General features: G+C 42.8%; 3 protein-coding genes and 1 pseudogene across 4 annotated transcripts; 2 read left to right on the plus strand and 2 right to left on the minus strand.

Moving 5' to 3' along the window:
• Window positions 1-6,368: 6,368 nt before the first annotated feature.
• Window positions 6,369-38,349, plus strand: LOC129857331 (cytochrome b5 reductase 4-like). Its single transcript, XM_055925463.1, has 16 exons — window positions 6,369-6,844; window positions 7,137-7,290; window positions 11,163-11,263; window positions 11,443-11,527; window positions 11,627-11,665; window positions 11,869-11,908; window positions 12,042-12,099; window positions 12,266-12,359; window positions 22,771-22,803; window positions 22,935-23,057; window positions 23,363-23,503; window positions 26,104-26,259; window positions 34,026-34,176; window positions 35,150-35,236; window positions 36,183-36,344; window positions 36,794-38,349. The coding sequence occupies exons 1-16, from the start codon at window positions 6,761-6,763 to the stop codon at window positions 36,846-36,848; spliced, it is 1,563 nt and encodes a 520-aa protein (XP_055781438.1). The 5' UTR covers window positions 6,369-6,760; the 3' UTR covers window positions 36,849-38,349.
• Window positions 38,350-44,984: 6,635 nt separating this feature from the next.
• LOC129857333 (melanocortin-2 receptor accessory protein 2A-like) lies at window positions 44,985-57,446 on the plus strand. Of its 2 annotated transcripts, none has more exons than XM_055925465.1 (4): window positions 44,985-47,775; window positions 47,989-48,141; window positions 48,746-48,845; window positions 54,266-57,446. In XM_055925465.1, the coding sequence occupies exons 1-4, from the start codon at window positions 47,691-47,693 to the stop codon at window positions 54,765-54,767; spliced, it is 840 nt and encodes a 279-aa protein (XP_055781440.1). In that variant the 5' UTR covers window positions 44,985-47,690; the 3' UTR covers window positions 54,768-57,446. The 2 variants fall into 2 exon arrangements, with proteins under 2 accessions (XP_055781440.1, XP_055781439.1); XM_055925464.1 differs by having other exon boundaries at window positions 46,191-47,845.
• A 274-nt stretch (window positions 57,447-57,720) lies between these two features.
• Window positions 57,721-84,977, minus strand: LOC129857334 (centrosomal protein of 162 kDa-like; annotated as a pseudogene).
• A 22,545-nt stretch (window positions 84,978-107,522) lies between these two features.
• Window positions 107,523-110,101, minus strand: si:ch211-198c19.1 (uncharacterized protein LOC100151013 homolog). Its single transcript, XM_055924417.1, has 2 exons — window positions 109,986-110,101; window positions 107,523-109,232 (listed from the first exon to the last, which is right to left on the minus strand). The coding sequence occupies exon 2, from the start codon at window positions 109,207-109,209 to the stop codon at window positions 108,679-108,681; it is 531 nt and encodes a 176-aa protein (XP_055780392.1). The 5' UTR covers window positions 109,210-109,232; window positions 109,986-110,101; the 3' UTR covers window positions 107,523-108,678.
• Window positions 110,102-111,085: the final 984 nt, after the last annotated feature.

Raw genomic sequence — 111,085 nt, forward strand, 5'->3', positions numbered from 1 at the left:
CACTTTAACTATACAGTCATGTACATACTACCTCAATTAGCCAGACTAACTGGTGCCCCCGCACATTGGCTACCCGGACTATCTTCATTGTGTCCTGCCACCCATCACCCACCAACCCCTCTTTTATACTGCTGCTACTCTCTGTTTATCATATATGCATAGTCACTTTAACCATATCTACATGTACATACTACCTCGACTAACCGGTGCCTGTATATAGCCTCGCTACTGTTACAGCCTTGCTACTGTATATAGCCTCGCTACTATTATTTTCACTGTCTTTTTACTGTTGTTTTTAATTTTTTTAACTTATCTATTGTTCACCTAATACCTATTTATTTCTTAAATTTCACTGTTGGTTAGGGCCTGTAAGTAAGCATTTCACTTGTTGTAATCGGTGCACGTGACAAATAAACTTGGTTCGATTTTAAATGGATTTTGGTGGTCAAGATGTTTTGATATCTGTATTGATGGCGCAAAGGCAATGACAGGGAGACATAGTGGAGTAGTAATGTGCGTGCAAGCAGTTGCTCCCGACGCTACTTGGGTATACTGCAGCATCCACTGAGAGGCTCTTGCTGCCAAAGGAATGCCTGACAGCTTGAAAGACGTTTTGGACACAGTAAAAATGGTTAACTTTGTTAAAGCAAGGCACCTGAACTCTTGTGTATTTTCTGTACTATGCAATGATATGGGCAGCTACCATGTAACGCTTTTACAACATACTGTGTGCTGGTAGGGGAAAAGTATTGACAGGTTTTTTAAAATTGAGAGCCAAGCTTAACGTTTTCTTTACTGACCATAATTTTCACGCTTGCATGATGACAAGTTTCTCACACAACTGGCCTATCCGGGTGATGTTTTTTCGTGCCTGAATGATCTGAATCTAGGATTACAGGGACTCGCCGCAACTATATTCAATGTGCAGGACAAAATTGAGGCTATGATTAAGAAGTTGGAGCTCTTCTCTGTCTGCATTAACAAGGACAACACACAGGTCTTTCCATCATTGTATGATTTTTTGTGTGCAAATGAACTCAAGCTTACGGACGATGTCAAATGTGATATAGCGAAGCACCTGAGTGAGTTGGGTGCGCAATTACTTTCGCAAAACGGATGACACAAACAACCGCATTCAATATCCCTCTTTTTTATGTTTTTTTACCCATTTTCTCCACAATTTCATGGTATCCAATTGGTAGTTACAGTCTTGTCTCATCGCTGCATCTCCCGCACAGAAACACCGTACACCTGGCGACCGTGTCAGCGTGCACTGCCCACCACAGGAGTCACTAGTGCACGATGGGACAAGGACATCCCTGCCGGCCAAACCCTCTCCTAACCCAGACGACGCTGGGCCAATTGTGCACCACCACATGGGTCTCCCGGTCATGGCTAGCTGCGACAGAGCCTGGACTCAAACCCAGAATCTCTAGTGGCACAACTAGCACAACTAGCAGTGCCTTAGACCACTGCACCACTCGGGAGGCCCTCTTTATCCCTTTCATGCCCTGCCTCCAGTCCACTTACCGATACCTGAACAAGAGAGCCTCATCGAAATTGCGGTTTTGTGAAAATGTAATTTAATCAGAAGCCACTGCCAGATTTCTGGATTGGGCTGTGCTCAGAGTATCCTGCCTTGGCAAATCGCGCTGTTAGGACACTGATGCCCTTTGCAACCATGTACCTCTGTGAGAGTGGATTCTCGGCCCTCACTTGCATGAAAACTAAATACAGTCACAGACTGTGTGTGGGAAATGATTTAACACTGAGACTCTCCAATACAACCCAACATTGCAGAGTTATGTGCATCCTTTCAAGCACACCCTTTGCATTAACCTGTGGTGAGTGATTTATAATTGTGATGAACAAATAAAGTTTTATATGTAGGATGGTTAAATAAAAAGCTAAATGATTAATTATTATAATATTATTATTTGTGCCCTGGTCCTATAAGAGCTCTTTGTCACTTCTCACAAGCCGGGTTGTGACAAAAACTCACACTCATTCTTATGTTTAATAAATGTATCGTATAGTGTGTGTGTAGCAGGCTTACAATGATGGCAAAAAACAACATTTGAGAGTGTGCTGACCCTGGTGCTAGAGGGGGTACACAGCGGGAGGTTGAATGTTTGAAGGGGTACGGGACTATAAAAAGTTTGGGAACCACTGCTCTAGGTCGTATATTATATTTGTTTCTGATTGTTCCAGTTGGGAAATGTCATTAACATTTTGACAGGTATTTTTTTAGTTAGTTCTTGTGAATTTCTGTACTATAAAAAAGTGCTACCCAGTTGTCTATATAAATACATTTTATGTAGATTTACCCAGATTTACAGGTATAACAGGTAATATCAAATAAGGATTTCGCTATCACCCCTTCACTGCTATCACCCCTCCCTACACCACCATCAGAAAGGAGACACTGCTAATCAAAATCAGTGAACTGCAATCATAGAAATCCCAGGATTCTATATGTAATTATATGACAGCAATCCTCTGTTTACCCATCTAAAGAAACAGTGCTGTCTTCTCACACAGCCACATCTTTCCCTACACTGAAATGCACACTTCACACGTCACCGTCAATGCTTACGATAGTTTGCAAATATCAATGACAGCTTTGGATTGAGAATGACATTGTACAGTCAGAACACGTAGGGGGAAAAAAAGTGATCTGTTTTTCAACTTTCACCAGACAAAGACAATGAAGCAATGAGTGACAGTATGTTTATCCATATTTGGACACTGGCGCAAAGCAGCCTCCAATCTTGGAAATCCACCTCAGTCACTTGGCAGCGTTGCCATGGAAACCCTAGTCTCGACACTAGCTAGCTGGATCCCGTTGCTGATGATGGCACCACATGATCTGATGGGTGCATCGCTAGGCTTTCTGCTAACTGCCTGCTGCTATATATTCTACCATATGGCATGACATGTCTTTGCTGCTCAACAACATGTTCAATAGAGGAGAATGAGCCAATGAAGAGGAAAACATCATTTTGTATGGTGGTGTTTTCACACTTTGAATGTTAATTATTGTAGATCTAGCTCTAGGTTCCCTGTCTGTGTCTCTGAGGACCCTTGGACCTTTGGCCTCTTAGCAAAGGGCCCGAAAGACAGACAGGCACGCGGAGGGCCGTGTTGGGGAGAGATAGACCCTAAGCTGTCTGTCCGGCCTGCACGGCTGGAAATGGAACGCGTGACTCATCAGACCAAACAGGGGATTAGCTGGTAATGATCTGGCTAATGGTTTTGAAATTGTAATTATCTGCCCTGTGCTGCTACGCTTGGATCGGATCTGGGTGGTAGAGACAGAGAGGAGAGAGAGGGGGAGTGGGGGATGGGGTGGGAGAGAGAGAGAGAGAGAGAGAGAGAGAGAGAGAGAGAGAGAGAGAGAGAGAGAGAGAGAGAGAGAGAGAGAGAGAGAGAGAGAGAGAGAGAGAGAAGGGGTGGAATATAAAAAAGTGACACATTTGAAGCAGACAAATAAATACCTATTACAATCACTGCTACTTTGCACTTATACTCTCAGGTGTCTCTCCGTCTGTCGTCTCTAGTGGGGATTTATTTTTGTCCAATCAAGAGCATTTGCAGTCCAAGAGCATTGTGTAATTTAGGAGAGGATCATGGGTAAAGATATTGCACTGGTTGGATAAAAAGTGTATTCATGGTGCAAACATGGACATTTGTCCTAATCGGAGATTATAGTATCTGATGAAACCCTCTTAAACCACATTCTCTTTAAGCAACAATGTCTTATGCTATAGGCGTTACCTGGGAAAATATCTAAAAACAGAACTCAACTGCTTCTTTAAGCCTACACCAAATCAAGTAATCTGCTTTAGCTAAGCCTGACTGAATATTGTCAGAATGTTCAGAACAAGATGTTCATGACAAAAAGGAAAAGGATTTCATAACAACTAGTCAACCATAGTGTCCTGTCACTGTGAGTATCTACTGCCACCTACAGAACACCTTACAGAACAGTGTACCGGTCAACCATAGTGTCCTGTCACTGAGTATCTACTGCCACCTACAGAACACCTTACAGAACAGTGTACCGGTCAACCATAGTGTCCTGTCACTGTGAGTATCTACTGCCACCTACAGAACACCTTACAGAACAGTGTCCCGGTCAACCATAGTGTCCTGTCACTGTGAGTATCTACTGCCACCTAGAGAACACCTTACAGAACAGTGTACCGGTCAACCATAGTGTCCTGTCACTGTGAGTATCTACTGCCACCTACAGAACACCTTACAGAACAGTGTACTGGTCAACCATAGTGTCCTGTCACTGTGAGTATCTACTGCCACCTACAGAACACCTTACAGAACAGTGTACCGGTCAACCATAGTGTCCTGTCACTGTGAGTATCTACTGCCACCTACAGAACACCTTACAGAACAGTGTACCGGTCAACCATAGTGTCCTGTCACTGTGAGTATCTACTGCCACCTACAGAACACCTTACAGAACAGTGTACTGGTCAATCATAGTGTTCTGTCACTGTGAGTATCTACTGCCACCTACAGAACACCTTACAGAACAGTGTACCAGCAGAGAGACTCAGGCTCATGGTTACACTGCCACCTACAGAACACCTTACAGAACAGTGTACAGGCAGAGAGACTCAGGCTCATGGTTGCACTGCCACCTTTTGGATTACTATGGCCATACTTTTAATATTAGCCAACTACCATTCCACTAATAAAAAAGTATGCATAGCGTAACTATTTGCTCCACTTCTTACCCAAAATGAACAGTATATTAACTATTTACTAAAGTGTATTAACTATATAAAACTTGACAAAAGGTACAGCAAGCTTGCATGTGTGTGCATGCGTGCGTGTGTGTGTGTGTGTGTGTGTGTGTGTGTGTGTGTGTGTGAGAGAGAGAAACTGGTTTCGATTGGCCTGGCCGAGTCTGCCTGTTACCATTCAGCAGCTCTCTCACGCATCTCCCGGATGTGTGTGTGTGTGTTTGTGTAAGTCTGTGTGTGTGTGTGTGTGTGTGTGTGTGTGTGTGTGTGTGTGTGTGTGTGTGTGTGTGTGTGTGTGTGTGTGTGTGTGTGTGTGTGTGTGTGTGTGTGTGTGTGTGTGTGTGTGTGTGTGTGTGTGTGTGTGTGGACGTGTTTAACTATTCTTGTGGGGACCAGAAGTCCCTACAAGAATAGTAAAAAAAACAAAAAGTTGACCAGCTGTGGACATTTTGTTAGTCCCCACAAGGTCAAATGCTATTTCTAGGGGGTTTAGGGTTAAGGTTAGAATTAGTGTTAGGGTTAGAATTAAGTTAAATATTAAGGTTAGGAGCTAGGGTTAGTTGTAGGGTTAGGGTTAGGAGCTAGGCTTAGGTTTTGGGTTAGGATAAAGTTTAGGTTTTTGGGTTAGGGTTAGGGTTAGGGTTAAGGTTAGGGTTAGGGTTAGGGTAGAGTATGGGTTAGGATTATGGTTAGGTTTAGGGTTAGGGGTTAGGGAAAATAGGATTTTGAATGGGACTGAATTGTATGTCCCCACAAGGTTAGCTGTGCAAGACTGTGTGTGTGTGTGTGTGTGTGTGTGTGTGTGTGTGTGTGTGTGTGTGTGTGTGTGTGTGTGTGTGTGTGTGTGTGTGTGTGTGTGTGTGTGTGTGTGTGTGTGTGTGAATGAATGAAAAAAGGGAGCTGTTTCAGCCATTCACCAACAATAACATACATTATTAAGTAATGAGTTTAAAATACAGGTGAAATAGAGTCCATGTACTTTGGGCTTTGATTTTGAAGTTGCGTGTCAAGAAGAAACTTTTCCCACCTAGGAATCATTTTAGTGAGATTTGTTTAAACTGATCACGTATGCACGGAGAACTATCCCTGCACTGACGCTGGTTGGTCATGTAAATAAACTCAAGCCGTCTTTTTATATCGTTTTGCAATAGGCCATTGTACGTACAAGGCTCATGTGATACATTGGATAATCACATTTCTGAATTGTGACAAAATAACTGTAGGCCTATGGCAAGTATTAACATATTGGGATGTTAAATCACTCCAACGAAGATTCGGAGGAGGAGGGAGAGAGATGGAGGAAGAGCGAAATATGTTTCTATTGTGACAATTTTTTTCTCTGGTTTCATACCAGGTAGGCTATGTGTTCTAAGTTATCATTTAGCATTTCCAAATATTCATATTTATATTGCCAAAAAAATACGCTATAAAAAGATAAATATGAGTCCTATTTTACATTTATTTACATCGTCTTCTGAATTTTTTGGGGCGCTTTGTACTGTATCAGGGCGACTGTTGAGATTTATCTTTACCCTAGATGGCGCTCTAGGTATTTTGGATACAGTTTTACTTTAAGTGGTTTGACCATTTCATCATCATATTGCGACATCATCTGCAGCTACCGCGGGAATGTAGTTTTTAACAGTGACAACGCCAAATAGGTGTTGTTTACATAGTCAAATATTTTTGTACGAACAATGAATTGCAAGTGTCATTTTGTTCGGTCGAGATCCATCTCACCGGTTATTTCATATGTCTGATATTATGGACATATTTGGGCGTTTTGTTGTGAAATTGCTTTTCCGGGGTGCTAGCCAGTCAGCTAAATTACTCAACTAGTGTCACTTCAGGGAAATGTGTTTCTTGTGACACAACGGAAACATAATTTCTCCGTGGTTCACAACCCCAAGAGTTTGTCCTTTATTGTCCTGTTAATCGAAGGCCCGTCTTATACAGGATTCCTTCAGAATTTGGCCTGCATTCGAAGAGTCGCGATGCTGAACGTCCCATGCCAGTCGTTCCCTGCAGCCAGCTCTCAGCAGCGTGTTGCTCCGGCCGGTCAGTCCGGCAGGAACAAGGTACTGTACCGGTAGTTGACGACATGATTGTTGTGTGAGAGTCATGCCTTTATATCATACATAATGTTGATGACCCATCAATGGGCTAGACTATTGTGGTCCTACTATGTGAATGTTCTGTGCTGTAGTCCAATGATATATTGAGTTAGAAGACCCTGTCTACAAAGTCATTCTTAAATTGATTGACATCATGCCACACCACTTTACTCTTTACTGAAGTGTAAGTGTAAGGCTGGGTTATCATGATACCACCTTTTCTGACTGGGAGGGGTATTCTTCCATGTTGTTTCAGGTAGCATTGAAGCCTGGCCACAGTCTGATGGACTGGATCCGTGTGGCTAAGAGTGGCAGGGACCTGACAGGGCTGAGAGGTAGACTCATAGACGTCACAGAGGAGGAGCTGCAAAAACACAACACACGGGAAGACTGTTGGACCTGCATACGAGGTGACACAAGCTAGCCCTATACTTCACACACACACACACACACACACACACACACACACACACACACACACACACACACACACACACACACACACACACACACACACACACACACTCACACACACACACACTGGTCCTGGCACACACACACAAACACTGGTCCTGGCATTTTGCAGGTTTTTGTTTAAGCCCAGTAGTAACACACTAGATTTAACTAATCAAGAGCTCAATGCCTCTCCGGGGCTAGAGTTGGAGAAACTGGAGTATTACTTAAATTGTTCAGGAAAATAAATGTGAAAAGTACACATACACACACACAGTAGCCGCATACTATCTGTACACAATTACTTCTCTCCACCTTCCGTAGTCCTAATTGAGTGATTGCTCACGAAACCCAGACAAAACAAATGCCATGATTTGGGGGATTTCTATGAAATGTAATCCATAGAATAGTCCTTTCAAGGAAAGATTGTATTTGATATTTGTATCTAAAAGCATGATTGAGAAATAGTTAATCAAAGGTGGCATATTTATTACATTTTGCCTTGCCCAGGCCTCCTTTAATAGCCAATAATTTTTAACCTGTCGATGCTGCAATACAAAGCAAAAATGTGTTTCATATGAAGCTTTACCACTTGCTCTGTAATATGAGTAGTATTTTGATTTCACACAAAAAATGACTTATATTAATTATTATTTAATCATACAACATGAATATAGAAAATATGTTTAAAAATGCAATATATTGTTGAACATTATATACTCTACAGGCATATCAAAGTTCCAGACTGGGATCTCTGCTAGTTTTAAAGTTATGGCATTTAAAAACTTTTTTTTGCCATAGTTCAGCATTGTAACCAATCACAGCCCTCCTTTTACATGTATCATTGCTCATCCTGCAAATCACCATTTTTTATCAATTTTCACATTCACTCTTTTGTTAATGCTTAAACATTGTAGCAGAGATCCCACTCTTGAACTTTGCTAAGCCTGTAGATTATATTATGTTCAACCATATATTAAAACAATTTCAATATCATGTTTATATTTTTCAATATTCATAAGTTAATTTAAAGAAAAAGTTATTGAAAGTTATTATTAAAAATACTACTCATATTACAGAGAAGGCAGTATAGCTTCATATGACACCAATGTTTGTTTTGTAGCACCTACAGATTAACTACTAATCTTAAAGGTTAGGACAAAATGTCATAATATGCCAACTTTGATAAATCATTTCTCAATTATGGTTTTAAATACAAATGTCAAGTCTATGTCAACAACCCTTCCTCCAAAGGACTATTACAGTGCATTTTGTTACATTACAGCCTTATTCTAAAATGGATTACATTGTTTTTTCCCCTCATCAATCTACACACAATGCCTCATAATGACAGTGAAATAGGTTTGAAGAAATGTTTGCAAATGTATAAAAAATATATAACATATCTTATTTAAATAAGTATTCAGACCCTTTCCTATGAGGCTCACAATTGAGCTCGGGTGCATCCTGTTTCCATTGATCATCCTTGAGATGTTTCTACAATTTGATTGTAGTCAACCTGTGGTAAATTCAATTGATTGGACATGATTTGGAAAGGCACACACCTGTCTATATAAGGTCCCACAGTTGACAATGCATGTCAGAGACAAAACCAAGCCATGAGGTCGAAAGAAATTGTCTGTGGAACTCCGAGACAGGATTGTGTCGAGGCACAGATCTGGGGAGGTCTGCTGCATTGAATGTCACCAAGAACACAGTAGCCTCCATCATTCTTAAACGGAAGAAGTTTGGAACCACCAAGACCCTACCTACAGTTGATCATCCGGCCAAACTAAGCAATCGGGGGGGGGGGGGGCCTTGGTCACCTCCCACACCAAGAACCTGATGGTCATTCTGACAGAGCTCCAGAGTTCCTCAGTGGAGATGGGAGAACCTTCCAGAAGGACAACCATCTCATCAGCACTCCACCAATCAGGCAATTATTGTAGAGTGGCCAGACGGAAGCCACTCCTCAGTAAAAAGCACATGACAGGCCACTTGGTGTTTGCCAAAAGGCACCTAAAGTACTCTGACCATGAGAAACAAGATTCTCTGGTCTGATGAAACCAAGATTGAACTCTTTGGAGTTCTGGAGGAAACCTGACACCATCCCTACGGTGAAGCATGGTGGTGGCAGCATCATGCTGTGGGGATGTTTTTCAGCGGCAGGGACTGGGAGACTAGTCAGGATCAAGGACAAGATGAATGGAGCAAAGAGAGATCCTTGATGAAAACCTGCTCCAGAGCGCTCAGGACCTCAGACTGGGGCGAAGGTTGACCTTCCAACAGGACAATAACCCTAAGCACACAGCCAAGACAACGCAGGAGTGGCTTCGGGACAAGTCTCTGAATGTCCTTGAGTGGCCCAGCCAGAGTCCGGACTTGAACTCGATCGAACATCTCTGGAGAGACCTGACAATAGCTGTGCAGCGGCGCTCCCCATCCATCCTGACAGAGCTTGAGAATCCAACCTGCAGAGAAGAATGGGAGAAACTCCCCAAATACAGGTGTGCCAAGCTTGTAGCGTCATACCCAAGAAGACTCAAGGCGCTTCAACAAAGTACTGAGTAAAGGGTCTGAATACTTATGTAAATGTGATATTTCAGTTTTGTATTTCTAAAACATTTGCAAACATTTCTACAAACCTGTTTTTGCTTTGTAATTATCTGGTATTGTGTGTAGATTGATTAGGGAAAAAAACATGTAATCCATTTTAAAATAAGGCTGTAACGTAACAAAATGTGGAAAAAGTCAAGGGGTCTGAATACTTTCCGAAGGCACTGTATATGGATTAAATAGAGTGAAACCCCCCAAAATCATGGTCTTTTTTTGTCTGGGTTTCGTGAGGAATCACTTTCGGAAGGAATCTAACACATTTCATCCTCTCATTTCCACATGTGCGTCATTGAGATTAAATGCACTCATTGGTAGTCATGGAGTGGGTTCATTTGTCAAAGGACATTGAGTAATAAAGCTTAATTGAATTTGCTGTGAAGGAAGATTATGCAGGCTTTAGTGACTAGGACTCTGTCCACTTCTTCTGATTCAGAGCAGAACAGAGGCACCCTCCCTCCCGCTATATGCCTATCTTTCTCTCTTCCCTCCCTATACCTCTCTATCTTACCCAAACTCATACACTCACATATGCTTGGCATACAGCAATCATTTTTTATGACTTATTTGATAACCAGTCCTTAAAACAGCAAATAACAGCACCCAGCAGCAGCATTAGGTTGTAGAGAAGAAAGAAATGTGGAATTACACAACCGTATGCTGATAACATTATCATCATGTCTCATTGTTATTCATGTTTTCAGATTTGTTGATCGCACTCTGATCAGCACTCCCATAGGGATGTGTGATGAAGGCATTAGCCTTCCAACCAATTTAATATCAGTTGGCTATAAGACAGTAATTGGCGATTATATACACAAATTAAGGTTCCCTGTGGTGTCCATACCTTCTCCTCTCATACACAGTGTTTTCCTTGAGACTGTGTCTGTTTTCAGGGTCAGAAACTTACCTGGCTACAGCGTGGCCATGTCCTTATGTTGGGAGGAAAATGTTGTGTTTGTTGGGATAATATCTTTGAGTAGGGCATGTGTCTTTATGTTCTGAGAAGGCTTTCTATAGAAAGCATTGGAGGCTGGGCACAGCTTTCAACTCCCCCTCAACACCATACATTACAATGTGTATAGTTCCATCATAGTTTAATCATTCATGACCATTTCTTTGAATGTATTTGCTGAATAATTATTTAGCAATTCACAATAAAAAATGTATTGTGTATTTTGTGAATAAATACTATAATTTCCTGTGTGTGTCTCAGGCATGGTTTATAATGTGAGCCCCTACATGGGGTTCCACCCTGGAGGAGAAGAGGAACTGATGAAGGCAGCTGGGAAAGACGGAACAGACCTTTTTGACCAGGTCAGCTCTCATTGGACTTTCTCGAGTTAAAGGACTACCTTGGAAGTTCACATGTTAAAACACACACGTTCAAAACATTAACGCACATAATGTGTGTTATGATGCCGTGCGTGTCTAAGCTCTCTTGCTCACTTTCTCCCTGTCTGCCTTTGTCCCTGAATCTGTGGGCATATGAGCAGGTCCACCGGTGGGTGAACTATGAGTCCATGTTAAAGGAGTGTCTGGTAGGGAGGATGGCTGTGAAGGCCAGCACTGCTCTCAAAGGTACAGTAACACACAATCCCTCTCTCCCAGGATTTTAATGCACCGTATTCTCTCTTTCATGCAGGATGTTTTTTGACCCTTTCTAATTCGTCTCCACAGCTCAGTGTGTGATAAAGGACAGCATCACTCATTTAAAAGGTAATGTACAAAATAACAATAAGAATAATGCACTAAAAACCCTGTGATTGTTCTGTACTGTTTGTGTGGGTGTTCTATATTCTGCGTGGCTGAAATCATAGTCCTTACTCTTGTCTCTCTCTCTCCCCCTTCTCCGCCCACCTCCATGCTCCCTCCTGCTTTCCTCACCCCTCCCTCACCCTCCTCATCACTGCAACCCTCAGCCGCCTTGCCACCAACCCAACCCAAAGACGCTCGGCCCAGGTACGCTCACAAAACAACAAGAACAACTTTTATGATATTGAGAATGGTGACAGACTGGATGATGTGAGGTGTGATAGATAGATGTGAGAAGGTAATGAACATACTGTATCTGTACATTGTTTTTTTTTTTTAGGTATGACTGGTTTCAAACTGATGTCACAGTCGATATTGTGGTTTACACTAAACGGAAGGTAAACATCCCCACTTTGCAATTTTTAAATGGCAAGATTTGAGTGAAATGTGAGCCAGAACGTGCAGTAATTGTTCTTTAACCTCACCCCCCACCCCTCTTTTCTCTTCCCTCTTTCCTTCTTCTCCCTTATTTTCTCTCCTCTCTTTTACCCCCTGCTATCTCAGCTCCCCAGCTCTGGCTGTACCATAGTTGACCTGCAAGATGGTGTTCTACGGGTGGAAGTTCTTCTGGGGAAAATGTCCTACATGCTGCGTCAACGTAAGTCGCAGCTTCCTTTGACTGTCCACTATGCCAGGGAGCTGTTTTCTGACATGAGTTGTCATAGCCGCCTCTTTCAATCCCCTTTCTTTTATCCATCTATTACAGCCACACTCTCTCTCTTTCTCCCTAACCTTACTGTACTAGGGGTGTGAACGTTTAAACCAAATTGGCATTGTTAACCGAAAAACTGTTATATATTTTTTTTATTTCCTCCCATAAAATGTAAATCACAGTGCAGTTATCACAACTAGCACTAACAGGTCCCGATCATCATCATCATAAAGGGAACATGCCTAACGCAACAATGCTGTAATGTTAGTAGGAGATATGCATCTTTCAAATGATTTGCCACGGATATAAAGCGCTCTGAACTTCGTCGTTAACAGTTGGGAAAATGACAGGGACGTGACAGCAGCGAAGTCCTGTATGGCAATACTTTGAGAAGTTAAATGAGAAGGTGATGAAACGCAAACTTTGCGAGGTAGAATTGAGCTACAGTGGCAGTATTGGTGCAATGCCATCTGAAAGGGAGGCACCTTGACACCCAAACCGTTGCTGGCAGCAGCAGCGCAGGCCCCCAACAACAGACATTAGACAGGCTCTTCAGTCTTCACACGAAAGAAGTGAGATAAGGGACGGAGTGAGAAAGTCACAGCTCTGATTACAGAAATGATTGCAGTTGAAATGCAGCCATTTTCAGGATGTCGGCTTCAATGCCCTAATGGCATATCTAGAACCAGACTACAAGATGCCATATCGAACAACCGTGATGGCCCAGATGGAGAAATTGTACAATGATTGCTCTGCAAGTATAAAACGTGAGCTCTCAAAGTCAAACACTTCATACGTTGCGTTAACAACATCAAATCAAAGTTTATTGGTCGCGTCCACAGATTTGCAGATGTTATCAGAGATGCAGCGAAATACATTGTTGGACATCTATGAGCACGCGGTCTTACATCATCACTGCAACGAAACATCACATTGATGAGAAGTGGGACATAAGGTAGGGATGGGCGGTATGCCATATTTGACCAAATACCGGTATTGATGCACGAACGGTTTGAATTTTTACTTTACCTTCTATAACGATATTTCAATGTTTGGTTTGTTAAATGTAATTGGAAACTCCGGCGTGTGTAATGTCAGTTTTGGTAGTTTTCTACTTGAGTCATCTTTCTCCCTCTCCTCCTGATGCATACCGCTTCCCACACCAAGCCCTGACCCCTGTCACTCAAGGAGAGAGCAGTTGCTCGACCACGTGAGTCACGAGAACTTTCTTGCCATTCACTCTGCTGTCTGCATGGTCAGATGGATGTAACAAGATATTGGTGAAAACGATGCTGCTTTTCACAAGCCTTCTACAATTACACAATTAGTTTGTGTATCTTACTGTCTGCAAACTACTGTCTGCTAGTTTGTCTTTTCTTAGCAAGCTTTGACTAAAATAAATTGTGTTAACCGCTAATGCTAATTGCAAACGTTATCTAGCTTGCTCAATTTACTAAGATTCAGAGCAAACGCTATACAGCCTGGTACCAGTAGTAAAAATAACGTTTGATGCTGGAGCTCCAAGGTATGCGTTGAAATCGCTAAGCAGTGTACTAGGAAGTCATTTACTGGAATTAGCTTTGTTTCCCCATCACTAGGTACCATTGCTGGTGTAGGCCTAGATAAGTATGTTGTTTGTGCAACAGTATCTTCTAACTCAGAGATGAATAGGTGAAGCATGAATATGTTAGCTAGCTACATTAGGTAAAACAACGGTGACGCACTCTTTTCACGCCACTTCGATACAGCTACGGCCAGATGTGATTTTATTTGCAGGTTAGGAGACTGTTTTTCCTAACCCTTTTCCTAACCTTAACCTCAGTCTCCTAACCTGCTGCATGAATTATCCTAATCTGCTGCGTAAGTTCTCCTAACCTGCTGCGAAAAAGTAACTTCTGGTCGTAGATGTATCGAAGTGGCATGAAAAGGGTGTTTCTCGTGAAGAGGACATGACGAAGCATGTTCCCCCATCAGGTAACTCAGGAAACTAAAAAGATTTGGCATGGGTCCTGAGATCCTCCAAACGTTCCACAGCTGCAACATCGAGAGCATCCTGACTGGTTGCATCACTGCCTGGTACGGCAATTGCTCGGCCAGCAGCATACCACCTGAGCCAGCAGCATACCACCCTGCATACCACTGCTAGCTTGCTTCTGAAGCTAAGCAGGGTTGGTCCTGGTCAGTCCCTGGATGGGAGACCAGGTGCTGCTGGAAGTGGTGTTGGAGGGCCAGTAGGAGGCACGCTTTCCTCTGGTCTAAAAAAATATCCCAATACCCCATTGCCCCTGCCCTGTGTAGGGTGCTGTCTTTCGGATGGGACGTTAAACGGGTGTCCTGACTGAGGTCATTAAAGATCCCATGACACTTATTGTAAGAGTAGGGGTGTTAACCCTGGTGTCCTGGCTAAATTCCTAATCTGGCCCTCAAACCATCACAGTCACCTAATAATCCCCAGTTTACAATTGGCTCATTCATCCCCCTCCTCTCCCCTGTAACTATTCCCCAGGTTGTTGCTGTAAATGAGAATGTGTTCTCAGTCAATTTACCTGGTAAAATAACGGATAAATAAAAAATAAATAAAAAATTGCTCGGCCTCTGACCACAAGGCACTACAGAGGGTAGTGCATACGGCCCAGTACATCACTGGGTCTAAGCTGCCTGCCTTCCAGGACCTCTACACCAGGCGGTGTCAGAGGAAGGCCCTAAAAATTGTCGCCACCCCAGTCATAGACTGTTCTCTCTGCTACCGCATGGCAAGCGGTACCGGAGTGCCAAGTCTAGGACAAAAAGGCTTCTCAACAGTTTTTACCCCCAAGCCATAAGACTCCTGAACAGGTAATCAAATGGCTACCCGGACTATTTGCATTGTGAGTCCCCCCCAACCCCTCTTTTACGCTGCTGCTACTCTCTGTTTATCATATATGCATAGTCACTTTAACTACACATTCATGTACATACTACCTCAATTGGGCCGACCAACCAGTGCTCCCGCACGTTGGCTAACCGGGCTATCTGCGTTGTGCATTTTGACCATATTATGCAGCCTTGCATGGCACAGTGTGGAAATTATAACAAAAGTGTAGGAAAGGTATGAAAATGCTCAACATTATTTTTGTTTGAAGTTGGATTGAATAGTATAAAACAATCAGAATGGAGAAAGCCCCATTGAAATCCCTTATAATTTGTGTTGCCACCCTAGGATCACTCGCTACTCTTAAAGCATATTTAGAACTTTTATTATTAAAAAAACATAAAATACCTTCATACCGTCAAAAATGTGATATGATATTTTGGCCATATCGCCCAGCCCTGAAAGGAAGTCCCATGTACTGACCACTGAGAACATGGAGGCACACAGCAGAGATCCTAAAAATGGCATGAACTACCATTGTTGCTGAGTGGGTGCCGCAGTATGGTGAGGGCTGTAGCTACAGAGGAGAACAACTGCCACCTCGCATTGAGGATTTCAAGTTAAAGGCCGACCGTGATACTGTAGGCATTGTTTCCAGAAAACAGGATCCCCCATTATAGCGAATGGGGAAATGGCGATCTTTCTGGTCAATATTCATGGTTATATTAAAAAATAACTGAACACGACCATGGTACCAATAATTGATCCTATTTCACCAGATATATGTCCTTGAACCGATTACTTTAAAATCGCACACAGACGAGTTAGAAGGATCATTTACAGTTGAAGTCAGAAGTTTACATACACCTTAGCCAAATACATTTAAGCTCAGTTTTTCACAATTTCTGACATTTAATCCTAGTAAAAATTCCCTGTTTTAGGTCAGTTAGGATAACCACTTTATTTTAAGAATGTGAAATGTCCGAATAATAGTAGAGAGAATGATTTATTTCAGCTTTTATTTCTTTCATCACATTCCCAGTGGGTCAGAAGTTTACATACACTCAATTAGTATTTGGTAGCATTGCCTTTAAAGTGTTTAACATGGGTCAAACGTTTTGGGTAGCCTTCCACAAGCTTCCCACAATAAGTTGGGTGAATTTTGCCCCATTTGTCCTGACAAAGCTGGTGTAACTGAGTCAGGTTTGTAGGCCTCCTTGCTCGCACACGCTTTTTCAGTTCTGCCCACAAATCTTCTATGTGATTGAGGTCAGGGCTTTGTGATGCCCACTCCAATACCTTGACTTTGTTGTCCTTAAGCCATTTTGCCACAACTTTGGAAGTATGCTTGGGGTCATTGTCCATTTGGAAGACCCATTTGTGACCAAGCTTTAACTTCCTGACTGATGTCTTGAGATGTTGCTTCAATATATTCACATACTTTTTCTCCCTCATCATGCCATCTATTATGTGAAGTGCACCAGTCCTTCCTGCAGCAAAGCACCCCACAACATGATGCTGCCACCCCCGTGCTTCACGGTTGGGATGGTGTTCTTCGGCTTACAAGCCTCCCCTTTTTCCTCCAAACATAACGATGGTCATTATGGCCAAACAGTTCTATTTTTGTTTCATCAGACCAGAGGACATTTCTCCAAATAGTACAATCTTTGTCCCCATGTGCAGTTGCAAACCGTAGTCTGGATTTTTTTATGGCGGTTTTGGAGCAGTGGCTTCTTCCTTGCTAAGCGGCCTTTCAGGTTATGTTGATATAGGACTCATTTTACTGTGGATATAGATACTTTTGTACCTGTTTCCTCCAGCATCTTCACAAGATCCTTTGCTGTTGTTCTGGGATTGATTTGCAATTTTTCGCACAAAAGTACGTTCGTCTCTAGGAGACGTCTCCTTCCTGAGCGGTATTTTTTTATTTTTTATTTTTTTATTTCACCTTTATTTAACCAGGTAGGCTAGTTGAGAACAAGTTCTCATTTGCAACTGCGACCTGGCCAAGATAAAGCATAGCAGTGTGAACAGACAACAACACAGTTACACATGGAGTAAACAATAAACAAGTCAATAACATGGTAGAGAAAAAAAAGAGAATCTATATACAATGTGTGCAAAAGGCATGAGGTAGGCAATAAATCGAGTAATTACAATTTAGCAGATTAACACTGGAGTGATAAATCATCAGATGATCATGCGCAAGAAGAGATACTGGTGTGCAAAAGAGCAGAAAAGTAAATAAATAAAAGCAGTATGGGGGGTGAGGTAGGTGAATTGGGTGGGTAGTTTACAGATGGACTATGTACAACTGCAGCGATCGGTTAGCTGCTCGGATAGCAGATTTTTAAAGTTGTTGAGGGAGATAAAAGTCTCCAACTTCAGAGATTTTTGCAATTCGTTCCAGTCGCAGGCAACAGAGAACTGGAAGGAAAGGCGTCCAAATTAGGTTTTGGCTTTAGGGATGATCAGTGAGATACACCTGCTGGAGCGCGTGCTACGGGTGGGTGTAGCCATCGTGACCAGTGAACTGAGATAAGGCGGCACTTTACCTAGCATAGCCTTGTAGATGACCTGGAGCCAGTGGGTCTGACGACGAACATGTAGCGAGGGCCAGCCGACTAGGGCACACAGGTCGCAGTGGTGGGTCGTATAAGGTGCTTTAGTAACAAAACGGATGGCACTGTGATAAACTGCATCCAGTTTGCTGAGTAGAGTATTGGAAGCTATTTTGTAGATGACATCGCCGAAGTCGAGGATCGGTAGGATAGTCAGTTTTACTAGGGTAAGTTTGGCGGCGTGAGTGAAGGAGGCTTTGTTGCGGAATAGAAAGCCGACTCTAGATTTGATTTTGGATTGGAGATGTTTGATATGAGTTTGGAAGGAGAGTTTGCAGTCTAGCCAGACACCTAGGTACTTATAGATGTCCACATATTCTAGGTCGGAACCGTCCAGGGTGGTGATGCTAGTCGGGCGTGCGGGTGCAGGCAGCGAACGGTTGAAAAGCATGCATTTGGTTTTACTAGCATTTAAGAGCAGTTGGAGGCCACGGAAGGAGTGTTGTATGGCATTGAAGCTCGTTTGTAGGTTAGATAGCACAGTGTCCAAGGAAGGGCCGGAAGTATACAGAATGGTGTCGTCTGCATGGAGGTGGATCAGGGAATCGCCCGCAGCAAGAGCAACATCATTGATGTATACAGAGAAAAGAGTCGGCCCGAGAATTGAACCCTGTGGTACCCCCATAGAGACTGCCAGAGGACCGGACAACATGCCCTCCGATTTGACACACTGAACTCTGTCTGCAAAGTAGTTGGTGAACCAGGCAAGGCAGTCATTAGAAAAACCGAGGCTACTGAGTCTGCCGATAAGAATATGGTGATTGACAGAGTCGAAAGCCTTGGCCAGGTCGATGAAGACGGCTGCACAGTAATGTCTTTTATCGATGGCGGTTATGATATCGTTTAGTACCTTGAGCGTGGCTGAGGTGCACCCGTGACCGGCTCGGAAACCGGATTGCTCAGCGGAGAAGGTATGCTGGGATTCGCGATGGTCAGTGATCTGTTTGTTGACTTGGCTTTCGAAGACCTTAGATAGGCAGGGCAGGATGGATATAGGTCTGAAACAGTTTGGGTCCAGGGTGTCTCCCCCTTCGAAGAGGGGGATGACCGCGGCAGCTTTCCAATCCTTGGGGATCTCAGATGATACGAAGGAGAGGTTGAACAGGCTGGTAATAGGGGGTGCGACAATGGCGGCGGACAGTTTCAGAAATAGGGGGTCCAGATTGTCAAGCCCAGCTGATTTGTATGGGTCCAGGTTTTCCAGCTCTTTCAGAACATCTGCTATCTGGATATGGGTAAAGGAGAAGCTGGGGAAGCTTGGGCGAGTAGCAGCGGGGGGGCGGGGCTGTTGGCCAAGGTTGGAGTCGCCAGGAGGAAGGCATGGCCAGCCATTGAGAAATGTTTGTTGAAGTTTTCGATTATCACGGACTTATCAGTGGTGACCGTGTTACCTAGCCTCAGTGAAGTGGGCAGCTGGGAGGAGGTGCTCTTGTTTTCCATGGACTTTACAGTATCCCAGAACTTTTTGGAGTTAGAGCTACAGGATGCAAATTTCTGCTTGAAAAAGCTGGCCTTTGCTTTCCTGACTGACTGCGTGTATTGGTTCCTGACTTCCCTGAACAGTTGCATATCGCGGGGGCTCTTCGATGCTATTGCAGTTCGCCACAGGATGTTTTTGTGCTGGTTGAGGGCAGTCAGGTCTGGAGTGAACCAAGGGCTATATCTGTTCTTGGTTCTGCATTTTTTGAACGGAGCATGCTTGTCTAATATGGTGAGGAAGTAACTTTTAAAGAATGACCAGGCATCCTCAACTGACGGGATGAGGTCAATATCCTTCCAGGGTACCCGGGCCAGGTCGATTAGAAAGGCCTGCTCGCAGAAGTGTTTTAGGGAGCGTTTGACAGTGATGAGGGGTGGTCGTTTGGCCGCGGACCCGTGGCGGATACAGGCAATGAGGCAGTGATCGCTGAGATCTTGATTGAAGACAGCAGAGGTGTATTTGGAGGGCAAGTTGGTCAGGATAATGTCTATTAGGGTGCCCATGTTTACGGATTTAGGGTTGTACCTGGTGGGTTCCTTGATGATTTGAGTGAGATTGAGGGCATCAAGCTTAGATTGTAAAACTGCCGGGGTGTTAAGCATATCCCAGTTTAGGTCACCTAACAGAACAAACTCTGAAGCTAGATGGGGAGCGATCAATTCACAGATGGTGTCCAGGGCACAGCTGGGAGCTGAGGGGGGTCGGTAGCAGGCGGCAACAGTGAGAGACTTATTTCTGGAGAGATTAATTTTTAAAATTAGAAGTTCGAACTGTTTGGGCATAGACCTGGAAAGTATGACAGAACTTTGCAGGCTATCTCTGCAGTAGATTGCAACTCCTCCCCCTTTGGCAGTTCTATCTTGACGGAAAGTGTTATAGTTGGGTATGGAAATCTCAGAATTTTTGGTGGCCTTCCTAAGCCAGGATTCGGAAACGGCAAGGACATCAGGGTTGGCAGAGTGTGCTAAAGCGGTGAGTAAGGCAAACTTAGGGAGGAGGCTTCTGATGTTGACATGCATAAGGCCAAGGCTTTTTCGATCACAGAAGTCAACAAATGAGGGTGACTGGGGACATGCAGGGCCTGGGTTTACCTCCACATCACCCGAGGAACAGAGGAGTAGTAGGAAGAGGGTGCGGCTAAAGGCTATCAAAACTGGTCGCCTAGAGCGTTGGGGACAAGGAATAAAAGGAGCAGATTTATGGGCGTGGTAGAATAGATTCTGGGCATAATGTGCAGACCAGGGTATGGTGGGGCACGGGTACAGCGGAGGCAAGCCCAGGCACTGGGTGATGATAAGAGAGGTTGTATCTCTGGACATGCTGGTCTCAATGGGTGAGGTCACCGCATGTGTGGGGGGTGGGACAAAGGAGGTATCAGAGGTACGGAGAGTGGAACTACGGGGTCCATTGCAAACCAAAACAATGATAACTAGCCTGAACAACAGTATGCAAGGCATATTGATATTTGAGAGAGTATGACGGCTGCATGGTCCCATGGTGTTTATACTTGCATACTTTTGTTTGTACAGATGAACGTGGTACCTTCAGGCATTTGGAAATTGCTCCAAAGGATGAACTAGGCTTGTGGAGGTCTCCAATTTTTTTTCTGAGGTCTTTCTGATTTCTTTAGATTTTCCCATGATGTTAAGCAAAGAGGCACTGAGTTTGAAGGTAGGCCTTGAAATACATCCACAGGTACACCTCCAATTGACTCAAATTATGTCAATTAGCCTATCAGAACTTCTAAAGCCATGACATAATTTTCTGGAATTGTCCAAGCTGTTTACAGGCACAGTCAACTTAGTGTATGTAAACTTCTGACCCACTGGAATTGTGATACAGTGAAATAATCTGTCTGTAAACAATTGTTGGAAAAATGACTTGTATCATGCACAAAGTAGATGTCCTAACCGACTTGCCAAAACTATAGTTTGTTAACAAGAAATTTGTGGATTGGTTGAAAAAATAGTTTTAATGACTCCAACCTAAGCATATGTAAACTTCCGATTTCAACTGTAGTTCCTGCAGTTCCTCGGTCGGCCTTCAATTTGAGATACTTAATGAGAGGAGGCAGCACTGAGCTAGCCTGCAATGTCACTTCTTAGACTAGCCCTAACTACACATGCAATGTTTCCAAAAAGTCCTCCATGAAGCAAGATGGTGACTTCCTGAAAATACACTTTCTGATCTTCAAATGCGCCACTGAGCATTCTCATAGGAAACAATGGGGTGATGTCATCGATGGCTTCGTCCATATCTTTTACAGTCTATGGGTTGCCATGACTGCGGTAGTTTTAACTGCATTGCACGCTGGCGGTCATACGCAGCATCATATATGCTATGTGAATAGTTTTATGATTTTTTTTCTTATTGTTTAAACAATAAATATTGCAGTTTTAACATTAGGAAATATTTTACATTTGTTACAACGCTATCCTGTACCCTAGTTAGGGCTGGCACAATTACCTTTACCCTTTAACTGATGAATACCCCCTTTTTTTGTGGTGTTGTTGCTCCTTGCTGAAACAAGCAAGGTGTGAGTCTCTATCTCTATCCCCCTCTGTCTGTCCCTCTCTTACTCTCTCTCTTTACTTCTCTCTCTATCCCCCTCTGTCTGTCTCTCTCTTACTCTCTCTCTTTCCTTCTCTATCCCCCTCTGTCTGTCTCTCTCTTACTCTCTCTCTTTACTTCTCTATCCCCTCTGTCTGTCTCTCTCTTACTCTCTCTCTTTACTTCTCTATCCCCCTCTGTCTGTCTCTCTCTTACTCTCTCTCTTTACTTCTCTATCTCTATCCCCCTCTGTCTGTCTCTCTCTTACTCTCTCTCTTTCCTTCTCTATCCCCCTCTGTCTGTCTCTCTCTTACTCTCTCTCTTTACTTCTCTATCTCTATCACCCTCTGTCTGTCCCTCTCTTACTCTCTCTCTTTACTTCTCTATCCCCCTCTGTCTGTCTCTCTCTTACTCTCTCTCTTTACTTCTCTATCTCTATCCCCCTCTGTCTGTCTCTCTCTTACTCTCTCTCTTTCCTTCTCTATCCCCCTCTGTCTGTCTCTCTCTTACTCTCTCTCTTTACTTTTCTATCCCCTCTGTCTGTCCCTCTCTTACTCTCTCTCTTTCCTTCTCTATCTCTATCACCCTCTGTCTGTCCCTCTCTTACTCTCTCTCTTTCCTTCTCTATCTCTATCACCCTCTGTCTGTCCCTCTCTTACTCTCTCTCCTTCCTTCTCTATCTCTATCACCCTCTGTCTGTCCCTCTCTTACTCTCTCTCTTTCCTTCTCTATCACCCTCTGTCTGTCCCTCTCTTACTCTCTCTCTTTACTGCTCTATCTCTCTGTAAATGGGGTGATGAATTTGATTTATATTCGTTTCTGGTAAACAACTCACTAGGAGTCTCTCTTTTTCAGGTCTAGCCCAAGAAGTAGATGGAAGCGTTGCTGGTAAGGAGAACATTTTATGGTCTGATGTCTTTTAATAAGCTAAAGCTGACTAACTGTTAACGTTTACCAACTCCCTCTCTCGATCCCTCCCTCCCCATCTTTCTTCTCGCTCTCTCGCTATGCTGGTACAGTCCACACAGTGTGTGCTGTGGGGAAGATTCAGGTCAGCATGCGTAAAGCGGCCAAAGGAAAGTGGGAAAAGCTTGGTGAACCACTGGAATTCCATGATTCTCTTTTCAGGAAGAAAGATCGAGGTATGAATAGGGGCTATTTTCCAATATGTCTTTCCTTGATTCCTCACGGCCTCATTCCTCACCTTCTTCTCAAAACGCTTTGGAGGAGAATGTAAGAGGGGAGGGACCTTGTACTTTCTCCTCTAATGCGTTTTGAGGAGGAGGCAAGGAGAGAGGGAGTGAGGAATCGAGAAAAGACGAAAGAAAGAGCCAGAATGCCATTTCAGACACATCCAAAGATGTTTATCAATCGGTCTTCTGAATTGATTTTGTTACATTCCCCTAATAACCAAAATCACATGTTAGTTATTCACTCTCTCTCTCAGCGATCTTCTACAGGGAGTGTATGTTAGTTTCTAAGACGGAGGTCACACACGACACCTGGGTGTTCCGGTTACAACTCCCTCTAGGGACACTCATGCACGTGCCAGTTGGGAAACACATCTACCTCAAGGCCCTCATCCAAGGTAAAGCCTAGCCTATAGATCCATGCTAACGCTACATCTAGGCTAGAGCTAATCCTATAGCAGCCCATGCGGTCCATTGCTAGTGCTTGTGCTATGCTACATGTTTTACATTTTATTTAACCTTTATTTATACATGCTTTTCTCATTGAGATAAAATCTCTTTTTCAAGCGAGACCTGGTCCAACAGCAGCAGGGGGAACAACGTTTCAGACAAAACAACTTAGATACACTAACACAACATTAAACAAAACTATAGACACACATACAGTACAACTATTACATAAAGAAACACAAATGTCATAACAAAATAAAAAACAGCTGTCCTAAAGACAATTACACGCTTCTATGATATTTACGTCGACCAAGTGTTTAAACTCCACCAACATGACTAGATTATCAAATTTTTAAATGTTCAGGAGAGAATTCCAGGATCACTGAGTTGAGTAACTTTAACTATTTCCACCATGACCTATTCTAATTCTTGGTACTGTTATAAGCAAATGAGAATGTGACCGTTTATATATATTTACTGAACAGATTTTTTTTTTTAAGCAGATAGTGGCATTTTACCCAATATGGCCTTATAAATCAGTTTATACCGATGTCTAAGCCTACGCAAGGTCAATGACGACCAGCCAGGTTAGTGGTTGAAGCATATATATATATATATATATATATATATATATATATATATATATATATATATATATATATATATATATATATATACTGCTCAAAAAAATAAAGGGAACACTTAAACAACACAATGTAACTCCAAGTCAATCACACTTCTGTGAAATCAAACTGTCCACTTAGGAAGCAACACTGATTGACAATACATTTCACATGCTGTTGTGCAAATGGAATAGACAAAAGGTGGAAATTATAGGCAATTAGCAAGACACCCCCAATAAAGGAGTGGTTCTGCAGGTGGTGACCACAGACCACTTCTCAGTTCCTATGCTTCCTGGCTGATGTTTTGATCACTTTTGAATGCTGGCGGTGCTTTCACTCTAGTGGTAGCATGAGACGGAGTCTACAACCCACACAAGTGGCTCAGGTAGTGCAGCTCATCCAGGATGACACATCAATGCGAGCTGTGGCAAGAAGGTTTGCTGTTTCTGTCAGCGTAGTGTCCAGAGCATGGAGGCGCTACCAGGAGACAGGCCAGTACATCAGGAGATGTGGAGGAGGCCGTAGGAGGGCAACAACCCAGCAGCAGGACGGCTACCTCCGCCTTTGTGCAAGGAGGAGCAGGTGGAGCACTGCCAGAGCCCTGCAAAATGACCTCCAGCAGGCCACAAATGTGCATGTGTCTGCTCAAACGGTCAGAAACAGACTCCATGAGGGTGGTATGAGGGCCCGACGTCCACAGGTGGGGGTTGTGCTTACAGCCCAACACCGTGCAGGACGTTTGGCATTTGCCAGAGAACACCAAGATTGGCAAATTCGCCACTGGCGCCCTGTGCTCTTCACAGATGAAAGCAGGTTCACACTGAGCACATGTGACAGACGTGACAGAGTCTGGAGACGCTGTGGAGAACGTTCTGCTGCCTGCAACATCCTCCAGCATGACCGGTTTGGCGATGGGTCAGTCATGGTGTGGGGTGGCATTTCTTTGTGGGGCCGCACAGCCCTCCATGTGCTCGCCAGAGGTAGCCTGACTGCCATTAGGTACCGAGATGAGACCCCTTGTGAGACCATATGCTGGTGCGGTTGGCCCTGGGTTCCTCCTAATGCAAGACAATGCTAGACCTCATGTGGCTGGAGTGTGCCAGCAGTTCCTGCAAGAGGAAGGCATTGATGCTATGGACTGGCCCGCCCGTTCCCCAGACCTGAATCCAATTGAGCACATCTGGGACATCATGTCTCGCTCCATCCACCAATGCCACGTTGCACCACAGACTGTCCAGGGGTTGGCGGATGCTTTAGTCCAGGTCTGGGAGGAGATCCCACAGGAGACCATCCGCCACCTCATCAGGAGCATGCCCAGGCGTTGTAGGGAGGTCATACAGGCACGTGGAGGCCACACACACTACTGAGCCTCATTTTGACTTGTTTTAAGGACATTACATCAAAGTTGGATCAGCCTGTAGTGTGGTTTTCCACTTTAATTTTGAGTGTGACTCCAAATCCAGACCTCCATGGGTTGATAAATTTGATTTACATTGATCATTTTTGTGTGATTTTGTTGTCAGCACATTCAACGATGTAAAGAAAAAAGTATTTAATAAGAATATTTCATTAATTCAGATCTAGGATGTGTTATTTTAGTGTTCCCTTTATTTTTTTGAGCAGTATATATATATATACTATATATATATATATATATATATATATATATATATATATATATATATATATATATATATATATATATATATATATATATATATATATATATATATATATACTGTATATATAACATCACTAAAATCTAAGACCACCAGTAATGTACATCGTACCAGCTCCTTCCTGGCCTCCAGAGAAAAACAAGCCTTATGAAATGTGTAGACAGTTGGCTAACGCTATATCTGGGCTACCGCTAATCCCATAGCATCACATGTAATTCATTGCTAATGTTAATGCTATATGTGTAGACAGTGAGGTGGTGAAGCCCTACACGCCAGTCGAGGAAACACTGGTACCAGCTACACTGGACTCCACACAGGGGACTGCAGCCACTGACATCTTCCTCATGATCAAAGTCTACCCAGATGGAGTGTTGACTCAACACCTAAACAACCTCAACATCGGTAAGTCTGAGGCCCCCAGTAAACCTCACTGTTACAGCTAAGTGGGTTGTTCAAATGTTATTTATCACATACACCGAATACAACTGGTGTAGACTTTACATTGAATACCCAATAATGGAGCTATATACAGGGAGTACCAGATCAATGGGGAGCTATATACAGGGAGTACCAGATCAATGGGGAGCTATATACAGGGAGTACCAGATCAATGGGGAGCTATATACAGGAAGTACCAGATCAATGTGGAGCTATATACAGGGAGTACCAGATCAATGGGGAGCTATATACAGGAAGTACCAGATCAATGTGGAGCTATATACAGGGAGTACCAGATCAATGTGGAGCTATATACAGGGAGTACCAGATCAATGGGGAGCTATATACAGGGAGTACCAGATCAATGGGGAGCTATATACAGGGAGTACCAGATCAATGGGGAGCTATATACAGGGAGTACCAGATCAATGGGGAGCTATATACAGGGAGTACCAGATCAATGTGGAGCTATATACAGGAAGTACCAGATCAATGGGGAGCTATATACAGGGAGTACCAGATCAATGGGGAGCTATATACAGGGAGTACCAGATCAATGGGGAGCTATATACAGGAAGTACCAGATCAATGGGGAGCTATATACAGGAAGTACCAGATCAATGTGGAGCTATATACAGGGAGTACCAGATCAATGTGGAGCTGTATACAGGGAGTACCAGATCAATGTGGAGCTATATACAGGGAGTACCAGATCAATGTGGAGCTATATACAGGAAGTACCAGATCAATGGGGAGCTATATACAGGGAGTACCAGATCAATGGGGAGCTATATACAGGGAGTACCAGATCAATGGGGAGCTATATACAGGGAGTACCAGATCAATGGGGAGCTATATACAGGGAGTACCAGATCAATGGGGAGCTATATACAGGGAGTACCAGATCAATGTGGAGCTATATACAGGGAGTACCAGATCAATGTGGAGCTATATACAGGGAGTACCAGATCAATGGGGAGCTATATACAGGGAGTACCAGATCAATGTGGAGCTATATACAGGGAGTACCAGATCAATGGGGAGCTATATACAGGAAGTATCAGATCAATGGGGAGCTATATACAGGGAGTACCAGATCAATGGGGAGCTATATACAGGGAGTACCAGATCAATGTGAAACTATATACAGGGAGTACCAGATCAATGTGAAACTATATACAGGGAGTACCAGATCAATGTGGAGCTATATACAGGGAGTACCAGATCAATGTGGAGCTATATACAGGGAGTACCAGATCAATGTGGAGCTATATACAGGGAGTACCAGATCAATTGGGAGCTATATACAGGGAGTACCAGATCAATGTGAAGCTATATACAGGGAGTACCAGATCAATGGGGAGCTATATACAGGAAGTATCAGATCAATGGGGAGCTATATGCAGGGAGTACCAGATCAATGTGGAGCTATATACAGGGAGTACCAGATCAATGGGGAGCTATATACAGGAAGTACCAGATCAATGGGGAGCTATATACAGGGAGTACCAGATCAATGGGGAGCTATATACAGGGAGTACCAGATCAATGTGGATCTATATACAGGGAGTACCAGATCAATGTAGATCTATATACAGGGAGTACCAGATCAATGTGGAGCTATATACAGGGAGTACCAGATCAATGTGGAGCTATATACAGGGAGTACCAGATCAATGGGGAGCTATATACAGGATGTACCAGATCAATGTGGAGCTATATACAAGGAGTACCAGATCAATGTGGAGCTATATACAGGAAGTACCAGATCAATGTACAGAGGTACGAGCTACTTGAGGTTGATATATACATGATGGCAAGGTAAAGGCACCCGATAGATAATAATACGAGTAAAGTAAAGAAATATATGATTGTTAGTGAGTAGGTTGTGTGAGGTTTGTGTGTGCGTGCGTGCGTTTGTTTCTGTGTGTGTTCATGTGCTGTGTGTTCATATGTAAGTGGAATAGACATTGAGGTCAAGTGTACATCAATCTGCAGGTGGCTTAGCCACGCTGTGGAATACTAATGTTTCAGAGAAGTGAGCAAGGTTGGCAACAACAACAACATGAAATAAAAGAGCACGTCAGAAACCGGAGGGACGTTTATTTTTCTTCCAACCAGGATTGATTAGATAACCTTTTGTTTACCATAAAGTCATTTACATGTTTGCCTGCTGCGTGCACAAGTAGACTAGGTGACAAAAGTTCTTGACTCCTGTGTGTCGATTAAAATAAAAAAACTCTTTAACCACATTTAGTATTTAAAATGCATTACACAAGCATTGATTATGATAGGGTACTGCATTTACATGACCGTTAGTAATAACATTATTATGACGTTAACATTCACAGGGAGGACTATACTATTACCATTGTGATTAGGGATATACTTATGATTAATAGTAGCACTTTCCAATTCTATTCTCATTATGTATTTTGAGTATTAAATGTCAGATGTTAGTTAGGGCTGGCACAATTATCGTATAATCTTGTTACCAACAATTATGGACAATTATCAACTTTTATATTCAAGTAGATAATTGTATTTCTAAATGAAATGGGTACATTTGGTAGTCATTTTACGAGCAGAACGGCACGGTCGGGAGGAGAAGCTTTATTTCCAAACGTTTGAAGCGGTCCAAACTAGAGGGCGACCGATTAATCGGAATGGCCGATTAATCGGGGTCGATTTCAAGTTTTCATAACAATCAGAAATCGTTTTTTTTGGGCACTGATTTGCCGTTTAAAAAAAAAAAATTATTATTATTATTATTTTTTAATTATTAATTTTTTTACACCTTTATTTAATCTTTATTTAACTAGGCAAGTCAGTTAAGAACACATTCTTATTTTCAATGACGGCCTAGGAACGTTATGCCTCAGATTTTTAACCTTGTCAGCTCGGGGGATCCAATCTTGCAACCTTACAGTTAACTAGTCCAATGCTCTAACACTGATTACATTGCACTCCACGAGGAGCCTGCCTGTGTCGCAAATGCAGTAAGCTAAGGTAAATTGCTAGCTAGCATTAAACTTATCTTATAAAAAACAATCAATCAATGACTGTCATTGCTCCAATGTGTACTTAACCATAAACATCAATGCCTTTCTTAAAATCAATACACAAGTATATATTTTTAAACCTGCATATTTAGCTAAAAGAAATCCAGGTTAGCAGGCAATATTAACCAGGTGAAATTGTGTCATTTCTCTTGCGTTCATTGCACGCAGAGTCAGGGTATATGCAACAGTTTGGGCCGCCTGGCTCTTTGCGAACTAATTTGCCAGAATTACGTAATTATGACATAACTAGGTTGTGCAATGTAACAGGAATATTGTGCAATGTAACAGGAATATTGTGCAATGTAACAGGAATATTGTGCAATGTAACAGGAATATTGTGCAATGTAACAGGAATATTCTGCAATGTAACAGGAATATTGAAGGTTGTGCAATGTAAGGTTGTGCAATGTAACAGGAATATTTAGACTCATGGATGCCACCCGTTAGATAAAATACGGAACGGAATAAACATTTTGTTTTCGAGGTGATAGTTTCCGGATTAGTCAAAGGTATATGGTTTAGAGAGAAATAGTCGACGCGTTATAATTCCTGTAATAACTTGCGGCTGAACTTGAAAGGGGTTCCTTCGTTATTTTACCGTTCATGTCTTCCATAGATAATGTGTTGATCTACTTCAAATAAGGTCTGTTTTTCATGCAGGCTTAAACCGCCTCGACGTTCTGATACCCGTGTAAATCTCACTAGGATAAGGTAACGTTTGTCAACATATTTTCATAAATCCACTCTACAAAAAAATGTATCTTCGCTTATATGTTGCCAATATTGATCAGAGTTACCTTGTCCTATGGATATCTACACAGTTATACAATTGGCAAGGGGGTGTAAGCCTACACGAAACACAGACCTTATTTTAAGTGAATCTGAAAATATCCTATGGAATAAATGAAGGAACCGCTTTTCAGATTTTGCTAGAAGGTGTCATGGGAATTATGACTCACACTTTGGTCGTCAATTCTTACCATGCCCATTATTAAAATAGGATTTCCTGCATATAGAAATGACAGTTTTTGTTTTCAACATTCATCACAGGTAACTTAAACTCTATTTTTATTCAAACAGTTGAGAGTATTTGTCTCCTAACCAGATCTTCAGTATCATTGTCACTTCAGAGCTGTGTGTGTGTATTTATGTATTATTTTAAGTTAAAATAAGTGTTCATTGTTCATTCAGTATTGTTGCAATTGTCATTATTACAAAAATGTGTGTGTGTGTATGATATACACTGCTCAAAAAAATAAAGGGAACACTTAAACAACACAATGTAACTCCAAGTCAATCACACTTCTGTGAAATCAAACTGTCCACTTAGGAAGCAACACTGATTGACAATAAATTTCACATGCTGTTGTGCAAATGGAATAGACAAAAGGTGGAAATTATAGGCAATTAGCAAGACACCCCCCAAAACAGGAGTGATTCTGCAGGTGGTGACCACAGACCACTTCTCAGTTCCTATGCTTCCTGGCTGATGTTTTGGTCACTTTTGAATGCTGGCGGTGCTCTCACTCTAGTGGTAGCATGAGACGGAGTCTACAACCCACACAAGTGGCTCAGGTAGTGCAGTTCATCCAGGATGGCACATCAATGCGAACTGTGGCAAAAAGGTTTGCTGTGTCTGTCAGCGTAGTGTCCAGAGCATGCAGGCGCTACCAGGAGACAGGCCAGTACATCAGGAGACGTGGAGGAGGCCGTAGGAGGGCAACAACCCAGCAGCAGGACCACTACCTCCGCCTTAGTGCAAGGAGGTGCACTGCCAGAGCCCTGCAAAATGACCTCCAGTAGGCCACAAATGTGAATGTGTCTGCTCAAACGGTCAGAAACAGACTCCATGAGGGTGGTATGAGGGCCCGACATCCACAGGTGGGGGTTGTGCTTACAGCCCAACACCGTGCAGGACGTTTGGCATTTGCCAGAGAACACCAAGATTGGCAAATTCGCCACTGGCGCCCTGTGCTCTTCACAGATGAAAGCAGGTTCACACTGAGCACATGAGCATATGTGACAGACGTGACAGAGTCTGGAGACGCCGTGGAGAACGTTCTGCTGCCTGCAACATCCTCCAGCATGACCGGTTTGGCGATGGGTAAGTCATGGTGTGGTGGCATTTCTTTGTGGGGCCGCACAGCCCTCCATGTGCTCGCCAGAGGTAGCCTGACTGCCATTAGGAACCGAGATGAGATCCTCAGACCCCTTGTGAGACCATATGCTGACACATGCACATTTGTGGCCTGCTGGAGGTCATTTTGCAGGGCTTTGGCAGTGCACCTCCTTGCACTAAGGCGGAGGTAGTGGTCCTGCTGCTGGGTTGTTGCCCTCCTACGGCCTCCTCCACGTCTCCTGATGTACTGGCCTGTCTCCTGGTAGCGCCTGCATGCTCTGGACACTACGCTGACAGACACAGCAAACCTTTTTGCCACAGTTCGCATTGATGTGCCATCCTGGATGAACTGCACTACCTGAGCCACTTGTGTGGGTTGTAGACTCCGTCTCATGCTACCACTAGAGTGAGAGCACCGCCAGCATTCAAAAGTGACCAAAACATCAGCCAGGAAGCATAGGAACTGAGAAGTGGTCTGTGGTCACCACCTGCAGAATCACTCCTGTTTTGGGGGGTGTCTTGCTAATTGCCTATAATTTCCACCTTTTGTCTATTCCATTTGCACAACAGCATGTGAAATGTATTGTCAATCAGTGTTGCTTCCTAAGTGGACAGTTTGATTTCACAGAAGTGTGATTGATTTGGAGTTACATTGTGTTGTTTAAGTGTTCCCTTTATTTTTTTGAGCAGTGTATATTATATATATATATATATATATATATATATATAAACACATTTTTTTTATTATTATAAATCGTCCGATTAATCGGTATCTGCTTTTTTTGTCCTCCAATAGTCGGGATCGGCGTTGAAAAATCATAATCGGTCGACCTCTAGTCCAAACCATTCGTTTTTGCGATAGGGATGTCACCAATGCTGTTGTATTTAGTATGTCATAGCTAATATTCAAAGATCCATTACAAGCTCAAAACATTTTTCAACAAAAAAGACAATTATGGCAATGACTGTGGTCATTTGCAAGACAATTTATCGTTACCTAAAATTCTATAATCGTCACAGCCCTAGTTAGACCCTATCTTTTTCTCTCGTTTCTATCTTTCATCCTGTATCCTTTTGTCACCTCTCTCTCTCTCTCTCTCTCTCTCTCTCTCTCTCTCTCTCTCTCTCTCTCTCTCTCTCTCTCTCTCTCTCTCTCTCTCTCTCTCTCGCCTCTCTCTCTCGCCTCTCTCTCTCGCCTCTCTCTCTCTCGCCTCTCTCTCTCTCTCGCCTCTCTCTCTCTCTCTCGCCTCTCTCTCTCTCTCGCCTCTCTCTCTCTCTCGCCTCTCTCTCTCTCTCGCCTCTCTCTCTCTCTCTCGCCTCTCTCTCTCTCTCTCGCCTCTCTCTCTCTCTCTCTCTCTCTCTCGCCTCTCTCTCTCTCTCTCTCGCCTCTCTCTCGCCTCTCTCTCTCTCTCTCTCGCCTCTCTCTCTCTCTCTCTCTCGCCTCTCTCTCTCTCTCTCTCTCTCGCCTCTCTCTCTCTCTCTCTCGCCTCTCTCTCTCGCCTCTCTCTCTCTCTCTCGCCTCTCTCTCTCTGTCTCTCTCTCTCGCCTCTCTCTCTCGCCTCTCTCTCTCTCTCTCGCCTCTCTCTCTCTCGCCTCTCTCTCTCTCGCCTCTCTCTCTCTCGCCTCTCTCTCTCTCTCTCTCTCTCTCTCTCTCTCTCTCTCTCTCTCTCTCTCTCTTTCTTTCTTTTATTCATACATCAGCAGAAGTAGGCACTATTCAGATAAATCAATTACGGGGGGGAGAGATTGCTCAGCTCCCAAACAGGATTGATGGTGTAATTAGTTTCTATTTAAAAACTCATAAACAGGTTGTTTTATCTCATCTATCATCCCGACCCTTTCTCAGAGTCCAGCCTTTTACATAGTCAGGGTGCCAGAATATAACCCTTCTTTCCTTTCCACCCACAATGAATCAGATTTCCTGGCCTTTGTCTTTTATCTTGTCCTCTTAACAGTGGAATCAATACAATCTAAATCCATGACCTTCTCCTTACTGGAAAAGTAATTGTCCTACCAGTTCATCTGCACAGAAGTGGACAGGAAAATAGATGTTTCTTTATCTTTCTGTGTTAACTACGCTCAGTGACATGGCTTCAGGCTATGTAATTGTCCTAATCTGACCCCCATTACCTGAATATATCCTAGTGTTGAGTGATGTGTGTGCGTGTGTGGTTGCCTGGCGATGCAGGCCCAGCTGCAACATTGGGACAGATAGAGGATGTTTATTTCCCAGTCAGTCAGTTAAAGAAGAAAAACATTCTCCATTACAACGGTACCATGTGCCTTTCACTGATATACAGTACATCTAGATAACACCTAATAACAAGGACTAGCTGTACAGTACAAACAGGAACCTCATGAACGAGGAAATGGATAGCTGATGGTAGGGAATGAACAGACACTGTGTTCTGTATTCATTATTAAAGCTATCCTGATTTGTACTCCTTTAAAAAAAAACATTTATGTGTTATCTGTTTTTGCTTATTCTTGTGTTTGTGTGGTTTCTCAGCTTAATGGGTTTCCTTCTCTCCTCTTCCCTGGTTGCCTAGGTGACCACCTGTCTGTCAGCAGTCCGGATGGTCCGTTCAGTCTCCGCCTCCTGCGTGAGGTCACTCAACTCTATCTGTTAGCAGCCGGCACGGGGTTCACGCCCATGGCTCGAGTGATCCGATTGGCCCTCCAGGACCTGGGCTCACTCAGGTGAAATACACTGTCATGGCTCCACCCAGAAACAACCCCTAGTATAGCCCCTCCCCCCTAAGCACTTCATGTAGATATGAACGACTTGGAAAGGTATAAGCAGTATGGAAAATATTCTGCCTATCCTGTCAAATATACTGCTGAATTGTTGATCCCGTTCTTTCAGATATGTTATGCAGAGTATTTCATTTCTACTTGTGACTGAATAGAAACTGTAGGAGGCTGTACTCTGACTGCTGTGCTATTGCAAGGCTGTCGTTGTTCTCTTTCTGAGGATGTGTATACATTGTGAAGGACAAGGCTGTCACTGTTGTCTTTCTGAGGATGTGTATACATTGTGTAGGACACGTCTGTCACTGTTCTCTTTCTGAGGATGTGTATACATTGTGAAGGACAAGGCTGTCACTGTTGTCTTTCTGAGGATGTGTATACATTGTGTAGGACACGTCTGTCACTGTTGTCTTTCTGAGGATGTGTATACATTGTGAAGGACAAGGCTGTCACTGTTGTCTTTCTGAGGATGTGTATACATTGTGAAGGACAAGGCTGTCACTGTTGTCTTTCTGAGGATGTGTATACATTGTGTAGGACACGTCTGTCATTGTTCTCTTTCTGAGGATGTGTATACATTGTGTAGGACACGTCTGTCATTGTTCTCTTTCTGAGGATGTGTATACATTGTGAAGGACAAGGCTGTCACTGTTGTCTTTCTGAGGATGTGTATACATTGTGTAGGACACGTCTGTCATTGTTCTCTTTCTGAGGATGTGTATACATTGTGTAGGACACGTCTGTCTTTGTTCTCTTTCTGAGGATGTGTATACATTGTGTAGGACACGTCTGTCATTGTTCTCTTTCTGAGGATGTGTATACATTGTGTAGGACACGTCTGTCATTGTTCTCTTTCTGAGGATGTGTATACATTGTGAAGGACAAGGTTTTTCTGATGGCATTAGATCTTTGTGTGTTCTAGGAAAACCAAGCTGATGTTCTTCAACAGACAGGAAAGAGACATCCTGTGGCACTCTGAACTTGACGGCCTCGCAGCTGAAGATGAGAGGTGTGTGTGGTCATTCTGAGGTTGGCTGCGTTAGATGTCAGCAAGACTGACCCTCTGGTGAATCTAATCATTAGTGTGTGTGTGTGTGTGTGTGTGTGTGTGTGTGTGTGTGTGTGTGTGTGTTCTTGCCCCGCTCCAGATGTCTTTGATTGCATGTCTTCATGGTGTGTGAATACTCCCCATCATTACCATCTTGACTAGATTCTTATGTAAAGCAGCATTAACACATACATGTTACTGTACATGTAGTCTTGCTGCTAGGCAGAGAATGTTCTTTCGTGATCTCTGTCAGTGTACAGTATGTTCTGATGAACTGTCTGTCAATTGGTAAGGCAGAAGATACATTTGTTTCTTACATTCTATGGTTCCAGGTGGAGTATGTTCTGTCAGAGCCATGTGATAGGTTCTATTCTGCTCTATTCTATGATTCCAGGTTCCAGGTGGAGTATGATCTGTCAGAGCCATGTGATAGGTTCTATTCTGCTCTATTCTATGATTCCAGGTTCCAGGTGGAGTATGATCTGTCAGAGCCATGTGATAGGTTCTATTCTGCTCTATTCTATGATTCCAGGTTCCAGGTGGAGTATGATCTGTCAGAGCCATGTGATAGGTTCTATTCTGCTCTATTCTATGATTCCAGGTTCCAGGTGGAGTATGATCTGTCAGAGCCATGTGATAGGTTCTATTCTGCTCTATTCTATGATTCCAGGTTCCAGGTGGAGTATGATCTGTCAGAGCCATGTGATAGGTTCTATTCTGCTCTATTCTATGATTCCAGGTTCCAGGTGGAGTATGATCTGTCAGAGCTATGTAATAGGTTCTATTCTGCTCTATTCTATGATTCCAGGTTCCAGGTGGAGTATGATCTGTCAGAGCTATGTAATTGGTTCTATCATTACCATCTTACCATTCTGCTGTTCTATTCTGCTCTATTCTATGATTCCAGGTTCCAGGTGGAGTATATTCTGTCAGAGCCATGTGATGGGTGGACAGGCAGGAAGGGGCGGGTTGAGGCCTCCATGCTGACTGGCTTCTTGGTTAGGCCTGAAGACTCAAAGGTCTTTGTGTGTGTGTGTGGCCCCTCAGACTTCACCGAGCTGACTGTGGGGTGAGTGACACTCCACACCCCTCTACACACTCCAGTTAGGCATTTAGCTGGGCGGCAAGTAGCCTAGTGGTTAGAGCGTTGGACTAGTAACTGAAAGGTTGCAAGATGGAATCCCCGAGCTGACATGGTAAAAATCTGTCGTTCTGCCCCTGAACAAGGCAGTTAACCCACTGTTCCTGGGCCGTCATTGAAAATAAGAATTTGTTCTTAACTGACTTGACTAGTTAAATAAAGGTTAAATAAAAAATACAAATAAAAATGTCTAAATATAGAGGCCATGCTGTATGTTTTTATGTTAATGTTGATTTAGTAGATTCAAGCTATTTCAGGCTATGTAGTGCAAGGAAGTTAACTTGTATAACATTGGATAACTTTTCATAACTTTTCCCACCTTTAGGCTTTCTGACTCCCCCTCTCACTTCTCTCAATCTCCCCCCTCTCTTTCTCAGGTTGGTGAGACAGCAATGTTTCAGTGAAGAGGAGATTTATGTGTTCCAGGGCTGAGCATCAGTCTCAGACCTGACATATCTCAACCTTACAGCCTGAGGGGTGTGTGTGTGTGTGTGTGAAAGAAGACACACTTTGTGAGAGAGTGTCTGGGAGAGAAGATATGTTGTTAGGCTGCTGGTCAATGTGTTTTTTGGCACAATGTCTTTCTATGCACTGTAGACTGAACTGATGGACCTGACTCCTGTGGATAGCAGCGATGCCAGAGACCCACAGAGGCTCTTTGAATCTGGAAGGAAAGCAGCTCTGTCTCTCTCTCTCGCTCCTTCTCTGTGTGTGTCTCTGTCTCTCTTTCTCTGGTGCTTTGAAACACGGATGGACAGTCATTCTCTCTGGTCGCTTAGGACGTGACCCCTGGGCTCTCTGAGCTGGTGAATCACACACAAAGGATGAATGGCCAATTACCCAGCAGCACTGAACCCTCAGGTCAACATCATCAGCTCACTGTCTGTCTATGTCTGTACCAGAGCTTTTTGAACCATCCTGTTCTTGTACACTCCTCTGCTCTGACCACAGAGAGGGAGGTCTGGGGTTGTTTATGAGAGGTCACTAGCATGACCACAGAGAGAGAGAGATCACTACCATGACCACAGAGAGAGAGGTTTGGGGTTGTTTATGAGAGGTCACTACCATGACCACAGAGAGAGAGGTCACTAGCATGACCACAGAGAGAGAGAGAGAGGTCACTAGCATGACCACAGAGAGAGAGAGAGGTCACTAGCATGACCACAGAGAGAGAGGTCACTAGCATGACCACACAGAGAGAGAGAGAGGTCACTAGCATGACCACAGAGAGAGAGAGGTCTGGTGTTGTTTATGAGAGATCACTAACATGACCACAGAGAGAGAGGTCTGGTGTTGTTTATGAGAGATTACTAACATGACCACAGAGAGAGAGGTCTGGTGTTGTTTATGAGAGATTACTAACATGACCACAGAGAGAGAGGTCTGGTGTTGTTTATGAGAGATTACTAACATGACCACAGAGAGAGAGGTCTGGTGTTGTTTATGAGAGATTACTAACATGACCACAGAGAGAGAGGTCTGGTGTTGTTTATGAAAGATTACTAACATGACCACAGAGAGAGAGGTCTGGGGTTGTTTATGAGGAGTTCTGATCATTAAATCTTCCTTTTGTTGAAGAAGTAATGAGCATTTCCAGCCTGTTGTTGGCATATACCCTCCTACAGAGAGTTATTATTATTCAGATAGTTGTTTAGGCTGTGCTGCTGCTGTTCGTCTGTTCTGCAGCCTGTGGTTCTGTTTGAGATAGACTGATGGTTAAGCAGACCAGTCTTCAGAATCTGTACTTTTACTCTCTCCCCCTCTTCTTGCTCTTTTATCTCTCTCCCTACCCTCTCTCTTTCTCTCTCACAGATTGTTGTAGTACTCACAGTAGGTGATACATACCAATGGGAATACATTACGCAATACATTACACACCTACGTACACACCTACGTAAATGTATTTAAATAATTAAATAATATTTTTATTATATGTATTTAATTCATTAATACCTCTGATTAAGTGCTTGATGTTTGATGCAGTTAAATGATTCTAAAATGCGTCCGGGAATCCTGACCATGTGTCCTTTACTCTTTCTCACTCTTGTGAAATACATGAGGTTGGTAAGGTACCAACTATCGTGATTTCTCCTGGAACATCAAACTGCCAGACCGAACTATGTCAATCCTGCAGAGTTGTTCTATGCTAAGAGTGCTCCCTCTTATTAGGTTAATAGCGGAGCTACATCTTACCAGAGGGGCTCTTATCTGGCCGTTTCCAGCTGCCAGCTGCCTCTTTAGATATATCCTTTCAGGTGTCATTACTGAGTCAATCTGGGTGGAAATGGAACAAAATGTCCATGAAGTTGAAGGTGTATTTTCATGAAATCTCGTAGATGTCGTTTTGAAGGAAGAAACTTTTATATTGGACATTGGTATCTATTAAGGATGTCCATGAATGAATGTGATCTTGGCCTTTTCACATTTAAAAAAAATCTAATTTATACTCTGTAGAACGTATGAAAGGTGCCATTTAAAAACCTTACCCTGCGTGGCATTTACTTTTTAATAACATCAAAGTACATAATCTCACACAAAATGAATTGCAGCATTTCTTGCCATTGAACATAGCAGTTTCAAAGATCACACCTGTCAACGTAACACACAAGGCCATGCTACGTGCAATACAATAAGTCAAGCTTCTATGGATGAAAAGTACTTGATGAAAGTACCACTTTGTTTTTGTCATGCGAAACAATGACTGAAATGTGTTGGGTTCTGGTTTTTAAAGAAATACACAAGCTGATTATTTCGATGGGTTTTGTAGCTCATCTAATGTTGATCTAACCACATCTCTTTGAATGCATATCCAGTTTTGTACATCATGCACATTATAACAAGCATGTCAGTCATATGAGCTGTCCTGAAGCAAATTATAACATGCACTAAACATTCAGAGCCCTGGTTGTATTGTGTTCGGTAGCTTCTGGCTGAAATGTACTACAGTCAATTCATTCATTAAATCCTTCACCTCAGGGAAGAGGCAATTCAAATGTGCAGGGGAATGATATCCCAACCACACCAGGAAGTAGAGGATTTTAAAGACTTGCACTGAAAGACACATATGCAAAGCTGCAATTATCCAAGGAAAAATACACCCTGCAGTCTCTCTCGCTTCACTCTCTGTGTCTGTCTGTTTCTCTTCGCCCCCATCTGCCCTCCGGACCGTCTATACACACACACAGTGTTATCTTAGTAAATGGCATCATGTTGGTGGCCAGCCCTTCGCTGTAGGTATAGGAGTATAGGTTCCCCACCCACTAGGCAATATGATGAAATTGCATGTCTTGGCAGATGAAAATCAAAGGTCTCCATAGATGAAAAACACTGTGTGTGGCTCTGATTCTCAATGAGCTTTACGGTATCTACCTTCAGGAGGGGGTGTAGAGAGCGAGTCTGTCAACGGGAGTGTAATAGCTTTGGCATTAGGAATTTTAAGTGGTTAGCATCAATGGAGGGGGAGGTGGCTTCGCAGGGCGAGGGCACGTTCTAAGTTGTACATGGGGTACTTTCAAGGGAAATAATGTAGAGGGGAGGTCACATTGATATCTACATCTGTTGTCATGGCATTACAGATGCAATCCAGTGAATTTGGTTTTACTGATATGACATATGTAGTGCAAATAGCATGTTGTTCCAGACAGGCGAGAAAGCCCCCATCCAGTCTAGCAGCAGCAGCTCTATGATTGACTGAAAGCTGAGGGGAATTGTGTAGGAGGTGAGGAGAATACCAGTACTTGACACACAGACTGGTGCTTGAGACTGGAGTGGCACTCACTATCTGTCGTCTGCCACCACCACTAACATTACTCACTGTCACCACCTCCAATAACTGCTGCTGCATATATTGATCTTGGTTGGGCATTACAAGCCTCCATTCACTGTAGTGTAGCTGAAAGAAAATACAAATGAGTGTGTTGATTCATATCAATATATCCTATATCTATCAATATCCTATATAGCCCAGCAATATCCTATATCTAGCAATATCCTATATATCCATCAATATCCTATATATCCTATATCTATCAATATCCTATATATCCCATCAATATCCTTTATATTCTAGCAATATCATATATATCCTATATATCCCATCAATATCCTATATATCCTGATCACCTGATCTAGAACTCCTCACAATCAAATGTCGACCGCATTATCTACCAAGGGAATTCTCTTCGATCATAATCACAGCCGTATATATTCCCCCCCAAGCAGACACATCGATGGCCCTGAACGAACTCTATCTGACTCTTTGTAAACTGGAAACCACACACCCTGAGGCTGCATTCATCGTAGCTGGGGATTTTAACAAGGCTAATCTAAAAACAAAACTCCCTAAATTCTATCAGCATATCGATTGTGCTACCAGGGCTGGTAAAACCCTGGATCATTGTTATACTAACTTCCGCGACGCATATAAGGCCCTCCCCCGCCCTCCTTTCGGAAAAGCTGACCACGACTCCATTTTGTTGATTCCAGCCTACAAACAGAAACTAAAACAAGCTCCCGCGCTCAGGTCTGTTCAACGCTGGTCCGACCAATCTGATTCCACGCTTCAAGACTGCTTCGATCACGCGGATTGGAATATGTTCCGCATTGCGTCCAACAACAACATTGAAGAATATGCTGATTCGGTGAGCGAGTTCATTAGGAAGTGCATTGACGATGTCGTACCCACAGCAACGATTAAAACATTCCCAAACCAGAAACCGTGGATTGACGGCAGCATTCGCGTGAAACTGAAAGCGCGAACCACTGCTTTTAACCAGGGCAAGGTGACCGGAAACATGACCGAATACAAACAGTGTAGCTATTCTCTCCGCAAGGCTATCAAACAGGCTAAGTCCCAGTACAGAGACAAAATTGAGTCGCAATTCAACAGCTCAGACACAAGAGGTATGTGGCAGGGTCTACAGTCTATCACGGATTACAAAAAGAAAACCAGCCCCGTCGCGGACCAGGATGTCTTGCTCCCAGACAGGCTAAATAACTTTTTTGCCCGCTTTGAGGACAATACAGTGCCACTGACACGGCCCGCTACCAAAACCTGCGGGCTCTCCTTCACTGCAGCCGAGGTGAGTAAAACATTTAAACGTGTTAACCCTCGCAAGGCTGCAGGCCCAGACGGCATTCCCAGCCGCGTCCTCAGAGCATGCGCAGACCAGCTGGCTGGTGTGTTTACGGACATATTCAATCAATCCTTATCCCAGTCTGCTGTTCCCACATGCTTCAAGAGGGCCACCATTGTTCCTGTTCCCAAGAAAGCTAAGGTAACTGAGCTAAACGACTACCGCCCCGTAGCACTCACTTCTGTCATCATGAAGTGCTTTGAGAGACTAGTCAAGGACCATATCACCTCCACCCTACCGGACACCCTAGACCCACTCCAATTTGCTTACCGACCCAATAGGTCCACAGACGACGCAATCGCAACCACACTGCACACTGCCCTAACCCATCTGGACAAGAGGAATACCTATGTGAGAATGCTGTTCATCGACTACAGCTCAGCATTTAACACCATAGTACCCTCCAAACTCGTCATCAAGCTCGAGACCCTGTGTCTTGACCCCGCCCTGTGCAACTGGGTCCTGGACTTCCTGACGGGCCGCCCCCAGGTGGTGAGGGTAGGTAACAACATCTCCACCCCGCTGATCCTCAACACTGGGGCCCCACAAGGGTGCGTTCTGAGCCCTCTCCTGTACTCCCTGTTCACCCACGACTGCGTGGCCATGCACGCCTCCAACTCAATCATCAAGTTTGCGGATGACACTACAGTGGTAGGCTTGATTACCAACAACGACGAGACGGCCTACAGGGAGGTGAGGGCCCTCGGAGTGTGGTGTCAGGAAAATAACCTCACACTCAACGTCAACAAAACAAAGGAGATGATTGTGGACTTCAGGAAACAGCAGAGGGAGCACCCCCCTATCCACATCGACGGGTCAGTAGTGGAGAAGGTGGAAAGTTTTAAGTTCCTCGGTGTACACATCACGGACAAACTGAATTGGTCCACCCACACATACAGCGTTGTGAAGAAGGCGCAGCAGCGCCTCTTCAACCTCAGGAGGCTGAAGAAATTCGGCTTGTCACCAAAAGCACTCACAAACTTCTACAGATGCACAATCGAGAGCATCCTGTCAGGCTGTATCACCGCCTGGTACGGCAACTGCTCCGCCCACAACCGTAAGGCTCTCCAGAGGGTAGTGAAGTCTGCAGAACGCATCACCGGGGGCAAACTACCTGCCCTCCAGGACACCTACACCACCCGATGTCACAGGAAGGCCATAAAGATCATCAAGGACAACAACCACCCAAGCCACTGCCTGTTCACCCCGCTATCATCCAGAAGGCGAGGTCAGTACAGGTGCATCAAAGCTGGGACCGAGAGACTGAAAAACAGCTTCTATCTCAAGGCCGTCAGACTGTTAAACAGCCACCACTAACATTTAGCGGCCGCTGCCAACATACTGACTCAACTCCAGCCAGTTTAAAAATGGGAATTGATGGAAATTATGTAAAAATATACCACTAGCCACTTTAAACAATGCCACTTAATATAATGTTTACATACCCTACATTACCCATCTCATATGTATATGTATATACTGTACTCTATATCATCTACTGCATCTTGCCATCTTTATGTAATACATGTACCACTAGCCACTTTAAACTATGCCACTTTATGTTTACATACCCTACAGTACTCATCTCATATGTATATACCGTACTCTATACCATCTACTGCATCTTGCCTATGCCGTTCTGTACCATCACTCATTCATATATCTTTATGTACATATTCTTTATCCCTTTACACTTGCGTGTATAAGGTAGTAGTTGTGGAATTGTTAGGTTAGATTACTTGTTGTTATTACTGCATTGTCGGAACTAGAAGCACAAGCATTTCGCTACACTCGCATTAACATCTGCTAACCATGTGTATGTGACTAATAAAATTTGATTTGATTTGATTTATCCTAACTTTTTAGTTTATGTGCTTCACATCCTTTTTATTTAATTAGAACTCATTTAAATGTCATTAGTTTTTATCACTGCTCCAGGCGTCAACCTTGTAGGCTCATTCTCTCTGCTGCAATGTGGAAACAATGTAGCAATGAACATGTAAATATAGCTTATGGTATGGCCGGTACTTCAATGGTGAATTATATCTGTTTTTCTGGGTTGGAGAGAAGTTTGTTCTTGAGCAAATCAATCAATCAATACTGGCCCCTTAACATTCAGCTTAGTGCTTCCCAGATCCGTCCACTCCAACGTACAGCTGATGTGACATAGTGGAGAAGAGAAGAGTATCTTTAGAGAGATTCCATTAGACCAGATGCATGTTTTATTGAGCTGCTTCCTTTATTGAGATGTCTGATCCACTTTGGACATGAGTTCATGTGAACTATTACACACAGAATTATTCATCATTTTGAAGTGCACGACCACCACTCCCCAGCGATGTGGAGCTTGATCCCTGCTTCATTTGTCATCTAATTGTGATCCCCTCACTGTGTGAGTTCCACACAACAGCAGCTTTTATCAGGAGACAAGAAAGGTTTACTCCTCCTGAGGCCTCCTCCCACTGAGTTAGGTCTTTGATGACACAACTCCCCCTCTGGCTTAGTGCAGTTGTGACCAGCGGGAGAGGGAGAGAGGCTTTGCTGAAACACTTAAAATGATGGGTCTATAGCTAAAGCAGGTTTTCTTGTTCTTTCTGTACAGAGAAACAGGAACTAAAAATAATCTAATTTCAACAGTTTATTAAATGTATCGTGTTGCAAAGAATGATTCACAATAACTGACAGTAATTATGTTTAACTATGCTGAATGCTTGAACATTTTTACTAAATTAAATGTTTTACTTTTGATTAATAAACCTTGCAAATGGAGAAGCATGGTGATAAGGAAAGGTGACAAAGACAGGTTCAGCGTGACGATCCAGAAAGAAGAAATTCCATCAATCGTCAATAACCCATCAAGTGCCTGGGAAAGTTATTTGACTAGACCCTACTGGACAGAGAATCCACATGTACACTGTGCTGGATGTACCAGCACAGTGTCCTCCCCCAAATAACCTGGCCACTAACCCTGTACAAGGTCACCTCATCAACAACAGGCACTAGAGAGAATTGTGAACCGAGACCTACGCAGATGGCTTGGCGTGCCCCTGAGCTTCTCATGTGTGGGTCTGTACAGTAGAATAGCAAAGCTACAACTACCAATCTCATCACTGGTAGAATTCAAAGTGGTAAAGGCCAGGCTGGTGATGATCCTCAGGGACTCCAAGACCTGAAGATACAAGGTGCCATTATTGAGTTCAGGACACAAAGAAAGTGGTGCTTCAGCCGTCAAAACAGGCTGAAGCATTTTAACCCTTATTTTACCAGGTATGTTGACTGAGCACACATTCTCATTCACAGCAACGACCTGGGGAGAGGAGGGGGGCTGAATGAGCCAATTGGAAGCTGGGGATGATTAGGTGGCCATGATGGTATGAGGGCCAGATTTGGGAATATAGTCAGGACACCAGGGTTAACACCCCTACTCTTACAATAAGTGCCATGGGATCTTTAGTGACCTCAGTTAGTCAGGACACTTGTTTAACGTCCCATCCGAAAGATGGCACCCTACACAGGGCAGGGGCATTGGGATATTTTTTTTAGATAAGAGGAAAGAGTGCCTCGTACTGGCCCTCCAGCAGAATCTGGTCTTCCATCCAAAGAGCAGCCAGGACCAACCCTGCTGAGCTTCAGAGGCAAGCCAGCAGTGGTATGCAGGGTGGTATGCTGCTAGCAAAAAATGGGGAACATCTGCCAATAAAGACAGGGCCTTGAAGCAACACAAACCACATGCTGGGCCAAAGCCAACACCCCTGAAATGAGGCACTTGGTGCAGCAGGAAGTCAGGCAAATGGAGGAACAGAGCAGTGAGGTTGGGAGCCTGGAGTTTCTTGGGATGAGCTGTGGAGGATGGAACCTGCCAGAATCCAGTTCCCTTTAAGATCTGTCTATGATGTGCTCCCATCCCTCACTAACTTACACAGGTGGGGCCTCACTGAAAACCCAAACACCCCTCTCTGCAACAAACCTGGTACCATGGAGAATGTTTTAACATGGTGCACTGTTGTCCTCTCCCTTGGCAAATTCAGATGGAGGCATGACCAAGTTTTGAGGGAACTGGCCATGATCCTTGAGGAATCAACAAAGGAAAAGTGCAATCATTCTCTGTGCTATCGGTCATGAAAGAGTATCAGAACGGCACTGAAAACCCTGATCCACATGTGTTCTCCTGAAGGTCATATTTAACAAGCATGGTAGTCTATAACTAGTTTATATGACACCATTTTTTTTGTGAATCTAATTAAATATTCAGCTCAGGGCGTACCTACCAGATCTATATCCCTGGTGCATTGTACAATTATATGGTACCGTTGTCCTGTGGTCCAATTCGCTGTAGCAGAGTGTGCGTGTGTGTGTGTTGTGTTCCCTGAGCTCTGGTTAATAAGAGCTAAAACACTGGCCTGCAGGTCTGGAAGGATGACTCAATAGAACAGCACACCTGACCTGCCATTCACACAGCAGATCACACAGGGTTACACACATGCAGTATAGCCATGTTGGCCAGATATAGTCAATAATCTGCTGGCATAATTTAACTGTAAAAGGGGACCAGAGCATTTACTAATTGTATCTTTCATATTGCCTACAGTAATTGTGTTTTTTTTAAATACGTGGCTGCTTTGATAAATGTCTCATTAACTTTGAGACGTTGCTTAGGTAGGCTATTGATCATTTCAGACATAGGGATTTCTCTTTAGTCTTGACCCTCTGGGTGATCAATTAGAGGCATGGACATGATGCCTCAGGGATAAGAATGTGTACTATAATGATCAGCCCGAGGCCATCCAAAGTGAAAATTGCTATATTACTGTAACTGCAATGTGAGTTCACCCAGTGTTAACATAATTTTTTCTAGATTGATCTTTTTCAAATTGTCATATTTTGTGCATCTTTTACATGCACTACAATGATAGCCCTACACCAATTTTAAAGTGATTGTTCCATTTTCAGCTCAAAATATTCAGCTTAAAGTTCCGCCCCTTTAAAAAAATTTTTTGCCTAAAATGACATACCCAAATTTAACTGCCTGTAGCTCAGGCCCTAAAGCAAGGATATGCATATTCTTAATACCATTTCAAATGAAACACTTTGAAGTTTGTGGAAATGTGAAAGGAATGTAGGAGAAGATAACACATTTGATCTGGTAAAAGATAATACAAAGAAAAAACCAACCATTTAAAAAAAAAAATGGTACCATCTTTGAAATGCAAGAGAAAGGCCATAATATATTATTCCAGCCCAGTTGCAATTTAAATTTTGTCCACTAAATGTATTTATCTGTTATTTTACCAGGTAAGTTGACTGAGAACACGTTCTCATTTACAGCAATGACCTGGGGAATAGTTACAGGGGAGAGGAGATGGCAGCAGTGGCTGTGCAAAGTTTTAGACTGCTCCAATAAACCATTGCATTTCTATTCAAAACGTTGCATCACGACTACCCAAATGTGCCTAATTGGTTTATTAATAACTTTTCAAGTTCAAAACTATGCACACTCCTCAAACAATAGCATGGTATTATTTCACTAATAGCTACTGTAAATTGGACAGTCCAGTTAGATTAACACGAATTGAAGCTTTCTGCCAATATCAGATATGTCTATGTCCTGGGAAATGTTCTTGTTACGTGGACGGAACACCGATCCTGAATTAATATATTCAAAAGCCCTTGCTTGTATAGTGTCTTGTGCATCAATTCAGTTAATCTTCACTGCCTGCGGAATATTTAATCCTTAAATAAGACAATGGTGAACAAAGAGAGAATAATTAAATGTCTCTTCATCCCTTTTCAAACATTCACTGATTAATTACGTGTTTAACCTTAGATGAATAATAGCCTGGATTCTGCTGCTTTAATTTCACTCTGTTTTCGTGACAATAAAATAGAGTATGCTTGACCTTTGAACATAATGGATTATTGACAGTATTCTAAAACACAGATCCACAACGTCTTAAAAGCCACTAGTGCCTTTGCATAAATATTTTCATTGATGGATAGTGATAAGATCACTCCACGTCGCAGTCCCTCTTCTAAAAGTGTAGGCTACATATCCTAGCTACCGCCCTCCATGTAACCGCCCTCCAACTCTTTATTGCTCTGCGCATCCTAGCCAAGCGCGCGAGTCCGAAAGCAATTCAAGATGATGTCAATGGAGAGGCACACCCTCGTTCCGAATCCAGAGACAGAGCGAGAGAGCGCGCAGTGTAAGGGCACAGCTGCGTGTGGTGAAGTTTAGTATACCTCAGAAATCCTCGCCTACTTCGCTAGATTAAAAAATAAGAAGATTGGTGTGGGGTAATAAACCTGTCTCACTGCGCACGCACGGCACCAACATTGTCCAATGACTGAATTTTGCACATCTACTGATGACCATTACTTGAAATTGTTTGGCACAATGCGGTGTTGTATTTAACGTTCGCCTTTTTTGTTGTTTTTAGTCCGCCTGCGCTCTTGGATCTTTTTGGAGATGTCTGAGTTTAACCACTCAAATCTATCAGGCGGAAACGCTCCGGACCCGGACTACAAGTGGACGTATGAATATTACGACGATGATGAGCCTGTTTCGTTCGAGGGACTCAAAGCGCACCGATGTAAGTACAGGATCTCAGTTTACAGTCCCGTGCTGCCCCTCCACCCCTTTCACCCATCTTCTCTGCGTTACGCATGCATGACTTTATTGTAGAAGTGAACTGGGATTAAATCGTGTGCATATATTTATGCGTGAGAATTGCCATGGCTCATTGCATCACAATCATATTTGTGGCTAGAAGTTAAAGTTAAGTATAGCCGATAGTCTTCATAATGACAAATAGGTAGAGGGTATGTGTGTAGTTTATGAGAGCTATAGAGAGAGAGGAGGGGGAACCGCCTTAGAGTGTAAACCCTGCAGAGAAATAAAAGCAAGTCAATGCTGAGTGTCTGAGTAAAGGGGTTCCTTGTTTAGGCCTGAATGTGTGTCAGCCTTTTAACATCAGACACACACAATCAATACATTTCTTTTTCCTCTAGGATAACATGCACCAATCAATGTCACCTCAGTCTAGACACTTGGATCATAATACATTTTCATAGTTCTCTCCATCTCATTGTGCTTAAAATACTGTTGTTTTTGTCATTCTATAGATATAATGACCTACTATTCATTGGAACTAAAACATGTATTTGACCTGTCAATCAAGTCTTGTTGTGTTGCAGACTCCATCGTGATAGGCTTCTGGGTGGGCCTGGCTGTCTTTGTCATATTCATGTTCTTTGTCCTGACGCTTCTCACCAAGACAGGAGCCCCACATCCAGAGTGAGTCTCCTTATCAACCAGCCATCACATGTCAATCAAGTGAATTACTTAGCAATCCACCAATCCAGTGCCTCTTAACATGTGCACAATTATTTACCACGGTAGGTAAATGGCAGACAGTGTGACTGGTTCATGTTCCAAGTTTCATGGTGCTTTTCAGGTCCATGGATAGCACCATGCTTATTAGTGGTGGTTCAGCAGCACAGACAGTTTCTTAGCATGCCCAATTATTTATCACACCAGGTAAATAACATTGGCAGTGTGGCTGTTCATATTCCAAGTTTTGTGGTACTTTCTTTTCAGCACCGTGGACAGCACCAGTCGTGTTAGTGGCAGAGCCTTACACAGGCTGTGGTTAGTTCTGCTTCAGCACCACAGAGAGCGCCTGGTTCAGAGTGTCTCTTGGTTGTCCTCTCTGTAAATGAGACAATTCTCCCTCCCAGTCTCAGTGCACTCTGATGTTTGATGCCATCTTAGTAAAGGATTCTAATTATTAGCAGCCCTCTTCCCTTGTATCCATGGTTGTAGCATATGTCTCATTTGCACACTGTGCTCTCTCTCTCGCTCTCCGTCAGCTCCCTCTTTTTTCTTACTATTAGCTCTGCTTCGATCCTTCTTTCTCTCCTTTTCAGTCAGAGATCTCTCCCTTGGTGGTCCCTCTCTTCTGCCTCCCTCCGTGCCCTGTCTCTCTCCCACTCCCCTCATCTCTCTCTCTAGCCTTGTGCAAACAAACTGCGGTAATCTGTATGCGTTCCGGCGGAAGTCCATTCATTTCAATGGTAGGCAAGCCACACCGCTGCAGCTCATCTGCCGAACTAGTCTGCGGTCGGTGTGTGCAGTGTGCCACATACTTTGGATCCAACTTGTGCATTGCTTTGCTGTGTAATCTCAGGAATGGAAGCAGATTAACCACAGAAGACAGTGCAAATCTGTAGCTTTCAACTATGTGTTTATGGGATAGCATCAAGACATTTTTTGACAGGTCAATACATTTACTTGAAAAAGTACAAGATCGAAGTTTATGATGTTTATAATTTTCTGTAATTATGTGGTAACGCATCACTTAACACCCAGTGTTATTACACGGTCATAACCATGTCATAATGTCAAAAGAGCTGACATAACTTCTCATAACCTGTCATAATATGGTCATAGCACTGTCATGACACATATATTTACACCTGTTGTGACATATATTGTGTTTTTTATGGCTGGTTATGACACCTACAGTTGAAGTCGGAAGTTTACATACACCTTAGCCAAATACATTTAAACTCAGTTTTTCACAATTCCTGACATTTAATCCTAGTAAAAAGTCCCTGTCTTAGGTTAGTTAGGATCACCACTTTATTTTAAGAATTTGAAATGTCAGAATAATAGTAGAGAGAAGGATTTATTTCAGCTTTTATTTCTTTCATCACGTTCCCAGTGGGTCAGAAGTTTACATACACTCAATTAGTATTTAGTAGCATTGCCTTTAAATTGTTTAACTTGGGTCAAATGTTTCGGGTAGCATTCCACAAGCTTCCCACAAAAGGTGGGTGAATTTTGGCCCATTCCTCCTGACAGAGCTGGTGTAACTGAGTCAGGTTTGTAGGCCTCCTTGCTCGCACACACTTTTTCAGTTCTGCCCACAAATGTTCTATAGGAGTGAGGTCAGGGCTTTGTGATGGCCACTCCAATACCTTGACTTTGTTGTCCTTAAGCCATTTTCCCACAACTTTGGAAGTATGCTTGGGGTCATTGTCCATTTGGAAGATTGCGATCAAGCTTTAACTTCCTGACTGATGTCTTGAGATGTTGCTTCAATATATCCACATACTTTTTCTTCTTCATCATGCCATCTATTTTGTGAAGTGCACCAGTCCTTCCTGCAGCAAAGCACCCCCACAACATGATGCTGCCACCCCCGTGCTTCACGGTTGGGATGTTGTTCTTCGGCTTGCAAGCCTCCCCCTTTTTCCTCCAAACATAACGATGATCATTATGGCCAAACAGTTCTGTTTTTGTTTCATTAGACCAGAGGACATTTCTCCAAAAAGTACGATCTTTGTCCCCATGTGCAGTTGCAACCCGTAGTCTGGCTTTTTTTGTGGCAGTTTTGGAGCAGTGGCTTCTTCCTTGAAGAGCGGCCTTTCAGGTTATGTCGATATAGGACTCGTTTTACTGTGGATATAGATACTTTTGTACCCGTTTCCTCCAGCATCTTCACAAGGTCCTTTGCTGTTGTTCTGGGATGATTTACACTTTTCGGAAGTACTTTCATCTCTAGGAGACAGAACGCATCTCCTTCCTGAGCGGTATGACGGCTGCGTGGTCCCATTGTGTTTATACCTGCATACTATTGTTTTTACAGATGAACGTGGTACCTTCAGGCGTTTAGACATTGCTCCCAAGGATGAACCAGACTTGTGGAGGTCTACAATTTTTTTTCTGTCGTCTTGGCTGATTTCTTTTGATTTTCCCATGAGGTCAAGCAAAGAGGCACTGAATTTGAAGGTAGGCCTCGAAATTCATCCACAGGTACCTCCAATTGGCTCAAATGATGTCAATTAGCCTATCAGAAGCTTCTAAAGCCATGACATCATTTTCTGGAATTGTCCAGACATCATTTTCTGGAATTGTCCAAGCTGTTTAAGGGCACAGTCAACTTAGTATATGTAAACTTCTGACCCACTGGAATTGTGATACAGTGAAATAATCTGTCTGTAAACAATTGGAAAAAGGACTTGTGTCATGCACAAGTAGATGTCCTAACCGACTTGCCAAAACTATAGTTTAGCAAGAAATGTGTGGAGTGGTTGAAAAATGAGTTTTAATGACTCCAACCTAAGTGTATGTAAACTTCCAACTTCAACTGTACATAAGAGTGTGAAAACCTACATTTATTCAAATTCGTTTTTTTCCATGCCAAAAAGTTCCCTTTCATTTGAAAGTTTTTCTTAAATCCTTTGTTTTTGTTGAAATTAATTCTTTACAGTCATATTTTTTTCATCATTTTAAATAACTTGTAGCAAATAAATGTCATGACAAAGTCAAGAAGCATTATGATCATAATCATATAAGCCAGATAAGACTATCACGTACATGCCCTTCTATCAGTCATCAGTCAAAAAGAGGGGGTCTGTTCTTGCCCCTGAAACCTGCTCTTGACTTCATCCTCGTCATCAACAGAGCATTGGGGTAGGTGCATGTCTGACATCAATGTGTGTGCAATTACAATGATACTTTAACAACATAAATAAAGAAATATATATACGGTACCAGTCAACAGTTTGGACACACCTACACATTCAAGAGTTTCTCTTTATTTTTTTCTATTTTTTTTTCTACATTGTAGAATAATAGTGAAGACATCACAACTATGAAATAACACATGGAATCATGTAGTAACCAAACAAGTGTTAAACAAACCCACATATATTAAATATTTGAGACTCTTCAAAGTAGCCACCCTATGCCTTGATGACAGCTTTGCACACTCTTGGCATGAGTAATCCCTTGAATGAGTACATCTGTTCAAACGTTTGACTGGTACTGTACTGTATACATATCATTGACACTGTTGACTTGTAGGTTATGGTGTAATGGAATGTTTTGCTTTGTGTGGTAGGTTTTGTGGGTTTTGACACTCTTATGTAGGTGTCATAACCAGCCATAAAATAACACAATATACATCACAACAGGTCTATATATGTGTCATGACAGTGTTATGATCATATTATAATAGGTTCTGACTAGTTATGTCAGCTGCTATTACATATTATGACATGGTTATGACCGTGTCATAACCTGTAATGACGCTGGGTGTCAAGTAAAGTTTTACCAATTATGTTTTATGTATCATATATTGCTATTGGTGATTTTGTTTATAATAAAGTTGTGGGGGTGTAGCCTGTTGTTACACACACCTGGCATGTGGCTGGAAGATCATTCATAAAACTTCCATGTTGTGTGATTCTGATTGTGGTGATGCCATGCATAGATTACAACAATTGCATAGAAATTATCGTACGGCAATGTGATGATGCAGTCTGTTTGCATGCGGTGTCTGAGTTCTATTTCTCTTGGAGCTTCATCCCCTCTCTCTCTACCACTCTCCCTTTTCTCAACTCTCTCTAAGCTGACTCTTTCTTTAAGCTCAGTTTTCCCCTGTGAACGTTTTATGTTGCTCTCTGAAGCACCCTCATCCCTGTGTGTGTGGCAGCGGCCACGGCTCTCTCATTAGCTGCCAGATTGCTGAGCCCCTGAGTCTGTATGTATCTGTTCCTCTGGAGTGGATCTCTGCCAGGCTCAGCTGAGGCTCAGCTCTGGGATCCCTTGCAGACAAACCTCACTGCCTTCCAGACAGACCTCACTGCCTTCCAGACAGACCTCATTGGCTTGCTGATGAAAACAAACAGCCTGCAGGGATCAGTGACTGATCTGCATGCTGCTCTACCTTGATACGTCCCAGGCTCTATCTATTGCAGGACCACAGCACAGCACGCAGGATGGAAATCTGTCTCTGTGTGTGTGACTATAACAACAAATGAAAGACTAAATGATAACCATCAGTCTCCCTCAAAGTCTTGCATTTTCAATTGTAGCCCTGTGTGTGTGTGTGCGTGCGTGCGTGCATGGGTGTGCTGAGAACACATCAGGCTTCTCTTCTTTATGGCTACATTTAGACAGGCATCCCAATTCTGATTTTCACTAATTGGTCATTTTATCATTTAGATCAGCTCTGAATAAGATCTGATGTGAAAAGATCTGATAGGATTGGTCAAAAGGCCAATAACAGGCAAAAAAAAAACAATTAGACAGCCTGTCTAAACACAGCCTATTAGGCCCTAAGTGAATGTGAAAACTGATGAGTAGAGGAGCAAATTGTCATGCTGTGTTCAGTAATGGAGGTCAGGGGGCCTCAAGGGGCCCCAACAGGGCTAAGCCTGTTAACCTCCCAGGTCTGCTGATCACAGTGCTCCACTGCTCTAGTCCAACGCCATGACATCCATTTACTCAGCTTTCTCTCTTCCTCTCGCTCTCTGCCTGCTTTAATGCAGCTATATACTGAGCTGAGCTAAACCCAAAAAACAAAGACACCTGCTAAGAGGATAGAAATATGGTGTTGAGCCAATATACACGAGTGCCAATATACACAGAATTAGCTCACGGAACACGCAACACACAGCTTTTTCTAAACATGCATTGATTATTCAATCCAAAGACTTGTTTGTTTGAGCATGAATGAAGAGTCATACTCCCCAAAAGGGAATACATGATACCCTCCTTTACCTACCATCCATGTCTCTTTCTTCCCTCTCCCTGTCCTCCCTGATTCTGATTAAGGCAGTTTATGGTTTTCACTTTTAATTGTGAGGTAGTCACACCTATTTCTCTTCTAATACACTCCTGGTCCTCAACTGTCCCCCATCTAGAGGAGCTGAGCCCTGTAAGAAGCGTGTTCGTCTGACCAGCTGTGTGGAGGACCTCCGCCCCCCTGCAGACCCTGACAACCGGCCCTGCCTCCATCGCCCCTTACTGGACTCCTCTCTCAGCCGCTCCCTCTTCCACTGCTACATCAATGAGGAACAGGCCCAGGAGGGGTCGAGGCCTAGAGCTGGGGCACGAGTTGTGGGAGCACCCAGAGGAGGGCTTGTCCAGGGGCCGGGGCGAGGCAGGTCAGGCAGCCCAGAGGAGGGGGTGGTGGTGGGGATGGAAGTAGGTGTCAACCGTGCCCTGCAAGGGGCTGCCATGTTGGGGGGGAACCGGACTGACCACAGAGAGGCAATGTCCCTGTCCCACTTCAACATCCCTAACGTTGTGAACTCCGAGCACTGCTCCGTCCTGGGGGCGGACGATCTGCTGCTGGGGGAGCCGCCAATCATCATGGAGGGAGTGCGTCATTGGCCTCACAGTGCACATCACATGATGGACTAAGGTCCTCTCTACTTCCTGGGGTGCCGCCAATCATCCTGGAGGGGTAGTGTCGTTCCCATGGGGTCCTTCACACGATTGACTGGGGGAACCAGTCAGCAGGTAAGCAGGACCCTAGAGGGGCAGTGTCATCGGCCACTTAGTGCCCTTCAGAAGACGGACTGTCCTTCCCATCACACAATAGACTAGGGTCCTGCTTACTTCCCACACCCACCTCCGTTAGGACATTATAGATAATTATGAGGACATCACAGGACTCCTCAGCCTTATATAGAGAGAGTTGTGTCAAGGTCCTAATCTAACATTCTGTGTTGTGCCAGTCATGTACAGTGCAAGCTCTCCTAATTAGGCTGTGGTTCCAGCTTCTCACACCACCTTCATTGTGAGGACATTCTGGATTATTATGGATCCTCCTACAGTAACTACCAATAGATTTAAATATACATATGTGACATGAGCTACTTTTCTAATCTTTATGTCAACAAGGTTGCCTACGCAGAGCCAGAACTTGTGACGTCACATCTCGACGCTAAACTGGAAGTCCAGCTTCATCAAGTTGATTTGAATGTTTTTATTTATTTAACTAGGCAAGTCAGTTAAGAACAAATTCTAATTTACAATGACGGCCTACCACAGCCAAATCCTCCCCTAAACCGGACGATGCTGGGCCAATTGTGCGCCACCCTATGGGACCCCCGATAACGGCCTGTTGTGATACATCCCAGAATCGAACCTGGGTCTGTAGTGATGCTGCGCCACTCGGTCCCCCCGTATAGTGGTGGAGGCCTTGCAGGAATCAGTTAAGGGGATGGAGACAACAGAAGAGGCAAGGAGAATTTGATACAACAACCAAAATGTACCAGAAAGGCAAGACTCTTCTCTTGGGTTTTCAATTCAACAGCCGTCTGAATGTCGTGCTTGTTCTGTACTAATTGTAGCACACCTGTTAATCACGAGAACTGTTATATACCTTACTTTTTATATACCATGTGTTGCTCCTGTCAATGCTTTACCTACATGTCATATCAAGGTCTCGTCTGCCAAGTCTATAGAAGGTTGTGACTAATAAAACCATTTAAACGCCAGCTGATTGTGTTCATCATATAACCATTTCAAAGTACCTTGGAACCACGAAATATAGTAAAGTTCTCTAATTCTGAAGATAACAAGTGATGGATTGTTTCACTATTATCGTTTTTACAGGATTTTAAGACGTCCTCCAGCAATTTGTTTTTAATTTTCCCTTTTGAAAAGTGCTATCCCAAGTATAAATACAGTAAAGTACACACTAAAATACATTGAGCAAAATGCTGTTTTTTAGACAGTAGTATTGCATTCAAGGAGTTGGTTTGATGTGATGTCATCAGCCTCCCCTTGCTTGAGAAAAAATTGAGTAGCAATAGAGAACAAAAGAGGAAAGGCCAAACCCCCCCATTTGTGCTATATAATGACTTACCTGGACCACCTATTGAGATGTGCCTTTTGTTAAGTAAATGAGTTGAAAAGGAGACTTGAGTAGAACTTTAAAATCCCTGCTGTGTTTGATGCAGTTTCCTTTACAATCGGGAAGAATAAACCTAATATTATTATTGGGACACCTGGGCTGGCTTAACCGGAGACACCTGGGCTGGGTTTACCGGAGACACCTGGGATGGGTTTACCGGAGACACCTGGGCTGGGTTTACCGGAGACACCTGGGCTGGGTTTACCGGAGACCCCTGGGCTGGGTTTACAGGAGACACCTGGGCTGGGTTTACAGGAGACACCTGGGCTGGGTTTACAGGAGACACCTGGGCTGCGTTTACAGGAGACATCTGGGCTGGGTTTACAGGAGACACCTGGGCTGGGTTTACAGGAGACACCTGGGCTGGGTTTACAGGAGACACCTGGGCTGGGTTTACAGGAGACACCTGGGCTGGGTTTACAGGAGACACCTGGGCTGGGTTTACAGGAGACACCTGGGCTGGGTTTACAGAAGACACCTGGGCTGGGTTTACAGGAGACACCTGGGCTGGGTTTACCGGAGACACCTGGGCTGGGTTTACCGGAGACACCTGGGCTGGGTTTACCGGAGACACCTGGGCTGCGTTTACAGGAGACACCTGGGCTGGGTTTACCGGAGACACCTGGGCTGCGTTTACAGGAGACATCTGGGCTGGGTTTACAGGAGACACCTGGGCTGGGTTTACAAAATGCTTCACTGCCATGAATAACTACAGCCACTTATTTCTTGTCAGATGTTATGCTAATACGGCGGCAGGTAGCCTAGTGGTTAGAGAGTTGGGCCAGTAACCGAAAGGTTGCTGGATCGAATCCCCGAGCTGAGAAGGTAAAAATCTGTCGTTCTGTCCCTGAACAAGGCAGTTAACCCATTGTTCCCCGGTAGGCCGTCATTGTAAATAAGAATTTTTTCTTACCCGACTTGCCTGGTTAAATAAAAAAGTTATACATGTTAATAATACATATTTGATGATATGCTAATGTGTAGCAACAACCCACAACTGGGGTCAACAGCAACAATCCTCTTGGGGATAACAATAGGCCAATTTCAAAATGTATGAATTTGAATAATTAGTTAGTCACCTTTGAGATGTTTCATCTGTGTGCTTTACTGAACACACGTTACAAATTCAAAACACACACAGGAAAAAAATATACAAAAAGGTCCTTTATTTTTCTAACATGCATTAAATAACTTAAAATAAATTCCAATGATCAAGTATAAAAATACAAATCTGCAAAAATAAATAACCTGATTGTTCAGCACAATGATGGGTTCTCCTAAAGGTTGTGTGAATTGCTTCCAAATCTGCCCTCTCCTTGTCTTCTCCCCTTTATCTGCACTGAATAAAAAATTCTTAACTGAAATAGTGGAATCTCATCATTAGGCTGGCTTTGGCCTGGTCATGGTGAGGACAGATTTGTAAGTAATTAGAAAAAGCCTATGTCCCATGTTTCAGGTCCTCCAGCTGAAGGGTACAGCAGAAGCTGAAGGGTACAGCAGGTCCGGAGCAGGGATGACCACTCCCTGTCTCTGAAGTTCTCTCAAGACGTCCAGGAGACCTCCAGCTCCCGGGTCTTCCCCTGAGCCAGCCTCCTCCAACACTCCACCTCAGACTGCTGCTCAGCCTCCACCACCAGCCGAGTCTGACCTATCACCTTCAGGATGGCATCGTAGGCATATGTGTTATTCAGTGTTCGTTCTGTGGGTGTGTGTATTTACCTGCAGCAGCTCTTTCTTCCTCTCTCTGGGTGTGTGTGTGTGTGTGTTCACCTGCTGGAGCTCTTTCTCCCTCTGAGTGTGTCGTAGCTCCATGCTGTGGATCTTTCTCTCCAGGCTAGTGAAGTGTCGGAGCTCTGGGCTGTGGCACTCCTTGGCCTGCTTCAGCTCCTCCAACAGCCTTGTCAGCTAAACAGAGCGTTAAAGAGATGAAGCAAGCATTAATGTTGAGCTTTCTCCAGGAAATACAGTCCGGTCTGAATAATAAAGCAATGCTCTGCCTTCTTAACAACAGTATCAACAAGGCAGATCCTACAGGCCCTAGTTTTGTCGCACCTTGACTACTGTTCAGTCGTGTGGTCAGGTGCAACCAAAAAGGACTTAGGAAAATTGCAATTGGTTCAGAACAGGGCATCACGGCTGCCCCTTGGATGTACACAGAGAGCTAATATTAATAATATGCATGTCAATCTCTCCTGGCTCAAAGTGGTGGAGAGATTGACTTCATCACTGCTTGTATTTATGAGAGGTATTGACATGTTGAATGCACCGAGCTGTATGTCTAAACTACTGGCACACAGCTCAGACACCCATGCATACCCCACAAGACAAGCCACAAGAGGTCTCTTCACAGTCCCCAGGTCCAGAACAGACTATGGGAGGCACACAGTACTACATAGAGCCATGACTGCATGGAACTCTATTCCACATCAAGTAACTGACGCAAGCAGTAAAATTAGATTTAAAAAAACAGATAAATAAAACACCTTATGGAACAGCGGGGACTGTGAAGCAACACAAACATTGGCAGACAAGCATACACACACACACGATAACATACACATGGATTTAGTACTGTAGATATGTGGTAGTGGTGGAGTAGGGACCTGAGGGCACACAGTGTGTTGTGAAATCTGTGAATATATTGTATTGTTTGAAAATTGTATTAACTGCCTTAATTTTGCTGAACACCAGGAATAGTAGCTGCTGCTTTGGCAGAATCTAACGGGGATCCGTAATAAATACAAAATACCTTGTGTTGTTTCCTTGCTATGACACTTCAAGTACTAGTGTGTTGATGAAGTTGTGAATGTGTGACAGGACAATAAATGTTATCGGAGTCACAAGTACCTGGTTCTGTAGGGTGTCCTCCCTCAGCATGGACACAGCCAGAGCATCCTTGGTCCCCTGCAGTTCCTTCACCTGGTCACGTAAATGCTGCACCATGATCTGATGGTTCATAAAAACACACAAACCTGTTGATACGTTATACCTGGAACACCACCACCACCAATAACTTTCAGTTCACATGTGATTGGTCCATTGTGAGCCTTTACCTCCTGCGTGGTTACCTGATTGGTCAGTTTGGCCACTTTAGAGGAGGAGTGGGCGAGGGCGTGGCCGGTAAGCAGGCGCTCCAGCTCCCTCTGATGGTCAGCCCTGAGAGAGGACACCTGCTCTGCTGAATGCTGCTGTACCCTGCAGGACAGGTAGATACACCACCATGAATCATCTAGCATCCTCTAACCCAGCGCCTCAGAGGGGTGACTACGATGTTAGCTAGATTTACTCAGGGTTTTCTAAAACTAGCCAGCTTCAGCTAGCTTCACATTCTAGTTCAGGCTTCATCCATGGCGGTGGATATTGCTTGTCCGCCTGCCGCCAACTCTAGCAGGCTTGTAACTGTGTGCATATCGCACGTGGCTAGCCAAACGCTGAACTATTCATTGAGACAATGCTGAAACATCAATCAATGGGCGAGTCAGTGCCACATTTTTCATTTACGCAGAGATCAAAATGAAAGAAAGGTTCTTACAAATTCATCAAGATATGGTGTAAAACAGGGTTTCAGAAGGGTGCTACTAATTACCCCAAACAGGTACCCAAAACAACACAAAACAACCCAAAACCACCACAAACTGGCAGCCAAAACAACCCAAAACCACCTAAATGATCAGTTTAGGTTCACGTTTTGGTGTCAATAATGGCTTGGTCGACTGTGTATTTTAGTGACGCTGATTAGATTTCATATGGTGATGTCATGAAACAGCCAGGCCAAGCTGCTACTAAACCTCTGCTGCCCTTCCCCATTTAAAACAATACAGCATGAGACAACTGGTTTCATATTCACTATGACCTACAAACAGTAACACGCACTCACTTTCCCGTTGAACTCGTCATCTTTTTCTCAAATCCACAGGACATAAAAAAAAGGTAAGATGGATATAGATTGAGACATGACATGTAGTATTTTCATATTTTAGTATTGGCTTTTCATATTAATTTGAAAATCCTGTTCTTCTCGGAAGATTTTGCACAAAAACAAGCATCTCTCTAAAATGTCAACAGAGCACATACCAAGTTTTTTATTTTCAAAGCCTTTTAATTCATCTTGTGTAATGCTAATTTCGCGATCCACGGAAACAATTATCCTCCTTCAATGAGATAACCTGTGATTAGTATGTAGAGCAGTGTGTCCTGTCTGTTGACGCATGCAGATGTTGGTACAAGGTGCTGCCAACACCAGATGGCCAGGGACGCTGTCTGTGTTCCGAAGAGCAACCTATTCCCTTTAATGTGCACTGCTTTTGACCAGAGCTGTTTTAGGCACTTTTGGATTGTTTTGGGTACTTTTGGGGTGATTAATAGGACCCTTTTAGAAGTGTCTTCTTTATTTTATTATTTATCATTAATGCAGACTTTGGTGTGCTTATCAATGCATGAGCACCTTTCCCCCACTCCTATTGATAAAACGGGCTTCTTTGCATGTTCAAGCCCGTCTCAAAATACAACACTGCCCCTTTAAGGCTCTCCTGGACGCATCACCGGGGGCAGGACACCTACAGTACCCGATGTCACAGGAAGGCCAAAAAGATCATCAAGGACATCAACCACCCGAGCCACTGCCTGTACACCCCGCTACCATCCAGAAGGTGAGGTCAGTACAGGTGCATCAAAGCTGAGACCGAGAGACTGAAATACAGCTTCTATTTCAAGGCAACCAGACTGTTAAACAGCCGTCACTAACACAGAGAGGCTGCTGCCTACATACAGACTTGAAATCATTGGCCACTTTAATAAATGGAACACTAGTCACTTTAATAATAATGTTTACATATCTTGCATTACTCATCTCATATGTATATACTGAATTTTATACCATCTATTGCATCTTGCATATGCCCCTCGGTCATTGCTCATCCATACATTTATATGTATATATTCTTATTCCATCCCTTTAGATTTGTGTGTATTAGGTAGATGTTGTGGAATTGTTAGATTACTTGTTTATATTGCGACACTGTCGGAACTAGAAGCACAAGAATTTCAGCAGGTAGCCTGGTGGTTAGAACGTTGGACTAGTAACCGAAAGGTTGCAAGATCGAATCCCCGAGCTGACAAGGTTAAAATATGTTGTTCTGCCCCTGAACAAGGCGGTTCACCCACTGTTCCTAGGCCGTCATTGAAAATAAAAATGTGTTCTTAACTGACTTGTCTAGTTAAATAAAGGTAAAATAAATGTTAAAAAATTTGCTAATCATGTCTATGTGACCAATGACATCTGCTAACCATGTGTATGTGACCAATGACATCTGCTAACCATGTGTAAGTGACTAATGACATCTGCTAACCATGTGTATGTGACCAATGACATCTGCTAACCATGTGTAAGTGACCAATGACATCTGCTAACCATGTGTATGTGACCAATGACATCTGCTAACCATGTGTAAGTGACCAATGACATCTGCTAACCATGTGTATGTGACCAATGACATCTGCTAACCATGTGTAAGTGACCAATGACATCTGCTAACCATGTGTATGTGACCAATGACATCTGCTAACCATGTGTATGTGACCAATGACATCTGCTAACCATGTGTATGTGACCAATGACATCTGCTAACCATGTGTAAGTGACCAATGACATCTGCTAACCATGTGTATGTGACCAATGACATCTGCTAACCATGTGTAAGTGACCTATGACATCTGCTAACCATGTGTATGTGACCAATGACATCTGCTAACCATGTGTAAGTGACCTATGACATCTGCTAACCATGTGTATGTGACCAATGACTTCTGCTAACCATGTGTAAGTGACCAATGACATCTGCTAACCATGTGTAAGTGACCAATGACATCTGCTAACCATGTGTAAGTGACCTATGACATCTGCTAACCATGTGTAAGTGACCAATGACATCTGCTAACCATGTGTAAGTGACCAATGACATCTGCTAACCATAAGTATGTGACCAATGACATCTGCTAACCATGTGTAAGTGACCAATGACACCTGCTAACCATGTGTATGTGACCAATGACACCTGCTAACCATGTGTAAGTGACCAATGACATCTGCTAACCATGTGTATGTGACCAATGACATCTGCTAACCATGTGTATGTGACCAATGACATCTGCTAACCATGTGTATGTGACCAATGACATCTGCTAACCATGTGTAAGTGACCAATGACATCTGCTAACCATGTGTAAGTGACCAATGACATCTGCTAACCATGTGTATGTGACCAATGACATCTGCTAACCATGTGTATGTGACCAATGACATCTGCTAACCATGTGTATGTGACCAATGACATCTGCTAACCATGTGTAAGTGACCAATGACATCTGCTAACCATGTGTATGTGACCAATGACATCTGCTAACCATGTGTAAGTGACCAATGACATCTGCTAACCATGTGTATGTGACCAATGACATCTGCTAACCATGTGTAAGTGACCAATGACATCTGCTAACCATGTGTATGTGACCAATGACATCTGCTAATCATGTGTAAGTGACCAATGACATCTGCTAACCATGTGTAAGTGACCAATGGCATCTGCTAACCATGTGTATGTGACCAATGGCATCTGCTAACCATGTGTAAGTGACCAATGACATCTGCTAACCATGTGTAAGTGACCAATGACATCTGCTAACCACGTGTAAGTGACCAATGGCATCTGCTAACCATGTGTAAGTGACCAATGACATCTGCTAACCATGTGTAAGTGACCAATGGCATCTGCTAACCATGTGTAAGTGACCAATGACATCTGCTAACCATGTGTAAGTGACCAATGACATCTGCTAACCATGTGTAAGTGACCAATGACATCTGCTAACCATGTGTAAGTGATTTGGAGGACAGTTGGCCACTCTTGGTAGTCTATAAAATATTGCAACATTACAATTACAACCAAATTATTTTAATGTATTTATAAAATAAGGCCCTTCAGGTCTCGAAATTAAGGGCTTCCCATCGCTCCTGGGACGAAAAAAAATGTCTTCAAAACAGACTCTGGGACAATAGATCCAAAATAAATACAACAGCTACACATACAATTTAAAAAGCAATGAGGCTGATGAAACAGATCAGAACGTTTAGCTTAAACCGTTGATAACGTTTCATTTCTTCATATTATAAACACAACAATAATCTACGTAGGAATATTCCAGTATGTCTGTATGGAGGAAACTGTGTTTTTAAACAAAGACTTATAGAAGTTCTATCATTGAACAATGTTCTACCAATGAGTCAGGCACCTCTATAACCACTGAACTACTGGAGTCATTTGTACTGAAAGGTTTTATTGTGGGACTAAATAAAGCATTCAAAATAAGTGTGTGTGTGAGCTGTGTGTGTGTGTCTACATGCCTGCGCAGCTCGGCCTGGCCTTGTGCGGCTGCAGCCTGCAGTACCACTCTCTCCTTGTCCTCTGCAGCTCCAGCTGCTCCAGACGCAGCCTTAACCCCTCGCTCCCCTGCAGCACCTCTGAGATGTGGCTCCCAGAGAACGCTGTGGGCTGGTAGTCCTTCTCATCCTGAGTGGGAGGGAAGGTTGCGGTCTCTCCCACCGTGCCTCCCCTCTCACCTGGGGTAGCCACCACCACCATGGGTCCTTTGGATCCGGCCGCCTGCCGTCTGGCCCCCCCAGGCCCAACACAGCATGGTCTTCCTCTCCCTCTGGAGTCTCTCCACGGTGCGGCTCAGTTCCTGGACGCTGTGGGTCTTGTCTGACAGCTCCTGGTTGAGTCTCTCTATCCAGACCTCCAGGGCCGTCTCTGCTTGGTGCTGGTGGTGGGACGAGCTGTGTTGGGGGGCTATCTCTGGCTCGGTGGTAGACTGATTTAATTTATTTAAATAAAATACACATGCTCCAGATAACATTACATACATTTAAAACAATTATTCAGGATTAATTATTTAGACTTATTTCCTCTTAGGTGGGCTAAATAGACAAGAAGGCAGGTAGACAAGAGAGAGGTAAGCCTACCTGTGCCTGTTGTGTGAGCTGCTCCTGTAGGGAGTGGACCTCAGCCTGTAGGGTTCTCTCTCTACTCTGATGGTTCTCCTTCAGGAGCTGCTCCAGATCACTGATCTGCTGCTCATACTGGAGCTAAAACCACACACACACATTGTAAATTAGTCTACTTTTATATTTAGCGGAGGTATTTCCATTTCCATTGAATCCATTGAATTTATTGATCTCACAACACATTTCCTGAGAAAAAGCTTATTTTTTCCCCCCATGTGCAGTGTTGGTCTAATGAAACATTACATTAAGACTAATGACATCACACATTTGGAAAGAATAACAAATATTTTACAGAGGATGAATCACTGACATCCCCAAGGTCTCCACCGTGAGTGTCGGACAGAACTGTCAATTCAAGTGATGTGTTGTACAAGGCTGTTGGAACTTGCCCTCTGACCCCTCTAAAAAGACACAAAGAGAACTGGGGGAACAGCGAGGACTCATCACCCTGTTCTTATCTTTCCTTTGTGTGAGAGAGGACTTTCAGAGTGTTTTGTGTTGAGGATGAACATCTTCAGGTAGTTCTAAGACCCAGTTTGAAGCGGTTGTGTTTACAGCAAGGCCATGTACGTCGGAGTAAGTCGCTGTAAGTATGTGTAGTGTGCTAATTGGTACAGGACTGAGGCCTAGTGACAGGGAATGGTAACACAGGGTTGTATGAGTACATAACAGTGCCACTCAGCTGAGAGTATGAACAGACCTTAATCCGCTGGTACTGCTGTTCCATGGCTCGGAGGCTGCGATTGGCCTCGTCGTCACGGCTCTCTAGCTCCGCCTCCAGCCTCTGGATGTGCCGCTCCAATAGGGCCCTGGTCTGAGAGGGCGGGGAGCTCGTGGCCCCTCCATCCTCATCCACTGCAGGTGCGTTGGCTGCAGCGTAGATGAGCGCTGGGAGGGAGTTCGGGTTACTCTGTCTGAGAATCTTCTCCATCTCCTTCACCTGGGAGAGAGAACAGAAATATGGCATGAGTCATGAGAGAAAGGAGAGGTATGCCGCTATTCAGGGATACATGCGCGCACACATGCACAGGAAATATTTCTCAACTGACTCACCTGTCGTTCTAGGTCCTGTATCCTCTTAGCGTCTCCAGCTCGCTCTTTAGTCTTACTCTGATTGGCTCTCTTCCCCACCTCCATCTTCAGCTTTTCCACCTGATTGGAGCAACAAACGTTTCATTCTAAATACTGACCTACAGGAAATGACAGTAATACAATACACACTCTCAAATAAGGTTGAGTTGGTCCTACTTACTCTGTGCTTTGGGTCCTACCTACTCTATGCTTTGGGTCCTACCTGCTCTGTGCATTTGGGTCCTACCTACTCTGTGTGTTTGGGTCCTACCTGCTCTGTGCTTTGGGTCCTACCTGCTCTGTGCTTTGGGTCCTACCTGCTCTGTGCTTTGGGTCCTACCTACCTTGTGCGTTTGGGTCCTACCTGCTCTGTGCTTTGGGTTCTACCTGCTCTGGGCTTTGGGTCCTACCTGCTCTGTGCTTTGGGTCCTACCTGCTCTGTGCATTTGGGTCCTACCTGCTCTGTGCTTTGGGTTCTACCTGCTCTGTGCTTTGGGTCCTACCTGCTCTGTGCTTTGGGTCCTACCTGCTCTGAGATTTGGGTCCTACCTACTCTGTGCGTTTGGGTCCTACCTGCTCTGTGCTTTGGGTTCTACCTGCTCTGTGCTTTGGGTCCTACCTGCTCTGTGATTTGGGTCCTACCTGCTCTGTGCTTTGGGTCCTACCTGCTCTGTGCTTTGGGTCCTACCTGCTCTGTGCATTTGGGTCCTACCTACTCTGTGCGTTTGGGTCCTACCTGCTCTGTGCTTTGGGTCCTACCTGCTCTGTGCTTTGGGTCCTACCTGCTCTGTGCTTTGGGTCCTACCTACTCTGTGCTTTGGGTCCTACCTGCTCTGTGCTTTGGGTTCTACCTGCTCTGTGCTTTGGGTCCTACCTGCTCTGTGCTTTGGGTCCTACCTGCTCTGTGCATTTGGGTCCTACCTACTCTGTGCGTTTGGGTCCTACCTGCTCTGTGCTTTGGGTTCTACCTGCTCTGTGCTTTGGGTCCTACCTGCTCTGTGCTTTGGGTCCTACCTGCTCTGAGCTTTGGGTCCTACCTACTCTGTGCGTTTGGGTCCTACCTGCTCTGTGCTTTGGGTTCTACCTGCTCTGTGCTTTGGGTCCTACCTGCTCTGTGCGTTTGGGTCCTACCTGCTCTGTGCGTTTGGGTCCTACCTGCTCTGTGCGTTTGGGTCCTACCTGCTCTGTGCGTTTGGGTCCTACCTGCTCTGTGCGTTTGGGTCCTACCTGCTCTGAGCTTTGGGTCCTACCTGCTCGGTGCTTTGGGTCCAACCTGCTCTGTGCTTTGGGTCCTACCTGCTCTGTGTGTTTGGGTCCTACCTGCTCTGTGCTTTGGGTCCTACCTGCTCTGTGCTTTGGGTCCTACCTGCTCTGTGCTTTGGGTCCTACCTGCTCTGTGCTTTGGGTCCTACCTGCTCTGTGCATTTGGGTCCTACCTGCTCTGTGCATTTGGGTCCTACCTGCTCTGTGCGTTTGGGTCCTACCTGCTCTGTGCGTTTGGGTCCTACCTGCTATGTGCGTTTGTGTGTGTCTGCGGTGGCAGCCCTCAGTCTGGCAGAGTCTCTGTCCAGCAGCTCCTGGTTCTCAGCATACCACTGGAGCCTCTTCTTCAGCACACACACCTCCTCCTTATGCCTGTCCTCTGCCACCTGCAGCTCAAAGCTTTTATCCCCTGGCAGAGATAAGGACAATACAGACCACAGCATGTCAGAGCTCCACTTGACTGTCAACCACAACAATGGGATGTTTTAACGGAGGTTTAAAACACACGTCTGTAAAAGTCACTGGATTTGCAACAGGGAACATTGTCCTTTGGGAGTAGAAACAAGAGGTTTGATTCCACAGTCAAGCCTCCATGTCTCTCACACACTAACCTGAGGTGTAGACGACCTGCGCTTTGGCCAGGTCTCTCTCTTTCCTCATCATTTGAAGGTCCACCTCCAGGGCCTGTTTCTCCTGCTTCAGCCTGTGGGTCTCCTCCACCAGTCTCTCTCCAGTCCTCTGCACACACGCACACACCCACATGCACACGGTCGAAGGTGAGACTGGTCCTTCCCTTTTAAGATGAGTTGATTGTTTCATCTACAAACCAACATCCAGGCCTTCCTTTTAGAGATGGTTGTGTGACATGACTCTGAACACTCTCCTGTGCTGCCTGCATCTGGCCCAGCAGCTGTGTGATGCGCGAGTTCCTCGGCGAGTTGCTAATCTGCTCCCGGGGCATAAATCAGCTCCAGTGTTAACATTCAATGACGTGGATAGGTACGTGTCTGTGCATATGTATGAGTCAACTCACTTGGTACGGGTCAGTTTGTTTAGCAGTCTCTGGTTCTCTATGAACATGGCCTCTTCATTGAGTTTACTCTGAGCTTGAAGAGCCTTCATCTGCAGGTACAACTTCTCATTCTCCTGTTACCCACACACACCGCAAGGAGAGAGAGAGAATCACATTGTCTCAACTATAGGCCATCTGGGTAAATTAGTTCCATCAGAAATACCTGTTCTATGCATTTAACCTACATTTAATCAAACGTGAAAGGAATATGACCAGAAGCTGTGAGACGAGGGAATGCATTCAGCGTGCCTAAATAAGAACGGCTACAGTTCCACCTTGGTGGTGTGTGTACTGTAGCCACTCTGATTCTAGAAGCTCGGCTGTAGGCTCTGTAATTATGAAAGGTTCTGACAGTGTTGCTAAGCTGCTCACAATCTGGAGGAAAAAAGGCTAACTGTGCTGCCTGCTACAAACCCACACCCCCTCCTGGAATTAAGTCAGTGAACAGAGGAATTCCATTACCCTGAACAGTGGCCTGTATATATAACCTCCGCAGTCGCAGAGACTCCGGGTAATTGGGATGGACTCAAAGCCAATAAGTCACCACCAGCCTGGCGCTGAACAAATGCAGTACAATTAAGTCTTGTTTCCTTAAAACAGACTGGAAGAGAAAAGACCAAGAGAGACGGCCAAACAATCACAGAGTAGACAGAGACAAATAGACATGTGTACGGACCTGCTTGTATCCCTGGACGATGGTCTCCTGTTCCTTCACCTCTTTCTCTATCAGTCTGAGTTTGTCCTCAGTGAGGGGGTCCAAGGGCCCGTCCAGACCGAGACCCAACCGGCCCTTCTTCCTGCTGTTGGCCTCCTCTGTACTGTGCAGCTGAAACACAAGGGACAAGACTCACAAGTACACATCACAAATAACACACAAGTGATGTATGCATCTACTACAGTTTTGAGTTCACAAAATACAGTTTGAGCTAATTTAACTGTTCTTCAGTGAATGGCAGAGATATCTTAGATAACATGCTATTGTTTAATGGAATATTTTATTTTGCTCCTGTGTCAGCTGGGTCCTTCACAACTGCTTTATTCAATAGCTTGAATAACAGTATTACAAAATTCAGACACACAAAGCAGCTAAATAAAATGAGCAGTGCCATAGCAACAGGAGTGCTGACGTAGGGGTTTTAAACTGTTCCGACAGTCATGGAGAACATGTTCTTTTCTGTTACAATAGAAGGATGTAGGAAGACACAGGTGGTCAAACATTTGGATCTATACTCTTTAGAGACATGACTGTCCCTGTGAATGTAAGTGTGTGTGTGTGTGTGTCTCCCTCTACCTTGCTCTGCAGGAGGTAGTTCTCCTGTCTCAGTGAGCTGAGCTCTGTGTCATGCTGCAGCAGTAGCTCTTCCTCTCTGGTGTGGAGCTCTCTCCCCCTCGGGGCTAGCTGCAGTCTCAGCCTGGACACTAGGGGGCTCTCCTCCCTGGGTTCACTCTGACAGACAGAGGGGTAACACATGGTTAGAGTCTTTATAATGGATAGTTGCTAGCACTTCAACGTGTATTGAAGGCCATAATATTGGCATAACTGTTAATAACACAAACAAAATTAGGCACCAATAATGCAAAAATGTTTGACTGCTATAGTCATCAAGGTACAGACACACACGATACCAGGGATGCAAACTGCTGAGGGCCCAAAAAGGTGCACTGAAACATGCACTGAAACATGCACTGAAACATGCAAAACATCCCTGCTAGGGGGAAATGCAGGTTTTAACTAATTAAACAACAATGAATATGATCTGCATGATCAGCCTCTGTGTGTAAAATAAAAAGTGGTTAATGTGAACCTAACTCACAGCTAAAAAATGTTAAGAAAGCAATCCAATGTTATTTGTTGCCTAGACTACTGCAAATGACACTCAAGTCTTGAGAAAAAAACAATACACTAATATTGCAGTTAGCCATGACAACCTTTATAATAGAAGGCTTGTGACCACACACATAAATATTGCACTTAGAAAAAAAACATCTTAAAGTAGAATGAAACAAACAGCCATTCTATTTTTGCTCTATTATACTGGCCACTACAGACATTGATCAAGTGCACAAGGCTACATGTGTGCAAACATAACGTTCAGAGTAAAAAAATATGTAATGCCCCCTCACACACACACACACACACACACACACACACACACACACACACACACACACACACACACACACACACACACACACACACACACACACACACACACACACACACACACACACACACACACACACACACACACACGTGTTACTGTCAAGTTAAACACAACAAAAACAATATCTTTGGGCTACACTGCACATTATTACATTGTACACGTTCTGCCTGTGGACATCTGTTCTACAATGTGCCAGTAAAGTGAGAAAGAGGGAAAGTATGTGGTGTTCCTTTCACCTCTATAGTGGCATCCAGTTTAAGCCAGGCCCAGCTCCAGCTTTACTTGATCCCTGAATCCACTTGTTTAACAAGCAATGCCTCATTTTCACCTAATTCTCTCATTCTAAAAATGTACAACATACTGTAGAGGGAAACATTAGTTAACAGATAGTGGTTAGTTCGTTAGCTAGTTAACATTTCACACAGATTGCCAGGGTCCAGTAAGCAACTAATGCGTTATAACTTGAACGGCAAGGAGCGGTATACCAGTTAATAGTACAGTGAATTGGTTAGGTTACTAATGTTAGCTCATCTGATGTTGTAATGTTAGCTAGCTAATGTTAGCTATCTGACTTTATCAGAAAGATAATTTTCACACCATTAACTAAATGATTTGATCAGATAAGTTGGCTAATGTTGCTCAATATTTCTCTGTCTAGCTAACGAAGAATTCGATCCAGCTAACAAGATACTTAACAATGCTAATACTTGTTCCACCACACTTTCTCCCTTGCCTCAAACTTTCAAAGTTTGAGGTTGAATGTGTGTGGGTGTATGTGTGTATCCCACAACTGTTGCGAAGGAAGAAGTAAAAGATGTTAGGGACTATAGAGGATGATTCACAGCAATATGTAATAAAAATCGAGGTGAGGGCGATGGAAATGCATTTGGCAATGGATCTGCTTCGGTTCGGTGGATGGTGCTGTGTGCACTTTTCGAAGGATGGATCCCAGTCGCTCCGGGGCTGTGCGATGCGGGGGGTCGGGGGTGGTCTGCCGGGCATTGGGATGACAACCCAACTCGAGATGGGGGCTTTTGGCGGGTGGAATAGTGGGGACCAATTGGAGGTTTGCTTAGTGGAGATGCAAATGTCATGGTACAACTATATAGACACTCAATCATTATGTTACTTTTTAATAGGACGTTTACAAACATATATTTTGATAAAAATAATTGAAAGGTGTGTCTCATTATGGTAAGTGGTGAAATAAGTATAGCCAGTTACAATTGTAATGGCTTAGCAGATAATAAGAAAAGACGATCAGTATTTACCTGGCTAAAAGAGAAGGATTATAATATCTACTGTTTACAGGAAACCCATTCGACAGTTTTAGATGAAGTTTTGTGGAAAAAGAACTGGGGGGGCACAATATATTTCTCCCATGGGCAAAGAAATTCAAAAGGGGTGATGGTTTTAATTAATAATAACTTTGATCCAAATGTGCAACTTGTCCAAACAGATCCTCAAGGTAGATGGATTATTTTAAATATGTTATTGGACAATAAACATATATGGCTTATTAACCTATACGGTCCGAATAATGATGATCCAAGCTTCTTTGACAATATATATAAGAATGTATCAACTCTACAAGCAACACTAGACTCTATTATTATAGTGGGAGATTTTAATACGGTCTTAAATACCTCTATGGACCGGAAAGGAAATCACACTACAAACTATCACCCTCAGACACTTAAGGAAATCAGGAATGTCATGGATGTATTGGAATTAGTGGATATATGGAGACTTAAATACCCTGACCTAGTGAGATATACATGGCGGAGGCTTAATCAAGCTAGTCGCCTTGACTACTTTCTTATATCATTCTCTCTGGCACCAAAAGTTAAAAAGTGTTTGATAGGGGACAGAATGCGGTCGGACCATCACATAATTGGCATATATATTACTCTTACAGAATTTCCACGTGGGCGAGGATATTGGAAATTTAATCAAAGCCTACTAGATGATAAATTGTTTAGAACTAGGACAGAAGAATTTATAACTGACTTTTTTAGACATAACATAGGTACAGCAGATCCCCATATTGTATGGGACACTTTTAAGTGTGCCTTTAGAGGCCATGCAATTCAGTACTCATCTATAAAACAAAAGCAATTTCGATCAAAAGAGTCCATATTAACAAAGGAAATTGAAGGACTAACAGTACAGTTAGATAACAATAAAAACGGTACCATAGAGGCACAGAATAAGTTAGAGGAAAAACAAAAAGAAATGGAGGAACTTATTCAAGAAAGATCCAGTGTAATATATTACAAAAATAAAGCGAACTGGATGGAATATGGGGAAAAATGCACCAAATTCTTTTTCAATCGTCAATATAGAAATGCTACCAAAAAAAACGTATTAAAACTTGTTACAAATGATGGAGTCACGCATGATTCACCAAATGATATTTTGAAAGAGGAAGTAAAGTACTTTAAGAATATATTTTCGTTTCAGGCTCCTCCATCTCCACTAACTGAAACTAATTGTATGGATTTTTTCCCTAATAATAATGTAAAATTAACATCTGTACAGAAAGACTCATGTGAAGGCCTAATTACAGAGGAGGAACTACTTGATGCAATTGGAGCCTTTAAGAATGGGAAAACTCCAGGACTGGATGGCATACCAGTGGAAGTATACAAACATTTTTTTGATATACTCAAAGGACCATTATTAGCTTGTTTTAACCACTCCTATATAAATGATAGATTATCAGACACGCAACAAGAAGGTGTGATATCATTATTACTGAAACAGGACCCAAGTGGTATATATAAAGATCCAGTCCATTTTAAAAATTGGAGACCTCTTACACTTCAGTGTTGTGATGCAAAAATCCTAGCAAAATGCTTGGCGCGTAGAATAAAAAAAGTTTTGTCAGATATTATTCATCCTAATCAGACAGGTTTTTTACATGGACGATACATTGGAGATAATATAAGGCAAGTACTGGAAACAATGGAACACTATGAAATATCGGGGACACCAGGCCTGGTTTTCATAGCTGATTTTGAAAAGGCTTTTGATAAAGTACGACTGGAGTTTATATATAAATGCCTAGAATATTTCAATTTTGGGGAATCTCTTATAAAATGGGTAAAAATTATGTATAGTAACCCTAGGTGTAAAATAGTAAATAATGGCTACATCTCAGAACGTTTTAAACTATCTAGAGGAGTAAAACAAGGTTGTCCACTATCGGCATATCTATTTATTATTGCCATCGAAATGTTAGCTGTTAAAATTAGATCAAACATTAATATTAAGGGATTAGAAATCCAGGGCCTAAAAACTAAGGTGTCATTGTACGCTGATGATTCATGTTTTCTTTTAAAACCACAACTAGAAACTCTCCACGGCCTCTTAGAGGATCTAGATACATTTGCTATCCTCTCTGGATTAAAACCAAATTATGATAAATGTACCATATTACGTATTGGATCACTAAAAAATACACATTTTACATTGCCATGTAGTTTACCAATTAAATGGTCTGACGGTGATGTGGACATACTCGGTATACAAATCCCAAAAGAAAGAAATGATCTCACTCCAATAAATTTTTATAGAAAGTTAGCAAAAATAGATAAGATCTTGCTACCATGGAAAGGAAAATACCTGTCTATTTGTGGGAAAATCACCCTGATTAACTCTTTAATCATATCACAGTTTACCTATTTGCTTATGGTTTTGCCTACACCTAGTGACCTGCTTTTTAAATTATATGAACAAAAAATATTCAATTTTATTTGGAACGGCAAGCCAGATAAAATTAAAAGGGCCTATTTATATAACGAATATGAATTCGGAGGGCAGAAATTATTAAATATTAAAGCATTAGACCTCTCACTAAAGGCATCAGTCATACAAAAGTTATACTTAAATCCAAACTGGTTCTCTAGTAGATTGGTACGAATGTCTCATCCTATGTTCAAGAAGGGCATTTTTCCCTTTATTCAGATTACACCTGCTCACTTTCGGTTGCTTGAAAAGGAAATAATTTCCAAAATATCTTTATTTTTTAAACAAGCCTTAGAAAGTTGGTTGCAATTTCAGTTTAATCCACCTGAAAGGACGGAACAAATAGTACAACAAATCTTGTGGTTAAATTCAAATATAGTAATTGATAAAAAAAATGTATTTATCGAAAAAATGTTTAAAAAAGGTATAATTTTTGTGAATGATATCATGAATAGGACTGGTGGAGTAATGTCACACATGCAGCTAACACAGACATATGGAAATGTCTGCTCTACCCAAAATTACAACCAATTAATTGCGGCATTACCACAAAAATGGAAGAGGCAGGTGGAAGGGGATAAAAGTAAGGAACTTGTATGTCGGCCTTATATTAAAGAACATAAATGGTTAAAGAAAAGTGTGATAAATAAAAACATATACCAATTTCATTTAAGGACCAAAAAACTTACAGCTGTGCCATATAAATTGCAAAATAGTTGGGAAGAGATTTTCGATGTACCCATTCCATGGCACATGGTTTATGAATTGATACGCAAAACAACGCCGGATTCAAAACTTCGAATTTTTCAATTTAAATTATTGTACAAAATTCTTGCAACTAATAGAATGTTATATATATGGGGGATACAATCTTCCCAGCTCTGTAGATTCTGCTGTGAGGAGGCAGAGTCATTAGACCATTTATTTTGGTATTGTCCGCATGTAGCTCGTTTTTGGTCACAGGTACAGGAATGGTTGAAGAATTGCAACATTTGCGTAGAACTAACGCTACAGATAGCAATACTGGGGGATTTGAAAAGCCATAGTCAATCAATCAATAATATAATAATTATTTTAGCAAAAATGTTTATTTTTAATTTACAATCCGTGGAAGCTATGAGAATAGGAAGATTCAAATCTTTTGTGAAGCATCACAGCACAGTTGAAAAATATATGGCAAATAAAAATCCGAAATGGATGATGTTGGAAGATAGATGGGAAAGGTTGAGTGGAGCTGAAGGGTGGGACTAATAACAAGATAAACAATGTAGGGCATACGGGATCTGTGAAATGTGTATAGGTGCGGAGCTATTGTGAAATAGCACAGTTACAAGTGGAAATCAAACTGGATGGACAACAGAAATAGAGGAAGGACTAAGAACAAACAAGAGAGAACTATTATAAAGTAGACTGTGTCTGTAAAATGTGTATAAGATGTATAAATTGAAGGTAAAAACAGAAATGTTTATCAGTTTACTCCAATTGGGGGATCGGTGGTAGGGTTTGCGGGGAATAATAATAAAGGTATACTCTTTAAAAAAAGTATGTATGTCTATGTAGGTATGTGTATGTATATATGTGTATATGTATGCATACGTGAATGGATATATATATTTACCCCAAAAAATAGGGGGGATTGGAAATGATGCAGACAATTACATTGGAAGCAACATTCTTTCCGCAATATTATGCTGATCCAAACCCTCCCCAAAAAAAAAAAAAAAAAAAAAAAAAATGATACAGTTGAAGTCCGAAGTTTACATACACTTAGGTTGAAGTCATTAAAACTCGTTTTTCAACCACTCCACAAATTTCTTGTTAATAACTTCTCTAGGATATGTGGGACGCTACCGTCCCACTTGGCCAATAGCCAGGGAAAATGTAAAGCACCAAATTTTAAAAAATGATATAAAATCAAACTTTCATTAAATCACACGTGTAAGATACCAAATTAAAGCTACACTCGTTGTGAATCGAGCCACCATGTCAGATTTCAAAAAGGCTTTTCGGCGAAAGCATAAGATGCTATTATCTGATGATAGCACAACAGTAAACAAAGAGAGTGTAGCATATTTCAACCCTGCAGGCACGACACAAAACACAGAAATAAAATATAAATCCTGCCTTACCTTTGACGAGATTATTTTGTTGGCACTCAAATATGTCCCATAAACATCACAAATGGTCCTTTTGTTCGATTAATTCCATCCATATATATCCAAATTGTCCATTTATTTGGCGCGGTTGATCCAGAAAAAAACAGCTTCCAATTTGCGCAAAGTCACTACAAAAAAAAAACAAAAACAAAAAAAAGTCACTACAAAATATCTCAAAAATTACCTCTAAACTTTGCCAAAACATTTCAAATTACTTTTAGAATACAACTTATGGTATTTGTAAACATTAATAATCGATCAAATTGAAGACGGGTCTATCTGTTTTCAATACAGGAGATCAACAAACTAACGGCAACTCTCAAACAGTACACATGACTTTACACTGTTTCCAGGTGGCCTCACTTCTTCATTGAACAAAGGAATGACCTCAACCTATTTCCAAAGAGTGGTGACATCCAGTGGAAGCGGTAGGAACTGAAAACAGGGTGATTAGAAATCCAGTATTCCAATGAAAACTCATTGAACAGACAGTGACTTAAAAAATTAAAAATATTAATGGTTAGTCCTCGGGGTTTTGCCTGCTACATAAGTTCTGTTATACTTACAGACATGATTCAAACAGTTTTAGAAACATCAGAGTGTTTTCTATCCAAATCTACTAATAATATGCATATCTTATATTCTGGGGATGAGTAGAAGGAAGTTGAAATTGGGCACGCTATTTATCCAATAGTGAATTTGCTGCCCCCTATCCTAGAGAACTTTTAACAAACTATAGTTTTAGCAAGTCGGTTAGGACATCTACTTTGTGCATGACACAAGTATTTTTCCAACAATTGTTCACAGACAGATTATTTCATTTATAATTCACTGTATCACAATTCCAGTGGGTCAGAAGTTTACATACACTAAGTTGACTGTGCTTTTAAACAGCTTGGAAAAAAAATAAATTAAAAATAAATAAAATAAATTAAAAAGAAAAAGAAATTCAAAATATCAGTTGTTTTTCGGTTACAGCTCTATAAGTCGCTTCATCACCTTCTAACCCCTGTCTCCATGGTCAGGCTTCTCACCTAAAGTTTACCTCTTCGATATCGTTCATCGGATCTACACGAATCATGTAGGTCACTTAATTTGGACAAAAGGGCGAATTTTGCCGAAAGGTGACTAATTTGCATCCCTGAGACTACATAAGATCCAAACTAAAATCAGTCCATCAGACTTATGATAGAGCAAGGAGCAATCAGCTGGGTTGGACAACTCAACAAAGTAGAAGTCACACCCCGATCATTTGACCAGGTGAATGGAGAAAAAGTCATACTTATCTGAAAAGAAATTGCAGCACACTGATGAAGGAACTTGATGCACCACAGACTGAAAAACTACTCCAGTATGTTGACTTACTTTCCTCTCTGATGGACACTCAGTCTCCTGAGTCTGGCTGGCTTCCTGTTGACCTTTGGTTTCCCAGGAGACCCGTGTGACTGGTATCCTGGCGACCTCTCGTCTTCATCTGATGTTGCTGCTGGAGGAAGGCAGCAAAGGACTGAACCCCCGCCACCAGCTCACTGCTCACCCTCAGACCACAGTCTGGACCTAAAGAACATCCACACATCAACATGTAGCCAACATTAAGGCAGCGAAGGACTGACACCCACCATCAGACCACCACAGGCTGGACCTGGTAGGAGTACAACCACATAGCAACATTAGTCTGAATCAGGAGTACAACCACACAGCAACATGTGGTAAATGTTAGTGTTATGAATTATACTGTACTACTGTTATGTGCTATACTACTTAGATATAGTTCTAACTCTGATACAACTAGAGGTCGACCGATTAATCGGAATGGCCGATTAATTAGGGCCAATTTCAAGTTTTCAAAACAATCGGTAATCTGCATTTTAGGAAACCGATCACGGCCGATTACATTGCACTCCACAAGGAGACTGCGTGGCAGGCTGACTACCTGTTATGCGAGTGCAGCAAGGAGCCAAGGTAAGGTGCTAGCTAGCATTAAACTTATCTTATAAAAAAACAATCAATCTTAACATAATCACTAGTTAACTACACATGATTGCCTGTTAATTTATCATTTAATCATAGCCTACTTCGCCAAACGGGTGATTTAACAAGCGCATTTGCGAAAAAAGTACTGTTGTTGCACCAATGTGGGCCTAACCATAAACATCAATGCCTTTCTTAAAATCAATACACAAGTATATATTTTTAAACTTGCATATTTAGTTAATGTTGCCTGCTAACATTAATTTGTTTTAACTAGGGAAATTGTGTTCTGTGCAACAGAGTCACGGTATATGCAGTAGTTTAGGCCGCCTGGCTCGTTGCGAACTGTGTGAAGACTATTTCTTCCTAACAAAGACAGCCAACTTCGCCAAACGGGGGATGATTTAACAAAAGCGCATTTGCGAAAAAAGCCCAATCGTTGAACGAATGTACCTAACCATAAACATCAATGCCTTTCTTAAAATCAATACACAGAAGTATATTTTTTAAACGTGCATATTTAGTTAAAAGAAATCCAGGTGAGCAGGCAATATTAAACTAGGGAAATTGTGTCACTTCTCTTGCGTTCATTGCACGCAGAGTCAGGGTATATGCACCAGTTTGGGCCGCCTGGCTCGTTGCGAACTAATTTGCCAGAACTTTACGTAATTATGACATAACATTGAAAGTTGTGCAATGTAACAGGAATATTTAGGAACGGTTCCGTATTTCACTGAAAGAATGAATGTTTTGTTTTCTAAATGATAGTTTCCGGATTTTACCATATTAATGACCTAAGACTTGTATTTCTGTGTGTTATTATGTTATAATTAAGTCTATGATTTGATATTTGATAGAGCAGTCTGACTGAGCGGTGGTAGGCAGCAGCAGGCTCGTAAGCATTCGTTCAAACAGCACTTTCGTGCGTTTGCCAGCAGCTCTTCGCTGTGCTTCAAGCATTGAGCTGTTTATGACTTCAAGCCTATCAACTCCCGAGATTAGGCTGGTGTAACTGATGTGAAATGGCTAGGTAGATAGCGGGGTGCGCGCTAATAGCGTTTCAATCGGTGACGTCACTTGCTCTGAGACCTTGAAGTAGTTGTTCCCCTTGTTCTGCAAGGGCAGCGGCTTTTGTAGAGCGATGGGTAACGATGCTTCGAGGGTGGCTGTTGTCGATGTGTCCCTGGTTCGAGCCCAGGTAGGGTCGAGGAGAGGGATGGAAGCTATACTGTTACACTGGCAATACTAAAGTGCCTATAAGAACATCCAATAGTCAAAGGTATATGAAATACAAATGGTATAGAGAGAAATAGTCCTATAATTCCTATAATAACTACAACCTAAATCTTCTTACCTGGGAATATTGAAGACTCATGTTAAAAGGAACCACCAGCTTTCATATGTTCTCATGTTCAGAGCAAGGAACTTAAACGTTAGCTTTTTTACATGGCACATATTGCACTTTTACTTTCTTCTCCAACACTTGGTTTTTGCATTATTTAAACCAAATTGAACATGTTTCATTATTTATTTGAGGCTAAATTGATTTTATTGATGTATTATATTAAGTTAAAATAAAAGTGTTCATTCAGTATTGTTGTAATTGTCATTATTACAAATAAATAATAATAATAATAAATAAAATAAAATAAAAATAATACAAATAATAATACAAAAAATGATTAAAAATAAAAAAATAAAAAATGACAAAAAATAAATAAACACAAAAATAAATAAATAAAATATATATAAGAAAATACAAATAAAATTGTCCGATTAACTGTTATCGGCTTTTTTTGTTCATCCAATAATCGGTATCGGCGTTGAAAAGTCATACTCGGTCGACCTCTAGATACAACAGATATTTTTTTAAGCACACTTACACTACACTTACTAGCTTTGGTTGTCAATGTGTGAGGAGTTATTTTTCTCCTACCTTTATCTCTCTCTCTGAGAGGAGGGGGCTGAGGCTCTGGTATGTTGTCTGGCTAAGATGCTTCCTCTGGGTTAGAGGAGAGGAACTTGGCTGCAGCTCCAGGTCTGGTAGGACAAGATTTCCTAGCTTCCGAGGTCCTGGTGGCCACAGCTGACGGTTTACTCTCCAAGTCTACCTCTGCCAGGGGTAACATAAGTCTTCCTCAAAGAGAATGTGAAGGGACCAGCTACCGTAGAGCGTCCAGGAACCTCTGCGAAATATGATATTGTCAATATACAAATCATTGCCATGTCACCGTCTACATTGTAAATGATAATCACCTTTGATGCAAAACAAATCAAATGTTATTGGTCACATACACACATTTAGCAGATGTTATTGCGGGTCTAGTGAAATTATTGTGTTCCTAACAGTGCAGTAGTAACCAACAATTCACAACAATACACACATCTAGAGGTAAAATAATGGAATTAAGAAATATATAAATATTAGAATGAGCCATGTCGGAGCAATGGCTATGTAATGTGGAAACAGTTCAGGTAGGCGTGAAAGCCTGAATCAGTGTGGTTATTTATGGTAGGGTTTAGTGCTTATTAACAAGGGCTCCATTCCCGTCCCTTACCTGCTGGCTTTTCTTGTTGCTGAGTTGAGTGGAGGTCAGTTCAGGGGAGGAGCTGTCCTGATCCTGTGACATCAGCTTCTGTACCTCCTCTCCGATGCTTCTGGGATGGGGCCTGGGGAGGCCAGAGGAGTGTCTGGCTCTGCTGAGCGTCTTGGGCATGACTCATGGGATCTATGGATTAAGGACTGGCCAGTCTTCTCTGGGCTGAGCTGGGTCCCACTGTGAACATACAGCTCATGTTAACGTTTTCCCACTCCATTTTGTACATTCCAGACAGTGTCTGTTGTTCATCCCTACTACAGTCATGTGACAGACAGCTGTAGACTCACCTAGCAGGCTGCAGAGTGGAGCCTCTGGTGTCGTCCATGCTGTCTGGTCGGATGGGACGCATCAGCTCCTCTGCAGTGGGCAGCTCTGAGAAAACACATCGAAGTCAATCAATCAGTCATGAATCAATCAGAAGTTCAAGTCCATTTGTAACACCTCAACACAATCTTACAACTTCAAATGTACCATCTTGTCAGAATAAGGATGGACATGTGTGAATCTGCAGTTAGTTTTGATTGAAAACCATAGTCTATTTACTTGACAGGTTCACCACAGACATATCAGTGGTGGAGGCTGACCAACCTGACTCTGTGGTGGAGACTGGTGCTAGTAGTGTTCCTCTGGAGAGCTCAGGTACAGAGGGAGAGACAGGAACAGGACTGCTCTTCCTCCTCCTCTCCCTCCTGACTGGCGATGAAGGGTGGTGATGATGGTCTGAGTCCTCCAGAAAGCCCCATCTCACTGGCCCCACTCTGGCCATACGACTGTGCTACACAGCCGACACAGGAACACCACCAGGTTCACCATCATCCGCCACCACCAAACTGACACAGATGGTCCAAAGTCATCTCTGTTTTCACTATGTTTAGATAGCTACATCCAGTAGAACCTGACTGACAGCCTGTCTAGTCTGGTCTCACCTGCTAGTGCCTTCTCTATGGACTCCTCCGCTCCCTAGTTCATCCCTGGTTCCTCCCTGGTGTCACTGTCCGCTCCAGCGGGCAGGAGTTCAACGGTCGAGTCCAGAGAATCATGGAGGGAGACTTACACCAGGAAATTATGTGATCAGGACAAATAGAATATTGATTTTAGTGGTAGGTCAGTTTCAATATTGTATCAATAGAAGATGGTATCATAAAAGCACAAAATGATTCATCAGGATAAATCACATGCCTGTGAAACAGGGGTAGTGTTAGAGGAACCAGAGACACTGTATATACATACTGTGTCCACAACCCACACAAGTGTTTGTAAGACTATGGGTTTAATAATAATTAGACAAAGACTCAGCTTATGCAAAAGGTTCGTACAGTTTATTCACGAGAACGTTCTGAAGTCCATAATACAAAGACATCCATTTTATAACTGACTCCCTACTTACGCACATACTTCCACACAAACAGTAGATATCCTACGCACATACATACACACAAACAGTAGGTGAGTTCTCACCACTGTTTATCACTACCAAGCCGACAGTTCCATTCCCCCGAGATTAGAGGAACCTTGAAAAGGACTCCCTGTCCTATCATAACTTTCTCAGAGTTTTAGCCAGGTTGGGTCAAACACAGTTGAATTGTTCTCGATATTTTCTTAGACACACACACACACACACACACACACCTCTAACAAACATTATTGGACTTACGTTTAGTACTTGAATCATTCATTATACATGCTGCATAAACTAATAATCACTAATTAGTTATGTTTCAGGGTGGGATTCTTTAATCATTACCTTTAAGCATATAACTCCCTTATCAGATAGTCAATACCAAAATGATACCATAGCAAAAAAAGAAGGCGTATTAGCCAGTCACAGAAAACTGAACTGGATAAGCAATAAGATGAAGCAAAAGAGTGTGTGCATGTATTGAGTTATTGAGCTTGTTTGGGCTGATTTCATGGGGCTACAGATGAAAAACAATCAGTTTCCATTCCATTTGAGATGTATTTTATTGTACTGATCAACATTTGCATTTCTTTTAGAAAAGTGTGGGCTGTTCGAGGCTCTATGGAACGGCATTTGGGTCTTTGCGTGTCAAAAAAGTTGACGTGTATCTTTTCGACACGCAAAGACCCAAGGGGCTTTCCATAATGCTTGAGCAAAAATGATCTTAACTGACTGAGAGAGACGGAGGGGTGGGAGAGACGACGTGAATGAATAACGTTTTTGGGGAGAACCAGCTTTGAAGCCAGCAATATCTTCATATCACAAACAAGGTACTAGGGTAGTGAATTGATGTTAGCTTCAGCTGTAAGCTAGCAAGGCAAGTTAGCCTACAAAAGGTATCTTCTTGCATTGTAAAGTGTTCTAGCCTGTAATAGACATTGTTTTGCTAACAGTAATTAACAGTTAAATAATGCAACAAAGCATGTCAATGTTAAGTGTTAACTTCTGTGCAGCGATTCCTCAGGACAGGCTAGCAATGAGTAAGAGGAGCAGGCAAAGTGCCCTCGCGCTACAAGGGAACATCGGCTGATTGAAAGAGGATCAAGTCTGTATCTATCAGTAGATGACGTGACACACATTTGACAGAAGTACCGATAGTAACAAGAATTCTAGTACTGAAACGCTTTTCTATGTTCTAGTGTCGAAAGAGTACCGACGTTTGGTATATCGTGCAGCACTAACACAAACACTAAAGACCTCCCAATCCCCCTTTCCCCAAAACACATGGAAATATTGTGCCTTCCTGTATTATACTTATTCTAAAATGTTAATTCTATTCTACTAAGCCATCTACTTTAGGTTCGTATTCATTAATTTTATTATTGTTGTTGCATTGTCGAGAAGGTAACTGCAAGGAAACATTTTGTTGGATGGTGTAAACCATGTATATGCAGTACATAGGGCTAATAAAACTTGAAAACACATACTCGTGCTGACTTAAAAACCCACTCTGACCCAGAAAAGAAAAATGGACATTGGTTTATAATACCTTTGGTGAGCATGGCAGGCCTTCTAGGCTTCTGAAAGAAAGAGAGAGAACATAACGAGATGAGCAAAACAAAAGAGCCATGTAGTCCGTCGCCCACCACATATTCAGCCAATCACAGACAAGACCATTAAAGATCCCTTCTTCTCACTCTACCTCTTGAGAGAGAGCTGGGATAACTGCTGAATGCCTTATTGCCTTTATAAACTGTGTCTTTTTAACCCAGAGTGATTAGCACGTGAGCAGCACGAACAACTCCTGCTTACAACTCATCATGGGGCAATTCTACATGACGCAATTACAATCAACTTTCGGTTTAAACCTCTGGTTCAAATCACTTCCTTACAAAGCGTTATTAGAACTAAATGACTACATTTTCAAACCAGACTCGCATAAAACCTAGTCTCACCCAATTTCTCAGCTCCTCAATGACCTCATCTTTGAAGTGCTCATCCTCACTTTAGTGGTTGGAGGCTGCAGCAGGCACAGACAGAATGACAGATTCACTGACGAGCTGCAATCATACAGATGAGGTATGTGCAAGTACTTGTCTAACAGAGTGCCACTGTAAATGACAACAGACATCGGTTCAGATAGGATTTGTTTCCTTTCAAATACCTTAACTGCAATTGATTGAGCTTTCCGTTGGTTCAGTTGCAACAGGCATCATCAGCTAATGCGCAAACCACTCCCAACTTCAAAGTATTTGAAAGAAAACAAAACCTATTGAACCAAGCAGGGTCTGGAGTAGTGTGAGCATAGACATCCTATTAAATTAAATTATAATTCCTAATTCTATAATTGCATCATCTGTCCTACCTGGGGAGAGTCTGTCAGACTCCATAGCTTTCTCCTCCTCTCTCTGATCGACCCCCGCCACAGCTGCCTCTGATTTCCTGGAGAAACAGCAGAACAAGTGTCATTCACAGATCACACGCTGGGAGTGACAGTAATGACCTTACCCAGCCACTGTCTGCAACACTGAGGGTCTCCTTGGGACAATCCTAGCAGTGGCTTCAAAAGGCAGCTACAGCTAGGCCTGGGGCGACTCGGAGTGTCATGCTCCAGAATAAAGATGCCCCTAGTTACAAATCTAGGATCAGCTTGTCGTCACAAAATCCTAACCTTAACCACTCGAAAGTGGAAATGCAAAATCGACCTGAGACCATTGTGTAGAGACAACATCCCCCTTAGCTCCGCGGAGTGTCATAGATACCCAAGGGTGGTAGCTGTGGTGGAGGCGCTGGTGGAATGCAGATCTTTGTTGAGTCTGGAGTAGTCTACGGTGGAGGACGCACCTCCCTCCAGGTGGCCTTCATCTCTTCCTCCTCCAGGCTGTCCATGCCCAGACCAAGACCAACTGCAGCGGTCTGACCTGGTCCGGACGCCATCACAGAGTCTGGGTAGACACAATCACAGACAGACACAGACAGACATCTTTCAACCATTGCTTTTTTCAGACAGTTTAAAGTAAAATAGTTTAAATGTGGCACGTACAGCTGCTTTCATGTCACTACCCTGATGTCAGGTTAGCAATGGATTGAGCTAGATCTGGTGACATCATATAGAGTAGCTATCCATCTCACCAGAGCAGACACCCTCAGGCTGCAGACTGTCTTTGCTGAAGATGACAGGCTCTGCCCCCCCCCCTCCTCCTCTGAACCCCTCTCTACTCCCTGATGCTGCAGCTCCTCTTCCTCCTCCTGGATGGGCTGGGATCTTCTCAGAGACTTACGGAACGTCTTCTCAGATCCCAGCAATCCTGAGAAAGAAAATATTGGACCGTTCAATTCAGGTAATTACAGGAAACAGAAATTGCTCTTGCTTCAGGCTACTTCCTGAATCGAAAGAGGACCTGTGGTTGTTGTATAGGCCGTACTGTGGTCAGACAGCTCAGCACAGGACTTGATGTAATGAGATTTTTTTGAAAGAGCTAAAAAGGAGTCCATCCATGAGGACACCAAGCTGTCAATATTCCAGACCGTGTTTGAAACCCCACTATGGTAATGTGGCTCATTAGCTCTGTGTTTTATCATTCACAAGAGATTGACTTCCTGGGGTATACAGGCCTGCAGAGCCCCTCAAAGGCCATGCGGTCCATTTAAGAGGGGAACAGCACACACAGAAGAGAGAAGACAGAGCAGTAGAGCTAACTTTGATCTCAGCTCCACAACCACTTGCTGTCAGTCTACTGGAGGGAGGGTACTGTAGAAAAGCTCCATATCGTCATAAATATTCAAATGGTCTTGCAATACGAATAGCTGTCAAGATAAAAAGGTAGATTTTTTTTTTACCTAAGTGAGGCCTGTTTTGCCATGGTGAGATTAACTTTTCCATTTCAGCACTGAATGATCATTGTGATATTTACAGAATGGAAAATAAGCACTGGTTACAGTAAAAACAACAAGAGCCAATCTATCAGCCTCTCCAGAGTTAGACTAGTAAAAGCAGTTGGGAATAATTTTTGCCCAAATAAAGTGCTAAAACTAATGGCAGGATAGTTTGCTAGAAGCACAGAATCACAGCTCGCATTGACACACTGAACTGTCTGGCGGTGAAAGAACATGACCGGATTTAGCACCAGTAACCATAACAACTGCCCTTGAGGTCCAGAAAGTTCTTTATTTTTTCCAATGCTATGCTTTTAAGGTCACTGCTTATTTACACCGCTCCATTAGCAGAGGAAAACAAAAACATACGAAATGAAGTGACAAGGAGACAAAGAGAGTAAACAGTATGTTTTAAATCCAGGTTTCACTAAAATCATGGGTCATCATGGTTTCAGTTATAAAAACCTTGATTTCCACCTTTGTAATGTGGATACAGGTCTGGGAAGTGTGGCAGCACGAGACTACAGCCGTGGCCAAAAGTTTGGAGAATGAAAATTAATATTTGTGTCACAAAGTTTGCTGCTTCAATGTCTTTAGATATTTTTGTCAGATGTTACTATGGATTACTGAAGTATAATTACAAGCATTTCATAAGTGTCAAAGGCTTTTATTGACAATTACGTGAAGCTGATGCAGAGTCAATATTTGCAGTGTTGACCCTTTAAACATTTATTTTTTTAACCCCGTTTTCTCCCCAATTTCATGGTATCCAATTGTTAGTAGTTACTGTCTTGTCTCATCGCTACAACTCCAGGCTCGGGAGAGACGAAGGTCGAGAGCCATGCGTCCTCCGAAACACAACCCAACCAAGCCGCACTGCTTCTTAACACAGTGCGCATCCAGTCGCTAGTGCGCGATGAAACAAGGATATCCCTACCGGTCAAACCCTCCCTAACCCGGACGACGCTAGGCCAATTTTGCGTCGCCCCATGGACCTCCCGGTCGCGGCCGGCTGCGACAGAGCCTGGGCTCGAACCAAGAGTCTCTGGTGGCACAGCTAGCACTGCGATGCAGTGCCTGTCACGAGAATTTTGTTCTCAGTGTTCATAATACTCAATTGAATTAATTACTCAGCCTGAAACCCAGAATTTGTAAGAAACTGGTTGAAATTAATCAGACGGAGGCCCAGCCACAATAGTCAGAAAATGTATTTACAAGAGCGCTTTGCGGATCATTTCCTGTACATTGGTTTATATACCTCACATTTTGTCATAACTGTCCCTCCTCCTCTATTACAATGACAATATAGTTCACAAGTCTTCTCCTTCTCATACATAGCCTGCCACCTGTTATACAATCTACTACAAGCCCAAGGTTTCTCCCCTCCCTGGGTGGGGAGACTTCCTTCCCTGTTATCAGTTCCACAGTGGTCACAAGTTGTCTGCCACAGTTCCTTGCCTGCTAACAGTCCCTCTTTCTTATGGACAAACATTCTTCATCAGACAGGATATAATTCTGTTAGTTATAGTTCTACGTTAAATCTATACATAATTTAGTCATTATTCATAAAAATCCCATAACAGTGCCTTAGACCACTGCTCCACCCGGGAGACCCTGGCACTTCTTTTTCAAGACCTCTCCAATCCGCCCTGGCATGCTGTCAATTAACTTCTGGGCCACATCCTGACTGATGGCAGCCCATTCTTGCATAATAAATGCTTGGAGTTTGTCAGAATATGTGGGTTTTTGTTTGTCCACCCGCCTCTTGAGGATTGACCACAAGTTCTCAGTGCGATTAAGGTCTGGGGAGTTTCCTGGCCATGGACCCAAAATATCAATGTTTTGTTCCCTGAGCCACTTAGTTATCACTTTTGCCTTATGGCAAGGTGCTTCATCATGCTGAAAAAGGCACTGTTCGTCACCAACTGTTACTGGATGGTTGGGAGAAGTTGCTCTCGGAGGATGTGTTGGTACCATTCTATATTCATGGCTTTGTTCTTAGGACAAAATTGTGAGTTAGCCCACTCCCTTGGCTGAGAAGCAACCCCACACATGAATGGTCTCAGGATGCTTTACTGTTGGCATGACACAGGACTGATGGTAGCGCTCACCTTGTCTTCTCCGGACAAGCTTTTTTCCGGATGCCCCAAACAACCGGAAAGGGGATTCATCAGAGAAAATGACTTTACCCCAGTCCAATCCCTGTACCTTTCGCAGAATATCAGTCTGTCTCTGATGTTTTTCCTGGAGAGAAGTGGCTTCTTTGCTGCCCTTCTTGACACCGGGCCATCCTCCAAAAGTCTTCGCCTCACTGTGCGTGCAGATGTACTCACACCTGCCTGCTGCCATTCCTGAGCAAGCTCTGTACTGGTGGTGCCCCGATGCCGCAGCTGAATCAACTTTAGGAGACAGTCCTGGTGTTTGCTGGACTTTCTTGGGCGCCCTGAAGCCTTCTTCACAACAATTGAACAGCTCTCCTTGAAGATCTTGATGATCCGATAAATGGTTGTTTTAGGTGCAATCTTACTGGCAGCAATATCCTTGCCTGTGAAAGCCCTTTTTGTGCAAAGCAATGATGACGGCACGTGTTTCCTTGCAGGTAACCATGATTGACAGAGGAAGAACAATGATTCCAAGCACCACCCTCCTTTTGAAGCTTCCAGTTTGTTATTCGAACTCAATCAGCATGACAGTGATCTCCAATGATCTCCGCCTTGTCCTCGTCAACACTCACACCTGTGTTAATGAGATAAACACTGACATGATGTCAGCTGGTCCTTTTGTGGCAGGGCTGAAATGCAGTGGAAATGTTTTTGGGGGATTCAGTTAATTTGCATGGCAAAGAGTGACTTTGCAATTAATTGCAATTCATCTGATCACTCTTCATAACATTCTGGAGTATATGCAAATTGCCATCATACAAACTGAGGCAGCAGACTTTGTGAAAATGTATATTTGTGTCATTCTCAAAACTTTTGGCCACGACTGTACAGCCTTACTGGTCTATCAGGTTTGGATCTGTCTGTAGCTAGTATCATTATACCATACTAGTCGAACTACTAGTCTACCAGGTTTGGATCTGTCTCTTGCTACTATCATTATGCCATACTAGTCTAACTACTAGTCTACCAGGGTTTTGGAGATTTGTCTCTAGTCTAGCTACTACGACTTTACCATCTTCAAGATCCTGTGAGTCACTATCGCTGCAGTGACTGTCCACTGGTGTGTCACGGACGGAGGCACTCCCCTCAGGACTCCTCTCTCCTGATGCATTATGGTTGCTCTCATTCGTGGGAGGGGTAACTGCCTGGCAGAGTGGGAGGCATCGTGTTCTGGGCTGTTATTTTCCGGCCCTGCAGCAATGTGAGAAGAAGCATCCTGATTGGTTCCATGGATCTTGTGCAGCTGACTGAGCCTATCCAGAGCTTTGCTGCAAGGTTTGGGGGTGGGCCTTGTGGGTGCTTCCACTGTGACAGCTAACCAAGGAGCAGCATGAAGTAGGAAGATAAGAGGGTAGATAAAGATGAAAAAGGAATCATGTTCTGTACACACAAATAAAAGGATCTCAGGGAAAGGGACAACCTCAAAGAGTACATGCATGGTTAGGTGGGCAAAAGGAGAGAACTACTAATTGTGAGCTAGACATATTTAAGGGTTAGCTTGGAGGAAGAGAAGATCTAAGGCAAAAAAAAACAACACAAATATAGCAAAGGAGAGGTTAGAGGGCAGGACTAAAGCTAATGAGAGAAAGTGAAGGTTGGCAGCATGTCACTGTCCTTACACCAATGATGGAGAGACAATGTGCCATTGGGTGGCCCTAAGGAACTATGGGTTACAGTAGTGATTCCTATACCCTGAGGGGTGCTTTTTATTGGGCTACTCTCACTCTCATCCTCCTGAGTTTTCACCACAGCCTGCTGCTTGGGGTTTTTGGGTTTAGTGAACCTGCGTTTGGCAGCCTCTGCTGGGGACAGGTGGAAGGAAAGAGGAGATGGAAGAGAAAGGAGAAAAGAAGGTGGGGGCCAGAGAACAAGACTGATATACAAATGCGTCATGAATGTAAACCAATCAAAGATGAACTCATGAAATGAGTCAAACCATAATTATCAGGGGAGTAGCAGCAGGGAACAGGTTATGATGGACATGTTATGATGGTGAAATGAAATGCAACAGATGTTCCAGGAATAACAAAGCAGATGAGAAATCAGCACAGAGTCACAGTGTCCCTCTAAAGACATTATAACCTGACAGCATGTCATGAAACACACAAGCACAAAGATACATACACGGAGAATGAACCAAAATGACAAGCACGCACACACACACAAACACAGAGAGAGAGAGAGAATCCTAACTGAACTGAAGCACATCAACCTACACATCCCTGGCTTAGCTTACCTCTGCCAGGTGTCTCTTCGCTGTCCTCCTCCTCCTGCCACCATGCCACAGGGACAGCTGATGTCTTCTTTGGTGGTGGTTTCTGAGAGGCTCTGCCCAGGTTGTCCAGAACACTGGAGCGCTTAACACTGCCACCCAAATCCACCGAGTCATCTGAAACAGACTAAATACAATTCAATGGTGATTAGGTTAAAGTATCCATCTAGCTAGTTGGTTGAGTGAATGCATAGTAGTATGGACACAGAGGAAAAGGCTGGTTATCAGTATCTTTGGTGTGGATATAAAGAAGGGCAGAGTAATTAGTGAGTAACTTCAGCTATAGCTATGAACACCCAGAATTAAAGACATAGTGCCACTATCGTGTCTGCAGTAACGATATACTCCTCTTTCAAAAATTGCTCGAACTGTTCATCAAGCTCATCTTCCGTCAGTCGACAAGCCATGATTCCAGTCAAAGATGATAGGTAACTAGCTAGCTACATGTAAGTAGCTAGGGTAGCTACCTGTATCTTGCCGAAAACAATGGCAGAATAACAATAGTGAAACGTTTGCGATCCAACAAGACTCAAGCACCCCTTTAACTTCCTAACTAGCTAGTTACCTAAGCAACCAACGTGGACGTAGCTTTTCACAATGTTGTCGAGCTTGATTTTTTAACTAGTGTATTTTGCTAGGTAGCTAGCCTTGACAGCTGTAGCAGTTATTAAAAAGATTTGGTTGTAGCTAGCTGGCATGGTAACTAGCTAGCTAAGCTGATTGGCTAACTGGCTTTAGTTAGCGTTAGTCACCTAACTAGCTAGCTGGCTTTAGTTAGCCACCGAGCTATAGCTGGCCACAGTGTCTTCTAGCTGTCTATCTTATTTGCAAACATATTTGAACTGCACCAAAAGTTTCAATCAGTGTGGTGCATGTATAACTAGCTACACATGTATGGCTAGTGGTTTGCAAACGTTAGCTACAGTAGCAGCTGCGTTTTGTGGTCATAGCTCTATAAAGTTCCTGCGACAACAAACAGGTGAGACCTTTAAGCCCATTGGTTGGCTATTCAGAGACACGATAACAGAACTAATCACCGGATAACGGACCAATCACCGTTATCCTTCTGCTTCTGATTGCTCGTATATCTATTTCCCTTTTAAAATCCTGTATCAGATGACCTGGCCTCCACAATCATCCGACCTCAACCCAATTGAGATGGTTTGAGAAGAATTGGACTGCAGAATGAAGAAAAAGCAGCCAACAAGTGCTCAGGGTATGTGGGAACTAATTCAAGACTGTTGGAAAACCATTCCAGGTGAAGCTAGTTGAGAGAATGCCAAGAGTGTGCAAAGCTGTCATCAAGGCGAAGGGTGGCTACTTTTAAGAATCTCAAATATAAAATATATTCGATTTGTTTAACACTTCTTTGGTTACTACATGTTTCCATATGTGTTATTTCATAGTTTTGATGTCTTCACTATTTTTCTACATAATAGAAAATAGTACAAATTAAGAAAAACCCTTGAATGAGTAGGTTTGTCCAAACCTTTGACTGGTACTGTATATACTGTATATATATTTATAATTTGTATTTTCTTTATTTGAAGCTCATATGTTATAATGTAAAAGTATGCCTTAAGGTGTCTGTAATAGAATAAACATGACAATAACAACTGTAGACATTAATACATGCATTTCTATAGCTTCCCAAGTAAAACAATTCAATATTTTATTTATTTACATAACCTTTATTCAACCAGGAAAAGCCCATTGAGACCCAGGGTCTTTTTTTCAAGGGAGACCTGGCCAAGAAGGCAGCAACGATCAATCCATGACAGAATTAAAACATACAAAAATACAATTCCACAACATTATCCAACCTAAAAAAAGCACTCCTCCATAACAGAGTCTCCCATCAATAGTCTCCCATCAATATCTCATCAATATTTAAAATTCATTCAGTGGCACTAACATATCTAGATGAAGCATGGATTGTAGATTATTCCATGCGTCTGGTGCAGAAGAAGAGAAGGAAGTCTTGCCTAATTCTGTGAATGTCCTGGGGACTTTAAGTAGCAACCACCTAGCAGACCAGGTATGGTAACTGCGGGTGGTGAAGGAGACCAGACTACAGAGGTAAAGAGAGTTTCCTCAAAAGGGCTATGTAGATGAACACATACAAATGTATCTTTCTGCGCATATAAAGTGAGGTCCAACCTAGCATTTGGTACAATGTGCAATGGTGGGTGAGTGACTTGGTATTTGTAATAAAGCGCAAGGATGCATGATTAACAGAGTCCAGTCTCTGTAAGACTGACGAGGTTGCATGCATATACAACAAGTCACCTTAATCAATTACAGAGAGAAAGTGTCCTCAACAAGCTTCTTTCTAGCCATGCGCAGGAAGCAAGCCTTATTATGAAAATAAAAACCCAATTTCAATTTAAGCTTTGTCACAAGATTATCCGCATAAACTTTAAAGGATAACTTGTCATCCAACTCAAGTTGAAAATGTGAGCCACAGGTATAGTAATAATACCAGCTGCTATCTTTAAGAGTTAGGGGTCCAGGTTGTCTGGACCTGCAGACTTTTTATTATCTATTGCCTTTAGTGCTTTATAGACCTCAGCATAAGAAACAGGATCAAAGTTAAAATGGTTCACGAGGGCCTATATCATAGTTGACTGAAACAGAGCTTACATTAGAGGCCTGGGCCCAACCATTATCAAAGACTGAACCAGCAGATATGAAGTGCTTGTTAACTTTGGGCTAGGCATGCCGCTAGCGCCCCACCTCGACAACATCCGGTGAAATTGCAGAGCGCGAAATTCAAAATACAAAATTTGTAATATTAAACATTCATAAAAATACAAGTGTCTTACATCGTTTAAAAGCTTAACTCCTTGTTAATCCAGCCGCTTTGTCAGATTTCAAAAAGGATTTACGGCGAAAGCATACCATGCGATTATCTGAGGACAGCGCCCCGCGTACAAAAGCATTACAAACATTTTCCAAACAACAGAGGCGTTGTCAGAAGTCAGAAATAGCGATAAAATAAATCACTTACCTTTGAAGATCTTCCTCTTTTTGCAATCCCAAGGGTCCCAGCTACATAACAAATGGTCGTTTTGTTCGATAAAGTCCTCCTTTATATCCCAAAAAGTCAGTTTAGTTGGCGCGCTTGATTCAGTAATCCACCGGTTTCCTTTGTTCAAAATGCATACAAATGAATCCCAAAAGTTACCAATAAACTTCGTCCAAACAAGTCAAACAACATTTCTAATCAATCCTCAGGTACCCTAATATGTAAATAATCGATACAATTTAAGAAGGAGAATAGTATGTTCATTACCGGAGATAAATAACGAAGTGAGCGCCCTCATCCACGCGCGACACAATACTAGAGCCAAAATGGGAGCCACCTAGAAAAATGACAAATTCTAGCTAATTCTTCAAAAAACACGCCTGAAACTCTTTCTAATGACTGTTGACATCTACTGGAAGCCCTAGGAACTGCAGTCTGGGAGGTATTCCATTTATTTTCCCATAGACAGCCATTTCAATGAGTGGTGAGCTAAAAACAAATAATTCTGGATGGATTCTCCTCGGGTTTCTGCCTTCAATATCAATTCTGTTATACTCATAGACATTATAGTAACAATTTCTATCCAATACTACCAATTATATGCATATCCTAGCTTCTGGGCCTGAGTAACAGGCAGTTTACTTTGGGCACCTCAGTCATCCAAACGTCCGAGTACTGCCCCCTATCCCTAAGACGTTTTAAAAAACCCTACAATATTGGCTGTATCCGTCACGTCATTAGAATCCATCGTTAAATGGTCAGGAACGCCAGAGGATACATTAGAACCTGACACTGATTTGATTAGCTTCCAGAACTTGGTAGGGTTGTTTAGGTTCTCTGTGACGGCATTTAAATAGTAATCTGATTTGGACATCCTGATCAATCCTGTGAATTTGTTTCTTTGCTCTCTGAAGGAGGCCCAGTCAACAGGAACATTTGTATGTCTAGCTTGAGCCCAAGAGATATTTCTCTTTCTAATTAATTCTGCCAAGTTATCTGAAAAACAGGGATTGGCCCTTCCACTGATTCTAAATTTCGATCACGAATCGCAACAAATTTAATAGAAAAATAGTCCCAGGCAGTGTCAACATCAGGAATCAGACTTACTCTGTCAATATTATGGTACAGATCATGTAAGAACGCTTGCTCATCAAACTGACTAAAATGTATTTTAAATATAACAGGGTTTGGCTTGGTCATTTTCATATATCTAACACAAGCTATTGCACAGTGATCACTGACATCATTACAGAATATCCCAGTCCATGTGTATATGTGAGGGGTCTTCGTTAGAATAATGTCCAATAGCGCTGACTTGTTGGGTGTTCTATGATTCGGTCTTGTAGTCGCATTAATTAATTGAGCGAGATTCAGTTGAGGAGATTCAGTTGAGGAGCATAAACCGTGGATGACTGAGGAGGAGTGCCGGTGGCTCCAATACAGCGCCCCCTGTCAGTTATCCACGGTTTATACACATCATTGGTTAAAACCCACATTGTTGTTGTTTATTTGGTAGACTAGTCTTTTGGATGCATGGCTATTTTACAGTCTCTGGGCTATTTAAAAAAATATATTTTACTTCCTGTATGGCTGCAGTGAATTTTGGCCGGCAGTTTGTTTGGTCGCTGCCAATTCTTCCACCTGGTTAAACTCCTAAAATGTACTTAATAACACTCAAAACATTATAGCGGATTTGGGGGGTAGCCCAGATTTGGATTCTCAGACGTGGGTCCAGCGACTGTCAAGGAAACTACTTAACCATTACGCCAAGAGGTGTGAACCCCTTGATGAGGTTGCTTGGTGTTGGGTTAAGACTGCTCGCTACATTACCCCCTTTCTTCAGGAGAGCGGGTCTCCACGCTTCTCTATAGAGCTTGCCAGTAGTCCTAAAACCCCGGAAATAAGTTACCTCTGTTTTTCGTTCAGCCATCCCTATGTGAAAAATGAAATTGGGAATTAATAGAGTTTTAGAATAAACTGCAAAATAAGGTCTGAGGTTAAAACACAGGCTTAAGTTTTGTTCTATGAGATAATAGCAGTCAGTTAACATGACCTTTATGAATTATGAATCCTTTATGTGCTTTGTGTTGTTTTATCATTACATAAATTATTCAAAACATAAAATCTTCTAAGCCTGTGTTTACCACAGACCTTATTTTTAGCCTTTATCCAAAAACCCTTCGAAAATGCCATTAATTTTCCCCATAGGCTTTGTCCAACGAACCATACCCGCGGGAAGTAGGGGTTACTGAGGGTGCTGTAGCACCCCCTGAAAAATCAGAAGAATAAAAATAATACAATCATTTTTTAATAGATAAAAAAAAAAAAAAATCAAAGTTGTGCACTGGGCCTTTGCTTGTATTAGCGAACCAATATAGACACCTGTAGAATGGGCCAAAACCTTTTCACAGCATCTCTGCTTTGGCAAAAAAGGTAGTTGTATAATTAAGAAAAGTATCTTGCAGGACTCAATAGTTTTGTACATTGTACATAAGCTGGTCATCTAGGTTTGTACCTGTGGACTTTACATCACCATGAAGAAAAACAATGCACAATACAGTAATTGAGTATATTGGGACGACAAGTGATTTACGATGATGTGATGTAGTGCCTCAGTTGGTAGAGCATGGCCCTTGCAATGCTAGAGTTGTGGGGTCAATTCGCATGGGGGACCAGTATGAAAACCTATCAACATTGATGCACGCATTACTGTAAGTTGCTCTAGATGAGTGTGTGGGAAAGGAACAAATAGACCATTAAGTTCTCACATAGAATGAAATATTTCAAGAAACTGAAAAACATATCAAGCAAGTATTTTTCTATTCCAGAAGTATTATCAGATAAACTGTTTTACACAGATAATTATCAGACTCAAGTTACAAATGCTGGTAAACACTCAAATACATTTAGTTAAAAACAATTCACAAAAGTACTACACTGGGCCTTTACTAGTCCTGTATTAGCGGACAGATATAGACATTTTCAGCGCCCCCACCCACAAACGACTTCCCGCGGCTATGCAACAAACTACGGTAGAGTTAGTGCCTACAAAAAGACGCCATTACTATTTCTCTCTATATCAAGTCTCTCAAGTATACACACCTCTATGATGACCTGATGTCATCCCACCTCTGACACCAATGTAGTGAACCGGGACTAAAACCCAGGTCCAGCGACTGTCAATGCAACACCTTAACCGTTACACCATGAGGTCCAAACCCCTTGACGAGGTTGTTAGGTGTTGGGTTAAGGTTGCTACATTACCCCCTTTCCTTCGGGAGAGGGTGTCCCTACACTTCTCTATACCAAGTCTCTCACGTCACGTGTACACACCTCTCTGATGGTCTCACTAACAAATGTAGAGGTAGCCCCAACTGGCACTTGAACCCTCGTCCAACAACTGTCAAGCCAACACCTTAAACATTACAGCAAGTGGTCTGAGTCGTTGAAGAGGTTGCTAGGTGTTGGGTTAAGGTCGTTACAATATGAACGGCAAACAGCATTCATTTCAACAGTGGCATTTAAGAACATGTCTGAATCTTTAAGAACCAAAGGCGAAACAGACACTGGCCAAACAATTAACCAAAGCAACGAAAGGCAACTCATCGATACAGGTATGTTGAAGCAACAAACGTTAGATTTGATGACTATTCTGAATTAAATTTGTCCTGGAAACAAGGCACTAACGGATAGAGTTGAACTTCTTTAATCAAATCTCTGGTAGGCCTATTGTAACAGTAAATACATAGGCCTCCCTTGGCATTATACATTAAAAGTGATGACTAAATTGCAGTCCAGCCTAATTGTCAGTGGGGAAAAAAGGCCTACTATGTTTCCAAGTATTTGATCTTAGTTCACTCCATTGGAGGGCAGTGTTGAGCTATGAATACTTCTCTGTGTGTCCTCCGAAGTTGTGAATCTGTGGACTGTCGCCATGAGAGATCAGTGGTAATCTAATAGACTCCCTTAGAGGTCAGGACAGATCCATTTAAACTCTGTTCTCACCTTCCTCCTCTCCTCACTGTCCTTTCTCTCTGAGGTCAGGACAGATCCATTTAAACTCTGTTCTCATCTTCCTCCTCTCCTCACTGCCCTTTCTCTCTGAGGTCAGGACAGATCCATTTAAACTCTGTTCTCATCTTCCTCCTCTCCTCACTGTCCTTTCTCTCTGAGGTCAGGACAGATCCATTTAAACTCTGTTCTCATCTTCCTCCTCTCCTCACTGTCCTTTCTCTCTGAGGTCAGGACAGATCCATTTAAACTCTGTTCTCATCTTCCTCCTCTCCTCACTGTCCTTTCTCTCTGAGGTCAGGACAGATCCATTTAAACTGTTCTCATCTTCCTCCTCTCCTCACTGTCCTTTCTCTCTGAGGTCAGGACAGATCCATTTAAACTCTGTCCTCACCTTCCTCCTCTCCTCAGTGTCCTTTCTCTCTGAGGTCAGGACAGATCCATTTAAACTCTGTTCTCACCTTCCTCCTCTCCTAACTGTCCTTTCTCTCTGAGGTCAGGACAGATCCATTTAAACTGTTCTTACCTTCCTCCTCTCCTAACTGTCCTTTCTCTCTGAGGTCAGGACAGATCCATTTAAACTCTGTTCTCACCTTCCTCCTCTCCTAACTGTCCTTTCTCTCTGAGGTCAGGACAGATCCATTTAAACTCTGTTCTCACCTTCCTCCTCTCCTAACTGTCCTTTCTCTCTGAGGTCAGGACAGATCCATTTAAACTCTGTTCTCATCTTCCTCCTCTCCTCACTGCCCTTTCTCTCTGAGGTCAGGACAGATCCATTTAAACTCTGTTCTCACCTTCCTCCTCTCCTAACTGTCCTTTCTCTCTGAGGTCAGGACAGATCTATTTAAACTCTGTCCTCACCTTCCTCCTCTCCTCACTGTCCTTTCTCTCTGAGGTCAGGACAGATCTATTTAAACTCTGTCCTCACCTTCCTCCTCTCCTCACTGTCCTTTCTCTCTGAGGTCAGGACAGATCCATTTAAACTCTGTTCTCATCTTCCTTCTCCTAACTGTCCTTTCTCTCTGAGGTCAGGACAGATCCATTTAAACTCTGTCCTCACCTTCCTCCTCTCCTCACTGTCCTTTCTCTCTGAGGTCAGGACAGATCCATTTAAACTGTTCTCATCTTCCTCCTCTCCTAACTGTCCTTTCTCTCTGAGGTCAGGACAGATCCATTTAAACTGTTCTCATCTTCCTACTCTCCCAACTGTCCTTTCTCTCTGAGGTCAGGACAGATCCATTTAAACTGTTCTCATCTTCCTCCTCTCCTAACTGTCCTTTCTCTCTGAGGTCAGGACAGATCCATTTAAACTGTTCTCATCTTCCTACTCTCCTCACTGTCCTTTCTCTCTGAGGTCAGGACAGATCCATTTAAACTCTGTCCTCACCTTCCTCCTCTCCTCACTGTCCTTTCTCTCTGAGGTCAGGACAGATCTATTTAAACTCTGTCCTCACCTTCCTCCTCTCCTAACTGTCCTTTCTCTCTGAGGTCAGGACAGATCCATTTAAACTCTGTTCTCATCTTCCTACTCTCCTAACTGTCCTTTCTCTCTCACACACTCTCTCTCTCAGTCACACACACTCATACACCCTCATACACATGCACGAGCACACACGCACACAGACACACACACGCACACAGACACACACATCATATTTATCAGCTTTTGTCAAGGATACCAGGTGTTGTGCTTCAGGATGACATGTGTCATTCCAAAGCAAATACTAACCTTCACGTTCCCTGTTCTAGTTTCAGTGACATTTCCATGCTTAACACACACGTCTTCTGAGAGCAAGGCAGGACCACCTCCCCTCCCACCACGGTTCACTGACACATACTTCTACCGAGGCAAAGTATTCTCACTGCTCAACCCAATAGAGACAAAGACAATTTCAGACAAAGAAAAGCAGAGCTTAATTTGAGGTGATTACGTCCCGATTGGATTAAATAACTTTTAATTAAAATTGCTAAGTGCAGTTGGGGCCTTTGAATTGCAAGGTTTTGGGGATGGGGAGACTGTCTCTGCATGTAAATGAGATTACTCAGTGCTCAATATGAGGACTCTGAGGAGGAGAGAACTAAAGAGTCTTAGGAGTGGTTTATTTAGTATAATAGAGTTATATAGCATGTGAGCTATGTTATTTTTCTCCCTATTAAAGGGACATATTAATTCTTAAGTGACATGGTTGCATGCAAAACGCCCTGTGAAGTTCAAATGACAGATTTACAGGACGGTACTCAAGCTTCAGCACTTGAATCAGGTCATAACATTGCTCTTTGGCTATAGACGTGAGTGGAAATATCAAGTGGCCCTGAATGATGAGTCTCACTATAGAGGCTGGGGCCGGGAGTCACATTAGAGATGATATTATGGTAACAATGCAATAACACATGACCTTAGCAACCCCGGAGGCAATCAGAGACGCATGGCATGTCCCTCCCTCTCAGCCCGCTCGTCAGCCATGCCATCTCTGCTGCATTACAGCCTTGATAAATACAGAGAGGGATGGGTAAGAAGAGAACAGACCAGAAGTTAGGGGAAAGCAAACATGCGAGCGAGTGTGTGACACTCATCACTCTCCCCCTGATCAGTTAAATGAATGTTTAATGCAGAGACATAGACATCCCAAGTGCCTTCAGTAAAATCGCCGGACCTGTCTGACCATGATAACTGAGTGAGTGATTAGGGGAGGAATGCTGGTTAGCATGCTACTGAGGATGCTCTCCTCTCTTCTTGTCTGCCCCGGTTCTGATGTAAATGCGAGGACAACTCACCGCACTAATGAAGGCGCTGTCCTCTCCTGTCACTGGGTGACATTGGGATCGCTCTCTCTATCTCTGACTCACACTACTAACTGGACAACTGTTTCTACTGCCCTCCCATGCCACCCTATGCCCCCCACCCATATTCATTCTGATTCATATCCATACATAATCTGTTGATTATTTAGAGCAGGGGAAGTGGAGGGTGTGAGGCGTTGTAAGGGACTAGTGTCTTTTTTCTGTACCCCCACTTCCTGTTTTTGACTTATGGAATTAAAATACACAGAGAATCTATTAGGCTCCCCAGAACTTTGCTGTTTGGGAGACTGCAGTGCCTCAATCCTGCATGATTGTCCCTGGTCAGAGCACATTGGATTAATGAAATGGCTTTGGGTTACTTCCCCAGGTTGGCCAGACAATAATAGTGTGAGAATCGCCTATGAGCAAAGAGTGAGAGAGAGAGACTTTGCATGGGTTATCCCAGAAAGAGGGATGCAGATTGGATTTCCTTTCTACCGCTCCCACAAAGGTATGCAAGCACACCTTTGTGTTTTCTAACAAACCAAAATCCTCATAAATTGATAGCAGCCATCATATCATCGTTGCAATGATAAATGATCTAATGACTGTTGTTGTGCAATCATGATTACAATGTCTATATGTGAGGTCTGTATCTGCTCTCCTATCATAGTATGAGAGAGAACACATCAGCAAAATACAAGAACCAAACTCTCCAGGATGGGTTTATATAGAATGTCAAGGAATGTAGTTAAATGTAAATGAAGGCAGCCATTTAGCCAGCATTTTAGTATCCACATTGTAATGTACATAGAGCTGTAGAGGAATGAGCCTCGTCAGAGTGAGAAGGCTAACGGTCCCTCCAGACGTCACCTCCTTTATCCTCGTTTTAACTGAACGAGCCATGATTGATTAGCTCTCTCTGCCCATCCACTTTGGCAGAGAACACTCAAGCCTGGCGGATTCTCTTCATCATTTTCTCTCTGGGCACACTGCATAATATCTGCCTACTGCTATCACTGTGAAGAAGATGGTTATAGGAAATCACAAAGGACGGGCTGATGATCCAGTGTGATAAGTAGATGGAGATCTCCCTCCAGCCTTGTAATGACAGAGGGTCAAAACGTAGGAGAGACACGGCCGGGCCCACACACCTACCTACTGTATATCTACAGGGCAGGCGTCCCCTGCCCCTGCACAGAACTGCAGGGGTTCTCAAACATCTACCCCCAGCTGTTCCATATATTTGACCTGTTCCACAGCTAGCACTGCTGAAACAAATAGTCAACTAATCATCAAGCCCTTGACTAGGTGAATCAGGTGAGTTAGTTCAGGTTCTCTGCAACCCACATATTAATGATGAGAGATCCTCACATTACTCACTCCATCACATCTCCCCATCACCACACACACAAATACAGGACATTCTCTGAATTCCTGACATTTTCCTTCAGATAAATCTGTACTAATCTTTACAGTCTCTGCTGTATATCTAGAATCACCGTCATTTGTACATTTTCCAAGAAAACTGTCTTTGGAATCTTATCAAAGGATTTAGCAATTGTCTCCTGCTGTTTGTTACAGGGCCAGAAGAAAGCTGTGAGCAGAAAACTCTGTTTTAATATTTAATATTTCAGGAACCGCTGAGCTTTGTTTTATGGTGCTAAATATCTGTCGGTGTCCCTAGGCACATTTCATTCAAAGGGATTGGACTGTGCAACTAAACATTCACTCACCTACACATTGTGAGTGTGTGTGTATGTCCATGTGTGTGTTGTTCCACCTCTGTGTCCATGTGCAGTATGCCCGTCATACCTCTATTTACTCCTGCAACCATATGTAGGATGTCTGGACTGATGTTTAGAAAATAGTCATCCCCACTTAACGCTGTATTCATATTAAATATTAAATCCAATTTAAATACAAAATTGCCATATAAAATATTAACCGCAGTGTAAATATTTCATGCAAGCCCTTTACCATAGGCTGGTGTTCATTACCAAGTAGTATGGGTTTTAATGTTCTTTTCCCCAGGAGACGGTGTAGGAGACATTCTCATACTCAGACTGACCAGCAGGGGGAGACAAAGGTCTGCTGCGAGAGGCCTGCCTCAAAAGAGATGGATAGAGAGATTGAGACAGGGGAGAAAGAGAGACGTAAAGTGTAGAATAGGCTACAATGTGTGCATCTCTCTGTGTGTGTCTCTCTATGTGTGTTTTTCACTCATAAATTATAACAATATTTGAATGGGGCTAAAACCCTTAAAAAAAGGAACATGTTGGAGTAATGCTCCAGTTGTCATGTGGTTTGTGAAAAACAGAGATGAAAAAGGGAAGTGTCTTAAAGAAGGCGATCCAATGACTAGGTCTGCTCTAGAAACAATAGGGGTCAGGGTTACACTATGAGTCTCATCAAACCTACCTGCACTGCTATTCTGCCCTTTATTTTCCAAGGAGAGAAGTGCCTGACGTACCTCTTTTTGTTTCTGTTTCTTGGAGGTCGTGTATAATCATTAGTGTACCTCTTTTTGTTTCTGTTTCTTGGAGGTCGTGTATAATCATCAGTACACACTAACCAGTCTTATTCCAAGAGCCCTCACCCATCCTCTGTCCTTCACAGCCTGTCTACTCCCATATCCCCAATACGCTACATGCATGTAACTACATCTATGAAATGAAGCAGTCCAGTGCTGTTCTCTCTGGAAGCTTTGTGATAGCTTGCTCACCATTATGTTATCAAACTTCCTCATTTGCACCTTCCTATGGAAATGTATGCGGAACTGACATACCATCATCCCAGTGTATTTCTATTCAACAAAGCAGTCCCACCGTACATGACTATCCACAGCCATCTCAGCCCATATTATATTCTCACCTCATATCATCCTACCACACATCTCCTAACTCTCCAAGACTCTAACCCATTATTTAGTCCATTAAAAAAACGTTTATATCACTCCATGGCCCTATAACCCCACCTCTGATAGGCCTCATATCTGTGAGACAAGATTAAGAGAAAGAGAGGCATAAGAGTTATATGAAGGATGAACTTGGGGAAAGACAGAGAGCAAGAGGGGGGCAGAGAAAGAGAGAGAAGTAAGTGAACAAAGTAGCTTTACAGAGTGACTACAGGAAGGAGGAGAGAGAGAGAGAGAGAGAGAGAGAGAGAGAGAGAGAGAGAGAGAGAGAGAGAGAGAGAAGGGTAAGAGATGCACAGGCATGCAGCTCTTCAGAGGAGAAGAAGAGAGGCACATTAATCATTGGGAGACATCTGTTCATTCTGCCGCTTTAGAATTCTGTCAAAGAGCTGCTCGGAGTCAGACGGACTCCCCCCATCCGCCCAGGCAGCTAGTGCAGAAAGAGAATAACCTGTCTCCTGTTAAGCATGGACAGACACATCAGAGCCATGTGCTCCTCCAAGCGCTGCCTTTAATCTGACTTGATTTAATTCTCATTTAGAGAGAACAAAAAGGGAGACAGAGGCACAAGGACGATGAGAGAAGAGTATAATATGTAGGACATCACTGATCTGTCTCGTGTGTGTGTGTGTTTAATTCTGTCGGGTGTGTTCATGGTGTGTACACTTACATCTCACAAATTAATGTAATTCATAATGCATTTATAGGAGCACACACACACACACACACACACACACACACACACACACACCCTCACACGCACGCACGCACGCACGCACGCACGCACGCACGCACGCACGCACTCACACACACACACACACACACACACACACACACACACACACACACACACACACACACACACACACACACACACACACACACACACACACACACACACACACACACACACACACACACACACACACACACACACACACACACACAAAGGTCTGTACTGAGATAATGATGGCAATCCACAGACCTGAGTAGACTATTACACTACATATTGTGTACTGGGACATTAAAACAGTCATATGGACATGTGGTCTCACACTAAAACCATTGCGCATGGTTGTATCTCCTGCTAACCTTATTCATTTCAGTAAACATGCTATTTCTCATCCTCTTTGAGCTGCTCATGGAGTCATTTTTATATCTTTAGCTCTCTCTGTCCATTGTAATCTCTCTCTCACTCTCTCTCTCTCTCGCTCTCTCTCTCTCTCTGCACTACAGGTAAACTAATGCCACACTAAGATGATTTTCTAAGCTATGTTGAGGAAAGACCATTACTCTCAGGGTGAGTGGAGAAAGTGGTGAATAGAGAAGTGTTAATTTTAAACGATGAACAGAAACTTAAGTGGTAAATGTCAAAGGACCTGGTATTACACTGCAAAAGCCCCAGTAGAAACAAAACCACCAAAACTTCCCCTTCAGGGTGGTGTCAGGCTTGGTTGAGCACAGAGCAGTGGAGGCTCCTCAGAGGAAGAAGGGGAGGACAGCCATCCTTAGTGAATTTCATAAAAATAAAAACAGTGAAACATTAAAAAAGTAATCCTTTTTTTTTTAGATAAAACTATACTAAATATATTCAAGTCACCAAATAAATGATTAAAACACTACAGTAGCCTCAACAGCACTCTGTAGGGTATCACCATGGTGTAGCCGGAGGACAGCTAGTTTCCGTCCTCCTCTGGATACATTGATTTCAATGCAAAATCTAGTAGGCTCATGGTTCTCATCCCCTTCCATAGACTTACAGAGTAATTATGACAACTTCCGGACTATATCCTCCAACCTATCAGAGCTTTTTCAGCATAAACTGACATGTTGTCCACCCAATCAAAGGATCAGAGAATTAATGAAAATGAGAGAGAGTGAAAGCATAAGCTACAGCTAGCTAGCACTGCACTGTTTAAAATGTGGTGAGTAGTTGACCTCAAAGAGAGAGAAAGACAGTAGTTGAACAGTTTTTAACAAATGAATTCCTTCAAAAAGAAAGGAGAAGCAAGAGATAGCTATGTTTTGTATTTTTTGACTTTCACTTTCACTTAGTTAGCTAGAAAATGCAGCTAGCTAGCTAGTGTCATTACGTTGCCCTCTTTGGGTACAGCAAGCCCCATCCCCCTCTCCCTGCCTCTTTCTGCTCCTACAACCAGGCTGCTGTGGTCAGAGAGGTCGTAAATTCCTAGGGAAGACCCCGCCTCATGGCCACACAGTATAGAGACAGAGTGAAGTTTCATAGAGAACAAAGGAATTTCTTCCACCTCACAGAACTTGAGGTCCGAACAACATTTATGTTCCGGAGAAGGTATAAAAGATCGGTGAAAAATCCAGCTACGAACTGGTCTGTTTGTTATAACTTGGTAAAACTCATGGGAGACGGTGTGGCCACATTACCATAACGCTGTGTATATAATAGCCTCAGATATGAGGTTTACATCTAATTGTTGTATAAGATGAATGAGTGAGGATGATACTGTTTGTAAAATTGTGTCATGTGATTTTGGACTGTTTAATGAAGGAAACTCCAATTCCCTTTTGAGTTGAACTAAATCAGAGGACCTCCCATGAGCCCAGTTAGGGTCAGGAATCCTGGGACAGGCCCTTTTCTGCAACTCCTGAATAAAACCCCAACTTTGAGAAATTCTCAACAGACCATGTTTCTCTCAATCACGAGAGGACAAAGGTTGCAGACCAGCTTACCTCGATAACGAGAGGGCCAAGGTTTGAGACCAGACTGCTGAATTTTTTAACCATCCCACGTGGTTAAACTCTTAGACTATCGATACCGACAGAATAAGAACAAGTCTTTGACATTACAGTTTTTTACAATTGCTTACACACTAAAATTAAACTTTTCCCACAATTAGCAAAACCTTACACTCAAGGAGCAAAACACAAGGCTAGATTTGCACAACTGTAAGCACATTGTCAGCTTCACACTATTTGCAAAACATTACACACAGTGATTTGCAAAACACTAAACACACTTGTATACATCAGACACAGAAGTATATCATGATGTCACTTCCTTGCAATTCCAAAGCACTGACTGTCAAATTACCACACCTATGAGCCAATCTGTTAAACACAGCCACCAGGTGCACAAACACATGGTTGCTAAATTGTAGACACACCAATCAGGTTTAAGCACTATAAAAATGCAGCAGGTAGGTTCACCTGCCTTCAACCAAAATGCAAGGAGTCAGAAGAAGAGTGAGGGTGAGTGGAGGAGTACACAGATGAGGAGTAGAAGGTAGAGGAAGAGGCAGAGGCCGAGTCAAAGGTTGAGGAAGACCTGAAGCAGGAGGAGAACGTGCACAAAAGAAGAGAAGAAGAGGACCAAACTTATCAAATGACATTCGTGCAACACTAGTGGACCATGTTGTGAACCCCGGATTGACGCTGAGGGAGGCTGAGGGTCGGAGTGGCCTGCTGGAGGTCATTTTGCAGGGCTCTGGCAGTGCACCTCCTTGCGCAAAGGCGGAGGTAGCGGTCCTGCTGCTGGGTTGTTGCCCTCCTACGGCCTCCTCCACGTCTCCTGATGTACTGGCCTGTCTCCTGGTAGCGCCTGCATGCTCTGGACACTACGCTGACAGACACAGCAAACCTTTTTGCCACAGTTCGCATTGATGTGCCGTCCTGGATGAACTGCACTACCTGAGCCACTTGTGTGGGTTGTAGACTCCATCTCATGCTACCACTAGAGTGAGAGCACCGCCAGCATTCAAAAGTGACCAAAACATCAGCCAGGAAGCATAGGAACTGAGAAGTGGTCTGTGGTCACCACCTGCAGAATCACTCCTGTTTTGGGGGGTGTCTTGCTAATTGCCTATAATTTCCACCTTTTGTCTATTCCATTTGCACAACAGCATGTGAAATTTATTGTCAATCAGTGTTGCTTCCTAAGTGGACAGTTTGATTTCACAGAAGTGTGATTGACTTGGAGTTACATTGTGTTGTTTAAGTGTTCCCTTTATTTTTTTGAGCAGTGTATATATTGATTGCAATTGTTCCCGAATGAGTGAGCGTTCATGTGCAAAGGATTAGTATTTCAATTGTTATAATTATCAACTTTGTAGTGTCTCATCTCAGTTGACCCCCACTTACCTTTTTGTCCACCAAGCCGCGATACCGGTTTATCCCACTAGGGAAACTCCGTTATCATTTCCTTGTAACTATCTACTGTTTGTTTATGCATTTCTGTGAATTACTTAGTAAATAAATGATTTAAGACAATTGATGTATGGATGACTCATAGTGAAGACTGGGTTCATGCAGATAACCAACAATTTACGACGTTTGGAATGAGACTAAGGTGAGGTAAAGTAAATAATTCATTAATTCGAAGACGAATTGATCAGATATAAAATATATGAAAAGTTATATTGGGAAATTATAATTTTGTAATCTGAATATTTTCTTTGGTGCCCCGACTTCCTAGTTAATTACAGTTACATGATTAATCAGTTTAATCGTGTAATACTAATTACAGAGAATCTTTGATAAAACTAAAAGTCTTCATTTAATGATAGTAAAGACACGACACTAGTTAGCCTACTCAAACACTTGGCTCAAACAGAGAAGGATGCTATGTTACCTAGCTGGCTATGGAACTTTTACAAGTCAAGGTAAGCTTTTGGTTGTATTCATTTATTGCTACCAGTGTAACTGCTAAACTGCTTGCAACACTGTACTTCATGATTGTAGTGGGTTTACTAAAGCGTTAGTTCTTATAGCTATGGTGTTGACTTGATGTTAGCAAATATGGTGTCAACGATGTAGGCTGTGTGTAGTGGTTAGCTTTTACAATATGAAGGTTTGGCTTGGAAAGGTTTTTTCACCTGGTCACAGACAGCTGATGTGTTGTGCACTGAAGTATGCAAGAGAAGGGAAAAGGTGAGAGGAGGAGAGCGCGTAGATGTGAGAAGGAATTATTGAACAATCTTTATACAACGATCTGTGTGCTATGAAAGTGAACTGCTTTTGCGTGTGATCAGGGGTTTATTCATTCTGCCGATTCTGTAGAAAACATTTCTTAAACGGAAGCAAACTAAACACAACGAGTATAAACATACCTGAATTTGTCCAATAGAAACTCTTGTTTGCAACTGTTGGACTAATAATTACACCCTAGATCAGCTAGATGCAGGCAAGAGTGTGCAAGGTGGTATTGAATGTGTCAATGTCTGTCCCCTTGAATATTCAAATTTCTCTCGAACCTGTGCATCTAGGTTGTAAACTTTCATTCATAGGCTAGGTTGTAGCAACCTCATGATGGATACAGGGAAAATTTGAGTATCATGTAGTAAGTAGCCTAAACCTATCGATGTTACATTGAGCTGGGTGAATGGAATATGAATGACAGTCGTTCAATATGCTGTAATAGAAATAAGGTCTTGCTCATAAAAAAAATGACCGTCCTCCCTCATCTTAAAAGGCACCGACCGCCACTGGCATAGAGATCACTGTCACTCTGTGATCAACACTTCTAAAATTGTATAAGAAGTAGCATGAAACAATCGGAAACAGCAACAAAAATATACCCTTTTTTGCATTACATTCACATTCTATAGTCATGTAAGTCATCAGTTGAATCAACATCAGTAGGAATGATTGAACAAGGACTGCGTTATAGCAGACACAAATGAACTTGATTTCAGTGCACTCAGAATCGCAATGTTCTGTCTGTAATTTTTTTTCTTCTCTAGCGTCTCTGTAAAGGAAACAGAACGTTACAGTAAACACAACAGCAATAAAATCAGGTTGACATATTACAGTTTTAGTAATGCCATCAAGTTTGTGTCAAGGAAAACAACAGTGAATAGCATAATGTACAGATTTGATATTCATACTATCGTATCATTGCAAGCCTGCTGGGCTGTCTGAGAGAGGAGAGAAGATTGGGCCCAATCATGTACGTCTTGCGTTGCTTGTAGTGCTCTGAGATGTAGATCTTCTCGATGTGATTGTTGTTCTGGTTGTACTTCACCAACACCCTGTCCTGGTTGCTGAGGAGGTTGTCTTTGTCGTAGTACCGCCTCACTTCATAGGGCAGGTTCTCTGCACCGTGGGAATGGAGGTTACCAATGGTGTAGTAGTTGTACAGGTTCTGGTCTTTCAGTTTGGGGAGTAACAGTTTATAGTTCTTGAACATATGGAACCCGTATGCTCCCTCCCTGGGGTCACAGAGAGACACCATGTTGTTGTCGATGCAGGTCTGGACATACCAGAGGAGTAGTTTGAGGCCGTGGCGAGGGGGCGGGGTCCCGAAGCCGGTCTTCTCCAGCTGTTCATTCGTGTCCAATGTTCTCAAAGCCGAGGCCAGAGCGACGGCCAATAGCAGCAGCAGGATGCATCTCAGGGCGCTGGTGTGATTGGCCATGCTGAACACCAGTTAAGGGTTATCTATGACAAGTGATTACATGTAAAATATTATAAATTATTCCTAAACATAGTGACAAAATGTGCTTATCATATATAAAACGGATAACATTTGATTATCGACAAAACTGTAGATATTTCCCAAAAAATCTCCATCTGTTTTTTATCCAGCACTAAAATGTATCAATTGCTCTAGTAAGTTCACTAGAATCTCCTTATTGCTCTAGTAAGTTCACTAGAATCTCCTTATTGCTCTAGTAAGTTCACTAGAATCTCCTTATTGCTCTAGTAAGTTCACTAGAATCTCCTTATTGCTCTAGTAAGTTCACTAGAATCTCCTTATTGCTCTAGTATGTTCACTAGAATCTCCTTATTGCTCTAGTAAGTTCACTAGAATCTCCTTATTGCTCTAGTAAGTTCACTAGAATCTCCTTATTGCTCTAGTAAGTTCACTAGAATCTCCTTATTGCTCTAGTAAGTTCACTAGAATCTCCTTATTGCTCTAGTAAGTTCACTAGAATCTCCTTATTGCTCTAGTAAGTTCACTAGAATCTCTTTATTGCTCTAGTAAGTTCACTAGAATCTCCTTATTGCTCTAGTAAGTTCACTAGAATCTCCTTATTGCTCTAGTAAGTTCACTAGAATCTCCTTATTGCTCTAGTAAGTTCACTAGAATCTCCGTATTGCTCTAGTAAGTTCACTATAATCTCCTTATTGCTCTTGTAAGTTCACTAGAATCTCCTTATTGCTCTAGTAAGTTCACTAGAATCTTCTTACCCTGCAATGTCGCTTTAGGATGAGTCTGTAGGTTTAGCTTGCAGGTCTCTGCTCAAAGGCTGTGGTATAAGTTTGTGTTGGTTGCAGTGTTGCACCTGACCCTTACTGTAGCAGAGTAAGACCGGGTTCTGTCATAAGTGTTTGAGGGAGGGCTCATGTACTTTATACAGTGCATGCATTTGCTTACTGCATGAGAAGCAGGCCTGGGTTCAAATACTATATGAAATATTTCAGGTATTAGGAGAGTTTGCTTAAGCCTGCCTGGATTGCTGGATGGACAGGATTTGCACTTTTGTGACTATTCTAGGTTCTATTACGCACTGCAAGTTCAATTAAGCATATCTAAAGTACTTGAAATGATTTCAAATAGCATTTGAACCCAGGTCTAATGAGAGAGAAGAAATGAAAAAAGGAAGGTGAGAAAACAGCTGTGTTTTATAGATCAAGGTCAGCTCTTGTGACAGCTGTCTATATCAGCATATACTGTTACTCAAACGTTACAGGACTTCCTCTTTCCCTTCTACTGATAAACATTCTCTATTTGAAATAACTTAACGCAGAGAGAGAGAGAGAGAGAAGAGTAGATACAGAGTAGCCTAGTGTGTATAGTACTGTAGGCCTATGACTGTGTCCATAACAGTTATTTAAATAGATGAAAAAAGCCATTCTGTGGATTACAGGTTTTCATGAGTGACATTTCATTCTGTTACTGTATAATCACTCCCATTCTCCAGGTGCCATACTCCATTTTGTCTAACACCTTCAAAGGCCTGGAGGAATTATACACTACTGGCAAAGTACCATTCTACGGGATTAGAATTGACTTCATGAATATCGCGTTTTTTACAGCCCCGTGTTTGTATTTGTGCTTGTTTGCCTTGATAATAGGCCTCCTAATTTGCATTTTATTTATTAATAAATAAACAAATGTGTTAGTGTGGATAACAGTGAGACTGGATAACACATAACAACCTGGCTGAGAGTAGCATTCTACTTTCCCCTGGGGACAGAGAACATGACTGGGGTTGGTGAGTCAGCCTATCTGTCTTTAAGCATCCATTGCATGCTAACCGTTTCCTTGCAGACATTTGTATCACTAT

The sequence above is a fragment of the Salvelinus fontinalis genome, chromosome 6, assembly GCF_029448725.1.
Source record: "Salvelinus fontinalis isolate EN_2023a chromosome 6, ASM2944872v1, whole genome shotgun sequence".
Lineage (NCBI taxonomy): Eukaryota > Metazoa > Chordata > Actinopteri > Salmoniformes > Salmonidae > Salvelinus > Salvelinus fontinalis.

Bases quoted from the DNA above. Each gene is read 5' to 3' on its own strand.
- LOC129857331 (XM_055925463.1), top strand. From the start codon at position 6,761: ATGCTGAACGTCCCATGCCAGTCGTTCCCTGCAGCCAGCTCTCAGCAG. The intron at 11,909-12,041 runs GTACGCTCACAA...TTTTTTTTTTAG, and splicing joins CCCAAAGACGCTCGGCCCAG to GTATGACTGGTTTCAAACTG. The intron at 12,360-22,770 runs GTAAGTCGCAGC...TCTCTTTTTCAG, and splicing joins GTCCTACATGCTGCGTCAAC to GTCTAGCCCAAGAAGTAGAT.
- LOC129857333 (XM_055925465.1), top strand. From the start codon at position 47,691: ATGATGTCAATGGAGAGGCACACCCTCGTTCCGAATCCAGAGACAGAG. The intron at 48,142-48,745 runs GTAAGTACAGGA...GTTGTGTTGCAG, and splicing joins GGGACTCAAAGCGCACCGAT to ACTCCATCGTGATAGGCTTC. The intron at 48,846-54,265 runs GTGAGTCTCCTT...TCCCCCATCTAG, and splicing joins ACAGGAGCCCCACATCCAGA to AGGAGCTGAGCCCTGTAAGA.
- si:ch211-198c19.1 (XM_055924417.1), bottom strand. From the start codon at position 109,209: ATGGCCAATCACACCAGCGCCCTGAGATGCATCCTGCTGCTGCTATTG.